This window comes from Pseudophryne corroboree, chromosome 6, assembly GCF_028390025.1.
Source record: "Pseudophryne corroboree isolate aPseCor3 chromosome 6, aPseCor3.hap2, whole genome shotgun sequence".
NCBI classification, from domain to species: Eukaryota; Metazoa; Chordata; class Amphibia; order Anura; family Myobatrachidae; genus Pseudophryne; species Pseudophryne corroboree.
In genome coordinates, this window is record NC_086449.1 from 67,905,758 (window position 1) to 68,049,936 (window position 144,179).

At 47.7% G+C, this 144,179-nt stretch overlaps 2 protein-coding genes across 7 annotated transcripts; one reads left to right on the plus strand and one right to left on the minus strand.

Annotated features, from left to right (window-relative positions):
- Window positions 1–11,924: 11,924 nt before the first annotated feature.
- On the minus strand, window positions 11,925–52,329 carry LOC134936159 (gastrula zinc finger protein XlCGF17.1-like). Of its 5 annotated transcripts, none has more exons than XM_063931083.1 (2): window positions 52,245–52,329; window positions 11,925–13,918 (listed from the first exon to the last, which is right to left on the minus strand). In XM_063931083.1, the coding sequence occupies exon 2, from the start codon at window positions 13,775–13,777 to the stop codon at window positions 12,830–12,832; it is 948 nt and encodes a 315-aa protein (XP_063787153.1). In that variant the 5' UTR covers window positions 13,778–13,918; window positions 52,245–52,329; the 3' UTR covers window positions 11,925–12,829. The 5 variants fall into 5 exon arrangements, with proteins under 5 accessions (XP_063787153.1, XP_063787152.1, XP_063787154.1 ...); XM_063931082.1 differs by having other exon boundaries at window positions 52,170–52,256; XM_063931084.1 differs by lacking the exon at window positions 52,245–52,329 and adding an exon at window positions 52,196–52,219.
- Window positions 52,330–52,407: 78 nt separating this feature from the next.
- Window positions 52,408–81,080, plus strand: LOC134936161 (zinc finger protein 300-like). 2 transcript variants are annotated; one of them, XM_063931086.1, is made up of 2 exons: window positions 52,408–52,597; window positions 78,223–81,080. In XM_063931086.1, exon 2 carries the CDS (start codon window positions 78,364–78,366, stop codon window positions 79,240–79,242), a length of 879 nt encoding a protein of 292 aa, XP_063787156.1. In that variant the 5' UTR covers window positions 52,408–52,597; window positions 78,223–78,363; the 3' UTR covers window positions 79,243–81,080. The 2 variants fall into 2 exon arrangements, with proteins under 2 accessions (XP_063787156.1, XP_063787157.1); XM_063931087.1 differs by lacking the exon at window positions 52,408–52,597 and adding an exon at window positions 52,605–52,660.
- The last annotated feature ends 63,099 nt before the right edge of the window (window positions 81,081–144,179 follow it).

The window sequence follows — 144,179 nt, forward strand, 5'->3', positions numbered from 1 at the left end:
TTTTTAGTGGTTCAAACCAATGAGATTTTAGAAAGTCCAAAACCACATTGAGATCCCACGGTGCCACTGGAGGCACCACAGGAGGCTGTATATGCAGCACTCCCTTAACAAAAGTCTGGACTTCAGGGACTGAAGCCAATTCTTTTTGAAAGAAAATCGACAGGGCCGAAATTTGAACCTTAATAGATCCCAATTTGAGACCCATAGACAATCCTGATTGCAGGAAATGTAGGAATCGACCCAGTTGAAATTCCTCCGTCGGAGCACTCCGATCTTCGCACCACGCAACATATTTTCGCCAAATTCGGTGATAATGTTGCACGGTTACTTCCTTCCTTGCTTTAATCAAAGTAGGAATGACTTCTTCCGGCATGCCTTTTTCCTTTAGGATCCGGCGTTCAACCGCCATGCCGTCAAACGCAGCCGCGGTAAGTCTTGAAACAGACAGGGACCCTGCTGAAGCAAGTCCCTCCTTAGAGGTAGAGGCCACGGATCTTCCGTGATCATCTCTTGAAGTTCCGGGTACCAAGTCCTTCTTGGCCAATCCGGAACCACTAGTATCGTTCTTACGCCTCTTTGCCGTATAATTCTCAATACTTTTGGTATGAGAGGCAGAGGAGGAAACACATACACCGACTGGTACACCCAAGGCGTTACCAGCGCGTCCACAGCTATTGCCTGCGGATCTCTTGACCTGGCGCAATACCTGTCCAGTTTTTTGTTGAGGCGAGACGCCATCATGTCCACCATTGGTCTTTCCCAACGGGTTACCAGCATGTGGAAGACTTCTGGATGAAGTCCCCACTCTCCCGGGTGAAGATCGTGTCTGCTGAGGAAGTCTGCTTCCCAGTTGTCCACTCCCGGGATGAACACTGCTGACAGTGCTATCACATGATTCTCTGCCCAGCGAAGAATCCTTGCAGCTTCTGCCATTGCACTCCTGCTTCTTGTGCCGCCCTGTCTGTTCACATGGGCGACTGCCGTGATGTTGTCCGACTGGATCAACACCGGTTTTCCCTGAAGCAGAGGTTCTACCTGGCTTAGAGCATTGTAGATTGCTCTTAGTTCCAGAATGTTTATGTGAAGAGACGTTTCCAGGCTCGTCCATACTCCCTGGAAGTTTCTTCCTTGTGTGACTGCTCCCCAGCCTCTCAGGCTGGCGTCCGTGGTCACCAGGATCCAATCCTGTATGCCGAATCTGCGGCCCTCCAATAGATGAGCACTCTGCAACCACCACAGAAGAGACACCCTTGTCCTTGGAGACAGGGTTATCCGCAGGTGCATCTGAAGATGCGACCCTGACCATTTGTCCAACAGATCCCTTTGGAAAATTCTTGCGTGGAATCTGCCGAATGGAATTGCTTCGTAAGAAGCCACCATTTTTCCCAGGACTCTTGTGCATTGATGTACAGACACCTTTCCTGGTTTTAGGAGGTTCCTGACAAGCTCGGATAACTCCTTGGCTTTTTCCTCCGGGAGAAAAACCTTTTTCTGAACCGTGTCCAGAATCATCCCTAGGAACAGCAGACGAGTTGTCGGCATTAACTGGGATTTTGGAATATTCAGAATCCACCCGTGCTGTTTTAGCACTTCTTGAGACAGTGCTAATCCCATCTCTAGCTGTTCTCTGGACCTTGCTCTTATTAGGAGATCGTCCAAGTATGGGATAATTAATATGCCTTTTCTTCGAAGAAGAATCATCATCTCGGCCATTACCTTTGTAAAGACCCGAGGTGCCGTGGACAATCCGAACGGCAGCGTCTGAAACTGATAGTGACAGTTTTGTACAACGAACCTGAGGTACCCCTGGTGCGAGGGGTAAATTGGAACGTGGAGATACGCATCCTTGATGTCCAAGGATACCATAAAATCCCCCTCTTCCAGGTTCGCTATCACTGCTCTGAGTGACTCCATTTTGAACTTGAACTTCTTTATGTACAGGTTCAAGGACTTCAGATTTAGAATAGGCCTTACCGAGCCATCCGGCTTCGGTACCACAAAAAGAGTGGAATAATACCCCTTCCCTTGTTGTAGAAGAGGTACCTTGACTATCACCTGCTGAGAGTACAGCTTGTGAATGGCTTCCAAAACCGTCTCCCTTTCGGAGGGGGACGTTGGTAAAGCAGACTTCAGGAAACGGCGAGGTGGATCTGTCTCTAATTCCAACCTGTACCCCTGAGATATTATCTGTAGGATCCAGGGATCTACTTGCGAGTGAGCCCACTGCGCGCTGTAATTTTTGAGACGACCGCCCACCGTCCCCGAGTCCGCTTGAGAAGCCCCAGCGTCATGCTGAGGCTTTTGTAGAAGCCGGGGAGGGCTTCTGTTCCTGGGAAGGAGCTGCCTGTTGCTGTCTCTTCCCTCGACCTCTGCCTCGTGGCAGATATGAATAGCCCTTTGCTCTCTTATTTTTAAAGGAACGAAAGGGCTGCGGTTGAAAAGTCGGTGCCTTTTTCTGTTGGGGAGTGACTTGAGGCAGAAAGGTGGATTTCCCGGCTGTAGCCGTGGCCACCAAATCTGATAGACCGACTCCAAATAACTCCTCCCCTTTATACGGCAAAACTTCCATATGCCGTTTTGAATCCGCATCGCCTGTCCACTGTCGCGTCCATAAAGCTCTTCTGGCCGAAATGGACATAGCACTTACCCGTGATGCCAGTGTGCAGATATCCCTCTGTGCATCACGCATATAAAGAAATGCATCCTTTATTTGTTCTAACGACAGTAAAATATTGTCCCTGTCCAGGGTATCAATATTTTCAATCAGGGACTCTGACCAAACTATCCCAGCACTGCACATCCAGGCAGTCGCTATAGCTGGTCGTAGTATAACACCTGCATGTGTGTATATACTTTTTTGGATATTTTCCATCCTCCTATCTGATGGATCTTTAAGTGCGGCCGTCTCAGGAGAGGGTAACGCCACTTGTTTAGATAAGCGTGTTAGCGCCTTGTCCACCCTAGGAGATGTTTCCCAGCGCTCCCTAACCTCTGGCGGGAAAGGGTATAATGCCAATAATTTCTTTGAAATTATCAGCCTTTTATCAGGAGCAAGCCACGCTTCATTACACACGTCATTTAATTCTTCTGATTCAGGAAAAACTATAGGTAGTTTTTTCACACCCCACATAATACCCTGTTTAGTGGTACCTGTAGTATCAGCTAAATGTAACGCCTCCTTCATTGCCAAAATCATATAACGTGTGGCCCTACTGGAAAATACGGTTGATTCGTCACCGTCACCACTGGAGTCAGTGCCTGTGTCTGGGTCTGTGTCGACCGACTGAGGCAAAGGGCGTTTTACAGCCCGTGACGGTGTTTGAGTCGCCTGGACAGGCACTAATTGATTGTCCGGCCGTCTCATGTCGTCAAACGACTGCTTTAGCGTGTTGACACTATCCCGTAGTTCCATAAATAAAGGCATCCATTCTGGTGTCGACTCCCTAGGGGGTGACATCCTCATATTTGGCAATTGCTCCGCCTCCACACCAATATCGTCCTCATACATGTCGACACACACGTACCGACACACAGCAGACACACAGGGAATGCTCCTAACGAAGACAGGACCCACTAGCCCTTTGGGGAGACAGAGGGAGAGTTTGCCAGCACACACCAAAAGCGCTATATATATATAACAGGGATAGCCTTATAATAAGTGCTCCCTTATAGCTGCTTTATATATAAAAATATCGCCATAAATTTGCCCCCCCTCTCTGTTTTACCCTGTTTCTGTAGTGCAGTGCAGGGGAGAGACCTGGGAGCCGTCCTGACCAGCGGAGCTGTGAGAGGAAATGGCGCCGTGTGCTGAGGAGATAGGCCCCGCCCCTTTTCCGGCGGGCTCGTCTCCCGCTATTTAGTGAATTTAGGCAGGGGTTAAATATCTCCATATAGCCTCTGGGGGCTATATGTGAGGTATTTTTAGCCTTTATATAGGTTACATTTGCCTCCCAGGGCGCCCCCCCCCCAGCGCCCTGCACCCTCAGTGACTGCGTGTGAAGTGTGCTGAGAGGAAAATGGCGCACAGCTGCAGTGCTGTGCGCTACCTTTAGAAGACTGCAGGAGTTTTCAGCCGCCGATTTTGGACCTCTTCTGACTTCAGCATCTGCAAGGGGGCCGGCGACGCGGCTCCGGTGACCATCCAGGCTGTACCTGTGATCGTCCCTCTGGAGCTGATGTCCAGTAGCCAAGAAGCCAATCCATCCTGCACGCAGGTGAGTTCACTTCTTCTCCCCTCAGTCCCTCGTTGCAGTGATCCTGTTGCCAGCAGGACTCACTGTAAAATAAAAAACCTAAGCTAAACTTTTTCTAAGCAGCTCTTTAGGAGAGCCACCTAGATTGCACCCTTCTCGGCCGGGCACAAAAATCTAACTGGAGTCTGGAGGAGGGTCATAGGGGGAGGAGCCAGTGCACACCACCTGATATGGAAAAGCTTTACTTTTTGTGCCCTGTCTCCTGCGGAGCCGCTATTCCCCATGGTCCTTTCAGGAACCCCAGCATCCACTAGGACGATAGAGAAATACTTATATGATGGAATAGAAGACGAGTAAGAGTACACAGTTTCAGAAGAAATATTCACTTTTCACATTTTTTTCTATATTTTAATATCTTTCTGACTAGCTAAACATTGAACAGTATTTTAAACTGTTATAATAAAAGGTATATTTTAAAATAGGGCACCCATAATGGACAGTTCTTTCTCTCTCACTCTTTGTGATGTAACTGCCTCAGTGGTTGCAATGTTTTCTAAATGTAACAACTTATAATTTGCTCTAACTGCTGTCTCCTTCTCCCAGCCATCGATTTAGGGAGCGATTTTATTAAACAACATTGTGGATTTTTGATGGTTTCTTCTTCCCATAGATGTCCTCATTGTGAGGATAATACAGATCTGTATCACTGTTTGTGGTCATGCTCTTTAGTTAGAACCTTTTGGCTTCGAAACAGGATTGCTCTGGAACATTTGCTTAATTTTCTAACCTTTACTCCCAAATTAGCTATATTAGGGATCTTGCCTCCGGTCCCACAGGTGTCACCTGGGAGTCAAAAACTCCTACTTGCTCTGAGTCCAACAGCTAAAAAAATCATACTGAAGGTAAGGATTTAGCCAGGAATGCCTCCTTTCTCATTAATGGTAGTATTTCCCAAACTCACTCCTCAGTAGTGTTCACATTTTAGTAGGGCGCCCCGCCCTGCCCAATTTTTTAAGAGCAAAACCCGCCCTGCCCTTTCTGCGGTGCCCTGCTAAAACAGCCGCCCGCTTTCTGCTCTCCCAGCGTGTAAAGATGCCGTGCGCATGAGCGCGGCATCCATTCACGCTATGAGAGAGCTTGGGGGAAGCCCAGCACGGGCACGCCCCCAATAGTGACGCCCCCGGCCGCCCACGCCCCCTGTCTCTGGGCTGAACCGCCCACTTGTAGTAAGTAGATTGGCCATGCCCCCTTTTGGCGCGCGTCCCTCACAGTCCGGCACCCTGCCCCACTGCTAGAGTGAACACTACTTCAGGTACCCTTAACAGTGCTTGTTTTGCAGGTACCTATAAACATTCACTTTTAGGAGTCCCTGAGGGGTCAATACAATTAACAGCAATTGTGTGATGTGCCGTTTCCACAGTGGTTTTATGCGGCAACTGAACCCAATCTTGCACCCTTTGCAAGCTGAAAACAGCCCCAATTCACACAAAATCGCTCAGACCTCTATGGTGTGGCGAGCACTTTTGTGCGAATTCGGGTCTCCGTAAAGTGTGGCTCCTACCGAAATGACTCACACCTGTGAGATCAACACAGCTAATTGGATTGAGCAGAGTTTGGGAAACATCATTTTATTTGTTTAGGTTGGATTGGCTGGAGGTTTCGTGGCTGAAGTCACCAAATCTTTTCATGTCTGGAAAAGTTATATAGCTAAACTCCCACTGCAGACATAACGGCTGCTCATCCAGTACTTTTCACCAACCTCATAGTACTCACTACATCTAGTAATGACCTTCCTGTAGCCTTATTGGGGGTCTCCTAGCACTGTCTTCCTGCTCAATTTCTGTATTTTGCAGTTTATTTTATGAACTTTATTTCTTGATTTATCTATACGCAACATTGTACATTGATTCATTGATCAAAATTTTTCAGAATCAATAAAACACTATTACACACTTAAAAAAAAGAGACAAAGAAAATACATTTGCCTTATGAAAATAAGTGATCTTTAAGAGGTTTTGTATTTGCTGTTAAACTGGCTGTACTACCCGACTCCCTGAATACTCCCCTGGTTCTATCTTCTAACTGTGGAAAAAATAAGAATTTACTTACCGATAATTCTATTTCTCATAGTCCGTAGTGGATGCTGGGGACTCCGTAAGGACCATGGGGAATAGCGGCTCCGCAGGAGACTGGGCACATCTAAAGAAAGCTTTAGGACTATCTGGTGTGCACTGGCTCCTCCCCCTATGACCCTCCTCCAAGCCTCAGTTAGGATACTGTGCCCGGACGAGCGTACACAATAAGGAAGGATTTTGAATCCCGGGTAAGACTCATACCAGCCACACCAATCACACCGTATAACCTGTGATCTGAACCCAGTTAACAGCATGATAACAGAGGAGCCTCTGAAAGATGGCTCACAACAATAATAACCCGATTTTTGTAACAATAACTATGTACAAGTATTGCAGACAATCCGCACTTGGGATGGGCGCCCAGCATCCACTACGGACTATGAGAAATAGAATTATCGGTAAGTAAATTCTTATTTTCTCTAACGTCCTAAGTGGATGCTGGGGACTCCGTAAGGACCATGGGGATACCAAAGCTCCCAAACGGGCGGGAGAGTGCGGATGACTCTGCAGCACCAAATGAGAGAACTCCAGGTCCTCCTCAGCCAGGATATCAATTTTGTAGAATTTTACAAACGTATTTGCTCCTGACCAAGTAGCTGCTCGGCAAAGTTGTAAGTCGGGCAGCCGCCCAAGATGAGCCCACCTTCCTTGTGGAGTGGGCATTTACAGATTTTTGGCTGTGGCAGGCCTGCCACAGAATGTGCAAGCTGAATTGTACTACAAATCCAACGAGCAATAGTCTGCTTAGAAGCAGGAGCACCCAGCTTGTTGGGTGCACACAGGATAAACAGCGAGTCAGATTTCCTGACTCCAGCCGTCCTGGAAACATATATTTTCAGGGCACTGACAACGTCTAGCAACTTGGAGGCCTCCAAGTCCCTAGTAGCCGCAGGCACCACCAATAGGTTGGTTCAGGTGAGACGCTGAAACCACCTTGGGGAGAAACTGAGGACGAGTCCTCAATTCCGCCCTGTCCGAATGGAAAATCAGATAAGGGCTTTTTCAGGATAAAGCCGCCAATTCTGACACGCGCCTGGCCCAGGCCAGGGCCAACAGCATGACCACTTTCCATGTGAGATATTTTAACTCCACAGATTTAAGTGGTTCAAACCAATGTGACTTTTGGAACCCAAAACTACATTGAGATCCCAAAGTGCCACTGGAGGCACAAAAGGAGGCTGTATATGCAGTACCCCTTTTACAAACGTCTGAACTTCAGGGACTGAAGCTAGTTCTTTTTGGAAGAAAATTGACAGGGCCGAAATTTGAACCTTAATGGACCCCAATTTCAGGCCCATAGACACTCCTGTTTGCAGGAAATGTAGGAATCGACCCAGTTGAATTTCCTCCGTCGGGCCTTACTGGCCTCGCACCACGCAACATATTTTCGCCAATTGCGGTGATAATGTTTTTGCGGTTACATCCTTCCTGGCTTTGATCAGGATAGGGATGACTTCATCCGGAATGCCTTTTTTCCTTCAGGATCCGGCGTTCAACCGCCATGCCGTCAAACGCAGCCGCGGTAAGTCTTGGAACAGACAGGGTCCTTGCTGGAGCAGGTCCCTTCTTAGAGGTAGAGGCCACGGATCCTCCGTGAGCATCTCTTGAAGTTCCGGTTACCAAGTCCTTCTTGGCCAATCCGGAACCACGAATATAGTGCTTACTCCTCTCCATCTTATCAATCTCAGTACCTTGGGTATGAGAGGCAGAGGAGGGAACACATACCCTGACTGGTACACCCACGGTGTTACCAGAGCGTCTACAGCTTATTGCCTGAGGGTCCCTGGACCTGGCGCAATACCTGTCGAGTTTTTAATCATGTGGAAGACTTCTGGGTGAAGTCCCCACTCTCCCGGGTGGAGGTCGTGCTGAGGAAGTCTGCTTCCCAGTTGTCTACTCCCGGAATGAATACTGCTGACAGTGCTATCACATGATTTTCCGCCCAGCGAAGAATCCTTGCAGCTTCTGCCATTGCCCTCCTGCTTCTTGTGCCACCCTGTCTGTTTACGTGGGTGACTGCCGTGATGTTGTCCGACTGGATCAACACCGGCTGACCTTGAAGCAGAGGTCTTGCTAAGCTTAGAGCATTGTAAATGTCCCTTAGCTTCAGGATATTTATGTGAAGTGATGTCTCCAGGCTTGACCATAAGCCCTGGATATTCCTTCCCTGTGTGACTGCTCCCCAGCCTCGCAGGCTGGCATCAGTGGTCACCAGGACCCAGTCCTGAATGCCTAATCTGCGGCCCTCTAGAAGATGAGCACTCTGCAACCACCACAGGAGGGACACCCTTGTCCTTGGTGACAGGGTTATCCGCTGATGCATCTGAAGATGCGATCCGGACCATTTGTCCCGCAGGTCCCACTGGAAAGTTCTTGCGTGGAATCTGCCGAATGGGATTGCTTCGTAGGAAGCCACCATTTTACCCAGAACCCTTGTGCATTGATGCACTGAGACTTGGCTCGGTTTTAGGAGGTTCCTGACTAGCTCGGATAACTCCCTGGCTTTCTCCTCCGGGAGAAACACCTTTTTCTGGACTGTGTCCAGGATCATCCCTAGGAACAGAAGACACGTCGTCGGAACCAGGTGCGATTTTGGAATATTGAGAATCCAATCGTGCTGCCGCAACACTACCTGAGATAGTGCTACACCGACATCCAACTGTTCCCTGGATCTTACCCTTATCAGGGAATTGTCCAAGGAAGGGATAACTAAAATTCACTTCCTTCGAAGGAATATCATCATTTCGGCCATTACCTTGGTAAAGACCCGGGGTGCCGTGTACCATCCATACGGCAGCGTCTGAACTGATAGTGACAGTTCTGTACCATAAACCTGAGGTACCCTTGGTGAGAAGGGTAATTTTGACATGAAGGTAAGCATCCTTGATGTCCCGAGACATCATGTAGTCCCCTTCTTCCAGGTTCGCAATCACTGCTCTGAGTGACTCAATCTTGAATTTGAACCTCTGTACGTAAGTGTTCAAAGATTTTAGATTTAGAATCGGTCTCACCGAGCCGTCCGGCTTCAGTACCACAACAGTGTGGAATAATACACCGTTCCCTGTTGCAGGAGGGGTATCTTGATTATCACCTGCTGGGAATACAGCTTCTGAATGGCTTCCAAAACTGTCTCCCTGTCAGAAGGAGACATCGGTAAAGCCGACTTTAGGAAACGGCGAGGGGGAGACGTCTCGAATTCTAATTTGTACCCCTGAGATATCACCTGAAGGATCCAGGGGTCTACTTGCGAGTGAGCCCACTGCGCGCTGAAATTCATTGAGACGGGCCCCCCACCGTGCCTGATTCTGCTTGTAAAGCCCCAGCGTATACTGAGGGCTTGGCAGAGGCGGGAGAGGGTTTCTGTTCCTGGGAACTGGCTGATTTCTGCAGCCTTTTTCCTCTCCCTCTGTCACGGGGCAGAAATGAGGAACCTTTTGCCCGCTTGTCCACGAAAAGACTGCGCCTGATAATACGGTGTCTTCTCATGTTGAGAGGCGACCTGGGGTACAAACGTGGAATTCCCAGCTGTTGCCGTGGCCACCAGGTCTGAAAGACCGACCCCAAATAACTCCTCCCTTAATAAAGCAATACTTCCAAATGCCGTTTGGAATACGCATCACCTGACCACTGACGTGTCCATAACCCTCTACTGGTAGAAATGGACAACGCGCTTAGACTTGATGCCAGTCGGCAAATATTCCGCTGTGCATCACGCATATATAAAAATGCATCTTTTAAATGCTCTATAGGCAAAAATATACTGTCCCTATCTAGGGTATCAATATTTTCAGTCAGGGAATCTGACCACGCCAACCCAGCACTGCACATCCAGGCTGAGGCGATTGCTGGTCGCAGTATAACACCAGTATGTGTGTAAATACCTTTTAGGATACCCTCCTGCTTTCTATCAGCAGGATCCTTAAGGGCGGCCATCTCAGGCAAAGGTAGAGCCCTTACAAGCGTGTGAGCGCTTTATCCCCCCTAGGGGGTGTTTCCCAACGCACCCTAACCTCTGGCGGGAAAGGATATAATGCCAATAACATTTTAGAAATTATCCGTTGTTATCGGGGGAAACCCACGCATCATCACACACCTCATTTAATTTCTCAGATTCAGGAAAACTACAGGTAGTTTTTCCTCACCGAACATAATACCCCTTTTTTGGTGGTACTCGTATTATCAGAAATGTGTAAAACATTTTTCATTGCCTCAATCATGTAACGTGTGGCCCTACTGGAAGTCACATTCGTCTCTTCACCGTCGACACTGGAGTCAGTATCCGTGTCGGCGTCTATATCTGCCATCTGAGGTAACGGGCGCTTTAGAGCCCCTGACGGCCTATGAGACATCTGGACAGGCACAAGCTGAGTAGCCGGCTGTCTCATGTCAACCACTGTCTTTTATACAGAGCTGACACTGTCACGTAATTCCTTCCAACAGTTCATCCACTCAGGTGTCGACCCCCTAGGGGGTGACATCACTATTACAGGCAATCTGCTCCGTCTCCACATCATTTTTCTCCTCATACATGTCGACACAAAAGTACCGACATACAGCACACACACAGGGAATGCTCTGATAGAGGACAGGACCCCACTAGCCCTTTGGAGACAGAGGGAGAGTTTGCCAGCACACACCAGAGCGCTATATATATACAGGGATAACCTTATATAAGTGTTTTTCCCCTTATAGCTGCTGTATAGTTAATACTGCGCCTAATTAGTGCCCCCCTCTCTTTTTTTAACCCTTTCTGTAGTGTAGTGACTGCAGGGGAGAGACAGGGAGCTTCCCTCCAACGGAGCTGTGAGGGAAAATGGCGCCAGTGTGCTGAGGAGATAGGCTCCGCCCCTTTTTCGCGGACTTTTCTCCTGCTTTTTTATGGATTCTGGCAGGGGTTAAATGCATCCATATAGCCCAGGAGCTATATGTGATGCATTTTTTTCGCCATCCAAGGTGTTTTTATTGCGTCTCAGGGCGCCCCCCCCCAGCGCCCTGCACCCTCAGTGACCGAAGTGTGCTGAGAGCAATGGCGCACAGCTGCAGTGCTGTGCGCTACCTTGTTGAAGACAGGACGTCTTCTGCCGCCGATTTTCCGGACCTCTTCTGCCTTCTGGCTCTGTAAGGTGGCCGGCGGCGCGGCTCTGGGACCCATCCAAGCTGGGCCTGTGATCGTCCCTCTGGAGCTAATGTCCAGTAGCCTAAGAAGCCCAATCCACTCTGCACGCAGGTGAGTTCGCTTCTTCTCCCCTTAGTCCCTCGATGCAGTGAGCCTGTTGCCAGCAGGTCTCACTGAAAATAAAAAACCTAATCTAAAACTTTCACTAAGAAGCTCAGGAGAGCCCCTAGTGTGCACCCTTCTCGTTCGGGAACAGAGATCTAACTGAGGCTTGGAGGAGGGTCATAGGGGGAGGAGCCAGTGCACACCAGATAGTCCTAAAGCTTTCTTTAGATGTGCCCAGTCTCCTGCGGAGCCGCTATTCCCCATGGTCCTTACGGAGTCCCCAGCATCCACTTAGGACGTTAGAGAAATGTACAAGACATGAACACTTTTACTGTGCTAGTAAATAAAATAATAATTATGAAGAGACTTTAGTAGTAGGCTTACCAAACAATGTGCCCTCCGTGGGCCTTATTTAATAACATGAAGTTAAAATCAACAATGTACTGTAACCAATAGTAACCTGATATCAGCTATTTACTGTATACTGCCAGCAAACTAACAAATGTTATTTGATTGGTAGCTAAAGGATACAAAGAAGATTTTACCCACATCATTTTACTAAAAGGTACATAGTACTCATACTAGAATATAAAGGTATTCAGGAAAGAAGGCGGTATAAGAGAGAATAAATAAGAGACTTGTAAGGTATATTTACTAAATATTCTTTTTTCAAAGCCACCAATTCTAAAAAAGCAATAGAAATACAAGCAAAACAAGTCTGATTTTGTGTATATTACTACTGGTCTTTAATATCCAGCAGGGATTAGGCACTAAGAATTGGCAGCTTTGAATAACTGTTTAGTAAATATAACCCATAGGGTGAAACAGAGAAGCATACAGAGTTCCTATAGAAATTTCCAGTAATCATAGCTCTGCCAGTCAGAGAGAATCCCAGTACTTAGAGGAGCTGCTGGAACACTCTACTGAACAGAAAGCTTTCCTCTACTACTGTTACTGTAAGAAAATAAAAATTGCCTTTCTTCAAGGCATATTGGGGAGAATTCAGAGCATAAAGTACAGCAAAAAAACCCAAAACAGTTATTTATACCTTGGCAAAAATAACAAATGTATTTGCACCCGTTGAAAAGCAACATGGTTTGTCCTGGTGCAAAGTGACCGGCTTTCTCATGCTGTGCTTCCATCGCAGAATTATGTCAATTGTCATTATACAATTTAACTTATGAAACACGTGCCACATTCTAAGCATTACAGTGACTCCTCATGTGAGTAATAAGTGCTTTCTTCTTGGTAAAACACTTGCTGCATTCAGAACATGTTAATTATTTCTCTCCTGTGTGACTCTTCTGATGTCTAACTAGATTCTCTTTAAGGGTATAACACTTGTTGCACTCCGAACATTTAAATGGCTTCTCTCCTGTGTGACTCCTCTGATGTCTAACAAGATTTGACTTCTCCGAAAAACACTTCCCACATTCAGAGCACGTAAATGGTTTCTCTCTTGTGTGACTTCTCCGATGACTAATAAGTTGTTGCTTACGGATAAAACACTTGCTGCATTCAGAGCATTTAAATGGTTTCTCGCCTGTGTGAATCATCTGATGTCTAACAAGATGCGACTTCTCAATAAAACACTTGCTGCATTCAGAGCATATAAATGATTTCTCTCCTGTGTGAGTCCTCTGATGTACAACAAGTTGTTGCTTCTCGGCAAAACATTTGCTACATTCAGAGCATGCAAATGGTTTCTCCCCTGTGTGACTTCTTTGATGACTAACAAGATGTGGCTTCTGAGAAAAACACTTGCTACATTCAGAACATGTAAATGGTTTCTGTCCTGTGTGACTCCACTGATGTGTAACAAGATGTCGCTTTTTGGTGTAACTCTTGCTGCAGTCAGAGCATTTAAATGGTTTCTCTCCTGTGTGAATCATCTGATGCGTAATGAGTGTTTTTTTTCTAGAAAAACACTTGCTACACTCAGAGCATTTAAATGGTTTCTCTCCTGTGTGAACCATCTGATGAGTAACAAGACTGAACTTCCGGGAAAAACACTTGCTACACTCAGAACATTTAAATGGGTGCTCTCCTGTATGACTCATCTGATGTATGTCAAGCTGTGATTTACGTGTGAAGGTTTTGTCACACTCAGAGCACAGATATGGTTTCTCTCCTGTGTGAATCCTCTGATGTATGAGAAGATGTGTTTTAGCTGCAAAGCGTAAGTCACACTCTGAGCACTGAAGTGTTTTCTCTCTTTTGTTCTTCATTTCTTCAATGAGTATCAACTTAGTTATAATAGGTTTCTCCTATGCTCCAAATGACAACAGTTTTTGTACACCTTTCAGAGCCTTAAGAAATGATGTCTTTAGGTCGCTTGATCAGAAAATAATATCCCTTTCACAATTCACCTGCAAAAAAAAAAAAAAAAAGTATGTTAACGTTTAAAAGCTTGAGGATTACTATTTTTTTGTTAGAAATGTTATATTGTATAAGGAACATCATATATATTTATACACCATAGCAAAGATGACACATTAACTGTGCATTGTTTTTAGATGTGTCTAAATTGTTGGGATCCCACTTCCAGTATAATGTACTCCATCCTCCTGCAACAGATACTCTCTCTATACCAGGGGTGGGGAACCTTTTTTCTACCAAGGGCCATTTGTATATTTATAAAATCCTTTGGGGGCCAAACAAAAATGATCAACTTAAAAATTACCCTGCCCCCAGTAGATATGACCCCTAGTAACGCCGCTTACACACACACAAATAAAAAGAAAGAAAAAACACAATACTTACCAGCTCCGCTCCTGCTTCCGGACCCTTGCCCTCTGCCTGGCTGCGCGCTCCTCAGAACTATGGGAGAGACGTCATGACATCTCTCCCATAGCACTGCACAGGCACTCACGCACACTGCCAGAGCTCAGGAGTGAGCTCCTACCTCTGGCTGCTGCTGAGGGGAAAAATCCGGGCACCCGCTAGTGACAAAATCTCAGCGGGCGCCCGGCATCTCCCTTGGTTAGGTGAGCATGGGAGGGCAAGATCAAGTGGCTTTGCGGGCCTTATACGGCCCGCGGGCCAGAAGTTCCTCACCCCTCCTCTATACAGTACAATCGACAACTGAGAAAAATGAAGACATCACACTGGAACGTAACCGCAGTTGGCTTGAACTCTGAGCCCCACAACTGTGTTAGAGATGCACAAGAGTGACGGGGCAGTGACAGGCATTGGTGGTAGGGGGTGGAAAGAAGTTTTGGGGTGGTGGGAGAAAGATAAAAAAGTCTGAGAGGGATAAAGATAAAAAGAAAAAGGGGGATGGTGGAGACAGATATATATATATATATATATATATATAAAGTAGCAGTTCCAGACACTCAAACCAACAGCAATAGCCACGGTGCCCTCCTCGTTAGGTATTGATATAAATAGCAATAGAGGCGGCACTCTCTGGACTTGTAACCTGAGGATGAAGGATTAAATTATCCGAAACGTTAGTACTGTACGTGATGGTACAGTGTCTTTTTGTGGTTACAAAAGTCCAGAGAGTGCCGCCTCTATTGCTATATATATATATATATATATATATATATATATATATATATATAGACAAGGCAACACCAGGCATTGCAACTAGTACACAGACAGTCTACTAAAGTTTCATATAGAACCATAGATGATAATACATGCTACCAATCTAGTCAAATCTGTTATCGTCTGATGCACCATATTACCAGCATTTGCTGTCCACATAATGAAAATGGGGATAATATTAAACTCTACAATCATTCTGATCAGTAAAAGGTGTGTGGAGGAAACCAGTTTATTTAAGAGCAGATAGGAGATTTTGAAGTTATAGACACAGGTAGATTTGGTGTTTATGATTAGGGAATATCAACAAAATCTGAATTTTTTAATGTACTTATCATAAAACCCGTTTCTCAATATCCAACCGGGGGATGCTGCTTACACTGCGCATAGAGGCTGAGCACTTGTAGAAGGCATTTCATTAATTTATCCTCCCTGTCCTATACACCCCACCTACTTCAAGTAGAACACCAATTTTTTCACTAGAAAAGCTCTAAGAGTGACAACACCACATGCATACTGAAGAAGAGAACAGGAACAAATGGAAGACAATATATCATTATATAAGGGAGGAATAGCAGTTTCCCCAGAAGGACCATGAGAAAAATTATAAGTCAGTATGTAATAACACTTATTTATCCTACATTCAATCAATGGTGCAAATGCGTACACTGGGATCTCCACAGACAAGCCTAAGAATGGAGGAAATGTGCCAGAATTAGAAACAACCACTCAATTATTGTTTGGCCATCCCACCACTACAGAGTGCATGCTGGCATCAGTTCATAGTTCTGCCGTATGGGCGCGCATGTTGCCAGTGCCAACATTTAAGCCTGGTGAGCAGAAATGTGCAAAAAAAGTCCCGTTTGGGTGCCCAAATGGCGTTTTTTTGTAGCCCTGCAAGGACATAGCCAGGTTTAGCTGCTAACATAGCTAAACCTGGTGCTTTTGGCTGTGTTAACATTAATGAGTAGTGTTTCCCCTAGGAATTTTTGAGGGCAGGACGCTGGTCTGTGGGGGCACTTGTGCACGCGTCTGAAAACGGGGCGTGACTATGCAAATTGTGGGCGACAGCGTCACTTAAGGGGCCGTGGGCGGGCGGCATCACTAAAGGGGGCGTGGGCGGCTGGTGGCGTCACTAAAGGGGGTGTGGGCGGCCGGCGGCGTCATTAAAGGGGGCGTGCCTAGCACCTACGGAGATGCTGGGCTTCTTCCAAGCACTCTCTCGTAGCGTGAATGGATGCTGTGCGCATGCGCATGGCATCTATACACGGTGGGAGAGCAGTAAGCGGGCAGGCTGTTTAGCAGGGCACCGCAGAAAGGGCAGGGCGGATTTTGCCTTAATAAAATCGGGCAGGGCATGGCGCCCTGCTAAAACAGCCTAGCGTGAACACTAAATGAGCGCCTGATTGGAGCAGCAACTTAATTGCCCATTACTTTGGGTGTCCAAAAAATAGGATTTTAATTACCTACCGGTAAAACCTTTTCTCGTAGTCCATATAGGATACTGGGGTGCATTTAGTACCATGGGGAACAGACGGGTCCACTAGGAGCCTTACTTTAAGAAATCAACAGTGTGCGCTGGCTCCTCCCTCTATGCCCCTCCTACCAGACTCAGTCTAGACACTGTGCCCGAGGAGACGGACATACTTTGAAAGATGGATTTAAAAGGACAGTGGTGAGATCCGAACCAGCACATACAAAACAATAGGAAAGCCATGCTAACCCAACTTGAACAGAAACAGCTGAACTAACAACAATACTTAACCAAGTAACAGTGTAGGAAAACACGAAACACCAGGCGGCCACCCAGTATCAACTATGAACTACGAGAAAAAGGATTTACCGGTAGGTAATTAAAATCCTATTTTCTGTTTCGTCCTAGAGGATACAGGGGTCCATTTAGTACCATGGGGATTTACCAAAGCGCCCAAACTGGGTGGGAGAGTGCCTAGGTTCCTGCAGAACGGATTTACCAAACTGAAGGTCCTCAGAGGCCAAAGTATCGAACTTGTAGAACTTAGCAAACGTGTTTGAATCCGACCAAGTAGCTGCTCAGCAAAGCTGTAAAGCCGAGACACCTCGGGCAGCTGCCCAGGAAGAACCCACCGACCTAGTAGAGTGGGCCTGTATAGATCTAGGAACCAGCAAACCTGCCATAGAGTAAGCCTGCTGGAGAGTAAGCCTGATCCAGCTAGCAATAGACTGCTTTGAAGCAGAACACCCAATTTTATTGGGATCATAGAGCACAAACAGCAAGTCCGATTTTCTGTGACGAGCTGTCCGCTTCACATAGATCTTCAAAGTTCTCACAACATCCAGGGACTTTGAAGTAGTAGAGGTGTTGGTAACCACCGAAACCACAATAGGTTGGTTGATATGAAACGCAGACATCACCTTTGGAAGAAATTGCTGACAAGTTCTGAGTTCAGCTCTATCTTCATGAAAAATCAAATAAGGGCTCTTGTGGGGCAACGCCCCAATTCCGACACACGTCTTGCAGAAGCCGAGGCCAACAGTGTGACGGTCTGACACATAAGAAACTTTACGTCAACCTCCTGTAAAGGCTCAAACCATTCAGATTGTAGAGACTGCAACACCACGTTGAGATCCCAAGGTGCCGTGGGAGGCACAAAGGGTGGTTGGATGTGCAGAACACCCTTCAAGAATGTCTGAACCTCAGGGAGGGAAGCTAACTGTTTCTGGAAGAAAATGGGTAAGGCCGAAATCTGGACTTTTATGGAGCCCAGGTGTAGGCATACATCCACACCTGACTGCAGAAAAAGCATAAAACAACCCAGTTGAAATTCCACCGCAGGAAATTTCCTGTTTTCACACCAAGACACGTATTTTCTCCAAATACGGTGGTAATGTTTTTACGTTACCCCTTTTCTGGCTTAGATAGGTAGGAATTACCCTGTCCGGAATTCCTTTTCGGGCTAGAATTTGACACTCAACCTCCATGCCGTCAAATGTATCCGCTGCTTTTTATTCTTTTGAGAATTCTTGGGATCAATGGAAGTGGTGGAAACACATACACAATCTGATGGAGTTACCAGAGCGTCCACCGCCAGTGCCTGTGGGTCTCTCAACCTGGAACAATACTGACTGAGCTTCTTGTTGAGACGAGAGGCAATCATGTCGATCTGTGGAATTCCTCACCGACGGGTCAAGCACCCGAACACCTCCGCACTCTCCTGGGTGGAGGTCATGTCTGCTGAGGAAGTCTGCTTCCCATTTGTCTACTCCGGGAATGAAGATTGCGGACAACGCCACCGCGTGTCTTTCTGCCCAGAGGAGAATCCTTGTTACCGCTGACATTGCTGCTCTTCGTTCCGCCATGTCAGTTTATGTACATTACCACCGTCTCATTGTCCGACTGAACCTGGATGGCCTGATCTTGAAGATGTGATGCCTGTAAAAGGGCATTATATATGGCCCTTAGTTGCAGAATGTTGATTGGAAGAATGGTTTCCTGACCTGACCATTTTCCTTGGAACTGTTTCCCCTGGGTGACTGCTCCCCAACCTCTGAGGCTTGTATCTGGGGTTAGCAGAATCCAATTTTGAATCCCAAACCTTCGGCCCTCAGTCAGAAGTCTGAAGCTACCACAGAAGAGAAATATTGGCTCTTGGCGACAGACGTATCCTCTGGTGCATGTGGAGATGCAATCCGGACCATTTGTCGAACAGATCTAGCTGGAAGGGTCTTGCGTGAAACCTTCCACACTGCAGCGCCTCGTAAGCGGCTACCGTCTTTCCCAGAAGGCGAATGCATAGATGCACCGATATCCGGGTTTGTTTTAGAACAACCTGCACCATCGACTGGATTACCAATGCCTTTTCCAATGGAAGGAATACCCTCTGTGCCTCCGTATCCAGTATCATCCCCAGGAACGGAAGCCTCCGTGTTGGTTCCAGGTGAGATTTTGGTAGGTTCAGAATCCACCCGTGATCCCGGAGTAGTTGAAAGGGCAATGTTGTCTAACAACCGCTCCCTGGATGGTGCTTTTATCAGCAGATCGTCCAGGTACGGAATTATGTTCACTCCCCGTTTGCAGAGGAGAAACATCTCTGCCATTACCTTGAACACCCTCGGTGCCGTGGAGAGGCCAAATGGTAGGGCCTGGAACTGGTAGAGACAGTCCTGTAATGCAAACCTTAGATAAGCCTGATGAGGCGGCCAGATTGGGATATGAAGGTATGAATCCTTGATATATCCCGAGACACCAAGAATTACCCTTCCTCCAGACCCGAGATCACCGCTCTCAGAGACTCCATCTTGAAAATCTGAACACCCTTAAATACGGGTTCAGTGACTTGAGGTTTAAAACGGGTCTTACCGAACCGTACTGTTTCGGTACCACAAACAGGTTGGAATAATAACCTTTGTTTTGTAGCTGAGGTGGAACTGGAACAATGACCTGAATCTGTACCAGTTTTTGAATTGCATCCTGTAAAATTATATTTGCCTACTGAGAAGCTGGTAAGCCTGATTTGAAGAATCTGTGAGGTGGGAGTTCCTGAAACTCCAGTCTGTAACCCTGGGCGATAAGCTCTTTGACCCAGGGATCCTGGCATGATGATGCCCATATGTGACTGAAATCTCGTAATCGGGCTCCCACCTGCCTGTCTTCCAGGCAGTGCGGTCCGCCGTCATTCTGAAGGTTTTGAGGAAGCAGAACCAGAGTTCTGTTCCTGAGAACCTGCAGCTGCTTGTTTTCTGGGTTTACCTCTATTGCCTTTGAAGACTGTAGAAGAACCTTTGGTTTTATTTTTAAATTTTGCTATCCGAAAGGACTGCAGAGATGGAGCAGAGTAGGTCTTCCTAGCTGGGGGGCTGCAGAAGGAAGGTATGTAGACTTACCGCCGTAGACTTGGATATCCACCTATCCAGTTCATCTCCAAATAGGGCCTCACCTGTATATGCTGTAGGAGAAAAACAATCTCCTCCCTGGATAAGGAATCTAACCCATCAATTAGATTACATGACCATTTAGCAATGGCCCTAGTGATCCATGCAGAAGCAATAGTGGGTCTCTGGGCCACCCCAGCAGCTGTGTACAGGGATTTGAGAGTGTGCTCAATCTTGCTGTCAGCTGTGTCCTTTAAGGAGGCTGCCCCAGGGACAGGTAAGACTATCTTACGTGACAACCTAGATACCGATGCGTCAACAATCGGTGGGTTATCCCATTTTTTCCTATCCTGAGGAAAAGGGAAGGATATGAGTAATCTCTTAGGGATCTGATACTTCTTATCAGGATTAACCCCAAGTTTCTTCAGAGAGTTCAACTCTTAATGCAGGAAAAGTAGCAGAGGATTTCTTTTTTACATTAAAGTAAGACTCCTCATACTCCTCTGTCACCTTATCAGGAATTTGCAGGACATCTCGAATAGCTTCTATAAGAGCCTGTACCTCTTGTGATAGAGCTGCATCCCCCCCATTGGGTCCATCTCAACCTCCTCTGCGTCTGACACGTCGTCATCAGTGTCAGCCTGCAGGATTTGGGCCAGTGTATGCTTTTGTGAACAAATGGTAGGGGTCTGAGGTGCTGGTGTGTGCCTGAATCTCTATTCATCAGGTCAATCACAAACTGTCTTAAGTATTGCGTCTCTCTCTCTCATTCTGGGATAATTAGACATATTCAAGATCATCCCTTTAAGTGAATCCAACCATGCTGGTTCGGACCAACTAGCCGGAGAAAGTGTACTATCCTGAGTACACTGTAGTGATCCCCTGGGGAAGAAAAACACTCCGCTGTGCATGAAACACACTCCTTTGACATCTTTCATGTAAAATCACACCCACACATGCAGGAAAAGATTAAGCAAAAGTAACCCACACAGAGCCCTTCTAGCGAAACACAGAGTATGATGGAGCCAGCCACACAGCACCCTTCTTGCTAATGCCAAGCTTAGCTGGGTCGCAGACTAAGCACCCTTAATAGGGGCTTAGTATTCTAACACCACTCCCGCCCCTCACTATGACCCCCTGGTACCGCTGAAGAAATGTGGAGTCCTTGTGGAGGAGCTGTGCTTCCCTGTCAGTCTTATTAGTGTGAGCTGCAGAGGGAAAATGGTGCTGGGGAGCTGCTGGATCCGCTCATAGTGAAGCCCCTCCCGCTGAATGGCGCGTGGTCTTCCCGGTTTTTTATACTGGCTGAGGTGTTTGTGATGCTTAACAGCGAGTTAGAACCCCTGTAAGCTGTACTGCCAAGTGTGGCTATTATTAGTGGCTCAGCTCGCCCCTCACAGCGGAACACACACACAGCATGTTGCCCTGAGCCTGGAGACGCAGCCTGCATTCCACCGCTGCACTCCATATCCTGATGCCGCCATTACAGCCTGTGACCTGCTAACTTGGACGCCTGCCACCTACTCACCTCTCTTCTTACTTCTGGCTGTTAGGGGTGGCGGCGTGCTGCGGGAATGTATGCTCGCCGTGGTGGGGCTTGCGAATGGTTCCCTCAGGAGCTCAGTGTCCTGTCAGCAGGGAACGGAACCATTATCCCTATAGGAGGTTGTGCCATTCACCCCCTAAGTCCCACGAAGCAGACAGGCTGCTGCCAACCAGCCCTGTCTGAAAATAACAAACAGAAAATAAATGCAGAAAACTCTTCAGGAGCTTCCCTAAGCATGACCGGCTCCTTTTCTAAACGGAGTCTGGTAGGAGTGGCATAGAGGGAGGAGCCAGCACACACTGTTTATTTCTTAAAAGTGCCCAAGGTTTCTAGTGGACCAGTCTATACCCCCATGGTACTAAATGGACCCCAGTATCCTCTAGAACGTAAGAGAAAAAAACAATTAAATCAGCTTCAAAATTTATTTAACCGGTAAAATTTTGTACATTTGTGCAGAGAGGACTAGATCGCTGCCTTGCATAGCTGTTCAGCTGAGGCCACCAGCCCTCAATAACATGAGTAGAATAAGACCGAATGTTCTCTGGCACAGGATTCTATGCAGAAACATATGACCACTGATTAGTAGTGGTAAGCCATCTTACTACCATTTGGATGCTGGCCAACCACATTTATAAGCATCATACAGAACACAGAGAAAATCCATTTTATGAATGGATGCAGTCTGATCAATGTATATCAGTAAGGCTCGAGCCACATGCAAGAAGAGATGAATATACTGCTGAAATACTGGCAGGATAACTTCCTGATTTAAATGGAATGCAGACACAAATCATCTGTAGTCTCAAAGACCTGGGTAAAGGACTGAAAGTCCAAAATGAAGGCCAGTTTCCGTTGAAAGAGGACAAAAAGGGATGTGGATTGATAATTTTCAATAGACAGTCAAAGCTCCTCATCCAAGCCAACATTTACATAACTTGGAGGTGCAGTACACGGATATGGGGTTCAGAGCCCCCTGTGTTCACACCTGATTATGTAGGGCTTCCATACAGAGTGGTAGATCCGAGTCTTTGTATGCTTTCAAGATAGAACCACAATCTGAATGACTTAACTAAAAAACGAGATTTATGGTAAGAACTTACCTTTGTTAAATCTCTTTCTGCGAGGTACACTGGGCTCCACAAGGATAGACATTGGGGTGTAGAGTAGGATCTTGATCCGAGGCACCAACAGGCTCAAAGCTTTGACTGTTCCCAGAATGCACAGCACCGCCTCCTCTATAACCCCGCCTCCCTGCACAGGAGCTCAGTTTTTAGTTAACCAGCCCAATGCAGTAGCAGGAAAAGAGACGACAATGGTTAGTAGCCACTTACACCACACTCTCACGACAAGAGAAGTGTCAGCGGCTAATGCCATACCAACCCAAAGAAGCGAAGTGCGTCAGGGTGGGCGCCTTGTGGAGCCCAGTGTACCTCGCAGAAAGAGATTTAACAAAGGTAAGTTCTTACCATAAATCTTGTTTTCTGCTGCGGGGTACACTGGGCTCAACAAGGATAGACATTGGGGATGTCCTAAAGCAGTTCCTTATGGGAGGGGACGCACTGTAGCAGGCACAAGAACCCGGCGTCCAAAGGAAGCATCCTGGGAAGCGGCAGTATCAGAGGCATAAAACCTTACAAACGTGTTCACTGAGGACCACGTAGCCGCCTTGCACAATTGTTTGAAGGGTCGCACCACGGCGGGCCGCCCAAGAAGGTCCAACAGACCGAGTAGAATGGGCTGTAATGTGAGCAGGAACCGACAGACCAGCCCTCACATAAGCATGTGCAATCACCATTCTAATCCATCTGGCCAAAGTTTGCTTGTGAGCAGGCCAGCCCCGTTTGTAAAATCCAAACAGTACAAAGAGAGAATCAGATTTCTTAATAGAAGCAGTTCTCTTCACATAGATACGGAGAGCCCGTGCCACATCCAAAGACCTCTCTTTGGGAGACAGATCAGGAGAAACAAGTGCCGGAACCACAATCTCCTGGTTAAGGTGGAACGAGGAAATCACCTTAGGTAAATATCTGGGACGAGTCTTAAGAACCGCCCGGTCACGGTAAAATATCAGATATGGGGAACTACAGGACAAGGCACCCAAATCCGACACTCTTATAGCTGAAGCAATAGCCAGCAGAAACACCACCTTAAGGGAAAGCCACTTAAGATCAGCTGAACCAAGAGGTTCAAACGGAGACTCTTGTAACACCTCCAAAACCACCGACAAGTCCCAAGGAGCCACAGACGGGACATAGGGAGGTTGGATACGCAACACACCCTGAGTAAAGGCACGCACATCAGATAAGGTCGCAATTTTTCTCTGAAACCACACCGACAAGGCAGAAATATGAACCTTGAGGGAGACCAGACACAGGCCTAAGTCCAGGCCCTGCTGAAGAAAAGTCAACAACTTGGCCGTACTAAACTTGGAAGCATCATAATTGTTAGATGCGCACCAAACAAAGTAAGAATGCCAGACCCTATAGTAAATCCGAGGAGAAGCCTGTTTCCGGGCCCGCAACATAGTTTGAATGACCGCCTCAGAAAACCCTTTCGCCCTCAAGACGGAAGCTTCAAGAGCCACGCCATCAAAGACAGCCGGGCTAGGTCCTGGTAGACACAGTGGACCTGAACGAGAAGGTCTGGGCGTTGAGGAAGTAGAATTGGACGCTCTGACGATAGACCCTGCAGTTCTGAGAACCAGTGCCGTCTGGGCCACGCCGGAGCTATGAGAAGCAGAATCCCTCTTTCTTGCTTGAGCTTCCGAATTACCCTGGGCAAGAGTGACACTGGAGGGAACACGTACGGAAGCCGAAACCTCCACGGCACCGCTAGCGCATCCACGAATGCTGCTTGAGGATCCTTTGTCCTTGCTCCGAAGACTGGAACCTTGTGACTGTGTCGAGACGCCATCAGATCTACGTCTGGTAGGCCCCACATTTCCACTAGGAGTTGAAACACTTCTGGATGGAGGCCCCACTCGCCGGCATGTACGTCCTGACAACTGAGAAAGTCCGCTTCCCAATTCAGGACTCCCGGAATGAAGATTGCCGATATGGCCGGTAGATGGCGATCCGCCCAATGTAGAATCCGTGAGACTTCCTTCATTGCCAGATGGCTTCGAGTGCCACCTGGATGATTTATGTAAGCCACTGTGGTGGCGTTGTCCGACTGCACTTGAACAGGACAGGACGGTTCTGAATTAAATGCTGGGCTAGGTTCAATGCATTGAAGTCCGCCCGAAATTCCAGAATGTTGATCGAGAGGAGGGACTCCTCCTTGGTCCACCGACCATGAAGGGAGTGTTGCACCAGCACTGTGCCTCAACCTCTTAGACTGGCATCTGTCGTCAACAGGACCCAGTTGGATATCCAGAAGGGACGGCCACTGCACAATTGTTGGTCCTGGAGCCACCAAAGCAGCGACAGACGGACCTCCGGAGTCAATGAGATAATTTGAGACCTGATCAGGTGAGGCAGGCTGTCCCACTTGGCTAGAATCAGCCTCTGGAGGGGGCGAGAATAGAATTGAGCATACTCCACCATGTCGAATGCGGATACCATGAGGCCAAGCACATGCATCGCCGAATGTATCGACACTTGCAGACGAGAAAGGAAGCAACGAATCCTGTCCTGAAGCTTCAGGACTTTCTTCTGACAAGAACAACCTCTGGTTGTGAGTGCCCAATAGCGCTCCCAGATGCACCATGCTCTGAGCAGGGACCAGGGTGGATTTCTTCCAGTTGATGAGCCACCCGTGGGCTTGTAGAAACCGGACCGTCATATCTAGATGACGTAGGAGAAGTTCTGGGGAATTTGCCAGGATTAACAAGTCGTCCAGATACGGCAGTATCCTGACCCCTTGACGGCGGAGTAGCACCATCATCACCGCCATGAGTTTGGTGAAGACTCGCGGAGCAGTTGTTAAACCAAAAAGGTAATGCCCGAAACTGGTAATGGAGGTTGCCAATCGCAAACCTCAGGTATTGCTGATGTGACGCTGCTATAGGAATATGCAGGTAAGCATCATGTATATCTAGGGAGACCATGTAGTTCCCAGGTTCCAAGGCCAGAACTATAGAGCGAAGGGTTTCCATACGGAACTTGGAAACCTTCACAAACCTGTTCAATGCCTTGAGGTTGAGAATGGGCCTGGAGGACCCATTCGGTTTCGGGACTAGAAACAGCGGAGAATAGTACCCCCGGCCCCTCAAAATCAATGAAGGGGGGGAGGGGTGTCAGTTTTTGAAGGCTATGGCGTAACCTCGAGTGACGACTTCCTGTACCCAGGCATCTGAAGTGGTTTTCAACCATTGCTGGGTATACCTTAGAAGCCGGCCCCCCACCCTGGGATTCCCCAGAGGGAGGCCCGCCTCGTCATGCGGCAGGCTTATCGGCCTTGGAAGCTGGCTGACGGCCGCCCAAGCTCTGTTGGGCTTTGGCTTACCAGGTTTGGAAGTATGGGCCTGCTTGTTGTACGCCTGACCTTTTGCTTTATCTGAAGGATGAAACGGGCGAAAGGAAGTACCTTTAGCCTTCGACACAGAAGGAGCGTTACTTGGTAGACAGGCAGTTTTGGCAGTAGCCAAGTCAGCCACTATCTTATTTAAGTCCTCCCCAAACAGAATATTTCCCTTAAAAGGGAGTACCTCCAGGGTTTTTCTAGAGTCCAGATCCACAGACCAGGATCTCAGCCACACTATCCGGCGAGCCAGGAATGACGTAGTAGAGGCCTTGGCTGCTAAAATACCGGCATCAGAAGCCGCCTCTTTAATATAGCGAGAAGCTGTGACAATATATGACAAGCATTGTCTAGCATGACAGAGGAGATTTCAGCTTCTAACTCCAAGGCCCATGCTTCAATAGCCTCTGCAGCCCATGTTGCTGCAATAGTGGGCCCTTGTACAGCACCCGTGAGGGTGTAAATCCCTTTCAGACAACCCTCCACACGTTTATCCGTAGTCTCTTTTAGAGACGTGACGGTAGTGACAGGTAGAGCTGAGGAAACCACCATCCTAGCCACATGTGAGTCAACTGGAGGAGGCGTTTCCCAATTCTTAGACAGGTCTGGTGCGAGGGGATAGCGAGCCAGCATCTTCTTGTGAGGCACAAACTTCGTACCCGGGTTTTCCCAGGGTTCCTGACGTATATCCACTAGGTGGTCAGAGTGAGGTAAAACTTCTTTAACCACCTTCTGACGCTTGAACCTATCTGGTTTCTTAGGAGGGACGGATGGCTCGGGATCATCCGTAATCTGTAGAATTAACTTAATAGCCTCCAAAAGATCAGGAACATCCACATGTGAACTACCCTCCCCATCAGCAGTATCTGAGTCAGAACCTGTGGGATCAGTGTAAGTGCCGGCTTCATCAGACAAGGTGTCAGTGACAGCAGTGGATTGTGAGGAGACAAGAGCTCGCTTAGAGGACCCTTTGGGTTTAGGCGAGCGATGGTCAGACTTCTTAGTAGTCAGGGACTGGTTCAACTTCCTCAATTGAGCAGATAAATCGTCCGCCCATGGCGGGTTAGCTGCAGGGACCACATACGGCTGCACCGGCATAGGGGGTCCCATAGGGGGTGTTAAGTTTATTAACAAGCGTATGTAGAAGCGTGGAAAAAGCGGCCCACGGTGGGTCATTATGTACCTCCGTTGCCACAGTCCCACTGGGGGGTAAGGATCCCCAGAAACAGAGCCCACAGCTGCTATATTTTCCTTATAGGGGTCTGTGGCTTCAGTAACACCTGCAGTATGTTCAGCCCCAGAACCGTTACCGTCAGAAGCAGACATGATATAACTTGCAGTATCAGGTAACACAGCACAATACCTCTTACCCAAACCCCTGCGCAGTGTAGTCAGAACTAGCAGAGATAAAGGAGAGATATGGTGACTAAATCACAGAGAAAAATACGTATTAAAGTATATCTTTGTGAAAATCCTATATCAATATAAAACCTGGTTCACCAAGCCCCCTCAGGTTATAGAATATAGGGATAGCAAGTTGAGTGAAAGACACAAAATGGACACCACTCAGCTAGCTAATGCACACACAGATAGTAATAAACTCTGCATTGTACAACTGTGACTAACAATAACACTGCACTGGACTAGCTTATAATAAGATTTTACTCACCGGTAAATCTATTTCTCGTAATCCGTAGTGGATGCTGGGTACTCCGTAAGGACCATGGGGAATAGACGGGCTCCGCAGGAAACTGGGCACTCTAGAGAAAGATTTAGGACTACCTGGTGTGCACTGGCTCCTCCCCCTATGACCCTCCTCCAAGCCTCAGTTAGGACACTGTGCCCGGAAGAGCTGACACAATAAGGAAGGATTTTGAATCCCGGGTAAGACTCATACCAGCCACACCATATAACTCGTGATAGGAACCCCGGTTAACAGTATGATAACAATGGAGCCTCTGAACAGATGGCTCGCAATAACAACCCGATTTTTGTAACAATAACTATTTACAAGTATTGCAGACAATCGGCACTTGGGATGGGCGCCCAGCATCCACTACGGACTACGAGAAATAGATTTACCGGTGAGTAAAATCTTATTTTCTCTGACGTCCTAGTGGATGCTGGGTACTCCGTAAGGACCATGGGGATTATACCAAAGCTCCCAAACGGGCGGGAGAGTGCGGATGACTCTGCAGCACCGAATGAGAGAACTCCAGGTCCTCCTCAGCCAGGGTATCACATTTATAAAATCTTGCAAACGTGTTTGCCCCTGACCAAGTAGCAGCTCGGCAAAGTTGTAAAGCCGAGACCCCTCGGGCAGCCGCCCAAGATGAGCCCACCTTCCTTGTGGAATGGGCTTTTACAGATTTAGGCTGCGGTAGTCCCACCGCAGAATGCGCCAGCTGAATAGTGCTACAAATCCAGCGCGCGATAGTCTGCTTAGAAGCAGGTGCACCCAGCTTGTTGGATGCATATAAAATAAACAGCGAGTCAGTTTTCCTGACTCCAGCCGTCCTGGAAACATACATTTTCAGGGCCCTGACTACGTCCAGAAACTTGGAATCCTCCAAGTCCCTAGTAGCCGCAGGCACCACAATAGGTTGGTTCAAGTGAAGAGCTGATACCACCTTCGGTAGAAACTGAGGACGAGTCCTCAACTCTGCCCTATCCATATGGAAAATCAGATAGGGGCTTTTACAGGACAAAGCCGCCAATTCTGACACACGTCTGGCCCAAGCCAGAGCCAACAACATAACCACTTTCCACGTGAGATATTTTAAATCCACAGTCTTAAGTGGCTCAAACCAATGTGATTTCAGGAACTCCAAAACCACATTGAGATCCCAAGGTGCCACTGGGGGCACAAAAGGAGGCTGAATATGCAGAACTCCATTGACAAAAGTCTGAACTTCAGGCAGTGAAGCCAGTTCTTTTTGGAAGAAAATCGACAGGGCCGAGATCTGGACTTTAATGGACCCCAATTTGAGGCCCAAAGTCACACCTGCTTGCAGGAAATGTAGGAATCGACCCAGTTGAAATTCCTCCGTTGGGGCCTTCTTGGCCTCACACCACGCAACATATTTTCGCCAAATGCGGTGATAATGTTTTGCGGTGACATCCTTCCTGGCTTTGATCAGGGTAGGGATGACTTCCTCCGGAATACCTTTTTCCTTTAGGATCCGGCGTTCAACCGCCATGCCGTCAAACGCAGCCGCGGTAAGTCTTGGAACAGACAGGGTCCCTGCTGCAGCAGGTCTTGTCTGAGCGGCAGAGGCCAAGGGTCCTCTGCAAGCATCTCTTGAAGTTCCGGGTACCAAGTTCTTCTTGGCCAATCCGGAGCCACGAGAATAGTTCTCACTCCTCGCCTTCTTATTATTCTCAGTACCTTGGGTATGAGAGGCAGAGGAGGAAACACATAAACCGACTGGTACACCCACGGTGTCACTAGAGCGTCCACAGCGATCGCCTGAGGGTCCCTTGACCTGGCGCAATACCTTTTTAGCTTTTTGTTGAGGCGGGACGCCATCATGTCCACCTGTGGTTTTTCCCAACGGTTGACCAGCATTTGGAAAACTTCTGGATGAAGTCCCCATTCTCCCGGGTGGAGGTCGTGCCTGCTGAGGAAGTCTGCTTCCCAGTTGTCCACTCCCGGAATGAATACTGCTGTCAGTGCTAACACATGATTTTCTGCCCATCGGAGAATCCTTGTGGCTTCTGCCATTGCCCTCCTGCTTCTTGTGCCGCCCTGTCTGTTTACATGGGCGACCGCCGTGATGTTGTCTGACTGGATCAGCACCGGCCGGTTCTGAAGCAGGGGTCTTGCTTGACTTAGGGCATTGTAAATGGCCCTTAGCTCCAGAATATTTATGTGAAGCGAAATCTCCTGATTTGACCACAGTCCTTGGAAATTTCTTCCCTGTGTGACTGCCCCCCAGCCCCGAAGGCTGGCATCCGTGGTCACCAGGACCCAGTCCTGTATTCCGAATCTGCGGCCTTCTAGTAGATGAGCCCTCTGCAGCCACCACAGCAGCGACACCCTGGTTCTTGCCGACAGGGTTATCCGCTGTTGCATCTGGAGATGGGACCCGGACCATTTGTCCAACAGGTCCCACTGGAAAGTCCTTGCGTGGAATCTTCCGAATGGAATTGCCTCGAACGAAGCTACCATTTTTTCCAGGACTCGTGTGCATTGATGTACCGACACCTGTCCCGGTTTTAGGATGTCTCTGACTAGAGATGACAACTCCTCGGCTTTTTCCACTGGAAGAAACACTCTTTTCTGGTCTGTGTCCAGAATCATTCCCAGGAACAGAAGACGTGTCGTCGGGACCAGCTGTGACTTTGGAATATTGAGAATCCAGCCGTGCTGTTGTAGCACTTCCCGAGAAAGTGCTACCCCCACTACCAACTGTTCCTTGGACCTCGCCTTTATCAGGAGATCGTCCAAGTACGGGATAATTGAAACTCCTTTCTTGCGAAGGAGTATCATCATTTCGGCCATTACCTTGGTAAAGACCCTCGGTGCCGTGGACAAGCCAAACGGCAGTGTCTGGAACTGATAGTGACAGTCCTGTACCACAAATCTGAGGTACTCCTGGTGAGGAGGGTAAATGGGGACATGTAGGTACGCATCCTTGATGTCCAGGGAGACCATGTAATCCCCCTCGTCCAGGCTCGCAATAACCGCCCTGAGCGATTCCATCTTGAACTTGAACCTTTTGATATAAGTGTTCAAGGATTTTAAATTTAAGATGGGTCTCACCGAACCGTCCGGTTTCGGTACCACAAACATTGTGGAATAGTAACCCTTTCCTTGCTGAAGGAGGGGTACCTTGACAATCACTTGCTGTGAATACAGTTTTTGAATAGCCACCAACACTGCCTCCCTGGCAGAGGGAGTTGCCGGTAAGGCAGATTTTAGGAAACGGCGGGGGGGAGACGTCTCGAATTCCAGCCTGTACCCCTGAAGTACTACTTGAAGGACCCAGGGATCCACCTGTGAGAGAGCCCACTGTGCGCTGAAATTTCTGAGACGGGCCCCCACCGTACCCGGGTCCGCCTGAGCAGCCCCAGCGTCATGCTGTGGACTTACCGGACGCAGGGGAGGACTTCTGCTCTTGGGAACTAGCTGTGTGTTGCAGCTTTTTTCCTCTACCTTTGCCTCTCGGCAGAAAGGATGAACCTCTAGCCCTCTTGCTTTTCTGGGGCCGAAAGGACTGTACCTGATAATACGGTGCTTTCTTTTGCTGTGGGGCAGCCTGTGGCAAAAAGGTCGATTTCCCAGCAGTAGCTGTGGACACGAGGTCCGAAAGACCATCCCAAAACAGTTCCACCCCCTTATAGGGCAAAACCTCCATGTGCCGCTTTGAGTCGGCATCGCCAGACCATTGCCGAGTCCATAACCCCCTTCTGGCGGCAATGGACATAGCGCTTATTCTTGATGCCAGCCGGCAAATATCCCTCTGTGCATCACGCATGTATAAGACTGCATCTTTTATGTGCTCAATCGTCAGCAAAATATTGTCTCTATCCATAGTATCAATATTATCCGACAGGGAATCTGACCACGCAGCAGCAGCACTGCACATCCAAGCTGATGCAATCGCTGGTCGCAATATAATGCCCGTGTGTGTGTAAATAGCTTTTAGGGTAGCTTCCTGCTTTCTATCAGCAGGTTCCTTCAGGGTGGCCGTATCCGGAGACGGTAGTGCCACCTTCTTTGATAAGCGTGTCAGCGCCTTATCTACCCTAGGGGGTGTTTCCCAACGTGACCTATCCTCTGGCGGGAAAGGGTACGCTGCCAATAACCGTTTTGAAATTATTAATTTCTTAACGGGGGAAGTCCACGCTTCCTCACATACCTCATTTAATTCCTCAGATGCAGGAAAAAATAAGAATTTACTTACCGATAATTCTATTTCTCGTAGTCCGTAGTGGATGCTGGGGACTCCGTCAGGACCATGGGGAATAGCGGCTCCGCAGGAGACAGGGCACAAAAATAAAGCTTTAGGATTAGGTGGTGTGTACTGGCTCCTCCCCCTATGACCCTCCTCCAAGCCTCAGTTAGGATACTGTGCCCAGACGAGCGTACACAATAAGGAAGGATATTGAATCCCGGGTAAGACTCATACCAGCCACACCAATCACACCGTATAACTTGTGATCTGAACCCAGTTAACAGTATGACAAACGTAGGAGCCTCTGAACAGACGGCTCACAACAATAACAACCCGAATTTGTTTGTAACAATAACTATGTACAAGTATTGCAGACAATCCGCACTTGGGATGGGCGCCCAGCATCCACTACGGACTACGAGAAATAGAATTATCGGTAAGTAAATTCTTATTTTCTCTAACGTCCTAAGTGGATGCTGGGGACTCCGTCAGGACCATGGGGATTATACCAAAGCTCCCAAACGGGCGGGAGAGTGCGGATGACTCTGCAGCACCGAATGAGAGAACTCAAGGTCCTCCTCAGCCAGGGTATCAAATTTGTAGAATTTTGCAAACGTGTTTGCCCCTGACCAAGTAGCAGCTCGGCAGAGTTGTAATGCCGAGACCCCCCGGGCAGCCGCCCAGGATGAGCCCACTTTCCTTGTGGAATGGGCCTTGACAGATTTAGGTTGTGGCAAGCCTGCCACAGAATGTGCAAGTTGAATTGTGCTACAAATCCAACGAGCAATCGTCTGCTTAGAAGCAGGAGCACCCATCTTGTTGGGTGCATACAATATAAACAGTGAGTCAGACTTTCTGACTCCCGCCGTTCTTGAAATATATATTTTCAATGCCCGGACCACGTCCAACAACTTGGAATCCTCCAAATCGTTAGTAGCCGCAGGCACCACAATAGGCTGGTTCAGGTGAAACGCTGACACCACCTTAGGCAGAAAATGAGGACGCGTCCGCAGTTCTGCCCTGTCCGTATGGAAAATCAGATATGGGCTCTTATATGATAAAGCCGCCAATTCTGATACTCTCCTGGCTGAAGCCAGGGCCAGTAGCATGGTTACTTTCCATGTAAGATACTTCAACTCCACCGATTTGAGCGGCTCAAACCAATGGGATTTGAGAAAATCCAAGACTACATTAAGATCCCACGGTGCCACTGGGGGCACAACCGGGGGCTGTATATGTAGTACTCCTTTTACAAAAGTCTGGACTTCAGGAACTGAAGCCAATTCTTTCTGGAAGAAAATCGACAGGGCCGAAATTTGAACCTTAATGGACCCCAATTTGAGGCCCATAGACAATCCTGTTTGCAGGAAATGTAGGAATCGACCCAGTTGAAATTCCTCCGTGGGGGCCTTCCTGGCCTCACACCACGCAACATATTCCGGAATGCCTTTTTCCCTTAGAATTCGGCGTTCAACCGCCATGCCGTCAAACGCAGCCGCGGTAAGTCTTGGAATAGACACGGTCCCTGCTGAAGCAGGTCCCGTCTTAGAGGTAGAGGCCACGGATCCTCCGTGAGCATCTCTTGAAGTTCCGGGTACCAAGTTCTTCTTGGCCAATCCGGAGCCACTAGTATCGTTCTTACTCCCTTTTGCCGTATAATTCTCAGTACTTTTGGTATGAGAGGCAGAGGAGGGAACACATACACTGACTGGAACACCCACGGTGTTACCAGAGCGTCCACAGCTATTGCCTGAGGGTCTCTTGACCTGGCGCAATACCTGTCCAGTTTTTTGTTGAGGCGGGACGCCATCATATCCACCATTGGTTTTTCCCAACGGTTCACAATCATGTGGAAGACTTCTGGATGAAGTCCCCACTCTCCCGGGTGTAGATCGTGTCTGCTGAGGAAGTCTGCTTCCCAGTTGTCCACTCCCGGAATGAATACTGCTGACAGTGCTATCACATGATCTTCCGCCCAGCGAAGAATCCTTGCAGCTTCTGCCATTGCTGTCCTGCTTCTTGTGCCGCCCTGTCTGTTTACGTGGGCGACTGCCGTGATGTTGTCCGACTGGATCAACACCGGCTGACCCTGAAGCAGGGGTTTTGCCAGACTTAGAGCATTGTAAATCGCTCTTAGCTCCAGTATATTTATGTGAAGAGACATCTCCAGGCTTGACCATACTCCCTGGAAGTTTCTTCCCTGTGTGACCGCTCCCCAGCCTCTCAGACTGGCATCCGTGGTCACCAGGACCCAGTCCTGTATGCTGAATCTGCGGCCCTCTAACAGATGAGCACTCTGCAACCACCACAGAAGAGACACCCTTGTCCGTGGCGATAAGGTTATCCGTGCGTGGAATCTGCCGAATGGAATCGCTTCGTAAGAAGCCACCATCTTTCCCAGGACTCTTGTGCATTGATGCACAGACACTTTCCCTGGTTTTAGGAGGTTCCTGACAAGTTCGGATAACTCCCTGGCTTTCTCCTCCGGAAGAAACACCTTTTTCTGAACCGTGTCCAGAATCATTCCCAGGAACAGCAGACGTGTCGTCGGGGTCAACTGAGATTTTGGAAAATTCAGAATCCACCCGTGTTGTTGCAGCACTAGTCGGGTTAGTGCTACTCCGTCCTCCAGCTGTTCTCTGGACCTTGCCCTTATCAGGAGATCGTCCAAGTAAGGGATAATTAATACGCCTCTTCTTCGCAGAAGAATCATCATTTCGGCCATTACCTTGGTAAAGACCCGAGGTGCCGTGGACAATCCAAACGGCAGCGTCTGAAACTGATAATGACAGTTTTGCACCACGAACCTGAGGTACCCTTGATGTGAAGGGCAAATTGGGACATGCAGGTAAGCATCCTTTATGTCCAGGGACACCATAAAGTCCCCTTCTTCCAGATTCGCTATCACTGCTCTGAGTGACTCCATCTTGAACTTGAATTTTTGTATGTACAGGTTCAAAGATTTCAGATTTAGAATAGGTCTTACCGAGTCGTCCGGCTTCGGTACCACAAATAGCGTGGAGTAATACCCCTTTCCCTGTTGTAGGAGGGGTACCTTGACTATCACCTGCTGAGAAAACAGCTTGTGAATGGCTTCCAATACCGTCGCCCTGTCTGAGGGAGACGTTGGCAAAGCAGACTTTAGGAACCTGCGAGGGGGAGACTTCTCGAATTCCAACCTGTAACCCTGAGATACTACCTGCAGGATCCAGGGGTCCACCTGTGAGCAAGCCCACTGTGCGCTGAAATTCTTGAGTCGACCCCCCACCGCTCCTGAGTCCGCTTGTAAGGCCCCAGCGTCATGCTGAGGGCTTTGCAGAACCCTGAGAGGGCTTCTGTTCCTGGGCAGGGGCTGCTTGCTGCCCTCTCTTACCCCTTCCTCTGCCCCGAGGCAGATATGACTGTCCTTTTGTCCGCTTGTTCTTATAGGACCGAAAGGACTGCGGCTGAAAAGACGGTGTCTTTTTCTGTTGGGAGGGGGTCTGAGGTAAAAAGGTGGATTTTCCGGCAGTTGCCGTGGCCACCAGATCCGATAGACCGACGCCAAATAATTCCTCCCCTTTATACGGCAATACTTCCATATGTCGTTTGGAATCCGCATCACCTGACCACTGTCGCGTCCATAAACTCCTTCTGGCAGATATGGACATCGCATTTACTCTCGATGCCAGAGTGCAAATATCTCTCTGAGCATCTCGCATATAAAGGAAAGCATCCTTTAATTGCTCTATAGTCAATAAAATACTGTCCCTATCCAGGGTATCAATATTTTCAGTCAGGGAATCCAACCAGACGACCCCAGCACTGCACATCCAGGCTGAGGCGATGGCTGGTCGCAGTATAACACCAGTATGTGTGTATATACTTTTTAGGGTAGTTTCCAGTCTCCTATCAGCTGGATCCCTGAGGGCGGCCATATCAGGAGACGGTAACGCCACTTGTTTTGATAAGCGTGTGAGCGCCTTATCCACCCTAGGGGGTGTTTCCCAGCGCGCCCTAACCTCTGGCGGGAAAGGGTATAATGCTAATAACTTTTTTTTGAAATTAGCACTTTTCTATCTGGGTTAACCCACGCTTCATCACATACATCATTTAATTCCTCTGATTCAGGAAAAACTACAGGTAGTTTTTTCACCCCCCACATAATACCCCTTTTTGTGGTACTTGCAGTATCAGAGATATGCAAAGCCTCCTTCATTGCCGTGATCATATAACGTGTGGCCCTACTTGAAAATACGTTTGTTTCATCACCGTCGACACTAGATTCTGTGTCTGGGTCTGTGTCGACCGACTGAGGTAAAGGGCGCTTTACAGCCCCTGACGGTGTCTGAGACGCCTGGGCAGGTACTAACTGGTTTGCCGGCCGTCTCATGTCGTCAACTGATTTTTGTAATGTGCTGACATTATCACGTAATTCCATAAACAAAGCCATCCATTCCGGTGTCGACTCCCTGGGGGGTGACATCACCATTATCGGCAATTTGCTCTGCCTCCACACCAACATCGTCCTCATACATGTCGACACACACGTACCGACACACAGCAGACACACAGGGAATGCTCTTATCGAAGACAGGACCCCACTAGCCCTTTGGGGAGACAGAGGGAGAGTTTGCCAGCACACACCCAAGCGCCATAATATATATGGGAACAACCTTATATAAGTGTTGTTCCTTATAGCAGCTTAAATATATCAAAATATCGCCAAAAAATGCCCCCCCTCTCTGTTTTACCCTGTTTCTGTAGTGCAGTGCAGGGGAGAGTCCTGGGAGCCTTCCTCACAGCGGAGCTGAGCAGGAAAATGGCGCTGTGTGCTGAGGAGAATAAGCCCCGCCCCCTATTTCGGCGGGCTTTTCTCCCGGAGTTTTAGATATCTGGCATGGGTTAAATACATACATATAGCCTCAATGGCTATATGTGATGTATTCTTTTGCCATAAAGGTATTAAATATTGCTGCCCAGGGCGCCCCCAGCAGCGCCCTGCACCCTCCGTGACCGCTTGGTGTGAAGTGTGTGACAACAATGGCGCACAGCTGCAGTGCTGTGCGCTACCTTCATGAAGACTGAAGAGCCTTCTGCCACCTGTTTCCGGACCTTCAATCTTCAGCATCTGTAAGGGGGGTCGGCAGCGCGGCTCCGGGACGAACCCCAGGGTGAGACCTGTGTTCCGACTCCGTCTGGAGCTAATGGTGTCCAGTAGCCTAAGAATCCAATCCATCCTGCACGCAAGTGAGTTGAAATTCTCTCCCCTAAGTCCCTCGATGCAGTGAGCCTGTTGCCAGCAGGACTCACTGAAAATAAAAAACCTAAAAACTTTTTCTAAGCAGCTCTTTAGGAGAGCCACCTAGATTGCACCCTGCTCGGACGGGTACAAAAACCTAACTGAGGCTTGGAGGAGGGTCATAGGGGGAGGAGCCAGTACACACCACCTAATCCTAAAGCTTTATTTTTGTGCCCTGTCTCCTGCGGAGCCGCTATTCCCCATGGTCCTGACGGAGTCCCCAGCATCCACTTAGGACGTTAGAGAAACTACAGGTAGTTTTTTCTCACCAAACATAATACCCTTTTTTGTGGTACCTGGGGTATTATCAGAAATGTGTAAAACATTTTTCATTGCCTCAATCATGTAACGGGTGGACCTATTGGAGGGTACACTAGTCTCATCATCGTCGACACTGGAGTCGGTATCCGTGTCGACGTCTGTATCTGTCACCTGAGGTAGCGGGCGTTTTAAAGCCCCTGATGACATTTGAGACGCTGGAACAGGCACAAGCTGTGTAGCCGGCTGTCCTATGTCGTCAAACCTTTTGTGTAAGGAGTTGACACTTTCACGCAATTCCTTCCATAAGTCCAACCACACAGGTGTCGACCCCGCAGGGGGTGACATCACATTCACAGGCATTTGCTCCGCCTCCACATCATTTTCCTCCTCATACATGTCGACACAGCAGTACCGACACCCAGCAGACACACAGGGAATGCTCTTACAGAGGACAGGACCCCACAAAGCCCTTTGGGGAGACAGAGGGAGAGTATGCCAGCACACACCAGAGCGCTATATATCACAGGGATATCACCTATAGAAACGTGTTTTCCCTTTATAGCTGCATAAAATAGTTATACTGCGCCTAATTTGTGCCCCCCCTCTCTTTTTTACCCTTTTCTGTAGTGCAGGACTGCAGGGGAGAGCCAGGGAGCTTCCTTCCAGCGGAGCTGTGAGGGAAAAATGGCGCCAGTGTGCTGAGGGAGATGGCCCCGCCCCTTTTTCGGTGGGCTTTCTCCCGCTATTGTAAAAGTTCTGGCAGGGGTTAAAAAGCACCTATATAGCCCCTGGGGCTATATATGGTGCCAGTTTGCCAGCCAAGGTGTTAGTATTGCTGCTCAGGGCGCGCCCCCCCCCAGCGCCCTGCACCCATCAGTGACCGTAGTGTGTGGTGTGCATGAGGAGCAATGGCGCACAGCTGCAGTGCTGTGCGCTACCTTGGAGAAGACAGAAGTCTTCAGCCGCCGATTTTCCGGACCACCTTCTTGCTTCTGGCTCTGTAAGGGGGACGGCGGCGCGGCTCTGGGAACGGACGACGAGGTCGGGTCCTGTGTTCGATCCCTCTGGAGCTAATGGTGTCCAGTAGCCTAAGAAGCCCAAGCTACCACCACTTAGGTTGGTTCGCTTCTTCTCCCCTTACTCCCTCGATGCAGTAAGCCTGTTGCCAGCAGGTCTCACTGAAAATAAAAAACCTAACAAACACTTTCTTCCTAGGAGCTCAGGAGAGCCCCTAGTGTGCATCCAGCTCGGCCGGGCACAGAAATCTAACTGAGGCTTGGAGGAGGGTCATAGGGGGAGGAGCCAGTGCACACCAGGTAGTCCTAAATCTTTCTTTAGAGTGCCCAGTCTCCTGCGGAGCCCGTCTATTCCCCATGGTCCTTACGGAGTACCCAGCATCCACTAGGACGTCAGAGAAATATATGTAGTCAATAAATATAAAACTGCACAGTAAGAATTGGATGTATATCACAGGGTAATTGTACTAGAAAACCCTGGCTAAATGCACTCTTTCTTAACTAGCACCGTCTAAAAAGGCAGGTAGAATACTTAAGAGTCATGTAAAGTCACAGCACTGACAACCAGGCGGCTTTACACAGGAGGATTTGCCCAAGCAGTCCCAGGAACAGTGAAGCTGAGAGATAATGGCGCCCAGACACTGACAGGGAGTGAGGGAGAGACAGATATGCAACTCCAGGGTGGGAACATTTTCGGGAAATGGCGCCCTGGGGCTGGGGGAGGGGCTTCAGGTTTAAGCCTTATCCCCCTGCTGGAAAAACCACCGGGTACTGTGGGCTACTGAAAATGGTTTAGAGAGAAAACCTGACCTGCACCCATGCCCTGGTGATCTAGTGGGACCGCCTGTACTGCCACAGTGTCCACCGCCAGCGCGCACGGCCCGCCTCCCGCAAGCGGGACCCACTCACCACCTCCCGAAGTGCGGCCACGCGATCTCGGAGAGCCCCCATCGTATGTGCCTGACCGTGAAGAAAACCGGAGCCTCCTGCTGTAGTTACCCGGCAACCAGGGCTCGGGAGTACGCTCCAGTGGCCCCTAGTGGATGAAGGAGAAAAGCTCTTCTTAGGGCTGCCTGAAGCAGCCCCTCTGTTATGTGCCTGCTTACTGCAGCACCAACTACAAAACTGACCTCCTGTGCAGGGAGGCAGGGTTATAGAGGAGGTGGCGCTGTGCACTCTGGGAACAGTCAAAGCTTTGAGCCTGTTGGTGCCTCGGATCAAGATCCTACTCTACACCCCAATGTCTATCCTTGTGGAGCCCAGTGTACCCTGCAGCAGAAAAATAAGATATTACTTACCGTTAAATCTATTTCTCGTAGTCCGTAGTGGATGCTGGGGACTCCGTAAGGACCATGGGGAATAGACGGGCTCCGCAGGAGACAGGGCACTTTAAGAAAGAATTTGGATACTGGTGTGCTCTGGCTCCTCCCTCTATGTCCCTCCTCCAGACCTCAGTTAGAGAAACTGTGCCCGGAAGAGCTGACAGTACAAGGAAAGGATTTTGGAATCCAGGGCAAGACTCTTACCAGTCACACCAATCACACCGTATAACTTGTGATAAACTTACATAGTTAACAGTATGAACAACAACGGAGCATCAGATCAACCCTGATGGAACCACAACATAACCCTTATTTAAGCAATAACTATATACAAGTATTGCAGAAGAAGTCCGCACTTGGGACGGGCGCCCAGCATCCACTACGGACTACGAGAAATAGATTTACCGGTAAGTAAAATCTTATTTTCTCTAACGTCCTAGTGTATGCTGGGGACTCCGTAAGGACCATGGGGATTATACCAAAGCTCCCAAACGGGCGGGAGAGTGCGGATGACTCTGCAGCACCGATTGAGCAAACACAAGGTCCTCCTCAGCCAGGGTATCAAACTTATAAAACTTTGCAAAAGTGTTTGAACCTGACCAAGTAGCTGCTCGGCAAAGCTGTAATGCCGAGACCCCTCGGGCAGCCGCCCAAGAAGAGCCCACCTTCCTTGTGGAGTGGGCTTTTACTGATTTTGGAAGCGGCAATCCAGCCGCAGAATGAGCCTGCTGAATCGTGTTACAGATCCAGCGAGCAATAGTTTGCTTTGAAGCAGGAGCACCCAGCTTGTTGGATGCATACAGGATAAACAGCGACTCAGTTTTCCTGACTCTAGCCGTTCAGGCTATATAAACCTTCAAAGCCCTGACCACATCCAGCAACTCGGAATCCTCCAAGTCACGAGTAGTCACAGGCACCACAATAGGTTGGTTCATATGAAAAGATGACACCACTTTTGGCAGAAATTGTGGACAGGTCAGCAATTCTGCCCTGTCCATATGGAAAACCAGATTGGGGCTTTTATGTGACAAATCCGCTAATTCTAACACACGCCTAGCTGAAGCCAAGGCTAATAGCATGACCACCTTCCACGTGAGAAATGTTAACTCCACGGTTTTGAGTGGCTCAAACCAGTGTGACTTCAGGAAACTCAACACCACGTTAAGATCCCAAGGTGCCACTGGAGGCACAAAAGGGGGCTGAATATGCAGCACTCCCTTTACAACGTCTGAACTTCAGGAAGAGAACCCAATTCTTTTTTAAAGAAAATGGATAGGACCGAAATCTGGACCTTAATGGAACCCAATTTCAGGCCCAAAGTCACTCCCGACTGTAGGAAGTGAAGGAAACGGCCCAGCTGGAATTGCTCCATAGGAGCATTCCTGGCCTCACACCAAGCAACATATTTTCGCCATATACGGTGATATGGGTTGAGCCGTCACATCCTTCCTAGCCTCTATCAGCGTAGGAATGACCTCATCCGGAATGCCTTTTTCTGCTAGGATCCGGCGTTCAACCGCCATGCCGTCAAACGCAGCCGTGGTAAGTCTTGGAACAGACAGCGCCCCTGTTGCACAAGTCCTGTCTTAGAGGCAGAGGCCACGGGTCCTCTGTGAGCATTTCTTGCAGATCTGGATACCAAGTGCTTCTTGGCCAATCCGGAACAAAGAGTATTGTTCTCACTCCTCTTTTCCTTATGATTCTCAGCACCTTGGGTATGAGAGGAAGAGGAGGAAATACATAGACCGACGGGAACACCCACGGTGTCACCAGTGCGTCCACAGCTATCGCCTGAGGGTCTCTTGACCTGGCACAATAACTCTGCAGCTTTTTGTTGAGGCGGGATGCCATCATGTCCACCTGTGGCAGTTCCCACCGACTTGCAATCTGCATGAAGACTTCTTGATGAAGTCCCCACTCTCCCGGGTGGAGGTCGTGCCTGCTGAGGAAGTCTGCTTCCCAGTTGTCCACTCCCGGAATGAATACTGCTGACAATGATTCTCCGCCCAGCGAAGAATTCTGGTGGCTTCTACCATCGCCACCCTGCTCCTTGTGCCACCCTGGCGTTTTACATGAGCCACTGCGGTGATATTGTCTGACTGAATCAGAACCGGTTGGTCGCGAAGCAGGGTCTCCGCTTGACTTAGGGCGTTGTATATGGCCCTTAGTTCCAGGATATTGATGTGAAGGCAAGTCTCCTGCCTTGACCACAGCCCTTGGAAATTTCTTCCCTGTGTAACTGCCCCCCACCCTCGGAGACTTGCATCCGTGGTCACCAGGACCCAGTCCTGATTGCCGAATCTGCGACCTTCGAGAAGGTGAGCACTCTGCAGCCACCACAGGAAATATACCCTGGCCCTGGGGACAGGGTGATTAACCGATGCATCTGAAGATGTGATCCGGACCACTTGTCCAGTAAGTCCCATTGGAAGGTCCTCGCATGGAACCTGCCGAAGGGAATGGCCTCGTATGATGCCACCCTCCTTCCCAGGACTCGAGTGCAGTGATGCACTGACACCTGTTTTGGTTTTAATAGATTCCTGACCAGCGTCACGAGCTCCTGAGCTCTCTCTATCGGGAGATAAACCCTTTTCTGGTCTGTGTCTAGGATCATGCCTAGGAGAGGCAGATGAGCTGTAGGAACCAGCTGCGACTTTGGAATATATAGAATCCAGCCGTGTTGCCGTTACACTTCCAGAGAAAGTGATACGCTGTTCAGCAACTGCTCTCTTGATCTCGCTTTTATGAGGAGATCGTCCAAGTACGTGATAATAGTGACACCTTGCAACCGCAGGAGCACCATCATTTCCGACATTACCTTGGTGAATATTCTCAAGGCCGTGGAGAAACCAAACGGCAACGTCTGAAATTGGTAATGACAATCCTGTACCGCAATTCTGAGGTACGCCTGATGAGGTGGATAAATGGGGACATGAAGGTATGCATCTTTTATGTCCCGAGTCACCATAAAATCTCCCCCTTTCAGGCTTGCAATAACCGCTCTTAGCGATTCCATCTTGAACTTGAACCCTTTCAGGTATATGTTCAAGGATTTTAAATTCAATATGGGTCTGACCAAACCATCTGGTTTCGGGACTACAACATGGTCGAATAATAACCCCCTCCTTGTTAAAGGAGGGGAACCTTGACCACCACCTGTTGAAGATACAATTTGTGAATTGCAGTTAACACGGTTTTCCTCTCGTGGGGGGAAGCCGGCAGGGCCGTCGGTGAGGGGGCATCTTCTCAAAGTCCAGCTTGTATCCCTGAGACACTATATCTATTGCCCAGGGATCTAACAGGGAGTGAACCCACTTGTGGCTGAACTTACGAAGGCGTACTTTCCTAGGCTGTGCAGGAATATAAGGCAAAATATCAGAATTACCAGCTATAGCTGTGGAGACCAGGTCCGAGAACCCTTCTCCACACAATCCTCAGCCTTCCATATGCCTCTTAAGTCGGCATCATCTGTCCATTGCATATTCTACAGGACACATCAAGCAGAAATCGACATAGCTTTGACTCTAGGACCCAGTATACTCATGTCTCTTTGGGCATGTTTTATATATACATATCTCTTAAGACAGCATCTTTAATATATATATATATATATATATATATATATATCTATATGCATACTAGGGTCTCAATCTCTGCTGATAAGGTACCTGTCCACGCTGCCACAGTGCTATAAACCCATGCCAACACAATCGCCAGTCTGAGTAGTGTACCAGAATGTGCACGCTATCTGCAGGATCCCTGAGAATAGCCGTTACGTCAGGGCTACCTTTTGGGCAAACGTGACACCCTAGGGGAAGATTCCCATCATATACTGGCCCTAGTGGGGAAAGGATACTGCCTGAGAATTCTTTGTGGGAAATTGCATTCTCTTGTCTGGAGATTCCCGCTCTTTTTCATCCTGAGAGGAGGGAAATTTACCACAGCTTTCTTCCCCTTAAACATGTGTACCCTTGTGTCAGGGACAGATGAGTCATCAGTGATATGCAAATCATCTTTTATTACAATAATCATATATTGAATACTTTTCTGCCATTTTGGCTGTAACTTTGCATTATCGTAGTCGACACTGGAGTCAAACTCCGTGTCGATATCAGTGTCTATTATTTTGGATAGTGAGCATTGAGAGACTCTAAAGGTCTCTGCGACATAGGGACAGACATGGGTAGATTTCCTGTCTGTTCTCTAATCTTTTGTGCAATAAATTCACCTTAGCACTTAATTACACATATCCAAACAGGTGTCGGCGTTGTCGACGGAGACACCCTCTCACACACATATTTGCTCCATCTCCTCCTTAGGGAAGCCTTTTACCTCAGACATGTCGACACACACGTACCGACAAACCACACACTCAGGGAATGCTCATCTGAAGACAATTCCCCCATAAGGCCCTTAGGAGAGACAGAGAGAGAGTATGCCAGCACACATCCCAGCGCTATTAACCCAGGAATAACACAGTAACTTAATGTTAACCCAGTAGCTGCTGTTTATATTGATTTTTGCGCCTAATTATGTGCCCCCCCTCTCTTTTTACCCTCTTCTACCGTGTAACTGCAGGGGAGAGACTGGGGAGCTTCCTCTCAGCGGTGTTGTGGAGAAAAAACATGGCGCTGGTGAGTGCTGAGGAAGAAGCCCCACCCCCTCGACGGCGGGCTTCTGTCCCGCTTTCATGTACAATTTTGGCGGGGGCTCATACATATATCCAGTGCCCAACTGTATATTATGCAAACTTTTGCCAAGATGTCCTAATTGCTGCCCAGGTCCCCCCCCCCCCCCCCCCTGCGCCCTGCACCCTACAGTGACCGGAGTATGTGGGTGTTGTGTGGGAGCAATGGCGCACAGCTGCAGTGCTGTGCGCTACCTCATATGAAGACTGGAGTCTTCTGCCGCCGATTTCGAAGTCTTCTTGCTTCTTTCACCCGGCTTCTGTCTTCCGGCTCTGCGAGGGGGGCGGCGGCGCGGCTTCGGGATCGGACGACGAGGGTGAGATCCTGTGTACGATCCCTCTGGAGCTAATGGTGTCCAGTAGCCTAATAAGCAGGACCTAGCTTCAGAGAGTAGGGCTGCTTCTCTCCCCTCAGTCCCACGATGCAGGGAGTCTGTTGCCAGCAGAGCTCCCTGAAAATAAAAAACCTAACAAAATACTTTCTTATAACAAGCTCAGGAGAGCTCACTGAACAGCACCCAGCTCGTCCAGGTACAGATTCAAACTGAGGTCTGGAGGAGGGACATAGAGGGAGGAGCCAGAGCACACCAGTATCCAAATTCTTTCTTAAAGTGCCCTGTCTCCTGCGGAGCCCGTCTATTCCCCATGGTCCTTACGGAGTCCCCAGCATCCACTAGGACGTTAGAGAAATAAGATTTTAAACAGAAAAAAGATCAGAAACCCAAGGCGCAAAACACTTTTGCAGCTACACGACAATGTGAGGGCCACTTCACCCTCATAAAAGGACAAATTAACAAAAAATGATCGAGTACAAGCGCTCAGTGTAGTTCCATACAAATGTTATACTTAATGTCCATATGTGCCAGTGGAGGGAGTTCAACTTCACAGATGGGTCCTGTTGCTGTAATATGGATCCAAAAGGAAACTTCTGCTCCACAAATTGACTCAAATAGCTCAGAGTGATTATTCCTCTCAAGACCCGCTATTAAGGGTGTTCTGTCTTGCTGCTTTTAAGGGATCTGATAAGCGCTGCTGATATGTAGCGCTGCCCATGTGAGTGTGAGCGGCGGTGAGCGGACTGTGTGGACACGCTGCGGAAAGCGGCTTCTGCCGCTAGTGACTGCTGCCGAGCGGCGGCTCACGTGTGCGCTGCACGTAGCCTAGCCGCCCTCTCCGGACGTACGTTTCGCAATGAGCTTATTCAGTCCGACTGAATAAGCTCATTGCAAAATAAGATTTTAAACCTACCGATAAATCTTTTTCTCCTAGTCCGTAGAGGATGCTGGGGACTCCGTAAGGACGATGGGGTATAGACGGGCTCCGCAGGAGACATGGGCACTATAAAGAACTTTTAGTATGGGTGTGCATTGGCTCCTCCCTCTATGCTCCTCCTCCAGACCTTAGTTAGAGAACTGTGCCCAGAGGAGATGGACAATATGAGGAATGGATTTTGTTAATCTAAGGGCAAGATTCATACCAGCCCACACCAATCATACCATATAACCTGGAATATACGCAACCAGTCAACAGTATGAACAAAAAACAGTATCAGTCAAAGACCGATTCCAACTGCAACATAACTCTTATGAAAGCAACAACTATATACAAGTCTTGCAGATTTAGTCCGCACTGGGACGGGTGCCCAGCATCCTCTACGGACTAGGACAGAGGTTCTCAAACTCGGTCCTTGGGGGCACACACAGTGCATGTTTTGCAGGTAACCCAGCAGGTGCACAGGTGTATTAATTACTCACTGACACATTTTAAAAGGTCCACAGGTGGAGCTAATTATTTCACTTGCGATTCTGTGAGGAGACCTGCAAAACATGCACTGTGTGTGCCCCCGAGAACCGAGTTTGAGACCCTCTGGACTAGGAGAAAAAGATTTACCGGTAGGTTTAAAATCTTATTTTCTCTTACGTCCTAGAGGATGCTGGGGACTCCGTAAGGACCATGGGGTTTATACCAAAGCTCCAGACCGGGCGGGAGAGTGCGGATGACTCTGCAGCACCGACTGAGCAAACGCAAGGTCCTCCTCAGCCAGGGTATCAAACTTGTAGAATTTTGCAAAAGTGTTTGAACCCGACCAAGTTGCTGCTCGGCAAAGCTGTAATGCCAAGACGCCTCGGGCAGCCGCCCATGAAGAGCCCACCTTCCTAGTGGAATGGGCCTTTACTGAATTTTATAACGGTAATCCAGCCATAGAATGAGCCTGCTGAATCATGTTACAGATCCAGCGAGCAATAGTCTGCTTAGAAGCAGAATCGCCAACCTTGTTGGCTGCATACAGGACAAACAGAGCCTCTGTTTTCCTAACCCTAGCGTCCTGGCTACATAAATCTTTAAAGCCCTGACTACATCCAGGGACTTGGCCTCCCCACTGACTTGCAATCTCTGCGAAAACTTCCTGATGAAGTCCCCACTCTCCTAGATACAGATCGTGTCTGCTTAGGAAGTCTGCTTCCCAGTTGTCCACTCCCGGAATGAAGACTGCTGTCAGAGCGCTTACATGACTCTTCGCCCATCGAAGAATCTTTGAGGCTTCTGCCATTGCCACTCTGCTCCTTGTGCCGCCTTGGCGGTTTACATGAGCCACTGCTGTGATGTTGTCTGACTGAATCAGAACCGGTAGACCTCGAAGTAAGGTCTCCGCTTGACGAAGGCCGTTGTCTATGGCCTTTAATTCCAGTACGTTGATGTGTAGTCAAGCCTCCTGGCTTGACCACAGACCTTGGAAGTTTCTTCCCTGTGTGACTGCTCCCCATCTTCGGAGGCTCGCGTCTGTGGTTACCAGAACCCAGTCCTAAATGCCGAACCTCTAGAAGGTGAGCACTCTGCAGCCACCACAGGAGAGATACCCTGGCCCTGGGGGACAGGCGGATCATCTGATGAATCTGTAGATGTGACCCGGACCACTTGTCCAGAAGGTCCCATTGAAAAGTCCTTGCATGGAACCTGCCGAATGGAATGGCCTCGTAAGACGCCACCATTTTTCCCAGAACTCGAGTGCAGTGATGTACCGACACCCTGTCTGGCTTTAACAGGAACCTGACCAAGCTCTGAAGTTCCAGGGTCTTTTCCATCGGGAGAAAGACCCTCTTCTGTTCCGTGTCCAGAATCATGCCTGAGAAAGGCAATAGGGTCGTTGGAACTAACTGTGACTTCGGTAGATTGAGAATCCAACCGTGTTGTTGCAACACCCTCAGGGAGAGTGATATGCTGTCCAGCAACTGTTTTGTCGATCTCGCTTTTATCAGGAGATCGTCCAAGTATGGGATAATTGTGACACCCTGCTTGCGCAGGAGCACCATCATCTCTGCCATTAATTTGGTAAAAATCCTCGGGGCCGTGGAAAGCCCAAACGGCAATGTCTGAAATTGGTAATGACAATCCTGCACAACAAATCTCAGGAACACCTGATGAGGTTGATATATGGGGACATGAAGGTATGCATCCTTTATGTCTAGGGACACCATATAATCTCCCCCTTCCAGGCTTGCGATGACCACTCTGAGCGAATCCATCTTGAACTTGAACCTCTTTAAGTATAGGTTTAAGGATTTTAAATTCAGAATGGGTCTGACCGAACCCTCCGGTTTCGGGACCACAAACAGGGTTGAGTAATAGCCCATCCCCTGCTGCAGCAGGGGAACTTTGACCACCACTTGTTGAAGGCACAACTTTTGAATTGCTGCCAAAACCACCTCTCTCTCTGGGGAAGAAGTCAGCAGTGCCAATTTGAAAAACCCGCGAGGAGGCACCTCTTCGAACTCCAGCTTGTACCCCTGGGAAACAATGTCTATTGCCCAGGAATCCACCTGAGAGTGAACCCAGACTTGGCTGAAAAGACGAAGACGTGCCCCCAGTGGAGCCCCAGCGTCATGCGGTGGATTTAGTAGAAGCCGGGGAGGACTTCTGTTCCTGGGAACTGTCTGTAGCTGGCAGCTTTTTCCCCTTGCCCTTACCTCTGGCAAGAAAAAAAGATCCCCGAGCTCTCTTGGATTTATGCGACCGAAAGGACTGCATCTGATAATGTGGCGCTTTCTTAGGCTGTGAGGAAACATAAGGTAAAAAAGCTGATTTACCTGCAGTAGCCGTGGAAACTAGGTTCGTGAGACCTTCCCCAAACAATTCCTCACCCTTGTAAGGCAAAACCTCCATATGCCGTTTCGAGTCGGCATCACCCGTCCACTTTCGGGTCCACAGTGCTCGCCTGGCAGAAATCGCCATAGCGTTCGCTCTGGAACTGTCACGATCCGGGTATCTGGACGCCATTTCTTACCCATCAGATGCCTCCTAAGGCTGGCTCAGCGCTCCAGGACCGGATCCCATCTGTTATCCTGATGTGTACATTCCTGTATCCTCTCCTGTCACTCTGGGACGCTGTCACAGTAAACGCCATATTACACCTGGCATGGCGTCTCCCGCGGCCTCCGCCGCCGTCCCTGAACTTCTGCATGCAGAGTGTCTGAGTGGCGATTACGTCAGCCGCGGCCTCCGCTGTGTCCGCGTGGTTGGATGTGCATCTGTCAGCCTGGCGCCTCCTGTCTCCGGTGGCCGGCGCCGCCATTACTGTTTTCATTACCACATGGATTACAAACCAAACTTCCCTCCAAGTGTCTGCATGGGCGCAGCCATCTTGGATTCTGTCAGCTGATCATTTCCACCAATCTGTTCTCAGTATTGATAATCTGCATAATTGCCTAGCCAATCCCTTCCTTGCTGCAGGTATAAATACACTGTGCCTGAGCAAGGAAGGCGTCAGTGCTTTGGTTGTCAAACCTAGTTCCTGTTTGTCTCTCTCCTGTGATTGTCTTCCAGGTTCCAGCTCCTGTCTCAAGACTTCCACCATAGAGACCCGCACCAGCATTCCACCTGCGGTGTAGCCTGACTCTCCAATCCATTGTGGATTCATCTGTTTCCAGCTACAACATTACCTGCTTCCAGCTCAGCTTCCAGCAGAGTACAGCTTCCCTTAAAGGGCCGGTGTCCTTTCTACACTTTACCACTCTCCACCGGTATTATTATTTCTCCGCTCTCAAGTTCTACATTTCAGTTCATATTTCATCGCTCCCAAGTTCATTTATTATTTAACTGGTTCCAGCCAGTATCCACTCCGTGCTAACAACAGTCTGGTTCCAGCCAGTATCCACAGCAGCTGTTTTATCTTCAGCAACCCAGCTTTTCCTGGAACACCAGCTGGCACAATCCTGGGTTATCTCCATTGCTACAGTCGGGCCTGGTAAGGACTTTCCATCTAGAAGATCATAAGAACTATCTCACACTACCAGTGCCCTGTGGCTCCTGCCATCCTGTAGTACCCAGGAACTGTATTTATTCTTTGCTGACTTTTACGTTTTCTTTTACTGCTGCTGTGTTGCGGAGTTGTCATAATAAACATCATTGACTTTTATCCAAGTTGTCGTGGTCACGCCTTCGGGCAGTTATTATTCATGTTACTTACATGTCCAGGGGTCTGATACAACCTCCCAGGTTCCGGTACATCTCAGCCCCTACAACTGAGGCTGCCTCCCGTCAGCTCAGGCCCTCAGTTGTGACAGGAACCCAGTATGCCCAAATCCCTCTGAGCCTCTCTCATATAAAGGACCACATCCTTAATATGGCCCAGGGTCAATAAAATAGTTTCCTTATCCATCGTCTCAATATCAGCAGATAAGGTATCGGTCCACGCTATTACAGCGCTACAAACCCAAGCCGACGCTATTGCCGGCCTGAGTAATGTACCAGTATGTGTGTAAATTGACTTCAAGGTAGTCTCCTGCTTGCGATCAGCAGGATCCCTGAGGGTTGCGGTATCCTGAGACGGCAGCGCCACCTTTTTGGAAAGGCGCGTCAACGCTTTGTCCACCCTTTTGGGAATCTGCAGTTTCTTGTCTGGAGTTTCCCAAGCACTTTCAAATAACTAATTTAATTCAAAAGAAGGTGGAAAAGTAACCTCAGGCTTCTTTTCTTTAAACATGTGGACCCTCGTGTCATCTATAATATGCGGCACATCCTTTATAGCAATAATCATATAATGAATACTCTTTGCCAATGTTGGCTGCAACCTTGCATAATCATAATCGACACTGGATTCAGAATCCGTGTCGGTATCCGTGTCTACTACTGGAGAAAGTGGGCGTTTTTGAGACCCAGAAGGCCCCTGTGACATAGGGAAAGGCAGGGTATGACCCCCTGTACATTCCCTAGACTCTGCTTTGTCCAAACGTTTGTGCAATAAATTTACATTTGGATTTAAAACATTCCACATATCCAACCAGTCCTGTGTCAGCGTTGCCGACGGAGACACCACACTCATGCGCTCCACCTCATCCCTAGGAGAGCCTTCCGCTTCAGACATGACGACACACACGTACCGACACGGCACACACACAGGGAAATCTCTAATCTGGAGATAGATCCCCCACAAGGCCCTTTGGAGAGACAGAGAGAGAGAGTATGCCAGCACACACCCAGCGCCAATAACCCTGGAAAAAATAACCCAGATATAGCGCATATATATATATATATATATATATTTATACTGCGCCAAATATGTGCCCCCCCTTCTTTAAAACCCTCTGTCACCGGTGATCAGCAGGGGAGAGTCCGGGGAGCCAGCTTCTAAGCGTGTGCTGTGGAGAAAATGGCGCTGGTGAGTGCTGAGGGACAAGCTCAGCCTCCTCAGTGGCGGGCTTCGGTCCTGCTCTTTTCAACAAACTGGCGGGGAATTCTCACAAATAACACAAAATAAAGTGTATCTATCTATATAGCCAGTCCTAGAGGTATAACATTGCTGCCCAGGGCGCCCCCCCTGCGCCCTGCACCCAACAGTGTGCGCTGTGTGTGTTGTGTGGGAGCAATGGCGCGCAGCGTTACCTCGGTGAAGCTCCGAAATCCTCTGCCTTCCTATACTCACCCGGCTTCTATCTTCCGGCTCTGTGAGGAGGACGGCGGCGCGGCTCCGGGACGAACCGCAAGGGGAGACCTGCGTTCTGACTCCCTCTGGAGCTAATGGTGTCCAGTAGCCTAAGAAGCAGAGCCTAGCATTTAAGTAGGTCTGCTTCTCTCTCCTCAGTCCCACGATGCAGGGAGCCTGTTGCCAGTAGGTCTCCCTGAAAATAAAAAAACTAACAAAATACAGATCCCTCAAGAGTGTACAGCTATAAGTAGACTTACCTACATTCTGGCTGCTCTCTGCAGGAGAGAGCAGCCAGGTCGTCTCAGAGGGCGGGCAGGGGAGGCTGTGACGTGGATGAAGGGGTGGGCCGAAGGCGGAGTCACGATTACACTGCCTTTAAGCCCCCCCGCACTGTAATGCCGCGATCACCGGCATTACACTGCAGGGGGCGTGGCTAAGATGACGCGATTCAGCAAGAATCACGTCATCAACTGCCCGGACCGCCCACTTTACACACTAAGTGGGCGGACGGGCAGGGGGACCCCGCGAATCGGGAGAATGGCCTGCTCTTCTGGGGGGCCGGGAGGGTCACGCGATTTTCGGGAGCCTCCGGCCATTCCGGGAGAGTAGCAGTACAGGTGTCTGTGGTGGTCATTTTGTATTTTTCTCATAGGGACGCCATGTGTGTTATGTGATGAGGCTGGAGGTGATACTGCTGTCACTATACCCCTCAGGCTGGCAGTGAGTACAGCTGGGTGACGTCATCCCGTGGAGTATAACGTGCACTTTATTATGACGCAGCCGCACATCCCCCGCCCGCCGCTCACTCACCCCTCCCATACCTGTGCGGGAAGACGCTCACACTGACCAAGCATGGCGGCTACAGGCGGCTCTGATACACCGGGCACAGCGCTCACCTCACTGCCTGTCACCACTTCCCCGAATCCCGCCGCCACATCCAGGTTACGTCACCAGGTCCGGCCGAGAGATCAGAGGGGAGGAGACTGGGCGGAGACGCAGGAAAGGGGGAGGAGACCCGGCTGTCACTCAGAGTCCATGACAAGACGGGGACACGAGAGATGGGGAGGAGGCTGGATAGAAACACGGGATGAGGGGGTGACAGCCGAGTCTCCTCCCCCTTCCTTGTCTCCTCTCCTCCTCCCCTTCCTTGTCTTCCGTCCAGTCTCCTCCCCTCTGATCCCTCGGCCGGAGCTGGTGACGTAACCTGGATGTGGCGGCGGGATTCGGGGAAGTGGTGACCGGTAGTGAGGTGAGCGCTGTGCCCGGTGTATCGTAGCCGCCGTGTGAGCGGCTTCCCGCACAGGGATGGGGGGTGAGTGAGCGGCGGGCGGGGGATGTGCGGCTGCGGCCTAGGTAGATGCCAGATCTAAGTGGCTTAAGGGACCTATGACGTCAGGGGGAGGAGCTAGGTCTGGCTGCGGCCTGTGTCTGTGCTGCTGCGTCATAATAAAGTGCACGTTATACACCACAGGATGACGTCACCCAACTGTTCCCACTGCCAGCCTGAGGGGTAGAGTGACGGTAGATGCTAGATTCAAGTGGCCTAATAGGCCCTACACACTTGTCGATGTAACTAAAAGATATTAATGATCTCGTTCATATCTTTGAGTGTGGAGTATCCAGCAATGAACGATGCGCGGCCCCGTGCTCGTTCATCGCTGGTGCCCCGTCGGCTGTGCATGCAGGCCAATATGGACGATCTCGTCCATATTTGCGTCGGGGGGAGGAGCCACGACTCAAGGGGGAGGAGCTGAGCTAGGCCAGTGGGATAGTTCCTCGACTATCCACGCCATCAACTATTACAGTTTGTAATCAGGTAGCGAGCCACTGAGCCCGAAGCGTGGCGAGTTTTCGGGTACCCTGTTCGGCCGTAGCTCTTCCCCCTGGTGACGTCAGAAGGTCCCTTCTCCCACTCCGCTTTAGAACCAACCGTAGAGTGACGGTAGATGCTAGATTCAAGTGGCTTAAGGGACCTTTTCCGTCAGGGGGAGGAGCCACGACACAAGGGGGAGGAGCTAGGCCAGCGGGATAGTTCCTCCACTATCCACGCCACCAACTATTACCTTTATGCCCCTTTTCCACTAGCTCAAAAAACACGGGTAAATGCACGGGGGCGCGCATTTACCCATGTTTCTCTTACGTCCTAGAGGATGCTGGGGACTCCAAAAGGACCCGCAGGAGCTTGGGCACACTATAAAGACTTAAACTATAAAGACTTAAACTGGGTGTGAACTGGCTCCTCCCTCTATGCCCCTCCCCCAGACCTCAGTTAGACTTTGTGCCCAGGAGGGACACACACTAGGGGAGCTCTACTGAGTTTCTCTGAAAAGACTTTCTGTTAGGTTTTTTATTTTCAGGGAGACCTGCTGGCTACAGGCTCCCTGCATCGTGGGAGTGAGGGGAGAGAAGCAGACCTACTTCTTAGTTCAAGGGCTCTGCTTCTTAGGCTACTGGACACCATTAGCTCCAGAGGGTTCGATCACTTGGTGCACCTAGTTGCTTGTTCCCAGAGCCGCGCCGTCACCCCCTTCACAGAAGCCAGAAGAAAGAAGCCGGGTGAGTATGAGAAGTACAGAAGATGTCAGACGGCAGAAGACTTCAGTAACAGAGGTAAGCGCAGCGGTAGCGCTGCGCTCCTTGCTCCCACACACCAACGGCACTCGCAGGGCGCTGGGGGGGGAGCGCCCTGGGCAGCAGTTACTGAGGTCAAGTTTTAACTGGTAAAAGAGCATACGGGCCCCGGGCGCCGCGTACGATTCCCCCGCCAGTTCATAGCAGCGATCGCGCTGCGCTCCGTCCTCCCACACGCCAGCGCTACTCATAGGGTGCAGGGCGCTGGGGAGGAGCGCCCTGGGCAGCAGTTACTGAGGCTATGGGCGCCGCGTGTGATACCCCGCCAGTACATAGCGGCGGTCGCGCTGCGCGCCGGTGCTCCCACACACCAACGGTTTACTTGGGTGCAGGGCGCAGAGGGGGGCGCCCTGAACAGCATTTTCAGGTGGTATAGTGTGTTTACTATATACGATCCCCGGCCTGCATATATAAGATAACGGGGCTAGAGCGCGCCGAGGGGTGCGGGGCTTAGCCCTCACACACACTGGAGTCAGCGCCATTTGGACATATATAACACTAGTTGAGTATGAAATCATTCTTGTGTGTATTTTTCTGTGTGCTCCCTGTCAGTTATACCCACTTTAGTTCACTTGTGTCGACAGGCGAGAATGTTCTGTCATAAACACCTATGGGGTTCACTGTCGGCATCGCCGACGTATGTGGCTACTTGATCAGGTCGGTAGTGGTATGCTTGTGGAAAGTAAATACTATATGGGAGGCACAGTAGTATGTGGGTGGCCCTGTCGGCACCAACTGTTTTCACCGGGTGTAAATGGACATGCGGTAACTGACTTATACCTGTGTATATACTTTATAGGTATATGTATGGTAAAGTTCCATGGGCCTGTAGCTTGAGCACAGACATGGTAGTTTTTGTGGGGGAGTGATATTTGTATAGGTATACTTCCCTCGAACCCCTTGGGGTCGCAATAATAAAATTTTGCCTGGTTACTAATCCCTGCTGTCGACGAATACTAGGGTTTTCTGTCGACTATAATGTTTCCTGGTAGAGCCACAACTGGGGCTTTCAGTACATGGTCATACACGTTCGGAACACATTAATGTTATGGGGGACCAGAAGGCTCCGGACAATCCGCTTATATGTATGTTATATATATATTTAGGATATGTGTGTATATGTGTATTACAAGATGTATATTCATATTATGATTTATAATGAATACTGAAGTAATAGTATTCCTTCTCATTTGCTGGTCGCTCTGTTGATAAAGCTCTAGGTCGGCCATGACTCACACCCTCTCCAGAAGTCCGTAGGTTTATTCTTTTCCCACCACGGATAGAATATTGGGATGGTCAACGCCTGGTCGACACGGGGCCCTATCTCAAAGGATCGTATACAGGAAAGCTAAATGATATTATATTTCTATGCTGTGGGCTTATTTGCATTACATGCACATGAGGGAGTGTTTGTATTCGGTAAGACATCAGATAGATTTACCCTAAAGAGAGAGGGCAGGTTCCTTATGTTGGTTCTTCTTTATAACATTGTGGCAGGCTGCCGTACGTATACAGGAAGTGTGGCCGGGGGAATGCTGAGGCTGACTCCGAGAGTTACTGGACTTTTTCCCTGGGACGGTGTCCCGCTGTTTGGGGGGATGCCTCAGTTCAGTCAATCTCGGGGGATATTCCTGGTAAGTCTAACTTCGGGAGTTAGTTTCCCTCACAACGGTTGGTGACGCAGTCTTTTGTGGGATGCAGTCATTTTAATCGGTTCGATACACTTTTTATCTTTTCTGTACAGCCAGTGGAAGGTGAAAAGGTAAGAGTTGTGCAGCCTTATTAGGTTCGCAGAAGAGGATGTCGTTTCTGTTTCTCCCACATACACCGCATGTCACAGAGTCTGTATGGCGGGACCTGCTCCGGTGAGGACTCCGTTACTACTTTCACTTAGTCTGGGAATAGACTAGGACCGGTGAGTTATTTATGGAATCCAAAGGGGGACATTCTGGAGTTACAGATGTTTCACCTCACTGATTTTCTAATGGATATTGCCGTTGCCCCTCTGGAAGGGGAGGTAGTACGCGACGCCATACAGAGGTGCGCCAGGTTCAGGGTCTTGTCCTCCTGTCCCGGTTATAAAAAAAAAAAAAGTTTACCTGCGTTGTTCTACGCATTCACATTACCTGGAGGGAAAGCCAGGATTGTCTTTGCCATTTCACTGAAGTGATGGTAGTATGATGGTTTTCTTTCAATAGTAGAGCCATTGTTATTCTGTACTGAGATGTTCGCCTGATGAAGGCGAGGTCAAGAAACAAGTGGTGCAAATCGTTGTTTCTCTCTGACTGTTCTTCAACACAAGGAAGGGCTGTTGTTCCCAACGACGCAGATGTCGGAGGTGGTATCAGGGTTGATGCTGAACGGTTGAGGTTCTGTGTTTTCCTGTGGAAAGAAGTCTGAGGATCCTGAGTCGGATCAGATTTGCAGTGCCACGCCATCAATATGTTCCGTTGATTAAGAGGTTGGGTGCGGCCTAGGAGGCTTTTTCGGTGAGCAGGTCGAAGGCCAGAGTGATATTCACGGGACCTGTTGGGAATCTGGTCCAGGTCTCGCCTACACATGCACCGGAATATAATCCTAATGGCCGGGATATCGCTCCTGTGGTGTCTGCACAGTTCTCACCTCCTAGAGGGATGAAGATTTGGGATCCAGGATTAGATCCTATTGTACATGCATGCGGATCTCCGAGGCTGGGGAGCAGTCTTTGCAAGGGAAGTATTTCCAGAGGAAAAGGTCAAGCTGGGAAGCTTGTCTGCAGTAAGCTTTCTTGATTTAAGAGCTACTTTCAACGAACATATTTTTCATGAACTGCCCGTGTTAATTCTGTCGGACGACTTGACAGCAGTGGCGTAAGTAAGCCGCTAGGGCGGAACAAGGAAAAAAGCGGCAATGGCAGAAGCGGCAAAAGTTTTCCGCTGGGTGGAAAGACGGGTGAACGCTATATCAGCAGTCTTCATTCCAGATGTAAACGACGGAGAAATAGATTTTCTCGGCAGACGCGATCTCCATCCGGGAGAAATACAGTCGTCATCGAGAAGTTTTCACAGAAGTGACAAGTCTTTGAGGAGTGCCTCAGTTGGACATGTTGGCGTCTCGCCTCAACGAGAGACCTCAGGAATATGGTTCCAGGTTAAGGGACACTTAAGCTATAACAGTGGACGCCCTCGTGACACCTTGGGTGTTTTTAGTCGGTCTATGTGTCCCTTCCGCATTCACTCTGCTGAAGGTGATAAACGTAAGAGGGTCAGAGGTTCCGGCGATCCTCATTGTTCCGGTCTAGCCAAGGAGGGCTTGGGGTATCCAGTTCTTCAAGATTTATTCATAGACGATCCCAGGCCTCTTCCTCTACGTGAGGAACTCTTACATCAAGATTAGGGCGTGTATCAGGACTTACCGCGTCTGCGTTTGACAGCATGGCGGTTGAACGCCATATCCTAGTCCGAATGGGTATTCCCAGTGTGGTCATTTCCACACTTCTTCAGGTTAGAAAAGAAGTGTTGGCGAAGCCTTACCACCGTATTTGGCGTAAATATGTGTCTTGGTGTGAATCTAAGAAGGTTCCTGCGGAAGACTTTCAGCTGAGTCGGTCTTCTCCATTCTTTGCAAGCAGGTGTGGATGCAGGCCTAAAGTTTTGCTCCGTTTCAGTGCAGTTTTGGCCTTATAAATTAAAAAAAAAAAAAAGTATTGGCCACCTTTCCGGAAGTTCTGACTTTCGTGAAAGGAGTACTACACATCCAACCTCCATTTGTGCCCCCATTGGCACAGGGGGATCTTGACGTGGTGTTGCGTTGCTTGTGTCTCACTGATTGGAACCTTTACTGAAGGGTGTGTTAAAATTTCTCTCTTGGAGAGTGGTCATGCTTTTGCCTTTTGGGCGACCGCGAGGTGGTTGTCGGAAGTAGCGGCTTTGTCTCACAAGAGCCCCTGTTTGTTTTTCCAAGTGGATAGAATGAGAACTCTGTTAGTGGTTCTACAGAAAAGGGTTTTCGGTGTTTATCGAAAGCCTGCCTATTTTGATGTCTGTGGTAACTTCAGCATTGGTTGATTCTACGTCGTTCGATGTAGTCAGGGCTTTGAAGATTTATTTCGCCAATTGGGCTCAGTTTGGGGCAACAGAGACTCTGTTTGTCTAGTATGATCCCAGCTTGCTTGGGGCGCCTGCGTCTCTGCAGTCTGTTACACGCTGGATCTGTGATACGATTCGGCGTGCTAGTTTACGGCTGGATTGCCGTGACCGAAGTCGGGGGTGACCTATACTACTAGGTAGATGGGCTCTTCTTGGGCGGATGCCCGAGTTGTCTCGGCGGGTTACCTTTGCCGAGCGGCTACTTGGTCGGGTTTCAAACACCTTTGCTAAGCTCTACAAGTTTGATACCCTGGCTAATGGGGACCTCATGTTTGCTCAATCGGTGCTGCAGAGTCGCCCACACTCTCCCGGCCGTTCTGGAGCTTTGGTATAGACCCCATGATCCTTTTGGAGTCCCCAGCATCCTCTAGGACGAAAGAGAAAATAGGATTTTAGTACCTACCGGTAAATCCTCTTCTCCTAGTCCGTAGAGGATGCTGGGCGCCCGTCCCAGTACGTACTAGGTCTGCAGTTATTGATTTTGGTGGCACTTTGCACATGTAAAACGTGTGGCAGAACGAATATTATAGGATTTTAATACTTACCGGTAAATCCTTTTCTCCTAGTCCGTAGAGGATGCTGGGGACTCCAAAAGGACCATGGGGTATAGACGGGATCCGCAGGAGACATGGGCACACTAAAAAGACTTTGACTGGGTGTGAACTGGCTCCTCCCTCTATGCCCCTCCTCCAAACCTCAGTTATAGGAACTGTGCCCAGGGGAGACGGACATTTCGAGGAAAGGATTTTTGTTAAACTAAGGCGAGACACATACCAGCCCACACCACAAACAAACCGTACAACTGGATTAGCAGGAATACCAGATAACAGTATGAACTAACAACAGCAACAAGCTGAACACAACTGATACACAACCTTTGTGCAACCGAAAACAACAAGTATCATTACAAACTGCAAGAAAAAGTCTGCGCTGGGATGGGCGCCCAGCATCCTCTACGGACTAGGAGAAAAGGATTTACCGGTAGGTATTAAAATCCTATTTTCTCTTATGTCCTAGAGGATGCTGGGGACTCCAAAAGGACCATGGGGTCTATACCAAAGCTCCAGACCGGGCGGGAGAGTGCGGACGACTCTGCAGCACCGATTGAGCAAAACTGAGGTCCTCCTCAGCCAGGGTATCAAACTTATAGAACTTAGCAAAAGTGTTTGAACCCGACCACTTAGCTGCTCGGCAAAGTTGAAGTGCCGATACCCCTCAGGAAGCCGCCCAAGACGAGCCCACCTTCCTGGTAGAATGGGCCTTTACTGAATTTGGCAACGACAACCCAGCCGAAGAATGAGCGTGCTGAATCGTATTACAAATCCAGCGTGCAATGGTCTGCTTGGAAGCAGGATTTCCAATCTTGTTGGAGGCATACAGGACAAACAGTGAATCCGTTTTCCTAACGAGCAGTCCTGGTGACATACATTTTCAAAGCTCTTACGACATCAAGAGATTTTGGGACTGCCACTGCCTCCGTAGCCACAGGTACCACAATAGGTTGATTTATGTGAAACGAAGAAACCACCTTCGGCAGAAATTGTTGACGAGTCCTCAATTCCGCTCTACCCACATGAAAAATCAAATATGGGCTTTTGTGCGACAGAGCCGCCAATTCTGACACTCGTCTGGCAGACGTCAAAGCCAAAAGCATGACCACTTTCCAAGTGAGAAACTTTAACTCAACCTTTCGCAAAGGTTCAAACCAGTAAGACATAATAAACTGTAACACCACTTCCATATCCCACGGTGCCACGGGTGGCACAAACGGAGGATGGATATGCAACACTCCCTTCACGAAAGTCTGAACCTCAGGAAGGACGGACAATTCTTTTTGAAAGAAAATAGATAAAGCCGAAATTTGCACTTTGATGGAACCCAATTTCAGGCCTGCATCCACACCTGCCTGCAAAAAATGGAGGAAACGACCCAAATGAAACTCCTCCACAGGAGCCGTTTTGGTTGCACACCACGACACATATTTTCTCCAAATATGGTGATAATGTTTCGCCGTGACCTCCTTACTAGCCTTTAGGAGAGTGGGGATGACCTCCCCGGGAATACCTTTCCGAGCTAGGATCTGGCGTTCAACCTCCGCCGTCAAACACAGCCGCGGTAAGTCCGGAAACATGCAGTAAGAGGTCCTCCCATAGAGAAAGCGGCCAAGGATCTTCTACTAGTAACTCCTGAAGATCTGGATACCAGGCCCTCCGTGGCCAATCGGGAACGACGAGTATTGCCTTAACCCTTGTTCGTCTTATAATCTTCAACACTATTGGAATGAGAGGAAGAGGAGGGAACACATACACCGACTGAAACATCCACGGAGTTACCAGGGCGTCCACTGCACTGGCTTGGGGGTCCCTCGACCTGGAACAATACTTCGGAAGCTTCTTGTTGAGGTGAGACGCCATCATGTCTATTTGAGGAATTCCCCAATTCCTTGTTACTTCTGCAAATACCTCTTGATGAAGAGCCCACTCTCCTGGATGGAGATCGTGTCTGCTGATGAAGTCTGCTTCCCAGTTGTCCACGCCCGGAAGGAAGACTGCTGACAAAGCGCTCATGTGCTGTTCCGCCCAGCGGAGAACTCTTGTGTCCTCCGCCATTGCCGCCCTGCTCCTGCTCCAGCGGTGGCGGTTTACGTACGCCACCGCTGTTATGTTGTCCGACTGGATCAGGACAGGGAGACCCTGAAGAAGGTTCTTCGCCTGCAGGAGGCCGTTGTAAATTGCTCTTAGCTCGAGAACAGTTATGTGGAGACAAGACTCCTGGCTTGACCATTTTCCCTGGAAACTTCTTCCTTGTGTGACTGCACCCCAGCCTCGGAGACTTGCATCTGTGGTCAGCAGGACCCAGTCCTGGATTCCGAAACGGCGTCCCTCTAGAGGTGAGAACCGTGCAGCCACCACAGGAGAGAAATCCTGGTCCTGGAAGATAGAATTATTTTCCGGTGCATGTGCAGGTGAGACCCGGACCATTTGTTCAGCAGATCCTACTGAAACACCCGGGCATGAAACCTGCCAAACGGAATTGCTTCGTAAGCCGTAACCATCTTCCCTAGCACTCGAGTGCATTGATGAATCGACACTCTTGCCGGTCTCAGAAGTTCCTTGACCATGGTCTGGATTTCCAGAGCTTTGTCCGCCGGAAGAAACACTCTCTGTAGTTCCTTGTCTAGGATCATGCCCAAGAAGGGCAGCCAATTTGTCGGGATCAACTGAGACTTCGGCAAATTTAGAATCCAACCGTGATGTCGCAGAACCGACAGAGAGAGTTCCACATTTCTTAGAAACTTTTCCTTTGATCTCGCCTTTATAAGGAGATCGTCCAAGTACGGGATAATTGTGACCCTCTGCTTGCGAAGGAGTACCATAATTTCCGCCATTACCTTGGTAAAAACCCTTGGGGCCGTGGAAAGCCCAAACGGCAACGTCTGAAATTGGTAATGACAATCCTGCACCGCAAATCTTAGGAAGGCCTGATGAGGAGGATATATCGGGACGTGTAAGTAGGCATCCTTTATGTCGACTGACGCCATAAAATCCACCCCCCCCTTCTAGGCTGGAGATCACTGCTCGAAGAGATTCCATCTTGAACTTGAAAGTTTTTAAGTATGGATTGAGGGATTTTAGGTTCAGAATCGGTCTGACCTAGCCGTCCGGCTTCGGCACGACAAAGAGGCTCGAATAGAACCCTTCTCCCCGTTGGGACAGGGGAACCGGTACAATGACCCTCTGTTGACACAGCTATTGTATTGCAGCATTTACTACTTCCCTTTCTGGAAGAGAAACTGGCAAGGCCGACTTGAAAAAGCGGCGGGGGGGTATCTCCTGAAACTCCAGTCTGTACCCTTGGGAGACTATGTCTAAGACCCAAGGATCCAGGGGCGATTGAACCAAGACCTGACTGAAGAATCGGAGACGGCCCCCCACCGGCACGGACTCCCGCAGGGAAGCCCCAGTGTGCTGCGGTGGATTTGGTAGAGGCGGGGGAGGACTTTTGGTCCTGGGTGCCAAGCACGGCAGGTGACCTCTTCCCCCTTCCTCTACCCTTTGAAGCGAGGAAGGACGAGCCCTTTCCTTTTTTGTATTTATTAGGCCGAAAGGACTGCATCTGATAATGGGACGCCTTTTTCTGTTGTGCGGGAACGTAAGGAAGAAAAGATGACTTACCCGCAGTAGCGGTAGACACCAGGTCAGCAAGGCCATCAACAAACAAGACACTATCTTTAAAAGGAAGAGCTTCCATAGCTTTCTTGGAGTCGGCATCAGCATTCCATTGATGAATCCACAGTGACCTCCTGGCCGAGACCGCCGTGGCATTGGCTCTTGATCCCAAGAGGCCAATATCCTTCGCCGCATCCTGTGGGTAATCTTCAGCGTCCTTGATATAACCAAGAGTCAAAAGAATGTTATCCTTATCAAGGGTATCCATGTCAGATGCCAAATTATCAGCCCACTTAGCAATAGCACTACTCACCCACGCCGACGCCACAGCAGGTCTGAGTAATGCACCAGTAGCAACGAAAATGGCCTTCAATGTCGTCTCCTGCTTGCGATCCGCAGGATCCTTGAGGGCAGCCGTGTCAGGAGACGGAAGTGCCACCTTTTTGGACAATCGGGACAGAGCCTTGTCCACATTTGGAGACGATTCTCCCTGTCGTCAGAGGGGAAAGGATATGCCATAAAAATTCTCATGGGAATCTGCCACCTTTTGTCAGGCGACTCCCAAGCCTTTTTCACAAATGGCGTTCAGTTCATGAGAGGGGGGAGACTTCACCTCAGGCTTTTTCCCTTTAAATAAACCCTTGTATCTGGAACAGGAGGTTCTTCAGAAATATGTAAAATATCTTTAATAGCCACAATCATGTACTGAATACTCTTAACTACCTTTTGGATGTAAAGTAGCCTCGTTGAAATCGACACTGGAATCAGAGTCTGTGTCGGTATCTGTATCTGCCATCTGGGTAAATGAATGTTTATGTGACCCTGAGGGGGTCTGTACCTGAGACAAAGCGTCCTCCATGGATTTCCTCCATGTTTGTGTCTGAGAATCAGATTTATCCAGCCTCATAGACAATAAAGCCACATTTGTATTCAGTGTACTCAACATATTCACCCAATCAGCCGTCGGCTGTGCTGACAGAGTCACTCCCAAATCCTTTTCTGCGCCCCCAGTAACTTCCTCCGAGGAGGAACACTCAGCCTCAGACATGTCTACATGTAGTACCGACACACCCACACTCACACCGGCCAAATAAAGGGGACAGACCCACAGGGAAGCCTGTAGAGAGAACACAGAGGGAGTATGCCAGCTCACACCCCAGCGCCCATATGCTACAAACAAATAATAGATGTTGTTGGCGCTGTAAAATACACATCTAAGCACCAAATTGCATGTGCACCCCCCCACCATTTTGCTCCCTTGTTACTTGTAAGGAGCTTGGAGGTCCGGGCCAGCGTCTCTGCAGCAGCTGTGGAGAGAGAAAATGGCGCTGGTAAGCTGTGCGGCTAAGCCCCGCCCCTTCCCGGCGCGCTGTAGTCCCGCTCAAATTTGAATTTTATATACTGGCAGGGGTATCGTATACGATGCCCGGACACCGAATATGCCTTTGGCCAGTGATATGCCTTTGGCCAGTGTAAAAAAGCCTTCAGTAACTGCTGAGTACCTACCGGGGGCCCCGCTTGGGGGGTCCCCCGGGCAAATGTGCGGCTGAAAGCGCGGGTGCGGTGTATGGGTACCGCTGCAGTCCTCCGTGAGACTGGCTTATTAAAGTGTACCATGCATTTATGTAAGGTTGTACATGTAAAGGGAGACATGCCAGTATAAATATAACACAGTAGCTCCGGCGCCATGGCTGGGGGGGCGGAACTATATTAGAGCGGGCTCAGCGGCATTTTGGCACCTTCCTCTGCTTGAGCAGCAGCCTCCACAACTCCTCCAAACACTGTCCCTGTATACTGGTACCGGGCATAGGGGGGAGAGCCGCTATTATTGTGCACAATAATCGTTAATCTCACTGTGTTTATCAGTGGTCAGGGAACAGGGGTAAATTACTGGTGGTAATGGACGGTCGCGCTGCCGAGACACAGCACCGGCTGGCTTGCAGTGTGACGCGCTGATGTCACACCACGTTCCCTCCTGCTCGCCCCCGGGGCTGTGATTCTGGCCACGGTGTGACGCGCTGATGTCACACCGTGCTCCCTCATGCCCTCCCGTCCTGCGCTGTCCTCCCACCCACAGCCCGCCAACCCACATACAGAACTTGAAGTATTCTGTGACTGACCGCTGACGGAGTTCCGCAGGAACAGACAGTGGCCCACATAACAGTGGGGAAATTCCCACTGACATTACTGAAATGAGGATGTGACCATCTGTCTCATAAAAGTCGTGCTGGTGTGTTGGGGAGAAAGTGTTAATTAACCCATTCATTGCCAAAAAATAATTGGCGAAAATAATAAAAGTGAAAAAAAATATATATATTATATATATATACATACATACATACATACATACATACATACACACAGAATTTCAGAAATTCCATATAAACATTGATACCGGTATATATGCACAATAATATATGATTTCCTTCCTTTCAAATCAAGGGGGTAACGTCGGTGTATCTAAATATATTTTGGGGTAAAAGGTAAAAAAAAGTTCCCTGACCCCTGGTTTACATAGTTATTTCAGCTGCTGACAGCCTCACTGGGGCCAGTCCACATTGTGTGCGCTGGAGTCTCTCTTCTCTGTCTCCTCACATGCAATAGGGCAGGCTTGGCATATTTCATATCAGGCTGTATTGTGTGTTTGTATATTGTACTGTTTTCTATTCACTGTGGTAAAACAGAAGTATTGCAGTTTGTATAATGTCCGATTCTCTCCTAGCACATCAAGCTGAATATCATGTGAGCAGTGTAGTCAGACATCTAATGCGGATACTAATGTGGGGGAGAATGCAGAGCCCACCTGGGCGGGGGCTATGAAAACTATGATGTCTGATACAGTATGTCATCTCAACTCACTGCAAATGCAAACAAGACACAAGAACTGCAACAAGCAGTGGCTAGCCTTACTGCTAAGCGTACCTCCCTGCCTGCTTCCCAAAAATGTGCTCTACCTGCACTCCTATCATATGATACTGATGATGATATACAGGATGCTGGGGATGATGGAGACCCCATAAGTGGGGATCCCACCCCGATTCAGGGTATTGAACCCCACATATTGGCTATTAGGGAGGTGTTAAAGCACCCCGTGGGGGATGCAAATACTCAGCAGTCATTTTTCCTCTCTCAAGAGGAACCAAAAGTCACATTCCCTAATTCCACGGAATTGGATGATTTATTTAAACTAGCCTGGAAGAACCCAGAAAAAAATAAAAAAAATATCAGGTGACAAAAAGGTTTTTAAATACCTTCCCCTTTGCCCCTGAAAGCAGAAAATTCTGGGAAAAATCCCCAGCTGTAGATGTCTGTCTCTCGCCTTTCTAAAAAGGCAGTGCTCCCTGCTCCGGGCTCCCTTACGGTGAAGGATCCCGCAGATAGAAAAATAGAGACCACTCTAAAATCTATTTACGTTGCTGCTGGCGTAGCACAAAGGCCAGTCATTGCAGGTTGCTGGATGACACATGCAATCCATTCCTGGGCTTGTCAAATAAAGGAAGGTCTCAGGTAATATGACCTTAGTCGACACTGTTGCCTTACTGACTCACATTCAAGACACAGCAAGAGTCCTCTGTGACTCCTTAAAAGAGATTTGCACCATTAATGCTAGAACCACGGCTATGGCTGTGTCTGCGCACAGAGCCATATGGTTACGTCAGTGGATTGCTGATGCTGACTCAAAACATAATGTGGCATAACTTCCCTTCACAGGTGAATGGCTCTTTGGAATTGACCTGGACAGCTGGATTTCGAAGGCTACGGCTGGAAAATCCACGTTTCTCCCTTTGGGGGCCCCTCCTGCTAGACGTACCTAGGACCTTTCAGTCCTCCAGATTTCGATCCAGAGCCAGAGGAGCCTCCAACGCAGCGAGAGGCTCCAGGGGAAAACCTAGGAAACCAGCAGTTGCTGGGTCTCAGAACCAGAACACCAGTTCTGCTTCCGCAAACACTTCAGCATGATGGTGCACACCCAACCCAATCTCCTCGACTAAGGGATCGGGCGATCCAGGTGCAGTCGTACAACGTCACGGGAGTGGCCTACATCAACCAACATGGAGAGACAAAAAGCAGGGCCTGCATGCGAGAAGTGTCAAGGATACTCCTCTGGCCAGAAAAACATGCAAGAGCGCTGTCCGCAATCGTCATTCCGGGAATGAACAACTGGAAGGCGGACTTCCTAAGTCGCCACGACCTCCACCCGGGGGAGTGGGGACTACACCCTCAGATGTTCCAACTGATCATCGACAGATGGGGTTGCCCACAGATCGACCTGATGGGTCTCAACAAGAAGCTTTGCTGTTACTGCTCACAGACCAGGGATCATCTGGCGAGCGCAGTGGATGCGTTGACCTCGCCTTGGCCCTACCAGCTGGTTTACCTGTTTCCTCTGATTCCAAGAGTGCTGAAGTGGATAAGACACCTGAGAGTGGAAGCAATCTTGATTGCCCCGGATTGGCCCCGAAGAGCGTGGCTATTCTGCACATGTCCGTACAGGACCCTTGGCCTCTACCACTACGAAGAGCTCTTCAACAAGGACCGTTCATCTACCCGGACTTACGGTAGCTTCGTTTGATGGCATGGAGGTTGAGCGGAACATCCTAGCTCACAAAGGGCTTTCCATAAAGGTCATTGCCACTATGGTACAAGCCAGAAAACCTGTGACGTCAAAACATTTTCATCATATCTGGAGGAAATTTGTCTCTTGGTGCGAAGAACGCACATATCCTTCTGCGGAATTCCACTTAGGAAGGTTCCTGTGTTTCCTGCAGGCTGGAGTGGATAATGGCTTATGTTTGGGATCCATTAAGGTCCAGATTTCATCTCTCACCATCTTCTTCCAGAAGAAGTTGTCTCTCTTGCCGGAAGTTCAGACCTTCTTGCAAGGGGTGCTTCATATACAACCTCCCTTTATGCTGCCTACGGCACCTTGAAATCTAGATGTTATGTTGCGCTTTCTACAGTCCTCCTTGTTCGAACCTCTGACGACGGTAGAGGATAAATACCTCACGTGGAAAACGGTGATGTTACTGGCCCTGGCTTCTGCTAGGCGTGTCTCAGAATTGGGGGCTTTGTTGTGCAAAAGTCCGTACTTGGTCTTTTACGAAAACAGAGCAGAGCTCAGGACTCCATCCAGTTCTGGCACTGCTTCTATTCCGGAGGCATTGGATGCTGTATGAGCCTTGCAGGTCTATGTCAGGAGGATGGCTCGCATCAGGAAGACGGATTCCTTGTTCGTGCTGTATGATGCACGTAAAAAGGGTTGCCCTGCTTTAAAGCAGTCCGTTGCGCGTTGGATTAATCTTACTATCCAACAGGCTTATATTTCAGCAGCCCTTACCGTTTCCACAGTCTGACGGTCCACTCTACTAGATCGGCGGGTTCTTCCTGGGCGGCTGCCCGTCAAGTCTCGGGCCTACAACTATGCTGAGCTGCTACCTGGTCGGGGACGAACACCTTTGTGAAGTTCTACAAATTTAATACCTTGACCAAAGAGGATACCCAGTTTGGGCAGGCGGTGCTGCAGTTGTCTCCGCACGTTCCCGCACGTTCTGGAAGCTTTGGGACATCCCCATCGTACTAATTCTGTCCCCAAAATCCCTTATGGATGCTAGAGAAAATAGGACTACCGGTAAATCCTTTTCTCGTAGTCCATAAGGGATATTGGGTGCCCGCCTCTGTGCGGTGACTTTCTGCAGGTTCCCTTTTTGGTGTTCCTGTTCAGCTGTTACCAGACTTTCCTGGCTAAGCTTATGTTAATGTTGCCAGACCTTGCTGGCTAAGTTTGTTTTGGTGTGCTGGTGTTTAAATCTCACACCTGTTAAGTTCCTTCTCTCAAGTATGTAATTCTCCTTCAGGCACTGTTTCACATATAACTGAGCTGTAGGAGGAGGCATAGAGGGGAGGAGCCAGCACACCCAGTGAATAATTGTAAAGTGCACTTGCTCCTTTGGACCCTTCTATACCCCATCATACTAGTTCTGTCTCCAATATCCCTTATGGACTACGAGAAAAGGATTTACCGGTACGTATATCAAAATCTTATTTTCAGCAATTTAACCTGTACATGAACTGATGCACTATCTGGAATGCACGGGCACATTATTTGTCCAGTACTACTACTACTACTACTACTACTGTGCATTTCACACGCATATATAATGTATGTATGTGTGTATATATATATATATATATATATATATATATATATATATATATATATATATATATATATATATATATATATATATATATAGCTGAGGTTTACTTGTCGGGGGTCAGTAGCTCTTACTAATGACTGCCATACTGAAAATGATACAGTTATGATTGGATAGAACAGTCACTGCACTCAGCACTGGTAGATCATTGTGATTTGATTGTACTTTTTGACCAATTTATACCATTTATTCCCACACTTAAGACAAGTTATCCTGTGCAGAAAATCAGTATTGGTGTACCCAGAATTCAGGCTATAAGCCCGCCCCCAGACTACCATTGGCTAGTTTCACAGAAGTCTGGTGGCGGGATTATAGTGGAAGGAGAAGAGAAGCCTAATGCTGAGTCCTGGATGCAGCGGGAGCTTTGATATATAGCTATGCCAATCCCAGGGATAACCAGCCAGCACATATATTTACATACAGCATAGCATGTATGTTTATACGCTCACACACCCCCCCCTCCCCCCCCCCCCCCACCCCCCACACCCATGCACTGTGTGGTCGATGCAGCTGCCACCGGTTGGGATCATATTTCCCACTTATATTGTATAATTATTTGAACAAATTTTCACTTTGACCTTGTTATGGATATATCATGATTGATTCAATCTGGGACTATTGCATCGTAGACGGCACATACAGATTGTGGATACCCACCCTCCATGTGGATTAGGAGTGGGGACATCATCTGTATAGTACTGTCTTTATGTATCTCTGTCTACCATCGCTTCACGAATGTCTTAACCCATGCTCAAGCTTAATATGTCCACTCTTCTCCACCTTTGCCTCACTGTTGACAACACCAGAATATTTACAGTGCTTTAAGTCTTTCAGTCACTCTCATCTCCAGAACATTGCCAGGGTAAGCGTCTTCCTCCCCTCTGCTACAAACATTGCTCCACTCCCTTATCTTTTAACTGTTGTAGGTGACTCTTCTCTGGTCTTCCCGGCACCCATCACTCTGCAGTTCAGTTCCTCCTTAATGCTGATCTTAAGACTGATCTTTGTCACATGTTTCTGCTCCTCACTATGCCAATCCTCACACTGCCTCTTTATACCCTTAAGAATTCAATCTATATTCCTCACTCTCTCCTACTTAGCACTTACCCGCTCCTAACCCACCCACATCTCCAGTGTGATCCCCCTCCACTCTTGCCCCTGCCCGCTCTGGTAAGCCCGTAGCAATCGCACTGATAACCACCTGTCACTGCTGCCTCCAGACTCTCTTTTACGCTATCAGATCTTCCAGATCTTCATCAGGGTCCATGTCTACACACAGATTTGAGTTGGTTGGCTTGATGACTTGGTTCTTGAAACCAAGATATTGAGAGCCAAGGGGTTTTCTAGTAAAGTTGTGGAAACCATGAACCATGCAAAAAAAGTTATTTCTCTTACGTCCTAGAGGATGCTGGGGACTCCGTAAGGACCATGGGGAATAGACGGGCTCCGCAGGAGATAGGGCACTCCAAGAAAGCTTTGGATACTGGGTGTGCACTGGCTCCTCCCTCTATGTCCCTCCTCCAGACCTCAGTTTTACACTGTGCCCAGAGCGAGATGGGTGCACTGCAGGGAGCTCCCCGGAGTTCTCTGCCTAGGAAGCATTTTTGTTTGGATTTTTTCTACATTTTTACACGGAGCACTGCTGGCAACAGGCTCCCTGCATCGAGGGACTGAGGAGAGAGGGCAGACCTTCTTAATTGATAGGCTCTGCTTCCTCGGCTACTGGACACCATTAGCTTCAGAGGGGGTGAACACAGGGCGTCTTACTGGGCGTCCACCCCCAGAGCCGCGCCGTCATTCTCCTCACAGAGCCAGAAGAAACGTAGTCAGAAGACGTCTCAGGCGGCAGAAGCCTTCAGAGCTTCACTGAGGTAACGCACAGCACTGCAGCTGTGCGTCATTGCTCCCATACTCCGGTCACTGTAAGGGTGCAGGGCGCAGGGGGGGGCGCCCTGGGCAGCAATATAACACCTCTCTTATGGCAAAAGACAATATACATGTACAGGTGGGCACTGTACATGTATATGAAAGAGCCCCCGCCATTTTTTTATAACTTTGAGCTGGACTGAAGCCCGCCGCCGAGGGGGCGGGGCTTCTCCCTCAGCACTCACCAGCGCCATTGTCTCTCCACAGAACACTGAGAGGAAGCTCCCCGGACTCTCCCCTGCTTACACACGGGGAAGGGGTGTTTAAAAGAGAAGGGGGGGGCACATAATTGGCGGATAACTTATATTACAGTGCGGCTGGGGAAAAACATTTTGTGTTGGTCTCCAGGGTCATTGCGCTGGGGTGTGTGCTGGCATACTCTCTCTCTGTCTCCCCAAAGGGCCTTAAAGGGGATACTGTCTTCAGAAAAGAGTTTCCCTGTGTGTGAAGTGTGTCGGTACGCGTGTGTCGACATGTTTGACGAGGAAGGCTCGCTTAATGTGGAGGGGGAGTGCTTGAATGTCATAGCGCCGACACAGGAATGGATGGATATGCTGAATGTCTTAAATGGAAATGTCAATCTATTGCATAAAAGGTTAGACAAGGCTGAAGCTAGGGATCAGTCAGGTAGCCAGACCATGCCTGTCCCTCTGGCGCCAGGACCTTCGGGGCCTCAAAAGCGCACCATATCCCAGATCGATGACACAGATACCGACACGGATACTGACTCTAGTGAAATATTTCCAGGATCAGACCCTTTCTGACCCAGGATGCTACTAAGACTCTTATCCACTCACTGGTCATCTCTAGACTTGACTACTGTAATCTCCTCCTGACTGGCATTCCTGACAATTACCTCTCTCCACTCCAATCTATCCTCAATGCTGCTGCCCGGCTCATTTTCCTCACCAAACGCACTACGTCCACCTCTCCTCTCTCTTACTAGACCTTCACTGGCTCCCCTTCCCTTTCAGAATCCATTTCAAGCTTCCCACTTTCTTACAAAGCCCTCACCCACTCCTCTCCCATCTACATCTCTGATCTTATCTCGCTTTACACTCCCACCCGTCCTCTTCGCTCTGCTAATGCTCGCCGACTCTCCTGCCTACGGATTACTTCCTCCCACTCCTACCTCCAAGATTTTTCACGTGCTGCACCACTTCTCTGGAATTCCCTACCTCTCCCCCTCAGACTCTCCACCTCTCTACAAAACTTCAAACTTGCTCTCAAGACCCACTTCTTCACCAAACCCAGCCAAATCTCATCCTAAACCTCTGTTCCACGCTCTCTATGTACCCCATCTGTCTCACCCCTGTCTGTCTACCCCTCCCCTTTTGAATGTAAGCTCTCACGAGCAGGGCCCTCTTCCCTCATGTGCTTACCCCTTTTCTTACTTTAATAATCTTCAGCTGCACCAAATCCAGCAGTCTTCTGCCACCTGATACTTATTCCAGTGTCATCTGCTGATGTAACTGTTTATTTACCCTGTACTTGTCCTATATTGTCGTCAACTGTAAGTTGCTGTTTTCCTGTTTGATTATTTGTTTATGTACTCTGTAATTGGGCGCTGCGGAACTCTTGTGGCGCCATATAAATAGAGGATAATAATAATAATAGTGTCGACTATGAAGATGCAAAATTACAGCCGAAGGTGGCAAAAGGTATTCGGTACATGATTATTGCCATTAAAGAGGTTTTGCATATTACTGAGGAACCCCCTGTCCCTGACACGATGGTACACATGTATAAAGGGAAAAAGCCTGAGGTCACCTTTCCGTCCTCATTTGAGCTGAGCGAATTGTGCGAAAAGGCTTGGGAATCTCCAGATAGGAGACCACAAGTTCCCAAAAGGATTCTTATGGCGTATCCTTTTCCACAAACGGATAGGATACAATGGGAATCTTCGCCTAAAGTAGACAAGGCGCTGACACACTTATCCAAAAAGGTGGCACTGCCTTCGCAGGATACGGCTTCCCTCAAGGATCCTGCTGATCGCAGACAGGAAATTACCATGAAGCACATTTACACTCATTCCGATACAGTTGTTAGACCGGCTATGGCGTCGGCCTGGGTTTGTAGTGCTGTCGTGGCATGGGCAGATTCCTTATCTACGGAGCTTGACACCTTAGATAGGGATGCCATTTTAATGACCATAGAGCATATCAGGGAGGCTGCCTTGTATATGAGAGATGCTCAAAGAGACATTTGTTTACTAAGCTCCAGAATAAACGCTATGTCTATTTCTGCTAGGCGGCTCTTGTGGACCCGACAGTGGACGGGAGACACCGATTCAAAGCGGCATATGGAGTCCTTGCCTTACAAGGGGGAGGAGTTGTTTGGAGACGGCCTCTCGGATCTTGTCTCTACTGCTACGGCTGGTAAGTCAAATTTCTTACCTTATGTCCCCCCACAGCATACAAAAAAGGCACCTCATTATCAAATGCAGTCCTTTCGTTCCAATAAGAGCAAGAAGGTACGGGGACCGTCCTTTGTTGCCAGAGGAAAAGGCAAGGGAAAAAGGCTGCACACAGCTAGTTCCCAGAAGCAGAAGTCCTCTCCTGCATCTGCAAAGTCCACCGCATGACGCTGGGGCTTTCCGGGGGGAGGCAGATCTAGTGGGGGCTCGTCTTCGGTGTTTCAGCCACATCTGGGTTCGCTCGCAGGTGGATCCCTGGGCATTAGAGATTGTTTCTCAGGGATACAGGCTGGAATTCGAAGACTTGCCTCCTCACTGGTTTTTCAAATCGGCTCTGCAGGCTTCCCCGTCAGAGAGGGAGCTAGTGTTGGCAGCAATCCAAAAATTGTATATTCAACAGGTGATTATCAGAGTTCCTCATCTCCAGCAAGGAGAGGGATATTACTCAACCCTGTTTGTGGTCCCGAAACCAGACGGTTCGGTCAAACCCATTTTAAATCTAAAATCCCTGAACCTGTACATGAAGAGGTTCAAGTTCAAAATGGAATTACTCAGGGCGGTCATCGCCAGCCTGGAGGGGGGGGATTGGATAGTGACCCTGGACATAAAGGATGCTTACCTTCGTGTTCCGATATTCCCCCCTCACCAGGCGTTCCTGAGATTTGCAGTGCAGGACTGTCAATACCAATTTCAGACGTTGCCGTTTTGGCTTTCCACGGCCCCGAGAATTTTCACCAAGGTAATGGCAGAAATGATGGTGCTCCTGCGCAGGCAGGGTGTCACAATTATCCCATACTTGGACGATCTCCTCATAAAGGCGAGATCTCGGGAGAAGTTGCTGGACAGCGTGTCTCTGTCCATGAAGACGTTGCAGTTACACGGCTGGATTCTCAATATACCGAAGTCCCAGCTAGTCCCTACAACGCGACTGACCTTTTTGGGCCTGATTCTGGACACAGACCAGAAAAAGGTTTTTCTTCCGATCGAAAAGGTTCAGGAGCTCATAGCCCTGGTCAGGAACCTATTAAAGCCAAAAAAGGTTTCAGTGCATCATTGCACACGGGTTCTGGGGACGATGGTAGCTTCATACGAGGCCATCCCCTTCAGCAGGTTCCATGCGAGGACTTTTCAATGGGACCTCTTGGACAAGTGGTCAGGGTCCCATTTACAAATGCATCAAAGGATCACCCTGTCTCCCAGGACCAGGGTATCTCTCCTGTGGTGGCTGCACAGTGCTCACCTACTAGAGGGTCGCAGATTCTGCATTCAGGACTGGGTCCTTGTGACCACGGACGCAAGCCTCCGAGGCTGGGGAGTAGTCACACTGGGAAGAAATTTCCAAGGTCTCTGGTCAAATCTAGAGACTTCTCTCCACATCAACGTCCTGGAGTTGAGAGCCATATACAACGCCCTGCGTCAAGCGGAGGAATTGCTTCGGGAAAAAACGGTTCTGATTCAGTCAATGTCACGGCAGTGGTTCATGTAAACCGCCAAGGCGGAACGCGAAGCAGAGTGACCATGGCAGAAGCGACCAGGATTCTACGCTGGGCGGAAGGCCATGTAAGCGCACTATCAGCAGTGTTCATCCCGGGGGTGGACAACTGGGAGGCGGATTTCCTCAGCAAGCACGACCTGCATCCGGGAGAGTGGGGACTTCATCAAGAAGTCTTCGCACAGATCACGGGTCGGTGGGGGCTGTCTCAAATAGACATGATGGCGTCCCGTCTCAACAAAAAACTAAAGCGATATTGCGCCAGGTCAAGGGACCCTCAGGCGGTAGCGGTAGACGCTCTGGTGACACCTTGGGTGTTCAGATCGATCTCTGTGTTTCCTCCTCTTCCTCTCATACCCAAGGTGTTGGGAATAATAAGAATAAGCAAGGTCAGAACAATCCTCATTGTTCCAGATTGGCCACGGAGGACTTGGTATCCGGAGCTGCAGGAGTTGCTCACAGAAGATCCGTGGCCTCTTCCTCTAAGGCAGGACCTGCTGCAGCAGGGGCCCTGTCTGTTCCAAGACTTACCGTGGCTGCGTTTGACGGCATGGCGGTTGAACGCCGGATCCTAGCGGAAAAAGGGATTCCCTGATCAAGGCTAGGAAAGACGTGACGTCGAAACATTATCACCGTATATGGTGAAAATATGTTTCTTGGTGTGAGGCCAGAGCTGCTCCTACGGAGGAGTTCCAGTTGGGCCGTCTGCTTCACTTCCTTCAAACGGGAGTGAATTTGGGCCTAAAATTAGGGTCCATAAAGGTTCAAATTTCGGCCTTATCCATTTTCTTTCAAAGAGAATTGGCTTCTCTGCCTGAAGTACAGACTTTTGTGAAGGGCGTGCTGCATAGTCAGCCTCCCTTTGTACCTCCGGTGGCGCCTTGGGACCTTAACGTGGTATTAAGTTTCCTCAAGTCACCTTGGTTTGAACCACTTAAAACAGTGGAGTTGAAATACCTCACTTGGAAAGTGGTCATGTTGTTGGCCTTAGCTTCTGCAAGGCGGGTTTCGGAATTGGCGGCTTTATCATATAAAAGCCCATACCTGATTTTTCACGTGGATAGGGCAGAGTTGAGGACTCGTCCTCAATTTCTGCCCAAGGTGGTCTCATCTTTTCATATGAACCAACGTATTGTCGTGCCTGTGGCTACACGGGACTTGGAGGATTCAGAGTCCCTGGATGTGGTCAGGGCTTTGAAGATTTATGTGACCAGAACAGCTAGGATCAGGAAGACCGAAGCTCTGTTTGTTCTGTATGCGGCCAACAAGATTGGCGCTCCTGCTTCAAAGCAGACTATTGCTCGCTGGATCTGTAACACGATTCAGCAGGCGCATTCTTCGGCAGGATTGCCATTGCCTAAATCGGTTAAGGCCCATTCCACTAGAAAGGTGGGCTCCTCTTGGGCGGCTGCCCGAGGGGTCTCGGCACTACAACTGTGCCGAGCTGCTACTTGGTCCGGGTCAAACACCTTTGCAAAGTTCTATGAGTTTGATACCCTGGCTGAGGAGGACCTCCTGTTTGCTCAATCGGTGCTGCAGAGTCATCCGCACTCTCCCGCCCATTTGGGAGCTTTGGTATAATCCCCATGGTCCTTACAGAGTCCCCAGCATCCTCTAGGACGTTAGAGAAAATTAGATTTTACTTACCGGTAAATCTATTTCTCGTAGTTCGTAGAGGATGCTGGGCGCCTGTCCCAAGTGCGGACTTCTTCTGCAAGACTTGTATATAGTTATTGCTTACATAAGGGTTATGTTATAGTTGATCGGGTTTGAACCGAGGCTATGTTATTGTTCAAACTGTTAACTGGGTAGTTTGTCACAAGTTATACGGTGTGATTGGTGTGGCTGGTATGAATCTTGCCCTTAGATTTACAAAAATCCTTTCCTTGTACTGTTCATCTCCTCTGGGCACAGTTTCTCTAACTGAGGTCTGGAGGAGGGACATAGAGGGAGGAGCCAGTGCACACCCAGAATCCAAAGCTTTCTTGGAGTGCCCTGTCTCCTGCGGAGCCCGTCTATTCCCCATGGTTCTTACGGAGTCCCCAGCATCCTCTACGGACTACGAGAAATAGATTTACCGGTAAGTATTTTTTGTGGTAAAATTAGGTGCCTCGGCTTATATTCGGGTCGATTTATACTCGAGTATATACGGGTATGTACTGTATGACTGTACATCCCATCTATTATTCTTAATGAATGTAGTAATAGATTTGTCAATGATGTCTGATTAATCTAGGGTTGGATATAACAAACAGCAATCATAATAATAATAATAAATATAATAAAAAATGAATATACAAATAATAAAAATAACTAAAAATGAAATTAGGTTTATAATTAAAATATATTTCTCTAAAAACCTATTCTGAGCGGGATTTGAACCCGGGCTGCAGTGCTGAACGGTGTCTGCTATTAGTGTACTGAGCCATAGCAGCTCTTTATATAATGAGAATGCTGGAAGTTATACTTAACCCTGATAGAAGACCCTCCTAAATGTAAATTATTTCTCTCTGTGATGCATTTACTATTTTTATTATAATGTGTTTGTGATTTATTTACTGTTTCTAAGATGGTTATATATACAATTTTATATATGTAATATGTTTGGTTTATAATATATGTATTGTTGAACCATTGATGTTATTCAAACCACACTTTTAAATTTAAATCTTGATGCACACCTGTATGGGATTTGTGTGCAGGTGAAGGGAACACCTGTTGGTAATTAACATAGGAGTAATTAACACCCATTGGTGGACGACGCTTTTAAATACTCCACACTGCCGTGCATCAGGAATATCTTCTGAGGAAACCGACAATTGTGTACGTCGGAGAAACGCGTTAAGATGTGAACCACATCACCTATCATTTGGCCAGCTCCATTTATTCCGATACAGCCGCTGAGCAAGTCTCTGTGCCGCCCACAGCCGCTCCGTTTCATTCTGGGACTCACCGCTGTGCAGATCATTTGTGCTGGCCCCGGCTGCTTCATCATCTGTTGACCGCCTGCACTGCCTCTAGCTGTTCCGTTCCAGCTTGGAACTTATCATCTCCTTCATTGCTGTCTCCCACGCTGCCTTAGCCCCTGTGCTATAGGGCTTGGCAGTGTTCGTTTGCAAGTGTCACGGCCACGGTGGTACCGTTTAGAATATAGGAGACAGCAACAATGAAAGCTCAATAGCGGTGAGACACGGTACTATTAACAGCGGGGGTCAAAATTGCACTTTATGGATGAGGAGGATTGATTAATCCATTTCCAGTGGAGTGTACAGTTTTGTGCTTGGGAGCAATTATCCACTATAATAACAGGCTGGCACTTTCAATTGGGTGCATTGTCTATATAAATGATTCAATGTGGCCAATCCAATGAGCTTTAATCGGTCCAGGACATTTATCTATAACTATTCATTCAGGAATTTTGGACACTAGTTAAATTGGGACTGGTTATTGATATCATTGTATCGACATATATAGAGTTTAGATTCAATTGATGTGGTTTCATTATTACAAAAGTTTTTTATACCAATTGGTTTTATGATGATAATAAATTGTTCTTTATTTTATCATTTGCGCTCTCTTATATAGTTAAGTCTATATGCTTACAATTTCCATTTTTCCAGTTATTTCAGAATACTGTGTGAGAGCCGCAAAAAAGCTAAATTATTAGTGTGGTTAATTTTTATAAATAGCGCTTGTATTTAATTTTACGGAGCAGGATTATTAGATATATATTTTTTAAATATAAAAACAATGCTCAATTATGGTGTCATATTTGCTATGGTATATAAATAAACATCAAGTTCCTTATACAATATAACATTTCTACCAAAAAAAAAATTAGGTTTGTGCCACTAAGCTTCACGCTTTTTAATGTTAACATACTTTATTTTTTTTGCAGGTGAATTTTGAAAGGGACATTGTTCTCTGATCAAGCCAACAAAAGACGTCCTTTCGTCTTATGCCTCTGGACGGTACACAAAAGCCATGTTTATTTAGAGGATAGGAGAAACCTGTAACTAAGTTGTTACTCTTCAAAGAAATGAAGCACAAAAGAGAGAAAACACTTCAGTGCTCGGAGTGTGACTTACGCTTTGCAGCTAAAACACATCTTCTCATACATCAGAGGGTTCACACAGGAGAGAAACCATATCTGTGCTCTGAGTGTGACAAAACCTTCACACGTAAACCACAGCTTGTCATACATCAGAGGAGTCACACAGGAGAGCAACCATTTAAATGTTCTGAGTGTAGCAAGTGTTTTTCCCGGAAGTTAGGTCTTGTTGTACATCAGATGATTCACACAGGAGAGAAACCATTTAAATGCTCTGAATGCAGCAAGTGTTTCAACAGAAAGGAACAACTTGTTAGACATCAGAGGACTCACACAGGAGAGAAACCATTTAAATGCTCTGACTGCAGCAAGTGTTATGCCACAAAGCGACAACTTGTTATACATCAGTGGAATCACACAGGAGAAAAACCATTTACATGCTCTGAATGTAGCAAGTGTTTTTCCAATAAGTCGCATCTTGTTAGTCATCAGAGGACTCATACAGGGGAGAAACCATTTGCATGCTCTGAATGCAGCAAATGTTTTTCTGAGAAGCAACGACTTATTATACATCAGAGGACTCACACAGGAGAGAAATCATTTACATGCTCTGAATGCAGCAAGTGTTTTTCCCAGAAGTCACAGCTTGATAGACATCAGATGATTCACACAGGAGAGAAGCCATTTAAATGCTCTGAATGCAGCAATTGTTTTTCCCAGAAGTCACAGCTTGTTAGTCATCAGAGGATTCACACAAGAGAGAAACCATTTACATGTTCTGAATGCAGGAGGTGTTTTTCAGAGAAGTCAAATCTCATTAGACATCAGATGAGCCACACAGGAGAGAAGACCTTTAAATGTTCTTAATGCAGCAAATGTTATACCCTTAAAAAGAATCTAGTTAGACATCAGAAGAGTCACACAGGAGAGAAACCATTTACATGCTCTAAATGCAACAAGTGTTTTTCCCAGAAGGCACAGCTTGTTGGTCATCAGATAAGTCACACAAGAGAGAAACCATTTACATGTTCTGAATGCAGGAGTTGTTTTTCAGAGAAGTCAAATCTCATTAGACATCAGAGGAGTCACACAGGAGAGAAACCATTAACATGTTCTGAATGCAGCAAGTGTTTTACCAAGAAGAAAATATTTATTACTCACATGAGGAGTCACTGTAATGCTTAAAATGTGGCATGTGTTTATTAAGTTAACCTGTATTATGGCAGTGGGCCTGATTCTGAGATGGAAGCATAGAATGAGAAAGCAAATAACTTTGCACCTAGACAAACCCATGTTGCAATGCAAAGGGTGCAAATACATTTGTTATTTTTGCCATGGTTCAAGTTCCTTTTTTTCCCCCCTGTACTTTATGCTCTGGATTTTCTCCAATATGCCTTAGAGAAAGGCAATTTAAATTTTTGTAATAGTGAGAAAATGTTATAGAATCTCAAGCAGGTACTGTGAGGAGTTAGGTATCCCGGCAGCGGAGTGCCAACAGGGGGGGGGTGAGTGCAAGAAGCCCCTTACGTTCACTCTCGAGTGATGATAGTCCCTGTTGGTCGGCATGCCGACCGTCTGGATTTTCGGCGGGTGAGGTGTTGTGACCGCCGGTCACTACATCCCGCTGGGAGTAGTAGAGGAAAGCTTTCTGTCCAGTAGAGTGTTCTAGCGGCTCCTCTAAGTACTGGGATTCTATCCATTACAGGCAGTGCTATAAGTTATGGTTATTTCTGTAGGAACTCTGTATGCGTCTCTCTTTCACCATATGTGTTATACAGGTTGAGTATCCCTTTTCCAAAATGCTTGGGACCAGAAGTAATTTGGATATCGGATTTTTCCGTATTTTGGAATAATTGCATACCATAATGAGATATCATGGTGATGGGACCCAAGTCTAAGCACAGAATACATTTATGTTTCATATACACCTTATACACACAGCCTGAAGGTAATTTTAGCCAATATTTTTAATAACTTTGTGTATTGAACAAAGTGTGTGTAAATTCACACAAATCATTTATGTTTCATATACACCTTATACACACAGCCTGAAGATCATTGAATACAATATTTTTAATAACTTGTGTATTAAACAAAGTTGTGTACATTCAGCCATCGGAAAACAAAGGTTTCACTATCTCACTCTCGCTCAAAAAATTCCGTATTTTGGAATATTCAGTATTTCGGAATATTTGGATATGGGATACTCAACCTGTATTTAATAAACCATTATTCAAAGCTGACAATACTTAGTGACTACTACTTTTGGACCCCTGCTGGAGTCGGACCCGTATCTTTCATCAGCTGCACTATTCATCTGCTGGTTGAATTATCATCGAGAGCCGCAAACGGCACGTAGAGGTGCAGACCCGTGGAGCATTCAAGTCGAGCAGGACAGGTTACAGCAGGTGCCAGTGCAGGTGCCGGTTTCCCCGCAGCCAGAGGCCATCCTGGTGGATGTCGGGACTTTTTCCTGCTGATAACATTTGCTCATACCTCACGTAAGATTCCGGTTGGAGCGGCTTTCACTCAATTTACTGTCCTGTGTTGGATTGATATGTTCAAAGGAACTGTGATACTAAGTGACTGTTCATTGGTAATCATCTAATATACGGGTTCTACTAGCAGCTATACTTGATCTATTTTTGACTTTTATATATATTTCTCTGACGTCCTAGTGGATGCTGGGAACTCCGTAAGGACCATGGGGAATAGCGGCTCCGCAGGAGACTGGGCACAATTAAAGAAAGCTTTAGGTCACCTGGTGTGCACTGGCTCCTCCCACTATGACCCTCCTCCAAGCCTCAGTTAGATTTTGTGCCCGGCCGAGGTTGGATGCACACTAGGGGCTCTCCTGAGCTTCTAGAAAGAAAGTATATATTTAGGTTTTTTATTTTACAGTGAGACCTGCTGGCAACAAGCTCACTGCAGCGAGGGACTAAGGGGAGAAGAAGCGAACCTACCTGCTTGCAGCTAGCTTGGGCTTCTTAGGCTACTGGACACCATTAGCTCCAGAGGGACCGACCGCATGGAACTGGCCTTGGTGTTCGGTCCCGGAGTCGCGCCGCCGTCCACCTTACAGAGCCAGAAGCAAGAAGAGGTCCGGAAAATCGGCGGCAGAAGACATCAGTCTTCACCAAGGTAGCGCACAGCACTGCAGCTGTGCGCCATAGCTCCTCATACACACTTCACACTCCGGTCACTGAGGGTGCAGGGCGCTAGGGGGGGGCGCCCTGAGCAGCAATAAAAAGACCTTGGCTGGCAAAAATACCACAATATATAGCCCCAGAGGCTATATATGTGATAATTACCCCTGCCAGAATCCAGAAAAAAGCGGGAGAATAGTCCGCGAAAAAGGGGCGGAGCTATCTCCTTCAGCACACTGGCGCCATTTCTCCCTCACAGCTCCGCTGGAAGGAAGCTCCCTGGCTCTCCCCTGCAGTCTACACTACAGAAAAGGGTAAAAAAGAGAGGGGGGGCACTAAATTTAGGCGCAGTATATATAACAGCAGCTATAGGGGACATAATTCAGTTAGTCCCTGCATTATATAGCGCTCTGGTGTGTGCTGGCATACTCTCATTCTGTCTCCCCAAAGGGCTTTTGTGGGTCCTGTCCTCTGTTAGAGCATTCCCTGTGTGTGTGCGGTGTGTCGGTACGGCTGTGTCGACATGTTTGATGAGGATAATGAGGTGGAGGCGGAGCAGTTGCATATAGAAGGGATGTCACCCCCTGCGGGGCAGACACCTGAGTGGATGGACTTATGGAAGGAATTGCGTGCACGCGTCGACTCCTTACACAAAAAATTTGACGACATGCCAAATGCGGGACAGCCGGCTTCTCAGCTCGTGCCTGTCCAGGCGTCTCAAAGGCTACCTCAGATGGCAGACGCGGATGTCGACACGGATACTGACACCAGTGTCGATGACGATGAGTCTAGTCTAATGTCCACTAAGGCCATTTGTTGCATGATTGAAGCAATGAAAGAGGTGTTACACATTTCTGATATAAACCCAGGTACCACTAAAAGGGTAATATGTTTGGGGAGAACGTAGTCTTTCCCCCATCAGAAGAATTAAATGAAGTGTGTGAAGAAGCGTGGGCTTTCCCTGATAAAAGATTGGTAATCTCTAAGAAGTTACTTATGGTGTTCCCTTTCCCGCCAGAGGATAGGTCACGTTGGGAAACACCACCTAGGGTGGATAAAGCGCTCACACGTTTGTCTAAAAAGGTGGCACTACCGTCTCCGGATACGGCCGCCCTCAAGGAACCTGCTGATAGAAAGCAGGAGGCTATCCTGAAGTCTGTATATACACACTCAGGCATTATACTTAGACCTGCTATTGCGTCAGCGTGGATGTGCAGTGCTGCCGCTGCGTGGTCCGATTTCCTGTCAGAAAATATTGACACCCTAGACAGGGACACTATTCTGCTAACCATAGAGCATATTAAAGACTCAGTCTTATACATGAGAGATGCACAGAGGGAGATCTGCCGGCTGGCATCTAAAATAAGTGCACTGTCCATTTCTGCTAGGAGAGGCTTATGGACTCGCCAGTGGACGGGATGCAGATTCAAAAAGGCACATGGAAGTTTTGCCTTATAAGGGTGAGGAGTTATTCGGGGATGGTCTCTCGGACCTAGTTTCCACAGCAACTGCTGAGAAGTCAGCATTTTTACCCCATGTTCCCTCACAGCCTAAAAAGGCGCCGTTTTATCAAGTACAGTCCTTTCGGACTCAGAAAAACAGGCGTGGAAAAGGCGGGTCCTTTCTGTCCAGAGGTAGGGGAAAAAGGCTGCAACAAACAGCAGGTTCCCAGGAGCAAAAGTCCTCCCCCGCTTCTTCCAAGTCCACCGCATGACGGTGGGGCTCCACAGACGGAGCTAAGTACGGTGGGGGGCCGCCTCAAAAATTTCAGCGATCAGTGGGCTCGCTCACAGGTGGATCCCTGGATCCTGCAAATAGTATCTCAAGGGTACAAACTGGAATTCGAGGCGTCTCCACCCCACCGGTTCCTAAAATCTGCCTTACCGACAACTCCCTCAGGCAGGGAGGCTGTGCTAGAGGCAATTCACAAGCTGTATTCCCAGCAGGTGATAGTCAAGGTGCCCCTACTTCAACAAGGACGGGGTTACTATTCCACAATGTTTGTGGTACCGAAACCGGACGGTTCGGTGAGACCCATTTTAAATTTGAAATCCTTGAACACATACATAAAAAGATTCAAGTTCAAGATGGAATCGCTCAGGGCGGTTATTGCAAGCCTGGACGAGAGGGATTACATGGTATCCCTGGACATCAAGGATGCTTACCTGCATGTCCCCATTTACTATCCTCACCAGGAGTACCTCAGATTTGTGGTACAGGATTGCCATTACCAATTCCAGACGCTGCCGTTCGGACTCTCCACGGCACCGAGGGTGTTTACCAAAGTAATGGCGGAAATGATGATACTCCTTCGAAGAAAGGGAGTTTTAATTATCCCGTACTTGGACGATCTCCTAATAAAGGCGAGGTCCAAGGAGCAGTTGTTGGTGGGAGTAGCACTATCTCAGGAGGTGCTACACCAGCACGGTTGGATTCTGAATATTCCAAAATCACAGCTGGTTCCGACGACACGTCTACTGTTCCTGGGTATGATCCTAGACACAGTCCAGAAAAAAGTGTTTCTCCCGGAGGAGAAAGCCAAGGAGCTGTCATCTCTAGTCAGAGACCTCCTGAAACCGAAACAGGTATCGGTGCATCACTGCACGCGGGTCCTGGGAAAGATGGTGGCTTCTTACGAAGCAATTCCTTTCGGCAGGTTCCATGCCAGAATCTTTCAGTGGGACCTGTTGGACCAGTGGTCCGGATCGCATCTTCAGATGCATCGCCTGATAACCCTGTCTCCAAGAACCAGGGTGTCTCTGCTGTGGTGGCTGCAGAGGGCCCATCTTCTAGAGGGCCGCAGATTCGGCATACAGGACTGGGTCCCGGTGACCTCGGATGCCAGCCTTCGGGGCTGGGGGGCAGTCACACAGGGAAGAAACTTCCAAGGACTATGGTCGAGTCAGGAGACTTCCCTACACATAAATATTCTGGAACTAAGGGCCATTTACAACGCCCTAAGTCAGGCAAGGCCTCTGCTTCAAAACCAGCCGGTACTGATCCAGTCAGACAACATCACGGCAGTCGCCCATGTAAATCGACAGGGCGGCACAAGAAGCAGGATGGCAATGGCAGAAGCCACAAGGATTCTCCGATGGGCGGAAAATCACGTACTAGCACTGTCAGCAGTGTTCATTCCGGGAGTGGACAACTGGGAAGCAGACTTTCTCAGCAGACACGACCTCCACCCGGGAGAGTGGGGACTTCATCCAGAAGTCTTCACGCTGATTGTAAATCGATGGGAACGTCCACAAGTGGACATGATGGCGTCCCGCCTAAACAAAAAACTAGAGAGATATTGCGCCAGGTCAAGGGACCCTCAGGCGATAGCTGTGGACGCTCTGGTGACACCGTGGGTGTACCAGTCAGTTTATGTGTTCCCTCCTCTGCCTCTCATACCAAGGGTACTGAGAATAATAAGAAAACGAGGAGTAAGAACAATACTCGTGGTTCCGGACTGGCCAAGGCGAGCGTGGTACCCGGAACTTCAAGAGATGATCTCAGAGGACCCATGGCCTCTGCCGCTCAGACAGGACCTGCTGCAGCAGGGGCCCTGTCTGTTCCAAGACTTACCGCGGCTGCGTTTGACGGCATGGCGGTTGAACGCCGGATCCTGAAGGAAAAGGGCATTCCGGAGGAAGTCATTCCTACGCTGATTAAAGCCAGGAAAGCTGTAACTGCAAAGCATTATCACCGCATATGGCGGAAATATGTTGCTTGGTGTGAGGCCGAAAAGGCCCCAACAGAGGAATTTCAACTAGGTCGATTTCTGCATTTCCTACAAACAGGAGTGACTATGGGCCTGAAATTAGGCTCCATTAAGGTACAGATCTCGGCTCTGTCGATTTTCTTCCAGAAAGAACTGGCTTCATTGCCTGAAGTTCAGACGTTTGTGAAGGGAGTGCTGCATATTCAGCCCCCGTTTGTGCCTCCAGTGGCACCTTGGGATCTCAACGTGGTGTTGAGTTTCTTAAAATCACATTGGTTTGAGCCACTTAAGACCGTGGATCTAAAATATCTCACGTGGAAAGTGGTCATGTTATTGGCCTTGGCTTCGGCCAGGCGTGTGTCAGAATTGGCGGCTTTGTCATGTAAAAGCCCTTATCTGATTTTCCATATGGATAGGGCAGAATTGAGGACTCGTCCCCAGTTTCTTCCTAAGGTGGTGTCAGCTTTTCACTTGAACCAACCTATCGTGGTGCCTGCGGCTACTAGGGACTTGGAGGACTCCAAGTTACTGGACGTAGTCAGGGCCTTGAAAATTTATGTTTCCAGGACGGCTGGAGTCAGGAAAACTGACTCGCTATTTATCCTGTATGCACCCAACAAGCTGGGTGCTCCTGCTTCTAAGCAGACTATTGCTCGCTGGATTTGTAGCACAATTCAGCAGGCGCATTCTGCGGCTGGACTGCCGCATCCTAAATCAGTAAAAGCCCATTCCACAAGGAAGGTGGGCTCATCTTGGGCGGCTGCCCGAGGGGTCTCGGCTTTACAACTTTGCCGAGCTGCTACTTGGTCAGGGGCAAACACGTTTGCAAAATTCTACAAATTTGATACCCTGGCTGAGGAGGACCTGGAGTTCTCTCATTCGGTGCTGCAGAGTCATCCACACTCTCCCGCCCGTTTGGGAGCTTTGGTATAATCCCCATGGTCCTTACGGAGTTCCCAGCATCCACTAGGACGTCAGAGAAAATAAGATTTTACTCACCGGTAAATCTATTTCTCGTAGTCCGTAGTGGATGCTGGGCGCCCGTCCCAAGTGCGGATTGTCTGCAATACTTGTACATAGTTACTGTTAACTAAAGGGTTATTGTTGAGCCATCTGTTGAGAGGCTCAGTTGTTTTCATACTGTTAAACTGGGTATTGTATCACGAGTTGTACAGTGTGATTGGTGTGGCTGGTAAGAGTCTTACCCGGGATTCAAAATCCTTCCTTATTATGTCAGCTCGTCCGGGCACAGTGTCCTAACTGAGGCTTGGAGGAGGGTCATAGTGGGAGGAGCCAGTGCACACCAGGTGACCTAAAGCTTTCTTTAATTGTGCCCAGTCTCCTGCGGAGCCGCTATTCCCCATGGTCCTTACGGAGTTCCCAGCATCCACTACGGACTACGAGAAATAGATTTACCGGTGAGTAAAATCTTATTATTCAGTCATTTGCCTATAGAGTTAGTTCATACACTTCTGTGCACAGAATATGCTCAAGTCCACCTCCTTTTAATGGAAAGTATTTATACTTGTTATCCTAGATTTTCAAATCATTAAGACCGGTCTTGTTTTATAATTTGTGATCATTTATGTATTATTAAACAATTTTAATTTAATAGGAGTCTGTTATTATTGTCAGCCATATCATATATATTTTTATTATAGCGCAAGGGTTTAAAAGTTGGAGTTTAATACTTAGTGACTAACCTAAACACTACAATCCCTAGGTCTTCAGGACACAGCCCTTACTTGGTTCTCATCCTACCTATCTAATCGCTCTTTCAGTGTTCACTTCTCTGATTCTACCTCCTCTTCTCTACCTCTATCAGTTGGAGTACCGCAAGGCTCAGTCTTGGGTCCTCTGCTTTTCTCAATCTATACCTCCTCTCTTGGTAAACTAATCAGCTCCTTCGGATTTCAGTATCATTTGTACGCTGATGATACTCAAATCTACCTATCCTCCCCAGATTTGTCACCATCTGTATTGGCTCGTGTCACTGGATGCCTGTCTGCCATTTCATCTTGGATGTCATCTCGCCACCTCAAACTCAACATTTCCAAAACAGAATTAATTATTTTCCCACCAGCTAAGAGTAGTTACCAACCTGATATCTCCATAACTGTTGACAATGAACTATCCACCCTACCCCACAAGCTGGCTGCCTAGGTGTCATCCTTGACTCTGAACTGTCGTTTGTTCCACACATTCAATCTGTCTCTAAATCATGTTACATGCACCTTAAAAACATATCCAAAATACGCCCTTATCTTACACAAGACACTGCAAAAACTCTAATCCATGCACTCATCATCTCCCGCATTGATTATTGTAATAGTCTCCTTACTGGTCTTCCCAAACATAGGCTCTCACCACTTCAATCCATTTTAAATGCAGCTGTGAGGCTAATCTTCCTCGCCAGACGTTCTTCATCTACTGATCCGCTCTGTCAGTCCCTCCATTGGTTACCGGTATTCTACTGTGTCAAATATAAAATACTTTTACTTACATACAAGGCTATTACCCAAACTGCACCATCATACATCTCCTCACTCATCTCAAAATATCTCCCTACCAGACCTCTCCGCTCTGCATAAGATCTGCGTCTCTCATCCACATGTATTACCTGTTCCCACTGAAAATTACAGGACTTTACCCGGGCTTCACCCACTCTGTGGAATGCACTCCCACACACAATAAGACTCTCCTCTAGTCTCCAAACCTTTAAACGTTCCCTGAAAACTCATCTCTTCAGACAAGCCTACCAAATTTCAGACCCACCCACATAACCTTCAATGCTTCCCTATCAAGTTACATCCCCTCTGTACAGTCCACATAAACTCACATCTTGTCTTCCAACATTGCTGGGTGATCATATCATACAACCCATTAAGAACCTAGCAATCTGGGGAACCATTATGTAACAGGTAGCATCTATCCTTGTGTATCAATGCCTATTTCCCTATAGATTGTAAGCTTGCGTGCAGGGCCTTCCTACCTCTGTCTGTCTGTCATTGCCCAGTTTTGTTCTATAACTTGTTCTAATTGTAAAGCGCAAAGGAATATGCTGCGCTATATAAGAAACTGCTAATAAATAATAAATAACCCCTGCTGAATATTAAAAGTCCATCAGACTTGTTTTGCTTGTATTTCTATTGCTCTATTAAATCCAGCACTCAAGGTAATTAGAATCAGTAACTTTGAAAAAAGTAATAAATATTCCCCTACAAGTCTCGTCTGTTCTCTCTTATACCTTTTTATATTCTATTATGCGTACTCTTTAGTAAAATGGTTCAAGTTAATGCTGTTTGCCTGTATCCTTTAGCAGCTAATCAAATTATAACATGTTAGTTTGCTGGCAGTAGACAGCTAATAACTAATATCATTATGCCATGGGCTACAGCACATTGATTTTAAATTCATGTTATTAAGCCCATCGGATGGCAAATTGTATGCCAAGCCTACTAATAAAGTATCTTCATAATTATTTTATTTACAAGCACAGTAAAAGTATTCATATTTTGAACATTTTTCTACAGTTTAGAAACTCGGTTCTCATTACCCCACACAGTACATGTTTTGCAGGTCTCCTCACAGAATCACAAGTGAAATAATTAACTCCAGGGCCCTCATTCCGAGTTGTTCGCTCGCTAGCTGCTTTTAGCAGCATTGTAAACGCTAGGCCGCCGCCCTCTGGGAGTGTATCTTAGCTTATCAGAATTGCGAACGAAAGATTAGCAGAATTGCTACTAAATAATTCCTTGAGGCTTCTGAGTAGCTCCAGACTTACTCCTAGATTGCGATCACCTCAGTCCGTTTAGTTTGACGTCACAAACACGCCCTGCGTTCGGCCAGCCAGTCCTGCGTTTTTACCTGGCACGTCTGCGTTTTTTAGCACACTCCTTGAAAACGTCCAGTTTCCGCCCAGAAACACCCACTTCCTGTCAATCACACTACGATCCCTCGAGCGATGAAAAAACGTTGGTCGGCCTTGTGTAAATCTACTAAGTTTTGTGTGAAAGTGCTTGGCGCATGCGCATTTTCCATCTAATCGCTGCATTACGAAAAACGGCAACGAGCGAACAACTCGGAATGACCACCCACCTGCGGACCTTTTAAAATGTGTCTGTGAGTAATTAATACACCTGTGCACCTGCTGGGTTACCTGCAAAACATGCACTGTGTGGGGTAATGAGGACCGAGTTTGCAGACCTATGGACCCCACACGGTTCATGTTTTCCATGTCATCCAGAAGCTGCACTGTGTATCACCAACTGTCACATTTTAAAAATCTACAGGTGACCTGCAAAACATGTACCGTGTGGGGTCCTGAGGACCGAGTTTGAGAACCACTGGTTTAGAAGATAGAACCAGAGGAGTAATTAGGGAGCTGGATAGTACTGACAGTCTAACAGTAAATTAAAAAACCCTAAACGATCACTTATCATTGATATATTGATTCTGAAGAATCGTGTACAAATAATTAGTGTACAGTGATATATGGATAAATAGACAACTCAAGAAATAAAATTCAGAAATAAAATTAAGAAACCTAAATCGAGCAAGAGAACAGCGCCATGCAGACTAGATAACCCCCCCAATAAGGCTATAGGAGGGTCATTACTAGACTTGGTGGGTGAAAGTGGATGAGCAGTTATTAGGTCTGCAATGGGGGTATAGCTATATGACTGCTCCAAACATGAAAAGATGTGGTGAGAGACTCTTTAGCCAAATAAACAACCAGCCAATCTATCCTAAATAAGTGATGTTTCCTTACAGCAGTGTTTACCAAACTCAGTCCTAAGGGACCCCTAACTGTAAATGCTTTGCAGGTCTCCTAGTAGGTACACAGGTGTATTAAATACTGGCTTGCACATTTAAAAATATCCAAAGGTGGAGCTAATTATTTCAATTGGAGACCTGTAAAACTTGTACTGTTAGGGGTCCCTGAGGACTGAGTTTGAGAACCTGTGGTTTAGAAGATAGAACCAGAGGAGTAATTAGGGAGCTGGATAGTACTGACAGTCTAAAAGTAAATTAAAAAACCCTAAAAGATCACTTATCATTGATATATTGATTCTGAACAATCGTGTACAAAGAATTAGTGTACAGTGACATATGGATAAATAGACAACTCAAGAAATAAAATTCACAAAATAAAATTCAAAAACCTAAATCGAGCAGGAGAACAGGACCATGCAGACTAGGAAACCCCCCAATAAGGCTATAGGATGGTCATTACTAGACTTAGTGAGTACCACAAGGTGGGTGAAAATGGATGAGCAGTTAATTAGGTTTGCAATGGGAGTATAGCTATATGACTTTTCCAAACATGAAAAGATGTGGTGAGAGACTCTTTAGCCAAATAAACAACCAGACAATCTATCCTAAATAAGTGGTTTCCTTAGAGCAATGTTTCCCAAACTCAGTCCTAAGGGACCCCTAACTGTAAATGCTTTGCAGGTCTCCTAGTAGGTACACAGGTGTATTAATTACTGGTTTGCACATTTAAAAATATCCACATGTGGAGCTAATTATTTCAATTGGAGACCTGTAAAACTTGTACTGTTAGGGGTCCCTGAGGACTGAGTTAGGGTAACATTGCCATAGGGGTATATTCAATAAAAGTCGGATTCATTCCGACATGCAGTTGTCGGAATGGATCGGACAACCCCTATTCAGCGTACGGCCACTGCTGTCAGCGGCTGCAGATGCGCTGACAACAGCGTCCAGGAGTGCAGATGACGGCGGCGGGGGTAAGCTGGGCAGCGGGGATAAGCAGAGGTCGGAGCTGGCTGTGGGGGGACATGTCTGGAGGCGCTGCAGGGAAAGAGGTGCCTGTGGGGGGACATGTCTGTGGCATGGGGAGGTGCTGCAGGGAGAGGTCTCCCTGCAGCGCCTTCCCCCACCGCTGCAGACAGCCAGCTCCCCCCGCCGGCTGCCGATCTCTGCTCCACCCGCGGCCCGCAGCACCGCATATCTCCTCACCTCAATCCGACGTGTTTTCAAGTCGGATTGAGTTTGTCGGATTTGGCCCCATTTCCGACAGAAGCACGTGGATCGGCGGCTATTCCACCGATCCACATGTTTTCCGCCAAGTCGGGAATTACCGACTTGTCGGAAAAAATCAGCCCCTATTAAATAAGTCGGAACCCCTTCTGACCTTTTTCTGTCGGAAGCTGCTGTCTTTCCGACAAGACAGCAGCTTCCGACAGTTATTGAATACAGCACTTAGAAAGGAGGCATTCCTGGCTGAATCCATACCTGCAGTATGGTCTTTCCTACTTGCTCTGTGTGCAGCAGCTAGAGTTTTTGACTCCTAGGCAACATCCCCAATATGGCCCATTCGAGAGTAAAGGGTAGAAAATTAAGCAAATGCTCCAGCATAAACCTGCAAAGCCGAAGCCAAAAGGCTCTAACTGGAGGGCAAGACCACAAACAGTGATCTAGAGCTGCGTTATCCTCCTCACAATGAGGAAATCAAAGAAATCCTATGGGAAGAAGAAACCATCAAAAATTCATGATGTGCTCTTTTTAATTGTTTGCAAGAGGAGTCAGCAAGGTCTCTGAGGGAATTATCAGTTACATTTCGGAAAGAATGCAACCTCTGAAGCAGTTACATGAGAAAGAAGTGTCTATAATGAGTTGCACCATTTTAAAATATACATTTATTATTACAGTTTAAAATCCTATTCCATGTATAGCTGGTCAGCAAAATATTAAGATATAGAAAAGAATATGAAAAGTGAATAATAATGTTTTTTTCCGGAAACTACTCTTATTCACCTATTTTGTCAAATTGTAACGCTGCTTGAAGATCTTGGTAGTCACCCCTGAGCATCCAAGGATAAGACCCGTAGGACTGACAAGCCGCCTTTCCCATAAAGCATGGCACGCTTACTGGTATTGAGATGCCCGCAGGACTTACGCTACAGACAGTGGTACAAACTTATCTCAGACGTCTTGGACCAGCTACCAACGGAATGGACCTTAAGACTTTCAAGAAATGACAAAAGACACTAGACAAGTAAAGACTAAGTCATGTGGAGCAGACTAGCCAGCACACAGCAATTAAGGCGGCCGTCCTCGCAGAGTGTAGACAGGAGTTGACAGGCCAGTAGATCTATATTATGTGGATGGTATGGCTACACCGAGCAGGCTGATAGCAGGAGAGAACAGGCTTGGAATGTTGGCTCACTGTAGTTGGTATGATAGTTGCTGAGCTGAATGCAAACTGGTGATGACAGGCCAGGTTTTCCAGAATAGCGTAGAAGGTACTGCTCTGACATGCAAATTTACAGGCTGGTAAAACTGGACAGGGTAGCAGACTCACAGCAATGGATGTGGCTAATGCCAAACTATGCAAACTGATGCATACAATTCAGACAGGAACACAGGCTATTCTGGAGCAGGTTAACCAGGGATAACTCAGTTACAAGCAAAGGGACAAGGGGTCCCGCTGCAAGTAAGAACTATAACCGATGGGGCCTGGCAGGGGCTTATTCCGATGGGGCTAATTCTGTCCAGCTGGAACGCTGCATGTCTGAGCCCAGCTGCCTCTGCAAGTTCTTGGCGTCCGCTGTCACCTAGCATCAAACAGAAAGCTGCCGGGTGGAAGTTCTCTGGTGTCTCGGTCACCGAGCAATTGCCGGAGCGTGCAGGGGCACGAGCCGTCGGCTCATAACACATATAAGTGCTTCAGTAATGTACCATCTGCCGGCTACATAAATGGGACATATGTGAAATCTTATTACATGTCAGGAGGTAAAATATTACAAAATATATCTCCATTGACGGTTGAAATTTATGCTGGTACTAAAAATCATATCTCACTCCCATCAAGGTATATGTTCACATTTATATTCCCTTATTAAGTCTAAGGTAGTCTTATGTCTCCATTTACTGACCAGATCTACATTGGGTTTTCTGTACAGTACAGTTGGGACACCATATAATTAGCAGGTATTAAATATAATGTAATTGGTAAACTCATTCCACTTTCAATAAATATCCTGCATGGCCAATTCCCACAGGCAGAGGCGTATCTAGGGTAGGGCGAGTGGGGCACGCGCCCTGGCAGGCCCAGGAGAAGGGGGCGCCGCCGGCGTCCAGGGCATCATGCCCCACTCGCCCCCGTTAACCCTAAATGTGAGGGGAGGAGAGCGCAGCGTCTCTCACTCCCCTCACCGCCGCTGCGAGCACTAGCAGCGCTGCCATGTCCGGTCTCCGGCGCTAGCCAATCAGAGCTTGCGGACCGGCTCCTGATTGGCTGCCGGTCCGCAAGACAGCCGCCGGAGACCTGGAGTGGCGAGGGGAAGGAGAGGCGCTGCGCTCTCCTCCCCTCACAACAAGAAGCCAGCGGCCGGTGAGTGACGGGGGGGGGGGGGTCCGGCGGCACAGTGGGGCAAGTATCTGGCACTGTGGGGCATGTAACTGGCACTTTGGGGCATGTATCTGGCACTGTGGGGCATGTGACTGGCACTGTGGGGCATGTGACTGGCACTGTGGGGCATGTATCTGGCACTGAGTGGGGCAATGTAACTGGCACGGTGTGGGGCAATGTAACTGGCACTGAGTGGGGCAATGTATCTGGCACTGTGGGGCATGTATCCGGCACTGTGGGGCATTGTATCCGGCACTGTGGGGCAATGTAACTGGCACTGAGTGGGGCAATGTATCTGGCACTTTGGGGCATGTATCCGGCATTGTGGGGCATGTATCCGGCACCGTGGGGCATGTATCCGGCACTGTGGGGCATGTATCCGTCACTGTGGGGCAATGTAACTGGCACTGTGGGGCAATGTAACTGGCACTGTGGGGCAATGTATCTGGCACTGAGTGGGGCATGTATCTGGCACTGAGTGGGGCATGTATCTGGCACCGTGGGGCATGTATCTGGCACCATGGGGCATGTATCCGGCACTGTGGGGCATGTATCCGGCACTGTGGGGCAATGTAACTGGCACTGTGGGCCATTTTCAGTGGCCACACCCCTTCTGGAGCATAGCCACACCCCTTCTGGTGTGTGGCCACGCCCATTTTTTTTTATTTTTTTTTATTTTTTTTTTTTTATTATTATTATTTTTTTTTGGGGGGGCGCCATTTTCTATCTTGCCCTGGGCTCCGAAAACCCTAGTTACGCCTCTGCCCACAGGTATTACTCAGTACCCGACCATTACTCACCCTCTAATAAAGTATATCTATCCTGTATGGAGAGGAATTGAGCATTAAATATCATATGATAACTTACCTGTGCAGTGGGAGCCTATTAGTTATAATATGATTAAACAAATAATCTGAGATGTTAAAGTATGAACAAGCTGGTTTCAATTAATAAATCATGAAAAACTCATGTAGTTTTTTTTGACCTGTCGACATTTAAATGTTGGTATTTTGTCTGCGGACATTTTTAATTTTGGCATTTTGACCATTTTGGTATTTTGACGATCGGTCAATGGTTATCGGTATTTTGACTGTCGGGATTTTAATTGACTGCATCCCCTTTCTGCCAAAGGAAACCTATAAATATTACTCAGTGTGAACTTGACATCAAGATGTACATTGTATCTGACTTTCTACAGTTATTCAGTCTATTGAAATCAGACTAAAACACTGATCTAACAAAAGTAAGTGTTCCCTGATAATGTCCTTCTCTCTAATCGGCATTCACATGCGTCCTGCCATGTATGTCACATTTGAAAGCCTCTAATATATTGTATTTGCTGCTCACTGCGGTCTTCCCTTTAGTTAAAATTTAACTTTATAATATTAAAAACCTAGCATACATTAGGGAAATAGTGTAAAACAAATTTCTGCAGCAGGGTACATTGGTTTCCACAGGGAAACATCGGGGTGTAGAGTGGCTCTGGATCCAGAGACACCAACAGGTAAAGCTTTAGCTGTCCCAGAATGCATAGGGGCCTCCTCTGTAACCCCGCCTCCAGGCATAGTGAGCTCAGTTTTGAGTTGGTGCCTGCAGCAGCAGGTCACGGAGGAGGGGTGCTGCACTCAGCAGCCCTAAAAGCTTTTCATCTGGAAGAATTTGACTTTGCTAACTGAGCTGGCAGCACTGTATATCATTGTTACATTCAGTGTTGCAGCTCCATCATCTCCCAAATTCCCAGGTAAGGCGTCCCGCTTAGGTGCGGTCGCAAATTGCTCTCCTGGATCACGTGGCTGCTACAGGGAGGAGGTAAGAGGGTCTCATAGGCAGGACCCGCCATTGAACTACGATCCATCCACGGTCTGGGGAGGCGGACCGCAGCACTGGCATGGAGACTGTCACTAGGTAGGGACCCCACTAGACCACCAAGGCATTCAGAGCACAGGTCAGGTGTACTAACACCAGTTTAACGAGGCTCCATAGTACCTGGGGTGGAAGACCAGCATAGGGGAGGTGCCACTTGACCTGAAGTCCCAGCCCAGGGCACCATCTCCTGCAGATCTCCCGCCCTGGAGCTACCTCACTCCCTCACAGAGACTCTGAGCGCCATCTTACAGAGAGCAGCAGCAGGTCTCCGGGATTGCTGGGCAAGGTCTCCCATGTAAGCCTGTTTACAGCACTGTGTCCTTAGATTCACTTGAGTATCCTACATGCCTTAGATACAGCATTAGTTGAGAAAAGGTGTACATTGCAGAGTATATTATGAGTATTCTGCTATACACTCCGATCTATGACCGCGCTGTGATATATATGTAAATCCAGTGCAGCATTATTGTGATATCATTTCTGCATTGCATGTGACTGTATCTGCTATGTGGTTTCACTTTCAGTGTTTCCCAGATATAATAATAATAATATATGTCACTATATGCTGTAAACCTCGGCTAGGTGAATTTGGGTCTAACAATATAGTTGTGCACAGAGTTTATATACCTATATAAGTATATTACTCCTGTGTACAGTCACATTATACCCAGTCTTATTCCACAGGTTTTTGTATTTGTCTGGCTATATTATCGTACTGTGTAAGTCCAATTGTTTACATTGTGCAGTGTCTAACAAAATGGCCAGCAAATCTGTAGAAGCTCCAGCAACATGCAGATCATGCGCCGTGGATTTATCAGGGGGAATTATTGCATAATGGTCTCTGTACTGCTTGTCATGCACCTCCCAGTCACTCCGAAGCCCCTGCACTTAGGAGCCACCATGGGCAGCATTCACTACTCTGCTGGGTACTCTAGTGGAGTGCCTTGAGCCCCCTATGGGGCTGGCTGTGACACAAATTGTCCCTATGGTTAATCTGCCTTGGACGGAAAATTTGTCTAACTAACTGCAAAAACTAAACCAGTCTGTTAGACAGAAATCTACCTGGGGTCACTCTCGTGTACCTGGTCTTCTAAGCGGGCTGCTTCCTCCTCACTGTCTACAAACCTCTCTGATGTCTCATATGAAGAGGAGGGGGAGCATACGGCCTTGTCTGACACGGAATCCTGTGTTACTGACAAAGATTCTCCCTTATTAATAGATGTCCCTGACCTGGTGGTTGCTCTTAAGCATATCCTTCAAATCACAGATGAGGAGGATTCCACTAATGTGGCAAAGAAAACTGATAAGTTTAAACAGCAGAAGGTGGTTAAAACTGTTACCCCATTCTGATCATTTAGTGGACATCAGACGGAAACCCTGGTCTAATCCAGGGAAGAAATCCCCTATTCCCAAATGGGCTTTGGCTCACTACCCTCTCCCAGCAGACTTGTGTAACAAATGGGAGCCTCCGCCACTGGTGGATTCTCATGTCAGCCACCTAGTGGTGTTATCTACTCTGCCTGTTCATAGACCCACTATAGCTGCCTCTTGGGCGGCAAAAGGTATTGAGGCGTAGGTTCAGGCGTTAGAGGAAGAGCTGCCAGAGGATATCTCTGAAACTGCCAGGCAATACCTTTCTCATATTACCACCGCTTCTTATTACATTCAAGAAGCGTCCTCTGAGGTGGGAGTATTGGCGGCCAAGGGATCAGCTACGTCTTTACTGGTGCACCGCATACTGTGGTTGAGGTAATGGAAAGTGGATTTGAACTCAAAGAAGACTTTGGAAGTCCTCCCCTTCACTGGGGACATTTTGTTTGGGGAAGACCTAAATAAAATTGTGTCTGAACTGGCAGCTACTAAGACAACTTTTCTCCCTTCTACTAATCCTTCTGTCATACTGCGGGAGTGGCGGCCGCCGAGCATACCTTGCTGCCGCACGCTGGGTCTCTGGGGGGGTCTCCTCCGGCGTCCGGCTGGCGTCTCTCGGACCACGGGCACCACCATTGTGCCCAGTGTCCACGTGGGCAGGGTGGACCAATGGCGTGACCCAGTGCTCCCTCCCCCAATCAGAGGAAGGGTGGGCTATACAAAAGGAGGCACCGGGCACAGCTCCAGTGCTTGAGTATCGTCCCTGTTAGCTGCTCCCAGGCTCACGCTGCCCTTCAAGGAGAATTGATTCCCAGCCACTCACTGAGCTCCAGTGTTACCAGCATTTCAAGTGTGTTTCCAGTCTCTCACTGAGCTCAGTGTTCTTCAGCATCGTTCCCAAGTCATCTTTCATTTTGTCACGGCTGCGCAGCAGTGGCCGCCGTGCTTACATGTCCGGGCGCACTGGTCTCCGGAGTGGTCTCTTCCCCCGCCGGCTCCTGTCTCTCGAGGCATGGGCGATGCTGCCGCTGGCGGTCGCCGGCTCCATAGGCGCCGCCATGTCTGTCCACGTGGGGGCGAGGGGGCTGATGACATCAGCACCACCCCTCTGCAAATGAGAAGAGGGCGGGAAATTCAAATGGAGACGCCGGGCAAAGCCCCGGCGCCTGAGTATTGTCGCTACTAAGCTACCACCAGGCTCGTGTGTCTCTCGGCTCACAAACTCCCCAGTGCTTCCAGCATCTAAGTGTCCCCCCCACTACGCAGACTCCAGTGCTTCCAGCATCTAAGGGTGTCTCCCAGCACGCAGACTCCAGTGCTTTTAGCATACAAGTGTGTCTCTCAGCCCGCAGCCTCCAGTGCTCCCGGCTTGTGAGTCCATTGGCTCACAGACTCCGGTGCTGCCAGCATCTCTTCGTTCAGTGTTCTTCAGCATTGTTATCAAAACATCACTCCTCTTTTCATTCAGTGTTCTTCAGCATCGTTCTCAAGTCATCACTCATCTCTTCGTTCAGTGTTCTTCAACATTGTTCCCAAGTCATCATTTATTCCTTCGTTCAGAGTTCTCCAGCACCATTCTCAAGTCTTCGTTTTATTCCTCATTCAGTGCACCTAGCATCATTCATTGACTAAGTTCACTATTGGTCCTGCATGAGGAAGACCTACATTCGGCCGTCTCTATTCCGACCCAACTACGGTTCTTCCACCCGACCATCGGAAGAATCCCCGAGTTCTCAACCCAGGTTCGTGACAGTATACTCAGGCCCAATGGACTCGGGGGACCGTAACGCGGAGGCAAGCGCCATTCAAAGCTTGGCTTCCTGGGTACAGAGTCAGGAGACGGCACATGGTCAGGTGATGCAATATCTTCAGGAATTGTCTGGCCGTCTGGATCAAATCCAAGCATCTTTGGCCTCAGCGGTTCTGGGTCCTGCTCCAGTATCTGCCCCAGTAGCAGTTTCCAGTAGCATACAGCCTCCGGCAGCAATTAGGTCACGCCTCCAGCTTCCTCCTCCATCCCGCTGTAATGGAGATCCAAAACATTGCCGTGGGTTTCTTAACCAGTGCGAGGTGCACTTTGAACTGCTCTCACATAATTTTATCACGGATCGTTCCAAAGTGGCATACATAATTTCCTTGCTTGAGGGTTCAGCGTTGAATTGGGTGTCTCCATTGTGGGAACGTTCTGACCCATTAGTCTCCAATTACACCAACTTCATTGCTTCCTTCCGAAGAATCTTCGATGAGCCCAGCAGGTCCTCTACCGCTTCTACCAAACTCCTCCGTGTTCGTCAAGGCTCTCGTTCGGTAGGACAGTACGTTGTCCAATTCCAGACCGTCGCTTCAGAACTATGCTGGAATAACGAAGCCCTCAGGGCAGCCTTCTGGTGGACCTCCGCATACAGGAGCGTGGTGGGGAGCATAGTCGGTCGGATCGGTCCAGATTCCGGCCTCTCCCTCCTAGGCAAGCAACATTACCAAGTCCGGACAAACCCATGCAGATCAACCAGTCCCGGTTATCTCTCGGAGAACGACAACGCCGTTGTGAAGGTAGAATTTGCCTCTATTGTGGTGCCGCGGATCATTTTATTAAAGCCTGCAAGACCCACCCGGGAAACGATCAAACCTAGCCTGTTCCGGAGTCAAGTTAGGTACTACAGTTAAATCTCCTGGGAAGGACTGTCTACTTTCAGTTCAGCTGTCGACGGGGTCCTCCACTAAGACTCTACTTGCATTATTGGATTCCGGTGCTGCTGGGAACTTTATTGCTGCCAGTTGTGTCCGAGAGTTTCATCTGAGAGTGAGGCCCGTCGACCGACCCCTCAAGTTAACTGCTATTAATGGCACCCAGATTTCTAACGGAATTGTTTCCTACCGCACGGAGCCCCTCAACTTACAGGTTGGAGCTTTGCATCATGAATACCTGGAGTTCCTGGTGATTCTGGAGATGTCACATGAGTTGGTTCTCGGCCTACCCTGGCTCAAGATTCATAATCCCCATATTGATTGGGAGACTTTGCAAATTCTGTCCTAGGGTTCCTTTTTCCGCACAAATTGGCTTACGTCAGTCTGTCCCCTGCATGCCTCCTCCAAGCCTATAGAAGAATCCCTTCCTGAGCCATATCGGGAATTTGCAAATGTATTCTCAGAGCAAGCAGCCGACCGGTTACCACCCCATAGACCCTGGGTCTGCCCAACTGACCTGATCCCTGGGAAGATGCCACCTCGTGGTCATACGTACCCTTTGTCTTTGCCCAAGATGCAAGTGATGTCGGAATATATCAGGGAGAACCTTCAAAAGGGGTTCATCCGGCCCTCCACTTCTCCGGCAGGGAACTGGTTTCTTTTTTGTGAAAAAAATGGAGGATTAAGACCCTGCATAGACTATCGGGGGTTAAACGATATCACCATCAAGAATGGATGTCCATTACCTCTGATTACCGAGCTTTTTGACAGGATCTGCGGTTCCAAAGTCTTCACAAAACTCGACTTGAGGGGAGCCTATAATCTCATTCGAATAAAACAAGGGGATGAATGGAATACCGCTTTTAACACTAGGGACGGGCAGTATGAGTATCTGGTAATGCCAGTTGGACTATGTAATGCTCTGGCAGTCTTCCAAGGGTTTGTCAACTAAATCTTTCGGGATATGCTATATCAATGTGTCGTGGTATACCTGGATGACATACTTATCTTTTCCTGTGACATGTCAGAGCAAAGAATTCGGGTCAAAGAAGTGCTATGTTGTCTTCGCAATAACCATCTTTATGGCAAGATCTCCAAATGTACTTTTGAAGTTTCATCAATTCCTTTCCTCGGAGATGTCATCTCGGGCACAGAGCTTCTCATGGATCCAGGAAAGCTCAAAGCTATCCAGGATTGGACTCAACCTCTCTCCTTGAAAGCGGTGCAAAGATTCCTAGGCTTCGCAAATTATTATAGGAAGTTCATAAGAGGGTTTTCCACCATTGTAGCACCTATTACTGCTCTGACCAAGAAAGGTTCCAATCCGATTTTGTGGCCTCCCGAAGCTGTCGAAGCGTTTGTCCAGTTGAAGTCGGCCTTTATGTCTGCTCCGGTGCTCCAGCAGCCAAATTTTGAATAACCGTTTTTCATGGAATTGGATGCCTCTTCAGTTGGTGTCGGAGCCGTCCTCTCTCAGTAATCTTCTGATGGGAAGTTGCACCCATGTGGTTTCCAATCTCAAAAGTTTTCACCTGCTTAACGTATTTATACCACTGGAGATCAGGAACTTTTAGCAATAAAATCTGCCTGAGAGGAGTGGAGATATTTATTGGAGGGTGCTAAACATTTAATTACCATCTACACCGACCACATGGAATTGTTATACATCAAGACTGCCCAATGTTTAAATCCCCGTCAAGCTAAATGGGCACTCTTTTTCACTCAGTTTTCATTTGTCATTAAGTACCAGGACGGGACTTTTAGCGCAAAAGCTGACGCCCTGTCTCGCTCCTTGACCACTTCCGATGAAGAGAATCCCGTTGAGAAAAGTTTCATTCTGAGTCATGTCTCCATTTCTGAAGTTCCCACTTCTCTAGGTCCTCCTCCTGGGAGAACGTCCATTCCAGCTGAACTCCGACCGAAATTGCTTCAGTAGGCTCATATCTGCAAGTCCTCCGGACACCCAGGAGCCCAAAAAATATTTGAATTTTTGCGTAGATCTTATTGGTGGTCCTCTATGAGGAGAGATATACCCGATTTTGTGAGCTGTTGCCCTCAATGTACTCAACATAAGATTCCTCGTCTACCTACTGCTGGATTGCTTCGACCTTTGTCTATTCCTAGAAGACCTTGGTCCCATATCTCTATGGACTTCATCACCGAGTTGCCCCCCTCCAAGGGTTGTAACACCATCTGGGTGATCATGGATCGCTTCTCAAAAATGGCACGTTTTGTTCCTTTGACAGGTCTACCAACAGTTCCCTAACAGGCTCAACTATTTATCCAGGAACAATTTTGGCTACATGGATTACCCCAGGAGGTGGTTTCCGCTCGAGGTGTGCAGTTCACTGCAAGATTCTGGAAAGCTCTCTGTTCAGCCCTCCAAATAAAACGTGTTTTCTTCTGCCTACCACCCACAAACCAACTGACAAACCGAAAGAGTCAACCAGGACTTATAGACTTTCCTCCGCATGTAATTATTGCCTTCTCAGGACAACTGGGTAGAGTTGTTGCCCTGGGCAGAATTCGCCCATAACCATCAGTATCATACCTCCACTGGTGAAACCCCATTTTTCATCAATTATGGATTCCACCCGCGAGTTCCGGAATTATCATCCTGTCCTACGGAAGATGTTCCTGCCGAAACTTCCACTCTGCAGCACTTCAGCTGCATCTGGAGTAAAGTTCATGCTAACCTCAAAAAAGTCTCCATCAGATATAAACTTTTCACGAACAAGAAACGATGGGCAGCTCCACGATACAAGATTGGCGACACGGTGCAGCTCTCCACCCGCAACATTCGTCTGAAGGTACCCGCTATGAAATTTGCTCTGAGATTCATCGGTCTATACCCTGTACTGCAAGTCCTGAATCCAGTTGTCTGCAAATTGGGTTTGCCCTCTCACTTCCGAATACCGAACTCTTTCCATGTTTCTCTTCTCCTCCCTCTTATTCTAAATCGTTTCCATTCAGACTCTCCAAGATCAGCTCCAGTGGAGACCCGAAGAGGGAACGGAGTTTGAGGTCAAGAGTATTCTCGATTCTCGTTACTGCTGCAAGAATCTGCAGTATCTGGTGGAATGGAAAGGATATGGTCCTGAGGAAAGAAGTTGGGTGAAAGCTTCGGATGTCTCTGCCCCTCGTCTTGTGCGGATCTTTCACTCCAAGCACCCAACCAAGCCAGGAAAGTGTCCAGGGGCCACTGTCAGTGTCCAGGGGCTTACCTGTCTGGCTGCACTGGTCTCCGGGGTGGTCTCTTCCCCCGCCGGCTCCTGTCTCCCTGGGTACAGCACTTGTCTTTTTGTTCAGTGTTATTCAGCATAATTCTCAAATCATCACTCATCTCTTCGTTCAGTGTACTTCAGCATTGTTCACAAGTCATCACTCATCTCTTCGTTCAGAGTTCTTCAGCGTCGTTCTCAAAACATCACTTGTCTTTTCATTTAGTGTTCTTCAGCATCATTCTCAAATCATCATTTACTCCTTCGTTCAGAGTTCTCCAGCACCATTCTCAAGTCTTCGTTTTATTCCTCAGTCAGTGCACACAGCATCGTTCACTGACTAAGTTCACTATTGGTCCTGCATGAAGAAGACCTACATTCGGGCGTCTCTATTCCGACCCAACTACAGTTCTCCCACCCGACTATTGGAAGAATCCCTGAGTTCTCAACCCTCTCAACCCAGTTTCGTGACAAATTTCTTCATTCAGTGTTCTTCAGCATCGTTCACAAGTCATTTATTTCTTCATTCAGTGTTCTTCAGCATCGTTCAAAAGTCATCATTCATTTCTTCACAGTTCACATGTCATTATCTCATTTTTTCATTCAGTTCTCCTTGACATCGTTCTTAAGCATTAGTTGTTATAAAGCTGCATGAGGAGAACTTACATCCGACCGTCTCTATTTCGACCTAGCTACGGTTCTTCTTTCCGACCATCGGAAGAATCCCAGAGTACCCAACTTTCTCAGCCCAGGTGTGTGACAGTATACTCAGGCCAAATGGACTCGGAGGATCAGAGCGCAGAGGCAAGTGCCATACAGTTTGGCCTCCTGTGTACAGAGTCAGGAGGCGGCACATGGTCAGGTGATGCAGTATCTCCAGGAGTTGTCTGGTCGACTGGATCAAATACAAACAACCTTGGCTTCAGTGGCTCTGGGCCCCACTCCAGTAGTAGTCCCCAGTAGTGCCCAGCCCCCGGCAGCGGGTAGGTCTCGTCTCCAGCTCCCTACTCCATCCCGATATAACGGAGATTCTAAACACTGCCGCGGGTTCTTGAACCAGTGCGGGGTGCACTTTGAACTGCTCTCACATAACCTCCCCACGAATCAGTCCAAAGTGGCGTACATCATTTCCCTGCTCGAAGGTTCAGCGTTGGATTGGGTATCTCCATTGTGGGAACATTCAGACCCACTAGTCTCTAATTACACCAACTTCATAGCGTCCTTCAGAAGAATTTTTGACAAGCCCGGTCGGTCCACCGCAGCTTCTACCGAACTGCTCCGTGTTCAACAAGGCTCTCATTCCATAGGGCAGTACGTAGTCCAATTTTAGACCACCGCATCAGAATTGTGGTGGAATAACAAAGCTCTCAGGGCCGCCTTCTGGAGTGGTCTGTCGGATCGTCTTAAGGATGAGTTGGTCACCAGGGATCTGCCTGACCAACTTGAAGAGCTGATCTTGCTCTGTGTCAAAGTGGATCTCCGCATGCGGGAGCATGGGGGTGAGCATAGCTGGACGGATCGGCTTAAATTCTGGTCTCTTCCTCCAAGACAAGCTGCATCACCAAGTCAGGATGAACCCATGCAAATCAATCGGTCCCGTTTGTCTCCTGAAGAACGCCAGTGTCGTCGTGAGGGGAGACTCTGCCTCTACTGCAGAGCTGAAGATCATTTTATTAAGTTTTGTAAGTCTCATCCGGAAAACGGGCAAACCTAGCTTGTTTCGGAGGAGTCAAGTTGGGTGCCATGACCAAATCTCCAGGAAAGGACTGTTTACTCTCCCTGTTTTATTGTTTTCTGAGTCTTCCACTAAGTCCCTCTACGCCTTGCTGGATTCCGGGGCCGCTGGGAATTTTATCTCGCTCTGTTGCACCCAGGGGATGGGTCTGACGCTGAAGGCCCTTGACCGACCTATAATGCTGACTGCTATTAATGGTACTCAAATCTCCAAGTGAGTCATTTCCAGTCATATGGCGTCAATAAAGCTACAGGTGGGAGCTTTACATCTAGAATATCTGGAGTTTCTAGTGGTTCCGGCGATGACTCATGACCTTGTCCTCGGTTTACCCTGGCTCAAGATCCATAACACCCACACTGATTGGGAGTCTTCGCAAATTTTATCCTGGAGCTCCTTCTGTCATTCAAGTTCCCTCATGCCCGTTTACCCGCTTCGGGTGTCCTGCAAATCAGACCGAGAACTTCTGCCGGAGCCTTATCAAGAATACACAGATGTGTTTTCCGAGCAAGCAGCCGATCAAATGCCATCCCATAGACCTTGGGACTGTCCCATAGATTTATACCCTGGGAATATGCCGCATGAGGTCACACGTATCCCCCGTCTTTGCCAGAGAGTCAAGCCATGACCGATTATATCAAGTCAAATCTCCAGAAAGGTTTCATTATACCACTCCTGCTGGAGCTGGGGGGTTTTTCGTAAAGAAGGATGGGGAATTAAGACCGTGCATTGACTATCGTGGTTTGAATGATATCACCATCAAGAATAGATACCCATTGCCATTGATCACGGAGCTGTTTGATCAGGGTTGCTGAGCCCATGTTTTCACGAAGCTTGAGTTAAGGGGAGCTTATAGCCTCATACGCATTAGACAGGGGGACGAGTGGAAGACCGCTTTTAATACCAATGACTGCCATTATGAGTATTTGGTAATGGAGTTCGGTCTTAGTATTGCTCCTGCCGTTTTCCCAAGGGTTTGTAAACAAAATCTTTTGTGACTTGTTGTACCAAAGCATAGTGGTCTATTTGGATGACATTTTGATCTTCTCCAGAAACCTCTCGGAACATAGGGTGCAGGTCAAAGAAGTTCTTTGTCATCTCCGCAAGACCCGTTTGGCAAATTCTCTAAATGCACCTTTGAGGTGCCATCAATTCCGTTCATCTGGTACATCATCTCAAGCAGAGCTTCGAATGGATTCGGAAAAGGTTAAAGCCATCCGGGATTGGTCTCAACCACTTTCCCTGAAAGTGGTGCAAAGGTTTCTGGGCTTTTCTAACTATTACAGGAAGTTCATAAAGGGTTTTTCCACCATTGTAGCCCCCATTACAGCCCTGACCAGGAAAGGCTCTGACCCAAGTCTATGGCCTCCTGAGGCCGTAGAGGTGTTTTCTCATTTAAAGTCGGATTTTATGTCTGCTCCGGTACTTCAGCAACCAAATCTTGAGAAGTCCTTTGTGTTGGAAGTAGATGCATCTTCAGTCGGTGTCAGAGCTGTCCTTTCACAGTACTCCGGATGGGAAATTGCACCCGTGCGTCTTTTACTCTCGTAAATTTACACCTGCTGAATGAAACCATTTCATGGGAGACCAGGAACTTCTGGCAATAAAATCTGCCTTGGAAGAGTGGAGGTATTTACTGGAAGGTGCTAAGCATCCTATTACCGTCTACACCGATCACAGGAATTTGCTCTACATCAAGACCGCTCAATGGGCCTAATTCTGAGTTGATCGCAACAGCAAATATGTTAGCAGTTGGGCAAAACCATGTGCACTGCAGGGTGGACAGATATAACATGTGCAGAGAGAGTTAGATGTGGGTGGGGTGTATTCAAACTAAAATCTAACTTGCAGTGTAAAAAATAAGAATTTACTTACCGATAATTCTATTTCTCGGAGTCCGTAGTGGATGCTGGGGTTCCTGAAAGGACCATGGGGAATAGCGGCTCCGCAGGAGACAGGGCACAAAAAGTAAAGCTTTAGGATCAGGTGGTGTGCACTGGCTCCTCCCCCTATGACCCTCCTCCAAGCCTCAGTTAGGATACTGTGCCCGGACGAGCGTACACAATAAGGAAGGATTTTGAATCCCGGGTAAGACTCATACCAGCCACACCAATCACACTGTACAACCTGTGATCTGAACCCAGTTAACAGTATGATAACAGCGGAGCCTCTGAAAAGATGGCTCACAACAATAATAACCCGATTTTTGTAACTATGTACAAGTATTGCAGATAATCCGCACTTGGGATGGGCGCCCAGCATCCACTACGGACTCCGAGAAATAGAATTATCGGTAAGTAAATTCTTATTTTCTCTATCGTCCTAGTGGATGCTGGGGTTCCTGAAAGGACCATGGGGATAATACCAAAGCTCCCAAACGGGCGGGAGAGTGCGGATGACTCTGCAGCACCGAATGAGAGAACTCCAGGTCCTCCTTAGCCAGGGTATCAAATTTGTAGGATTTTACCAACGTGTTTGCCCCTGACTAAATAGCCGCTCGGCAAAGTTGTAAAGCCGAGACCCCTCGGGCAGCCGCCCAAGATGAGCCCACCTTCCTTGTGGAATGGGCATTTACATATTTTGGCTGTGGCAGGCCTGCCACAGAATGTGCAAGCTGAATTGTATTACACATCCAACTAGCAATAGTTTGCTTAGAAGCAAGAGCACCCAGTTTGTTGGGTGCATACAGGATAACAGCAAGTCAGTTTTCCTGACTCCAGCCGTCCTGGAACCTATATTTACAGGGCCCTGACAACATCTAGCAACCTGGAGTCCTCCAAGTCCCTAGTAGGCGCAAGGCACCAAAATAAGCTGGTTCAGGTGAAACACTGACACCACCTTAGGGAGAGAACTGGGGACGAGTCCGCAGCTCTGCCCTGTCCAAATGGACAAACAGATATGGGCTTTTTTGAGAAAAAAACCACCAATTTGACACTCGCCTGGTCCAGGCCAGGGCCAAGAGCATGGTCACTTTCATGTGAGATGCTTCAAATCCACAGATTTGACTGGTTTTAAACCAATGTGTTTTGAGGAATCCCAGAACTACGTTGAGATCCCACAGTGCCACTGGAGGCACAAAAGGGGGTTGTATATGCAATACTCCCTTGACAAACTTCTGGACTTCAGGAACTGAAGCCAATTCTTTCTGGAAGAAAAATCGACAGGGCCGAAATTTGAACCTTAATGGACCCCAATTTGAGGCCCATAGACACTCCTGTTTGCAAGAAATGCAGGAATCGACCGAGTTGAAATTTCTTCGTGGGGCCTTCCTGGCCTCACACTACGCAACATATTTTCGCCACATGTGGTGATAATGTTGTGCGGTCACCTCCTTTCTGGCTTTGACCAGGGTAGGAATGACCTCTTCCTGAATGCCTTTTCCCTTAGGATCCGGCGTTCCACCGCCATGCCGTCAAACGCAGCTGCGGTAAGTCTTGGAACAGACATGGTACTTGCTGAAACAAGTCCCTTCTTAGCGGCAGAGGCCATAAGTCCTCTGTGAGCATCTCTTGAAGTTCCGGGTACCAAGTCCTTCTTGGCCAATCCGGAGCCATGAGTATAGTTCTTACTCCTCTACGTCTTATAATTCTCAGTACCTTAGGTATGAAAAGCAGAGGATGGAACACATACACCGACTGGTACACCCACGGTGTTACCAGAACGTCCACAGCTATTGCCTGAGGGTCTCTTAACCTGGCGCAATACCTGTCCCGTTTTTTGTTCAGACGGGACGCCATCATGTCCACCTTTGGTAATTCCCAACGGTTTACAATTATGTGGAAAACTTCCCCATGAAGTTCCCACTCTGCCGGGTGGAGGTCGTGCCTACTGAGGAAGTCTGCTTCCCAGTTTCCATTCCCGGAATGAAACACTGCTGACAGTGCTATCACATGATTTTCCGCCCAGCGAAAAGTCCTTGCAGTTTTTGCCACTGCCCTCCTGCTTCTTGTGCCGCCCTGTCTATTTACGTGGGCGACTGCCGTGATGTTTTATCCCACTGGATCAATACCGGCTGACCTTGAAGCAGAGGTCTTGCTAAGCTTAGAGCATTATAAATTTACCCTTAGCTATATTTATGTGGAGAAAAATCTCCAGACTTGATCACACTCCCTGGAAATTTTTTCCTTGTGTGACTGCTCCCCAGCCTCTCGGGCTGGCCTCCGTGGTCACCAACATCCAAAACTGAATGCCGAATCTGCGGCCCTCTAGAAGATGAGCACTCTGTAACCACCACAGGAGAGACACCCTTGTCCTTGGATATAGGGTTATCCGCTGATGCATCTGAAGATGCGATCCGGACCATTTGTCCAGCAGATCCCACTGAAAAGTTCTTGCATGAAATCTGCCGACTGGAATTGCTTCGAAGGAAGTCACCATTTTTTTACCATGGCCCTTGTGCAATGATGCACTGATTTTAGGAGGTTCCTGACTAGCTCGGATAACTCCCTGGCTTTCTCTTCCGGGAGAAACACCTTTTTCTGGACTGTGTCCAGAATCATCCCTAAGCACAGGAGACTTGTTGTCGGGATCAGCTGCGATTTTGGAATCTTTAGAATCCACCCCTGCTGTTGTAACAGTATCCGAGATAGTGCTACTCCGACCTCCAACTGTTCCCTGGACTTTGCCCTTATCAGGAGATCGTCCAAGTAAGGGATAATTAAGACGCCTTTTCTTCGAAGAAGAACCATCATTTCGGCCATTACCTTGGTAAAGACCCGGGGTGCCGTAGACAATCCAAACGGCAGCGTCTGAAACTGATAGTGACAGTTCTGTACCACGAACCTGAGGTACCCTTAGTGATAAGGGCAAATTTGGGACATGGAGGTAAGCATCCCTGATGTCTCGGGACACCAGATAGTCCCCTTCTTCCCGGTTCGTTATCACTGCTCTGAGTGACTCCATCTTGATTTGAACCTTTGTAAGTGTTCAAATTTTTTTAGATTTAGAATAGGTCTCACCTAGCCTTCTGGCTTCAGTACCACAATATAGTGTGGAATAATACCCCTTTTCTTGTTGTAGGAGGGGTAATTTAATTATCACCTGCTGGGAATACAGCTCGTGAATTTTTTCCCATACTGCCTCCTTGTCGGAGGGAGACCTTGGTAAAGCAGCCTTCAGGAGCCTGCGCAGGGGAAACGTCTCGACATTCCAAACTGTACCCCTGGGATACTACTTGTAGGATCCAGGGGTCCTGTACGGTCTCAGCGTCATGCTGAGAGCTTGTCAGAAGCGGTGGAACGCTTCTGTTCCTGGGAATGGGCTGCCTGCTGCAGTCTTCTTCCCTTTCCTCTATCCCTGGGCAGATATGACTCTTATAGGGACGAAAGGACTGAAGCTGAAAAGACGGTGTCTTTTTCTGCAGAGATGTGACTTAGGGTAAAAACGGTGGATTTTCCAGCAGTTGCCGTGGCCACCAGGTCCGATGGACCGACCCCAAATAACTCCTCTTCCTTTATACGGCAATACACCTTTGTGCCGTTTGGAATCTGCATCACCTGACCACTGTCGTGTCCATAAACATCTTCTGGCAGATATGGACATCGCACTTACTCTTGATGCCAGAGTGCAAATATCCCTCTGTGCATCTCGCATATATAGAAATACATCCTTTAAATGCTCTATAGTCAATAAAATACTGTCCCTGTCAAGGGTATCAATATTTTTAGTCAGGGAATCCGACCAAGCCACCCCAGCTCTGCACATCCAGGCTGAGGCGATCGCTGGTCGCAGTATAACACCAGTATGTGTGTATATACTTTTTATGATATTTTTCCAGCCTCCTGTCAGCTGGCTCCTTGAGGACGGCCCTATCTATAGACGGTACCGCCACTTGTTCTGATAAGCGTGTGAGCGCCTTATCCACCCTAAGGGGTGTTTCCCAACGCGCCCTAACTTCTGGCGGGAAAGGGTATACTGCCCATATTTTCTATCGGGGGGAACCCACGCATCATCACACACTTCATTTAATTTATCTGATTCAGGAAAAACTACGGTAGTTTTTTCACATCCCACATAATACCCTCTTTTGTGGTACTTGTAGTATCAGAAATATGTAACCCCTCCTTCATTGCCCTTAACGTGTGGCCCTAATAAGGAATACGTTTGTTTATTCACCGTCGACACTGGATTCAGTGTCCCTGTCTGTGTCTGTGTCGACCGACTAAAGTAAACGGGCGTTTTAAAACCCCTGACGGTGTTTTTGAGACGTCTGGACCGGTACTAATCGTTTGTCGGCCGTCTCATGTCGTCAACCGACCTTGGCGCGTGTTGACATTATCACGTAATTCCCTAAATAAGCCATCCATTCCGGTGTCGACTCCCTAGAGAGTGACATCACCATTACAGGCAATTGCTCCGCCTCCTCACCAACATCGTCCTCATACATGTCGACACACACGTACCGACACACAGCACACACACAGGGAATGCTCTGATAGAGGACAGGACCCACTAGCCCTTTGGAGAGACAGAGGGAGAGTTTGCCAGCACACACCAAAAACGCTATAATTATATAGGGACAACCTTATATAAGTGTTTTCCCTTATAGCATCTTTTTTATATATTTCTAACGCCAAATTAGTGCCCCCCCTCTCTGTTTTAACCCTGTTTCTGTAGTGCAGTGCAGGGGAGAGCCTGGGAGCCTTCCCTCCAGCCTTTCTGTGAGGGAAAATGGCGCTGTGTGCTGAGGAGATAGGCCCCGCCCCTTTTTCGGCGGCCTCGTCTCCCGCTCTTAACGGATTCTGGCAGGGGTTAAATATCTCCATATAGCCCCCGGAGGCTATATGTGAGGTATTTTTAGCCAAAAAAGGTTTTCATTTGCCTCCCAGGGCGCCCCCCTCCCAGCGCCCTGCACCCTCAGTGACTGCCGTGTGAAGTGTGCTGAGAGGAAAATGGCGCACAGCTGCAGTGCTGTGCGCTACCTTAAGAAGACTGAGGAGTCTTCTGCCGCCGATTCTGGACCTCTTCTCGTTTCAGCATCTGCAAGGGGGCCGGCGGCGAGGCTCCGGTGACCATCCAGGCTGTACCTGTGATCGTCCCTCTGGAGCTAATGTCCAGTAGCCAAGAAGCCAATCCATCCTGCACGCAGGTGAGTTCACTTCTTCTCCCCTAAGTCCCTCGTTGCAGTGATCCTGTTGCCAGCAGGACTCACTGTAAAATAAAAAACCTAAGCTAAACTTTTCTAAGCAGCTCTTTAGGAGAGCCACCTAGATTGCACCCTTCTCGGCCGGGCACAAAAATCTAACTGAGGCTTGGAGGAGGGTCATAGGGGGAGGAGCCAGTGCACACCACCTGATCCTAAAGCTTTACTTTTTGTGCCCTGTCTCCTGCGGAGCCGCTATTCCCCATGGTCCTTTCAGGAACCCCAGCATCCACTAGGACGATAGAGAAATAAAGCAGCCAGTATTTACCCTGCACAGAAACAAAATAACCCACCCAAATCTAACTCTCTCTGCAAATGTTATGTCTGCCACACCTGCAGTGCACATGGTTTTGCCCAACTGCTAACAAACTAGCTGCTGCGATCAACTCAGAATTACCCCCAATGCCTCAACCCCCATCAAGCCAGGTGGGCACTCTTTTTTACTCTACTCTCATTCATCATCAAATATCGGGCTGGAACTCTCAATGTAAAAGCCGACGCGTTGTCTCGTTTCCTGACCGCTTCTGACGAAGAAAGTTCGGTTGAAAAAAGCCTAATTCTCAATCCAGTATCCATCACTGCAGCTGCCACCTCTTTGGGACCTCCTCCAGGAAGGTAATCCGTCCCAGCTGAGCTTTGTCCGAAATTATTACAGTGGGCTCATATCTCTAAGTTTTCCGGTCACCCAGGAGTGCAGAAAATGTTTACGTTTTTTACGAAGGGCCTACTGGTGGCACACCATGAGGAAAGATATTCAAGATTACATCAACTCGTGCTCTCAATGCACCCAACACAAAGTTCCTCGTCTTCCTCCCGTGGGGTTGCTCCACCCATTGTCCATTGCTAGAAGGCCCTGTTTATAAGACGACTTAGTCTTAGGCGGGCGAGAGTGACACTTAGATTTGAACAATGACTGGTTCAAATGCTGTAGCTGAGTGGAGATTTGATCTGCCCATGGCGGATTAATAGCAGGGACCATAAACTGCTGCATTGGCACAGGAGATCCCACAGGGGGCACCAATTTAGTTACAAGCATGTTTAACAGCATGGAAAAGGTAGCCCGAGGAGATGCCCCTGGTGCTACGGACCCACTGGGAGGTAAGGAACCCCCTGAACCTCAACTCTCATGACATACTAATGTGCACAATATCGGGCAACCTGGTACAAGTCTCAGCAGCGATATATCTAGCAAGAACTCCCAGTGAATGACAGACTTTTTGATTGTCCAAATATTTATTTTCTGCAAGAATATACAAATAAATTGTTTAAAAATCATACAATGTGATTTCCTATTTTTTTCAGATTCCATCTCTCACAGTTGAAGTGTACCTATGATGGAAATTACAGACCTCTTTTTAAGTGGGTCAACTTGCACAATCGGTGGCTGTCCAAATATTTTTTTGCCTGTGTGTGTGTGTATATATATATATATATATATATATATATATATGATGCAGACGACCCGGCACTCCTCACGCTCCCCAGCGTAACAGTAATCTGCTCCCGTGCCCTCACCTCCTAGGACCTAGATCCAATAGACAGCAATAGAAATAAGTGCAGCACTGGGAGTCTTTGCAATGATGGTGAATAAGCCGTGTCTTTATTTCATCAACGTTTCGGGGACGCAGCCCCTTCGTCAGGATAACCCCAATGTGTACATTAAAGTGCTTAAATACCTTTAGAAAGAGAGGAGGTACTCACCGCCGCCTCCAGCCACGCTGCCCGGGTCCCGGTCCTGACGTACCTCCGCCCACAGGAAATGACGCGGCTCCGGTCCGTCCGGCTGGCGCACTGGGGCTAGGGAAACAGTAACCATAGCAACAGGTTACACAAAGTAACAGCTGCGCTGTCCATCATAAAGTGCATCGTGACCAATATACAACTAATACATATTAGTCAACCCAGTATAATAGTATATACATGTTGCAAATTATTCTCAACATTATAATACAAAAAGTGCTTAGTATAAAACATAAAAATAAACATACACTTATACATCAATGTCTTACTGAATAGCACCAGTGATGGGGGAATACACTAACTTTTCTAACCAATACAAACATTCCTTTCTTATTCCATAATAGATAGCACAATACATAAGTAAAGAAACCTCTGTTCCAAAGGTACCCACTCAGTAGATACAAAGCTAATGAATCATAATTGGGATGCTATGCACATTACTAATTATGGGTATAATACAAATAATCGTGGAATAAAGTTAATAATAGAAGAATCCTGAGGGTACATCTACCCACCTTCACAAAATCTATTCACAGAAAGCATTTGAAGCTGAGTGCTTCATTTAAACCCCTGGGAAATTGGGTGTAAAGTAAATAAATCCATTTAGATTCAGCCTGTAACAATTTCTTTGAGCGAGCCCCACCTCGCAATGAAGGTGGGACTTGGTCAATAATTTTATACCGTAGCGTAGCCATTCCGTGCATTGCTTGCGCAAAATGGCGTTCCACAGGTTGATCGCTACCACCTGATTTAATGGCCTCACGTATGGCATACCTATGTTGTGCCATTCTTGTCTTGAAGGCACAATCGGTCTTGCCAGCGTAGGCGAGTCCACAAGGGCAAGATAAAAGATATATTACAAATTTTGAATCACATGATAAAAGATACCTAATGCTATACTTTTTCCCAGTGTGCGGATGCTGAAAACTATCCCCCTGTAACATGTAACCACAGGTCGTGCAGCCACTGCATCTAAAACACCCATTCCTCCGTCTGAGGATATTTTTGGGATTGCTCTTTTTGAACGAAGAAATATCAGTCTTAACCACAAAATCCCTGATACTCCGCCCCCTAGAATAACTGGGCAGTAGTCTTGACTGATAAGCTTCACCCAAATCTCTGTCAGAGGCAATAATGGGCCACAGTTGCCTAGTACGCTTAATTAACCGTGTACTGCTAGTATTAAACCTTGTCACCCAGGGGAACCTTCCTGTGAGTTGTTTGGGTGCATTAGGTTTCAATAGTTGCTGACGCGTGACATTCAATGCTTTTTGTTTAGCTTGTTCCAACAAACCCACTGGGTACCCCCTCTCAACGAATTTGCCTAGCATCTCAATCAATTGTTTGTCTCTCTGTGGCTGTTGGCTGTTAATCCTGCACACCCGTAAAAATTGCGAATACGGGAGGCCTGTAATGGTGGATTTAGGATGAAAGCTGTCAAACCTTAATAGGTTGTTCCTATCCGTGGCCTTAGTAAATAACTCGGTGTTAATAACACCTTCAATCAGGGTAATGCATACATCAAGGAAATTGATCTGCTTATCATTACTCTCCATTGTGAATTTGATGGGACTAGATGTGGAGTTGTGTTGCTCTATGATATCTATCAGCTGACTTTCTGTACCCATCCAAAAGATGAGTACATCATCTATATAACGCTGGTACAGACATAACCGTGATGAAATAGCCAGCTGTTACTTTGTGTAACCTGTTGCTATGGTTACTGTTTCCCTAGCCCCAGTGCGCCAGCCGGACGGACCGGAGCCGGGTCATTTCCTGTGGGCGGAGTGACGTCAGGACCGGGACCCGGGCAGCGTGGCTGGAGGTGGTGGTGAGTACCTCCTCTCTTTCTAAAGGTATTTAAGCACTTTAATGTACACATTGGGGTTATCCTGACGAAGGGGCTGCGTCCCCGAAACGTTGATGAAATAAAGACACGGCTTATTCACCATCATTGCAAAGACTCCCAGTGCCGCACTTATTTCCATTGCTGTCTATAGGATCTAGGTCCTAGGAGGTGAGGGCACGGGAGCAGATTACTGTTACGCTGGGGAGCGTGAGGAGTGCCGGGTCGTCTGCATCACATGTAAGCTTAGGCCCGCTCTGCCGTAGGGCCCTTAAGCATCTGCCCAAGGCACCCTTATTTACCTGTTTTACCAATCGCAGGAGGTTCACTTGAACCAGCACTTTCACAGCACTTAAGAAGTTTGTTTTTGGACACTGCACTTGTGTTGCACTTTATATACCGCTACATCATGTCTAACACTGATGAAACAGCAGCGGAGGGAGCAACTCTGTTACTACAGTGTGATACCTATGATACATTGAGTTTCTCCGAAGCTGAAGCGGAGAGTATCCTCTACAAAGAACCATTGTTTGATACTGTTATAGGAGTATCCAGTGAGGATACCTATAAGGAATTCCTGAGGTTACGTAAAAGAGAGATTGATTTCCTCTATCATGCTATGACATTGTCCGACTACCACAGGGCCAAGCAGATCCCACGTGGATTTAGGATCCATAATATGCCGACCATCGGTCGTTACGATGTGAATTTCTGTAAAAAATGGATTGCAGTGCTCAATAAGTGCTCCATGGACTTGTTATTACTGGTGATTGAGGAGTCCACCCGTGAGCTAACTGCCACTAGAAATAAAATTAAGCTATTTGAAATGGAACATGACCTGAAGAAAGTACCGGCACCGGAGTGGCTGAATAAACTCTCGGATGATATACAGCTATATAAAACGAATCTTATTAAGTTCAAAAAACAAAAGAGAGTTCGTATTCAACAGGACTATGACCAGCACAAAGTATACTCCTGGCTGGGGAACCAAACCACCCAAGGCCGCGGTACTCAGTCATCTTATAATAGGCGAAGGTTTCAACGACCGCAGTATTCGAGCACATCTGCCAGTGAGACGAAAGAAGGAGCTCAAGGAACCCCACAAAACAGAAGGGAGATCCCTTTAGGGGTCCGTACCCGAGCTATTCTAGCCGGATGAGAAGTGCCCCAACGAGGCGAGGGGGGCAAACAAAGGTAGAAACGCAGGCACCAAACCTCCTAAGGGGAGGCGCAACTGATCTTTGATCTTTCTACTGAGCGGATTTCGGAGATGGAATCTAAGGTGTTGAGTAGAGGACTTTCTTTTATCCCTATATCCCGGGCTGATCCTTTCCTCCAGAAAGTTGAGAATTACAAATAAATAAGGTCCTTGAAGCTTAAAGAATATTTTGCAAAGGACAATGTGGTGAACTCTACTGTAGGGACTTCCTCTCTCCCACCTCAGGTGAGAAAACTTTCTAAATCCACATTTGAGCCACATTCCTCGAACACCTCGATTAGAACTTTCAGCCGGATGCTCGAGACATCTGAGCGAGATTATAATGGCAAATGTTACTCTAATTTGGCTAAAGATGAGTTTGATGCTCTGTTAGATCTGAGTAAGAGGGAAGATATAATTATCCGTCAGGCTGGTAAGGGTGGGGGGATTGTGGTACTTGATACAGTAAAATACCAGGCAGAATGTTCACGGTTATTATCAGATAATTACACCTATGCTAGATTGTCTAGGGACCCCACTGGTCAGTTTAAGAAGGAATTAGATGAAATGTTAAAGCTGGCAGTGGATGCTGCAATTATTACTCCTACTGTGGCTAAAACACTGTGCATTGATTTCCCTGTGGTTCCTATTTTTTACGTGATCCCCAAGATTCACAAAGATGCTGTGAATCCCCCAAGCAGACCAATCATCTCTGCCAGGGGTTCACTGTGTGAAGCTGTTTCCATCTATTGTGACAGCTATCTTCAACCATGTATACAGGATACGCCAACACATTTGAAAGATACTTCATCACTTTTACGTATACTTGAGGGTTTGGGGGTTCTACCCAGTAACATCGTCTTGGCATCCATCGACGTGACAAGTTTATATACTTGTATTCCCCATGGGGCGGGATTGTCAGCGGTAGAACACCTTTTAACTAACAATCCCAGATATACAGGTCCAGATATTAAGTTCTTTCTGTCTCTTTTAGAATTTACGTTGACGCACAACTATTTCCTGTATGACAACCACTTCTACATTCAACGCACTGGCTGTGCCATGGGGAGCGCTGTGGCTCCGGCATTTGCCAATGCATTTATGTGGGAAGTGGAAATGGAGTTGTTTTTACAAGATGTGGCTATTTCATCACGGTTATGTCTGTACCAGCGTTATATAGATGACGTACTCATCTTTTGGATGGGTACAGAAAGTCAGCTGATAGATATCATAGAGCAACACAACTCCACATCTAGTCCCATCAAATTCACCATGGAGAGTAATGATAAGCAGATCAATTTCCTTGATGTATGCATTACCCTGATTGAAGGTGTTATTAACACCGAGTTATTTACTAAGGCCACGGATAGGAACAACCTATTTAAGGTTTGACAGCTTTCATCCTAAATCCACCATTACAGGCCTCCCGTATTCGCAATTTTTACGGGTGTGCAGGATTAACAGCCAACAGCCACAGAGAGACAAACAATTGATTGAGATGCTAGGCAAATTCGTTGAGAGGGGGTACCCAGTGGGTTTGTTGGAACAAGCTAAACAAAAAGCATTGAATGTCACGCGTCAGCAACTATTGAAACCTAATGCACCCAAACAACTCACAGGAAGGTTCCCCTGGGTGACAAGGTTTAATACTAGCAGTACACGGTTAATTAAGCGTACTAGGCAATTGTGGCCCATTATTGCCTCTGACAGAGATTTGGGTGAAGCTTATCAGTTATTCTAGGGGTCGGAGTATCAGGGATTTTGTGGTTAAGACTGATATTTCTTTGTTAAAAAAGAGCAATCCCAAAAATATCCTCAGACGGAGGAATGGGTGTTTTAGATGCAGTGGCTGCACGACCTGTGGTTACATGTTACAGGGGGATAGTTTTCAGCATCCGCACACTGGGAAAAAATAAGAATTTACTCACCGGTAATTCTATTTCTCGTAGTCCGTAGTGGATGCTGGGGACTCCGTAAGGACCATGGGGAATAGACGGCTCCGCAGGAGACTGGGTACATCTAAAGAAAGATTTAGGACTATCTGGTGTGCACTGGCTCCTCCCCCTATGACCCTCCTCCAAGCCTCAGTTAGGACACTGTGCCCGGAAGAGCTGACACAATAAGGAAGGATTTTGAATCCCGGGTAAGACTCGTACCAGCCACACCAATCACACCATATAACTCGTGATAGGAACCCCGGTTAACAGTATGATAACAATGGAGCCTCTGAACAGATGGCTCGCAATAACAACCCGATTTGTGTAACAATAACTATTTACAAGTATTGCAGACAATCCGCACTTGTGATGGGTGCCCAGCATCCACTACGGACTACGAGAAATAGAATTACCGGTGAGTAAATTCTTATTTTCTCTGACGTCCTAGTGGATGCTGGGGACTCCGTAAGGACCATGGGGATTATACCAAAGCTCCCAAACGGGCGGGAGAGTGCGGATGACTCTGCAGCACCGAATGAGAGAACTCCAGGTCCTCCTCAGCCAGGGTATCAAATTTATAGAATTTTGCAAACGTGTTTGCCCCTGACCAAGTAGCAGCTCGGCAAAGTTGTAAAGCCGAGACCCCTCGGGCAGCCGCCCAAGATGAGCCCACCTTCCTTGTGGAATGGGCTTTTACAGATTTAGGCTGCGGTAGTCACACCGCAGAATGCGCCAGCTGAATAGTGCTACAAATCCAGCGCGCAATAGTCTGCTTAGAAGCAGGAGCACCCAGCTTGTTGGGTGCATATAAGATAAACAGCGAGTCAGTCTCCCTGACTCCAGCCGTTCTGGAAACATAAAGTTTCAGGGCCCTGACTACGTCCAGTAACTTGGAATCCTCCAAGTCCCTAGTAGCCGCAGGCACCACAATAGGCTGGTTCAAGTGAAAAGCTGATACCACCTTCGGGAGAAACTGAGGACGAGTCCTCAACTCTGCCCTATCCATATGGAAAATCAGATAAGGGCTTTTACAGGACAAAGCCGCCAATTCTGACACACGCCTGGCGGAAGCCAGGGCCAACAGCATGACCACTTTCCACGTGAGATATTTCAAATCCACAGTCTTAAGTGGCTCAAACCAATGTGATTTCAGGAACTCCAAAACCACATTGAGATCCCAAGGTGCCACTGGGGGCACAAAAGGAGGCTGTATATGCAGAACTCCTTTGACAAAAGTCTGAACTTCAGGCAGTGAAGCCAGTACTTTCTGGAAGAAAATCGACAGAGCCGAAATCTGGACCTTAATGGACCCCAATTTGAGGCCCAACATCACCCCTGCTTGCAGGAAATGCAGGAATCGACCCAGTTAAAATTCCTCCGTAGGGGCCGTCCTGGCCTCACACCAAGCAACATATTTCCGCCAAATGCGGTGATAATGTTTTGCAGTGACATCCTTCCTGGCTTTGATCAGGGTAGGGATGACTTCCTCCGGAATGCCTTTTTCTTTCAGGATCCGGTGTTCAACCGCCATGCCGTTAAACGCAGCCGCGGTAAGTCTTGGAACAGACAGGGCCCCTGCTGCAGCAGGTCTTGTCTGAGCGGCAGAGGCCAAGGGTCCTCTGAAAGCATCTCTTGAAGTTCCGGGTACCAAGCTCTTCTTGGCCAATCCGGAACCACGAGGATAGATTTTACTCCTCGCCTTCGTATTATTCTCAGAACCTTGGGAATGAGAGGCAGAGGAGGAAACACATAAACCGACTGGTACACCCACGGTGTTACTAGAGCGTCCAGAGCGATCGCCTGAGGGTCCCTTGACCTGGCGCAATATCTTTTTAGCTTTTTGTTGAGGCGGGACGCCATCATGTCCACCTGTGGTCTTTCCCAACGGTTTACCAGCATTTGGAAGACTTCTGGATGAAGTCCCCATTCTCCCGGGTGGAGGTCGTGCCTGCTGAGGAAGTCTGCTTCCCAGTTGTCCACTCCCGGAATGAACACTGCTGTCAGTGCTAACACGTGATTTTCCGCCCATCGGAGAATCCTTGTGGCTTCTGCCATTGCCCTCCTGCTTCTTGTGCCGCCCTGTCTGTTTACATGGGCGACCGCCGTGATGTTGTCTGATTGGATCAGTACCGGCTGGTTCTGAAGCAGGGGCCTTGCTTGGCTTAGGGCATTGTAAATGGCCCTTAGCTCCAGAATATTTATGTGAAGTGAACTCTCCTGAGTTGACCACAGTCCTTGGAAATTTCTTCCCTGTGTGACTGCACCCCAGCCCCGAAGGCTGGCATCCGTGGTCACCAGGACCCAGTCCTGTATTCCGAATCTGCGGCCCTCTAGTAGATGAGGCCTCTGCAGCCACCACAGCAGTGACACCCTGGTCCTTGCCGACAGGGTTATCCGCTGCTGCATCTGGAGATGGGACCCCGACCATTTGTCCAACAGGTCCCACTGGAAGATCCTTGCGTGGAACCTTCCGAATGGAATTGCTTCGTATGAAGCTACCATTTTTCCCAGGACTCGTGTGCATTGATGTACCGACACCTGTCCTGGTTTTAGGAGGTTTCTGACTAGAGATGACAACTCCTCGGCTTTTTCCACTGGAAGAAACACTTTTTTCTGGTCTGTGTCCAGAATCATTCCCAGGAACAGAAGACGTGTCGTCGGGACCAGCTGTGACTTTGGAATATTGAGAATCCAGCAGTGCTGTTGCAGCACTTCTCGAGAAAGTGCTACCCCCACTACCAACTGTTCCTTGGACCTCGCCTTTATCAGGAGATCGTCCAAGTACGGGATAATTAAAACTCCCTTCTTGCGAAGGAGTATCATCATTTCGGCCATTACCTTGGTAAAGACCCTCGGTGCCGTGGACAACCCAAACGGCAGCGTCTGGAACTGATAGTGACAGTCCTCTACCACAAATCTGAGGTACTCCTGGTGAGGAGGGTAAATGGGGACATGCAGGTATGCATCCTTGATGTCCAGGGAGACCATGTAATCCCCCTCGTCCAGGCTCGCAATAACCATCCTGAGCGATTCCATCTTGAACTTGAATCTTTTGATATATGTGTTCAAGGATTTTAAATTTAAGATGGGTCTCACCGAACCGTCCGGTTTCGGTACCACAAACATTGTGGAATAGTAACCCTTTCCTTGCTGAAGGAGGGGTACCTTGACAATCACTTGCTGTGAATGCAGTTTTTGGATAGCCACCAACACTGCCTCCCTGGCAGAGGGAGTTGCCGGTAAGGCAGATTTTAGGAAACGGCGGGGGGGAGACGTCTCGAATTCCAGACTGTACCCCTGAGATACTACTTGAAGGACCCAGGGATCCACCTGTGAGAGAGCCCACTGTGCGCTGAAATTTCTGAGATGGGCCGCCACCGTACCCGGGTCCGCCTGAGCAGCCCCAGCGTCATGCTGTGGACTTACCGAACGCAGGGGAGGACTTCGGCTCTTGGGAACTAGCTGTGTGCTGCAGCTTTTTCCCTCTACCTTTGCCTCTCGGCAGAAAGGATGAGCCTCTAGCCCTCTTGCTTTTCTGGGGCCGAAAGGACTGTACCTGATAATACGGTGCTTTCTTTTGCTGTGGGGTAGCCTGTGGCAAAAAAGTCGATTTCCCAGCAGTAGCTGTGGAAACGAGGTCTGAAAGACCCTCCCCAAACAGTTCCACCCCCTTATAGGGCAAAACTTCCATGTGCCGTTTCGAGTCGGCATCGCCTGACCATTGCCGAGTCCATAACCCCCTTCTGGCGGCAATGGACATAGCGCTTATTTTTTATGCCAGCCGGCAAATATTCCTCTGTGCATCACGCATGTATAAGACGGCGTCTTTTATATGCTCTATCGTCAGCAAAATATTGTCCCTATCCATAGTATCAATATTATCCGACAGGGAATCTGACCACGCAGCAGCAGCACTGCACATCCATGCCGAAGCAATGGCTTGTCGCAATATAATGCCCGTGTGTGTGTATATAGCTTTTAGGGTAACCTCCTGCTTTCTCTCAGCAGGTTCCTTCAGGGCGGCCGTATCCGGAGACGGTAGTGCCACCTTTTTTGATAAGCGTGTCAGCGCTTTATCTACCCTAGGGGGTGTTTCCCAACGTGACCTATCCTCTGGCGGGGAAGCGTACGCTGCCAATAACCGTTTAGAAATTATCAATTTCTTATCGGGGGAAGTCCACGCTACCTCACACACCTCATTTAATTCCTCAGATGCAGGAAAAACTACTGGTAGTTTTTTCTCACCAAACATAATACTCTTTTTTGTGGTACCTGGGGTATTATCAGAAATGTGTAATACATTTTTCATTGCCTCAATCATGTAACGGGTGGACCTATTGGAGGGTATACTAGTCTCATCATCGTCGACACTGGAGTCGGTATCCGTGTCGACATCTGTGTCTGTCACCTGAGGTAGCGGGCGTTTTAGAGCCCCCGATGACATTTGAGACGCTGGAACAGGCACAAGCTGAGTAGCCGGCTGTCCTATGTCATCAAACCTTTTGTGTAAGGAGTTGACACTTTCACGTAATTCCTTCCATAAGTCCATCCACACAGGTGTCGACCCCGCAGGGGGTGACATCACATTCACAGGCATTTTCTCCGCCTCCACATCATTTTCCTCATCATACATGTCGACACAGCAGTACCGACACACAGCACACACACAGGGAATGCTCTGACAGAGGACAGGACCCCACAAAGCCCTTTGGGGAGATAGAGGGAGAGTATGCCAGCACACACCAGAGCGCTATATACCACAGGGATATCACCTATAAAGAGTGTTTTCCCTTATAGCTGCATATATATTCTATACTGCGCCTAAATTTGTGCCCCCCCTCTCTTTTTTACCCTTTCTGTAGTGCAGGACTGCAGGGGAGAGCCAGGGAGCGATCCTTCCAGCGTAGCTGTGAGGGAAAATGGCACCAGTGTGCTGAGGGGGATGGCTCCGCCCCTTTTTCATGGGGCTTTCTTCCGCTATTTTAATAATTCTGGCAGGGGTTAATTTACACCTATATAGCCCCTGGGGCTATATATGGTGTCAGTTTGCCAGCCAAGGTGTTTTTTATTGCTGCTCAGGGCGCCCCTCTCCCCCCCAGCGCCCTGCACCCATCAGTGACCGCAGTGTGTGGTGTGCATGAGGAGCAATGGCGCACAGCTGCAGTGCTGTGCGCTACCTTGGAGAAGACAGAAGTCTTCAGCCGCCGATTTTCCGGACCTTCTTGCTTCTGGCTCTGTAAGGGGGACGGCGGCGCGGCTCCGGGAACGGACGACGAGGTCGGGTCCTGTGTGCGATCCCTCTGGAGCTAATGGTGTCCAGTAGCCTAAGAAGCCCAAGCTACCACCACTTAGGTAGGTTCGCTTCTTCTCCCCTTAGTCCCTCGATGCAGTGAGCCTGTTGCCAGCAGGTCTCACTGTAAAATAAAAAACCTAAACTATACTTTCTTTCTAGGAGCTCAGGAGAGCCCCTAGTGTGCATCCAGCTCGGCCGGGCACAGAAATCTAACTGAGGCTTGGAGGAGGGTCATAGGGGGAGGAGCCAGTGCACACCAGATAGTCCTAAATCTTTCTTTAGATGTGCCCAGTCTCCTGCGGAGCCGTCTATTCCCCATGGTCCTTACGGAGTCCCCAGCATCCACTAGGACGTCAGAGAAAGTATAGCATTAGGTATCCCTTATCATGTGATTCAAAATTTGTAATATATCTTTTATCTTGCCCTTGTGGACTCGCCTACGCTGGCAAGACCGATTGTGCCTTCAAGACAAGAATGGCACAACATAGGTATGCCATACGTGAGGCCATTAAATCAGGTGGTAGCGATCAACCTGTGGAACGCCATTTTGCGCAAGCAATGCACGGAATGGCTATGCTACGGTATAAAATTATTGACCAAGTCCCACCTTCATTGCGAGGTGGGGCTCGCTCAAAGAAATTGTTACAGGCTGAATCTAAATGGATTTATTTACTTAACACCCAATTTCCCAGGGGTTTAAATGAAGCACTCAGCTTCAAATGCTTTCTGTGAATAGATTTTGTGAAGGTGGGTAGATGTACCCTCAGGATTCTTCTATTATTAACTTTATTCCACGATTAGTTGTATTATACCCATAATTAGTAATGTGCATAGCATCCCAATTATGATTCATTAGCTTTGTATCTACTGAGTGGGTACCTTTGGAACAGAGGTTTCTTTACTTGGGATCGGTATGAAATACCTCCAATCAAAATCCCGACGTTCAAAATCCCGACACCAATTGACCGATGGTCAAAATCCCGACAAGGTCAAAATCCCGACGTGGACAAAATACCGACATTTAAAATACAGACAAGGTCAAAATACCGACATGTAAAATGCCGACAGGTCAAAATACCGACATGCAATTTTTTGTTGGTTTTTTTGTGTGAATGTCGACATAAGTCAACATGGACACCATATAAAGTGTACCGCATCCCCTCGCATGGCTCGCTGCGCTCGCCATGCTGCGCTCGGCACACTATTATATTCCCCCTCCAGGTCCACTGGGATGGTAAAGTATGAACAAGTCGGTTTCAATGAAAAAAATCATGAGAAACTCATGTCGGTATTTTGACCTGTTGACATTTTACATGTCGGTATTTTGACCTTGTCGGTATTTTAAATGTCGGTATTTTATCCATGTCGGGATTTTGACCTTGTCGGGATTTTGACCATCGGTCAATTGGTGTCGGGATTATGAACGTCGGGATTTTGATTGGAGGTAAACTGACTGCATCCCCTTTACTTATGTATTGTGCTATCTATTATGGAATAAGAAAGGAATGTTTGTATTGGTTAGAAAAGTTAGTGTATTCCCCCATCATTGGTGCTATTCAGTAAGACATTGATGTATAAGTGTATGTTTATTTTTATTTTTATATTTTATACTAAGCACTTTTTGTATTATAATGTTGAGAATAATTTGCAACATGTATACACTACTATACTGGGTTGACTAATATGTATTAGTTGTATATTGGGCACGATGCACTTTATGTTGGACAGCGCAGCTGTTACTTTGTGTAACCTGTTGCTATGGTTACTGTTTCCCTAGCCCCAGTGCGCCAGCCAGAGGGACCGGAGCCGCGTCATTTCCTGTGGGCGGAGTGACGTCAGGACCGGGACCCGGGCAGCATGGTTGGAGGCGGCGGTGAGTACCTCCTCTCTTTCTAAAGGTATTTAAGCACTTTAATGTACACATTGGGGTTATCCTGACGAAGGGGCTGCGTCCCCGAAACGTTGATTAAATAAAGACAGCACTTATTTCCATTGCTATATATATATATATATATATATATATATATATCACAGCGCAGTCTCAGGATATAACAGAATACTTTCACAATGTACACCTTTTCTCAACTAACACTGTCTCTAAGACATGTAGGATACGCAAGTGAATGTAAAGACACAGTGCTGTACACAGGCAGTTTTACATGGGAGTCCTTGCCCAGCAATCCCGGAGACCTGCTGCTGCTCTCTGTAAGATGCTGCCCAGAGTCTCTGTGAGGGAGTGAGGCAGCTCCAAAGCAGGGAATCTGCAGGAAATTATGCCCTAGGCCGGAGCTACAGGTCAAGTGCCGCCTCCCCTATGCTGGTCTTCCACCCCAGGTACTATGGAGCCTCTTTAAATTGGTGTTAGTACACCTGACCTGTGCTTCGAATGCCCTGGTGGTCTATTGGGGTCCCTGCCCAGTGACAGTGTCCACGCCATCGCTGCGGTCCGTCTCCCCAGACCACAGACGGATCGTAGTTTAATGGTGGGTCCCGCCTAGGAGACACCTCCTCCCTGTAGCAGCCACGCGATCCGGGAGAGCAGTCTGTGACCGTGTCTAAGTCGGGACGCCTCCACCGCAGGTACCTGGGAACCAGGCCGACGGGAGTGTGCGGCGTCGCTTGGGAGGTGATGGAGCTGCTGCACTGAATGTCACACAGACTTACAGTGCTGCCAGCTGTTAGCAAAGTCAAATTCACATTAAAAGTTAAAATTTAACTATAAGCGTGCCCTCACAAGTCTACTTTCTCTTGCCATTACATATTTGTTCCCATGGATGACAGGAGACAAGGGAAGACCGCAGTGAGCAGCAAATACAATATATCAGAGGCTCTCAAATGTGATATACATGGCAGGACGCATGTGAATGTTGATGAGAGAAGGACATTGGCCCTCATTCCGAGTTGTTCGCTCGTTATTTTTTTTGTCGCAACGGAGCGATTAGTCGCTAATGCGCAATGTCCGCAGTGCGACTGCGCCAAGTAAATTTGCTATGCAGTTAGGTATTTTACTCACGGCATTACGAGGTTTTTTCTTCGTTCTGGTGATCGTAATGTGATTGACAGGAAGTGGGTGTTTCTGGGTGGAAACTGGTCGTTTTATGGGCGTGTGCGAAAAAACGCTACCGTTTCTGGGAAAAACGCGGGAGTGGCCGGAGAAACGGAGGAGTGTCTGGGCGAACGCTGGGTGTGTTTGTGACGTCAAACCAGGAACGACAAGCACTGAACTGATCGCAGATGCCGAGTAAGTGTGGAGCTACTCAGAAACTGCTAAGAAGTGTCTATTCGCAATTTTGCTAATCTTTCGTTCGCAATTTTACTATGCTAAGATTCACTCCCAGTAGGCGGCGGCTTAGCGTGTGCAAAGCTGCTAAAAGCAGCTTGCGAGCGAACAACTCAAAATGAGGGCCATTATCAGGGAACACTTACTTTTGTTAGATCAGTGTTTTAGTCTTATTTGAATGGACTGAATAACTGAGGAAAGTCAGATACAATGTACATCTTGATGTCAAGTTCACACTGAGTAATATTTATAGGTTTCCTTTGGCAGAAAGAAATTTTACTGCAACTGTTTAGACACATTAAATAACAAACACTGATTCAAGCCAATAATTATTGGGAAAGCAATATACTTGAATCTGTATGTATCAAAATAGGTGTCTGAACGCTAATTTACATATCTCCAATAGAAGAATAAAGATTATTTGTTTAATCCAATTATAATTAACAGGCTCTCACTGCAAAGGCAAGGTATCATATGATATTTAATGCCCAATTCCTTTCTGTATGACAGATATAATTTATTAGAGGGTGAATAATGGTCGGGTACTGAGTAATACCTGTGGGAATTGGCCATGTAGGATATTTATTGAAAGTGGAATGAGTTTACCAATTACATTATATTTAATACCTGCTAATTATTTGGTGTCCCAACTGTACTGTACAGAAAACCCAACATAGGTCTGATCAGTAAATGGAGACATAAGACTAATAATGCTTAATAATGGAATATAAATGTGAACGTATACTTTGATGGGAGATATGATTTTTATTACGAGCATAAATTTCAACCTTCATCAATGGAGATATATTATGTAATATTTTACCTACTGACATTTAGATGTCACCAGATCACTCAATGTAATAAGATTTCACATATGTCCCATTTATGTAGCCGGCAGTTGGTACATTACTTATATGTGTTATCAGTCAATGGCTGGTGCCCCTGCACGCTCCGGCCATTGCTCGGTGACCGAGACACCAGAGAACTTCCGCCCGGCAGCTTCCTGTTTGCAGCTAGGCGACGCCAGACACTTTCAGAGGCAGCTGGGCTCAGACATGCAGCGTTCTGGCTGCACGGAATTATTTAGCAATGTGAGTCAGGCTGAGGAGCGTGCTGATTTGCTCCTGCCTGTTATATCTCTCAGTCAGCCCTGCCAGGCTCCGTCGGTTATAGTTCTTAGTTGCAGCGGGAGCCCTTGTCCCTCTGCTTGTAACAGAGTTCTTCCTGGTTCACCTGCTCTGGGATATCCTGTGCTCCTGTCCTGTTAGCATCAGTTTGCATACAGTTTGGCATTAGCCACATCCATTCCCGTGAGTCTGCTACCCTGTCCAGTTTTACCAGCTTGTACATTTAAACGTCAGAGCAGTACCTTCTACACCATTCTGGAAAACCTGGCCTGTCGTCACCAGTTTGCATTCTGCTCGGCAACTATCATACCAACTACAGTGAGCCAAAATCCCTGGCCTATTCTCTCCTGCTAGCAGCTTGCTCGGTGTAGACATACCATCCACATAATATAGATCTACTGGCTTGTCAACTCCAGTCTACACTCTGTGAGGACGGATGACTTAATTGCCGTGTGCTGGCTAGTCTGCTCCACATGACTTAGTCCTTACTTGTCTTTTGCCGTTTCTTGAAAGTCTTGTGGTCCATTCCGTTGGTAGCTGGTCCCAGACGTCTGAGATAAGCTTGTGCTACTGTCTGTAGCGCAAGTCCTGAGGGCATCCAAGTACCAGTAAGCGTGCCCTGCTTTATGGTAAAGGCGGCAGTCATAAGGTAAGAAGACCTACTTGTCAATCCTGGGGGTCTTATTCTTAGATGCTATGGGGCAACTACCAAGATCTTCAAGCAGCATTACAATATGACGAAAATAGGATTTTGATACCTACCGGTAAATCCTTTTCTCCTAGTCCGTAGAGGATGCTGGGGTCCACTTCAAGACCATGGAGTATAGATGGTTCAACAGTTGCCATGGACTTTTCAATGGGTGTGAACTGGCTCCTTCCTCTATGCCCCTCCTCCAGACCTCAGTTATAGGAACTGTGCCCAGGGAGACTGACATTTCGAGGAAAGGAATTACTTTATTACTAGTGGTGAGATATATATCAGCTCACACCTCAACCATGCCGCACAACATGGCATTCAACACAACACATGCCAACAGGCATGAACCATTTACAGCAACATGCTGAAAACAAATGTAACAAAACTTGTGTAACCAAAATGAACAAAACTGCAGGTAAAGTACGCACTGGGTCGGGCGCACAGCATCCTCTACGGACTAGGAGAAAAGGATTTACCGGTAGATATCAAAATCCTATTTTCTCTTACGTCCTAGAGGATGCTGGGGACTCAGTAAGGACCATGGGGTATAGACAGGCACCGCAGGAGACATGGGCACTTTAAGACCTTTTAATGGGCGTGAACTGGCTCCTCCCTCTATGCCCCTCCTCCAGACCTCAGTTAGATTCTGTGCCCAGAGGAGACTGGTCGCACACTAGGGGAGCTCTACTGAGTTTCTCTGGAAAAAGACTTTTGTTAGGTTTATTATTTTCAGGGAGCACTGCTGGCAACAGGCTCCCTGCTTCGTGGTACTGAGGAGAGAGAAGCAGACCTACTATACTGATAGGCTCTGCTTCTTAGGCTACTGGACACCATTAGCTCCAGAGGGTCGGAACACTTTGTACGCCTAGCTGTTCGTCTCAGAGCCGCGCCGCCGTCCTCCTCACAGAGCCGGAAGATAGAAGCCGGGTAAGTATGAGAAGCAAGAAGACTTCAAAGGCGGCAGAAGACTTCAGATCTTCGTGAGGTACCGCGCTGCGCGCCACTGCTCTCACACACACGCACGAGGCACAGCAAGGGTGCAGGGGGGGCGCCCTGGGAAGCAATAATTACCTCATAAAAGTTCACTGGCACGCATAGATAATGCATGGGTAGTATATACAGACCCCCGCCAGTATAACAATTAGCGGGACCGAAGCGCGCCATCGAGAGGGCAGAGCTTAGTCCCTCAGCTCTAACCAGCGCCATTTTCTCCACAGCTTGCTGCAGAGACGCTGCTCCCGGACTCCCTTCACCGCTGTATACAAGTAACAGGGTGCAAAACAGGGGGGGGGGGGCACATTCATTTGGTGCTAGTGTGATACAAAAAGCGCTTACAGGTGTGGGACATTATTAATGTTTCAGACCGCAGTGGCGCTGGGTGTGAGCTGGCAAACTCCCTCTCTGTCTCTCTAAAGGACCTTATTGTGGGTCTGTCCCCTATATCCCAGTGTGTGTGGGGGTGTCAGTACGTGTGTGTTGACATGTCTGAGGCGGAAGGCTCATCCAGAGAGGATGCGGAGCAGAATGTAATAGTGACTCCGTCGGCACCGCTGACTGTTGATTGGGTAGACATGTGGAATGTTTTGAATGCAAGTGTGGCTTTATTACATAAAAGGTTGGACAAATCTGAGTCCCAGAACCAAGCATGGAGACAATCCATGGATATTAATATGTCACAGAACCCATCAGGGTCCCAGAAACGTCCCTTGACCCAGATAGCAGACACTGATACCGACACGGATTCCGCCTTCAGTGTCGACTATGATGACGCTCGGTTACACCCAACGGTGGCCAAGAATATTCAGTACATGATTATTGCAATAAAAGATGTATTACATATCACAGAGGACCCTTCTGTCCCTGACACACGGGTCTGTATGTTTAAGGGGAAGAAACCTGAGGTAACATTTCCCCCATCCCATGAGCTGAACGCTCTATTTGAAAAAGCTTGGGAAACTCCAGACAAAAGACTGCAGATTCCTAAGAGAATTGTTATGGCGTATCCTTTCCCCTCACAGGACAGGTTACGTGGGAATCATCACCCACGGTAGATAAGGCTTTGACACGTTTATCCAAAAAGGTGGCCCTACCGTCTCCGGACACGGCAACACTAAAGGATCCTGCGGATCACAGGCAGGAAACTACCTTGAAATCGATTTATGCGACTATGGGAACCCTGCTCAGACCGGCGTTAGCGTCGGCATGGGTGAGTAGCGCGATTGCAGGATGGGCAGATAACTTGCCATCTGACATGGACACCCTCGACAGGGAGAGTGTATTGTTGACATTGGGTCACATCAAGGACGCAGCGTTATACCTAAGGGAGGCTGCGAGAGATATTGGCCTCTTGGGATCAAGGGCCAATGCCATGGCAATTTCAGCTAGGAGGGTGTTGTGGACCAGTCAATGGACTGGTGATGCTGACTCCAAGAGACTTATGGAGGCCTTGCCTTACAAGGGTGAACTTTTGTTTGGGGACGGCCTCGCGAACCTGGTTTCCACAGCTACCGCGGGTAAATTTTCTTTTTTGCCTTTTGGTACCCCACAGCAAAAGAAAACGCCTCCATACCAGATGCAGTCCTTTCGGTCTCATAAATTCAGAAAGGGACGTGGATCATCCTTCCTCACCAGAGAAAAGGGTAGAGGGAAAAGAACACCAGCTGCGGCTAGTTCCCAGGAGCAGAAGTCCTCTCCGGCCTCTACAAAATCCACCGCGTGACAATGGGGCTCCGCTGCGGGAGTCCGCACCGGTGGGGGCACGTCTTCAGCTCTTCAGCCAGGTCTGGAGTCATTCGAACTTGGATCCTTGGGTGCTAGAAATTGTAACCCACGGATACAGACTGGAGTTCGAAGACGTACCTCCACACCGATTTTTCAAATCGGCCTTACCAGCTTCTCTCCTAGAGAGAGAAATAGTTTCAGCTGCGATACAAAAGCTGTGTCAACAGCAAGTGATTATCACGGTTCCCCTGTTGCAACAGGGAAAGGGGTTTTATTCAACTCTATTTGTGCTCCCGAAGCAAGACGGCTCGGTCAGACCAAATCTGAACCTAAAATCCCTAAACCTGTATTTGAAAAGATTCAAATTCAAGATGGAATCTCTCCGGGGAGTGATTTCCAGTCTGGACGGGGGGGATTTTATGGTGCCACTAGACATAAAGGATGCATAGCTTCATGTCCCCATATATCCTCCTCATCAGGCGTTCCTGAGATTCGCTGTGCAGGATTGTCATTACCAATTTCAGACGTTGCTGTTTGGGCTTTCCACGGCCCCGAGGATTTTCACCAAGGTAATGGGGGAAATGATGGTGCTCCTGCGCAAGCAAGGTGTCACAATTATCCCTTACTTGGACGATCTCCTGATAAAGGCGAGATCAAGAGACCAGTTACTGAAAAGCGTGGCACTCTCTCTGAGGGTACTACAACAACACGGCTGGCTATTAAATTTGTCGCAGTTGATGCCGACAACTCGACTGTCGTTTTTGGGCATGATTCTGGACACGGAACAGCAGAGGGTTTTTCTCCCAATGGAAAAAGCTCTGGAACTCCAGAACATGGTCAGGGATCTGCTGAAACGAAAAAGTGTGTCGATTCATCAATGCACTCGAGTGTTGGGAAAGATGGTGGGGGCCTACGAGGCCATTCCGTTTGGCAGGTTCCATGCAAGAACATTTCAGTAGGACCTTCTGGACAAATGGTCAGGGTCCCATCTCCAAATGCATCGGATGATAAGCCTGTCCCCCAGGGCCAGGATATCTCTCCTGTGGTGGCTCTACAGTGCTCACCTCCTAGAGGGTCGCAGGTTCGGAATACAGGATTGGGTTCTGGTGACCACGGACGCGAGCCTCCGAGGCTGGGGAGCGGTCACACAAGGAAAAAAATTTCAGGGAACATGGTCAAGCCAGGAGGCTTGTCTGCACATAAATGTGCTGGAATTGAGGGCCATATACAACGGCCTGAGACAGGCGGAGCATCTTCTTCGCAACCTACCTGTACTGATCCAGTCAGACAACATCACAGCCGTGGCACATGTAAACCGCCAGGGCGGAACAAGAAGCAGAGCAGCGATGGCGGAGGACACCAGGATTCTTCGCTGGGCGGAAAATCATGTAAGCGCTCTGTCAGCTGTTTTCATCCCGGGAGTGGACAACTGGGAAGCAGACTTCCTCAGCAGACACGATCTCCATTCAGGAGAGTGGGGGCTTCATCAAGAGGTCTTTGCAGAAGTGACACGGTTGGGGACTCCCTTAAATAGACATGATGGCGTCACGCCTCAACAAAAAGCTTCGGACGGATTGTTCCAGGGACCCTCAAGCAATAGCAGTAGACGCACTAGTGACACCGTGGGTGTATCAGTCGGTCTATGTGTTCCCTCCACTTCCACTCATCCCAAAGATATTGAGGATCATAAGAAGAACAAGAGTTCAATCGATACTCATTGTTCCAGACTGGCCTCGAAGGGCCTGGAATCCAGATCTTCAGGAAATGCTCACAGAAGATCCTTGGCCTCTTCCTCTAAGAGAGGACCTGTTACAACAGGGGCCGTGTGTGTTCCAAGACTTACCGCGGTTACGTTTGACGGCATGGTGGTTGAACACCAAATCCTAGCTAGGAAAGGTATTCCAGGAGAGGTCATCCCTACTCTGCTTAAAGCTAGGAAGGAGGTAACGGCGAAGCATTATCACCGTATCTGAAGGAAATATGTGTCTTGGTGTGAATCCAAGAATGCTCCTACGGAGGTTTTTCAGCTGGGTCGTTTTCTCCATTCTCTACAGGCAGGGCTGGATATGGGCCTATAGTTAGGCTCCATTAAGGTGCAGATTTCGGCCTTATCAATATTTTTTCAGAAGGAATTGGCCTCTCTTCCAGAAGTACAGACTTTTGTGAAGGGAGTACTGCACATCCAACCTCCTTTTGTGGCACCGTGGGACCTTAACATGGTGTTACAGTTCCTTAAATCACATTGGTTTGAACCACTTCAAACTGTTGAGTTAAAATTTCTCACTTGGAAAGTGGTCATGTTATTGGCCTTGGCATCTGCAAGGAGGGTGTCAGAATTGGCGGCCTTGTCTTACACGAACCCCTATCTGATTTTCCATGTGGATAGAGCGGAATTGACAACTCGTCCACAATTTCTACCTAAGGTGGTTTCGGCGTTTCACATAAACTAACCTATTGTAGTGCCGGTGGCTACGGATGTCTTGGAGGATTCCAAGTACCTTGATGTAGTCAGGGCTTTAAAAATCTATGTAGCCAGAACGGCTCATATTAGGAAATGGAGGCTCTGTTTATCCTATATGCAGCCAACAAGGTTGGCGCTCCTGCTTCCAAGCAGACTATCGCACGCTGGATCTGTAACACGATTCAGCAGGCTCATTCTATGGCTGGATTGCCGTTACCAAAATCGGTAAAGGCCCATTCCACTAGGAAGGTGGGCTCTTCTTGGGCGGCTGCCGGAGGCGTCTCGGCGTTACAGCTTTGCCGAGCAGCTACGTGGTCGGGTTCAAACACTTTTGCAAAATTCTATAAGTTTGATACCCTGGCTGATGAGGACCTCTCTTTTGCTCAATCGGTGCTGCAGAGTTATTCGCACTCTCCCGCCCGGTCTGGAGCTTTGGTATAAACCCCAGCATCCTCTAGGACAGGGCTGGCCAAACCGGTCCTCGAGATCTACCAACAGTTCATGTTTTCCAGGCCTCCTGGAGATCTGTAGAATTGTCAGTTAGGAATGAATGCAGCACATCTTAATTAGTAATGACTACACCTGTGCACCAGCTTGGGGGTCTGGAAAATGTGTACTGTTGGTAGATCTCGAGGACTGGTTTGGCCAGCCCTGCTCTAGGACGTAAGAGAAAATAAGATTTTAAACCTACCGGTAAATCTTTTTCTCCTAGTCCGTAGAGGATGCTGGGCGCCCGTCTCAGTGCGGAATAAATCTGCAGTACTTGTACATAGTTATTGATAAGTCTACACAAGGGTTGTGTTGCAGTTCAGATCAACCTGTTGCTGATCTTCTTTGTTCATACTGTTAACTGGTTTAGTTATATCCCAGGTTGTACGGTGTGTTGTGGTGTGAACTGGTATGTATCTCACCCTTAATTAACAAAATCCTTTCCTCGAAATGTCCTTCTGCTCTGGGCACAGTTCCTATAACTGAGGTCTGGAGGAGAGGCATAGAGGGAGGAGCCAGTTCACGCCCATTAAAAGGTCTTAAAGTGCCCATGTCTCCTGCGGAGCTTGTCTATACCCCATGGTCCTTACGGAGTCCCCAGCATCCTCTACGGACTAGGAGAAAAAGATTTACCGGTAGGTTTAAAATCTTATTTTCTCACACGTCCTAGAGGATGCTGGGGTCCTCTTCAAGACTATGGGGTCCACACCAAAGCTCCAGTACGGGCGGGAGAGTGCGGATGACCCTGCAGCACCGATTGACCGAACTTGAGGTCTTCATCGGCCAAGGCAATGTCTGGAACTGGTAATGGCAGTCCTGAACCGCGAATCTCATATGAGCCTGGTGAAGAGGATAAATGGGAACATGTAGGTAAGCATCCTTTATGTCTACTGACACCATGTAATCCCCCTCCTCCAGACTGGAAATCACTGCCCTGAGTGATTCCATTTTGAACTGTTTCAAGTAGAGATTCAGATTTTTTAGGTTTAGGATCGGTCTGACCGAGCCGTCCGGCTTCGGAACTACAAAGAGGCTGGAATAAAACCCCTCCCCTTGTTGTGACAAAGGTACCAGGACTATGACCTGATCCTGACATCATTTTAGAATTGCCGCTGTTCTTGCCTCTCGTTCTGGAAGAGAAGCTGGCAAGGTCGATTTGAAAAATCGGCATGGGGGAACGTCTTGAAACTCCAGCTTGTACCCCTGTGATACTATCTGTAAAATCCAGGGGTCCAGGCCAGATTGAATCCAACCTTGACTGAACAGTTTCAGACGTGCCCCCACCCGAGCGGCCTTCCGCAAGGGAGCCCCAGCATCATGCTGTAGATTTGGCAGAAGTAGGGGTTGACTTCTGCTCCTGGGATCCCGGAGATGCTGTGGGCTTCTTATCTCTTCCCCTTCCTGCAAAGAAGGTGGAACCCCTGGCCTTTCTGTATTTGTTGGGCCGAAAGGACTGCATATGAGAGGGATGTATATTTTGCCGGTGCAGGGGCATAAGGCAAAAACATCGACTTACCTGCGGTAGCCGCCGTTGACTAACGCATCCAGTCTATCGCCAAATAAGGCCTCACCTTTATATCAGAATCAGAATCAGCTTTATTGGCCAGGTGTACTCACGTACACTAGGAATTCTTTGTGGTACAATGCATCGCCAAGCAGCAACATGAAGGGGGAATACATAGCATACGAAGGGGGAAGAACATAGCATACATTACACACATTACACGTATGAGTTGATACTGCACATTGCAACTGTACAATAGACTCAACATATTAGACATATTATACACGTAGGACTAAACACAAAGGCTGCTTGGCAGAGCAGCACCGAGGCAGCCATCCGCGGCGCCAACTAGAACTCAAACAATGCACATAATACAGAAGATTTAAGTATTACATCAAAAGATAAACCACACAGACAATAAATACAGAAAGCATAGTGCAGGGTTGGTGTAAGCATTTTGGGTAATAACCTCCAGGGATTGTGTATTCCACCCTCACAAGGTACCAGGTGCGGCAGCCATCTTAGGCGCTCTGCGTAGGATTACCCAGGGTGGAATAGTCCACCCCTAGAAGAGAACACAAAACGGGGAGATTGCAGAGTCCTTATGTTCAGAGTAGGGTTCCAATAAAACCATCAGGTCCATGTATTTTTCATCCCATCCACAAGTTTACCAGATAAGGCAGCCATGTTGGGCGCACTACGAAGGTTACACAGTGGGAGATGAGCCATACAAGGGCCAAATGCATTCACGGGAAAACTGACACGAGTGTAGGAGTATGCTATACCCTGCATGGAAAGATCCAAATGAAGCACACCCTGCCCATGGAGGAACCATCCGAGGCAGCCATGTGAGGCGCACTGTGTAGGTTACTGCTGGCAGGGTGTGCAACCAATGGAGGTACACATTACAGGAATAGCACACAGTGGGGGGAAAGTACCCTGTAAGAAGAAAGAAGAGAAAGACACATTTGCAGGAAAACATTAATTTGTGAAAATGATAAATGTCCTGGTCTCATGAGAGCAGTGCGGGTGGGTGTGAGAGTGTGGGGAGCAGTGCGGGTGGGTGTAAGAATGTGGAGTGCACACTAATGTCCAATGGAACTGACCCAGCAAAATCTGGTCCTGATGCGCACGCCCCTCAGTTCCCTGCTCAGCTTGAGGGTTAGTCTTGGGGGCAGTCATGATGTTCTTGGACAGAGAAGTAGTAGGCATTGGTCCTGGTGTTCTCAAGGCAGAGGTGAGGAGAGGCCACATGATGGTCCTGAGTTGCAGTGTTTGGGGAAATTGTTTTATTCAAGATTTTAGCGTAGTCCAAATCCAGTTCAAACTCCGGTTCTAACTCCATTCTTAAATCATATTCTTAACAAATGCATTCTTCACAATTGCAAGCAGGCCAAGTCCTGACTGCAGGCCTTGATAATATTGCTCTTAAATGCTCCAACTATATCAGCTGGCAAAGGGGGAGGTATGCAATCAGAAGTTCAGCTAATTAACAGAGGTAATTTTGCATTGAAGAAGGATCACAGACATTTGCAGACAAACTTCCTTGGGGTGTGAAAAGTGTAGCCAGAGAGAGATGAGAGACTCAGATATACAAGCATGAAGATGGTGAGAGCCTCCATATTCTTTTTGGAATCTGCATCCGCGTTCCACTGGCGAATCCATAACGCCCGCCGAGCCAATGCTGCCATCGTTGAACCCAAGAGTCCAATATCTTTCATCGCTTCTAGCATGTATGTGGCTGCGTCTTTGATATTACCTAACTTTAGGAGTATCTCATCCTTATCAATCGTGTCAATTTCCGATGACAAGTTGTCTGACCATTTTTCAATCGCACGACTCACCCATGCGCAAGCAATTGTGGGCCTGAGCAGCGTACCATTGGCAACATAAATGGATTTCAATGTAGTCTCCATTTTGCGGTCTGCCGGCTCCTTGAGTGAAGCCGTGCCAGGTGCAGGGAGAATTACCTTCTTTGTCAACCTGGACAGTGCACTGTCTAACACAGGGGGTGACTCCCATTTTTTTCTGTCCTCTACAGGAAAAGGATATGCTATCTGAATCCTCTTGGGATTCACCCCCACCCCTTCAAAGAGAGTATTCAGCTCGTGGGAAGGAGGGAAAGTGACCTTAGATTTATTTTCCTTATAGAAATAGGCCTTCTCCTGAGGTACAGGAGCGGCTTCCGTGGCTTCCAGAACCTCCCTTATAGCCACAATCATATATTGTATATTTTTAGCCAATTTATGATCTTAGATACAAGAAAGTGACCACACCTGGCGCCACCATACACCAACAACAAATGAAATAACTTACTTAAATATCAACCAATTGGAATTGATAGCCTCTTTTATAGTGGGAGTTATTAGTGGAGTACAAAAATCCACCCTTCTCAGAGAGGTAACAAATCTGTAGGACTAAAAATAAAAAAACATAGTGCAACCAGTTTTTTAAGGTGAAGTGAAGAAGATATTTTTATTGGTTCAACTCACATAAATATGAGTCAGTCAAGCATATCATCCACCATATGACGTGGATCCTCAGTCCCCGCAGATGTCCTGATAGGCTGGGGACTCAGAGGGAGAAAAATATAGTGCAATACTGCTTCACCATACAAATCGGTTTATTCTGACAAAAACACACTTACATTAAACAAAAAGATTAAAAGCATATCACCCAAATGGGATACTGGAACACCACTTCACAAACAGAGCCAGCTGCGTTCGGTCACCTGTGCGGGATCCAGATGGTTAGAGCCTTATGCTTAAGCGCGCTTTCGGTACTCAGACCTTCCTCAGAAGCATAGGCTACTAATCAAAGGGAGCCACTTTTATACCCATAGTTCTACCCTCCTGTATACAATTAGTGCAATAATCAGCACTGATCGGCGTCCGGACCGGAAGTGCGTCACCGGAAGTGACATTTGCGTTCCACAGGTGGTGTCTTCCTTCCTGTTTGTGTTCCAAATGTACTCAACGGCGCCGATCAGCGCCCATGGCGGAAGTGCGTCACCGGAAGTGACGTTTGCATTCCACCGACGTCGTCATTTCTTCCTGTTTGCGCTCCAGAAGGTAACGTTACTTCCTGATTCCAGCGCAAATCGTTAGAGCGATAGTTAAAAGTCATTAGCAGAGTAATTGTCCACATATCATCCATGGGGGATACAGGGTAGACGTGGATCCCATATAAAACATAAAAGGCATAATAAAATTATATAAATAAAATGTTAGACAGACAATTGAAAACAATTAGAGAACTAGTGACACAATAAGAACAGATATCATGACTCCAGGAACCATTTTAATTCGAAGTCACTATTGAGACCATTGGGAATTAGGGAACCTAACCTATAGATCCAACGCATTTCTGCCTTCGCTAACGGGACTTCGATGTCTTTGTTACGCCAAGTGGGGTTAATTTGTTGAATACCCCAGAAGGATTTTATTCCACTTATGTTACCCCCATGCGCATGTTTAAAATGTGCAGATAAAGAGTGTGTCTCAAGACCTTTTTTGATATTATAAAGATGTTCAGCAAGTCTAGTTTTGAGACACCTTGTCGTTTTGCCTATATAGAGCAAAGAACAATGGCATTCAATGGCATATATGATGTTTTTGGAATTACAGGTTATGAACTCCTTAATGTTATAATTGGTCCCTTTTATTGTAAATTCCTTCATTTTACTTGAGCCCTTAGTTGCCCTACACATATTGCACATGGCACATCGGTGAAAACCTTGGGTGCGAATACTAGTCCTTTTATTGGCCTCAATGGAACTGTGCACTAATTTATCCTTCAGGGAACTAGATCTCCTATATATAAAGGATGGTCTTAACGGTAAACGAGGGCCTATTAAATTAGATACAGCAGTATTAAAAGAGAACCGTCTGTGGTGGGAGATTAATACTCTAGAACGTTATCAGGCAGATAACCTTATACCGAAAGGTTTAAAAATCCAAAAAATCCCCTCCTTTAATACCTCTAATGAGGATTTTAGAAAGGAATGGGACTCAGTTTTAGATCAATGTGCACATCGTCTAATTGATCTGATCCTGAAAGATAGAAAGAAAACCTTATCTGGTATAAATGAGGAAGTAGAAAAACACTACTCTTTGGTAAAACCTTTTAAAGATCTAGACGATGTCAGAGATGCAGAAACTGAGATCGTAAGGAAATTAAACAAAGAAACTAGAGAAATAAAGGAAAGGAAAAGGAAAAAATACGTACGAGACCTAGAAGACTCCAAGGCCCCAATTAAGGAAACCATCTTAATTGAGGATCCAGAAGAGAATAAGGAAAGGTCAAAACCTCATTTCTTTAAAAATCAGTATAGGAAAAAAAGATGGAGGACTACAAATGATGACGCCAGAAGGTATAACAACGATAGATCACAGAGACCCCATAATACTAATAATACGCAATTACAGGGGAATAAGTTTAGGGGTTCAAACTTTCATTGGAAGCCCGAATATTGTAATGACGTTCTTTTAGAGAAAGAGGACAACTATGAGTAAGCTAGACATGACAACTGGAGAAATAGGAGAACAAATAGATCCCCTTTTTTAGAGTGGGGCCCACGAAACAGATGGAGAAATTAAAGAGAAAAAAGAATGGTCCCAAGAAACGAAATAAAAGGGGAAAAAGGGGTGGTGCTTCTAAAAGGAAACCAAGAATTGACAAACCTGAGAAAGTAGATACAGATCTTTCTGATAATGGAACCAAAATATTTAATCTAAGTAAAAGAGTTTTATCAAAGGATGAGGAGAAAGTCCTAATGAGAGGTTTAAAGTTTGCCCCCACTAGTCAACTAGAACCTTTTGAGTTTTATGTAGACTTGCAAAAATATGTGCGGAAACTCACTGTAAAGAAATTTTTTTTGAACAAAGATGGAGCTGAACCTGAGGGTACCTCAGCTTCATCAGAGTCTAAATTTAGACCAAAATCATCCTTTTACCCCACGTATTGTAGGGGTAGTTTTTTGGACTGTTTCAACAAACTAGTTTTAGATGATGTTGAACAAGTCATTAAGAGAAAACGAAAGAACTGTAATTTGACCAAAAAGGAATGGCATGCGTTGAAAGGTTTAAGGGAGGATGACCAATTGGTCATTAAACCGGCAGATAAGGGTGGAGGTGTGGTCCTTATGGACCGAGCAGACTATATCACAGAAATTGATCGTCAGTTATGTGATGGAGATACTTATATGAAACTAAAAAGTAACCCCACAGATAGAATAATAAAATCTCTGCAAATTTTGACAGATGATGCTCTATCAAAAAATGTAATCACAAAATCAGAATATGATTACATTAATCTTAAACATCCTTCTATACCTACCATCTATGTTCTGCCTAAAGTCCATAAGGACCCCCTTCACCCTCCCGGTAGACCTATAGTGTCAGGGACCAACAGCATCACCTCTAACTTGTCCGCAGTTGTGGACTTTTATCTACAACCTTTAGTAAGAAAAACGAAATCATATCTCAAAGACACTAGTGATATATTAACGCTACTATCTAACACCGAGTGGCATGAGAATTATATTATGGTGAGTGCCGATGTTTCGACACTTTACACCATAATACAAGAAGAAAAGGGGCTGGAAGCGGTCCAATATTTTTTGGATCAATCCGAATACACTTCCGATCTAAAGGAATTTCTACTAAAAAGCATAAGTTTTATCCTTAAAAACAATTACTTTATATTTAATGGGAATTACTTCATGCAACGGGTTGGCACAGCCATGGGCACCAGGTTTGCTCCCAGTTACGCTAACCTGTTTATGGCCTACTGGGAGGACCAGACGGTCTGGCAGGGAGGTGTGCTGGGAGCAGGCCTGGTGCTCTGGCGTAGGTATATTGATGACCTACTGTTTATTTGGAGCGGTCATAGAGAAGATCTTGAGTCCTTTTGTGATTCTTTGAATACTAATGAGTTTAACATTAAACTCACTACAAACATCAGCAATGAGGAATTGGTCTTTCTGGATATATGTATTTACATAAAAAATCAATCACTACAGACCAGATTGTATAGGAAACCGACCGACTCCAATAGTTTCATTAGTACTGATAGCCAACACCATGCAAATTGGCTGAACAGTATTCCATTCAGCCAATATACACGATTTAAACGCAATTGTTCAGATCCAGAAGTTTGTGCTATACAATCTATAGATATGACCAATAGGTTTCTACAAAAGGGCTATAAGATGGAGCACCTTACTGAAGCACAAACTCGAGTCAACACTGTGGACCGTAGGGACCTTATAGGTAAAACCAGATCTAACGATAAGGGTGATACCTATCAGTGGTCTTTTGTGTCCAACTTTAATTGCCAACATAAAGGGATCGAAGGTGTTTTTAAGAAGCATTGGAATGTGCTGAAAAAAGACCCCATAATAGGCCCTCGTTTACCGTTAAGACCATCCTTTATATATAGGAGATCTAGTTCCCTGAAGGATAAATTAGTGCACAGTTCCATTGAGGCCAATAAAAGGACTAGTATTCGCACCCAAGGTTTTCACCGATGTGCCATGTGCAATATGTGTAGGGCAACTAAGGGCTCAAGTAAAATGAAGGAATTTACAATAAAAGGGACCAATTATAACATTAAGGAGTTCATAACCTGTAATTCCAAAAACATCATATATGCCATTGAATGCCATTGTTCTTTGCTCTATATAGGCAAAACGACAAGGTGTCTCAAAACTAGACTTGCTGAACATCTTTATAATATCAAAAAAGGTCTTGAGACACACTCTTTATCTGCACATTTTAAACATGCGCATGGGGGTAACATAAGTGGAATAAAATCCTTCTGGGGTATTCAACAAATTAACCCCACTTGGCGTAACAAAGACATCGAAGTCCCGTTAGCGAAGGCAGAAATGCGTTGGATCTATAGGTTAGGTTCCCTAATTCCCAATGGTCTCAATAGTGACTTCGAATTAAAATGGTTCCTGGAGTCATGATATCTGTTCTTATTGTGTCACTAGTTCTCTAATTGTTTTCAATTGTCTGTCTAACATTTTATTTATATAATTTTATTATGCCTTTTATGTTTTATATGGGATCCACGTCTACCCTGTATCCCCCATGGATGATATGTGGACAATTACTCTGCTAATGACTTTTAACTATCGCTCTAACGATTTGCGCTGGAATCAGGAAGTAACGTTACCTTCTGGAGCGCAAACAGGAAGAAATGACGACGTCGGTGGAATGCAAACGTCACTTCCGGTGACGCACTTCCGCCATGGGCGCTGATCGGCGCCGTTGAGTACATTTGGAACACAAACAGGAAGGAAGACACCACCTGTGGAACGCAAATGTCACTTCCGGTGACGCACTTCCGGTCCGGACGCCGATCAGTGCTGATTATTGCACTAATTGTATACAGGAGGGTAGAACTATGGGTATAAAAGTGGCTCCCTTTGATTAGTAGCCTATGCTTCTGAGGAAGGTCTGAGTACCGAAAGCGCGCTTAAGCATAAGGCTCTAACCATCTGGATCCCGCACAGGTGACCGAACGCAGCTGGCTCTGTTTGTGAAGTGGTGTTCCAGTATCCCATTTGGGTGATATGCTTTTAATCTTTTTGTTTAATGTAAGTGTGTTTTTGTCAGAATAAACCGATTTGTATGGTGAAGCAGTATTGCACTATATTTTTCTCCCTCTGAGTCCCCAGCCTATCAGGACATCTGCGGGGACTGAGGATCCACGTCATATGGTGGATGATATGCATGATTGACTCATATTTATGTGAGTTGAACCAATAAAAATATCTTCTTCACTTCACCTTAAAAAACTGGTTGCACTATGTTTTTTTATTTTTAGTCCTACAGATTTGTTACCTCTCTGAGAAGGGTGGATTTTTGTACTCCACTAATAACTCCCAATATAAAAGAGGCTATCAATTCCAATTGGTTGATATTTAAGTAAGTTATTTCATTTGTTGTTGGTGTATGGTGGCGCCAGGTGTGGTCACTTTCTTGTATCTATTGTCCTATATTGGGGTCTTGGTGAAGGCCCTTTGTACCATACAGGCTGCCTCTATACCTATAAGCGCAGATCAAAATCACCGACTCTATCACTGTTCCAATTTATGATCTATTTCCCTGGAGTTACTATCGTCGACACAGGAATCAGTGTCCGTGTCGGTATCAGTATTCACAATATTTGCAAACGGTCTCTTATGTGACCCAGAGGGGTCGCCTGCGGATGGAAGAACAGAACCCTGAAAAATCACATCTTCCACAGATTT

Coding starts and splice junctions, on each gene's coding strand:
- LOC134936159 (XM_063931083.1), bottom strand. CDS start 13,777: ATGAAGAACAAAAGAGAGAAAACACTTCAGTGCTCAGAGTGTGACTTA.
- LOC134936161 (XM_063931086.1), top strand. CDS start 78,364: ATGAAGCACAAAAGAGAGAAAACACTTCAGTGCTCGGAGTGTGACTTA.